The sequence below is a fragment of the Paramormyrops kingsleyae genome, chromosome 21, assembly GCF_048594095.1.
Source record: "Paramormyrops kingsleyae isolate MSU_618 chromosome 21, PKINGS_0.4, whole genome shotgun sequence".
NCBI classification, from domain to species: domain Eukaryota; kingdom Metazoa; phylum Chordata; class Actinopteri; order Osteoglossiformes; family Mormyridae; genus Paramormyrops; species Paramormyrops kingsleyae.
The window spans coordinates 8,027,040-8,142,235 of NC_132817.1; the positions used below are offsets into that span (position 1 = coordinate 8,027,040).

General features: G+C 45.1%; 4 protein-coding genes across 16 annotated transcripts; 2 read left to right on the forward strand and 2 right to left on the reverse strand.

Moving 5' to 3' along the window:
* The first annotated feature begins 536 nt into the window (after positions 1–536).
* On the forward strand, positions 537–71,165 carry arhgef4 (Rho guanine nucleotide exchange factor (GEF) 4). 9 transcript variants are annotated; one of them, XM_072704318.1, is made up of 17 exons: positions 537–1,684; positions 4,742–4,771; positions 31,957–39,198; positions 39,830–40,171; positions 40,472–40,601; positions 58,078–58,223; positions 60,209–60,355; positions 61,578–61,754; positions 62,573–62,764; positions 63,179–63,358; positions 63,448–63,680; positions 63,784–63,913; positions 64,000–64,131; positions 64,233–64,479; positions 65,100–65,177; positions 66,167–66,335; positions 66,633–66,755. In XM_072704318.1, the coding sequence occupies exons 1-16, from the start codon at positions 1,511–1,513 to the stop codon at positions 66,331–66,333; spliced, it is 9,747 nt and encodes a 3,248-aa protein (XP_072560419.1). In that variant the 5' UTR covers positions 537–1,510; the 3' UTR covers positions 66,334–66,335; positions 66,633–66,755. The 9 variants fall into 9 exon arrangements, with proteins under 9 accessions (XP_072560419.1, XP_023678066.2, XP_023678063.2 ...); XM_023822298.2 differs by lacking the exon at positions 39,830–40,171; XM_023822295.2 differs by lacking the exon at positions 60,209–60,355 and having other exon boundaries at positions 538–1,684.
* A 4,674-nt stretch (positions 71,166–75,839) lies between these two features.
* On the reverse strand, positions 75,840–81,917 carry LOC111849443 (myelin-associated neurite-outgrowth inhibitor). Of its 3 annotated transcripts, none has more exons than XM_023822316.2 (7): positions 81,759–81,917; positions 80,581–80,674; positions 80,385–80,471; positions 79,902–79,996; positions 78,873–79,050; positions 78,648–78,772; positions 75,840–78,386 (listed from the first exon to the last, which is right to left on the reverse strand). In XM_023822316.2, exons 2-6 carry the CDS (start codon positions 80,648–80,650, stop codon positions 78,660–78,662), a joined length of 543 nt encoding a protein of 180 aa, XP_023678084.1. In that variant the 5' UTR covers positions 80,651–80,674; positions 81,759–81,917; the 3' UTR covers positions 75,840–78,386; positions 78,648–78,659. The 3 variants fall into 3 exon arrangements, with proteins under 3 accessions (XP_023678084.1, XP_023678082.1, XP_023678083.1); XM_023822314.2 differs by having other exon boundaries at positions 79,902–80,044; XM_023822315.2 differs by having other exon boundaries at positions 79,902–80,044; positions 80,581–80,671; positions 81,759–81,909.
* Positions 81,918–84,545: 2,628 nt separating this feature from the next.
* Positions 84,546–95,083, forward strand: LOC111849449 (transforming growth factor beta activator LRRC33-like). Its single transcript, XM_023822325.2, has 4 exons — positions 84,546–84,971; positions 85,424–85,533; positions 89,441–89,559; positions 92,486–95,083. Exons 3-4 carry the CDS (start codon positions 89,464–89,466, stop codon positions 94,439–94,441), a joined length of 2,052 nt encoding a protein of 683 aa, XP_023678093.1. The 5' UTR covers positions 84,546–84,971; positions 85,424–85,533; positions 89,441–89,463; the 3' UTR covers positions 94,442–95,083.
* Positions 95,084–99,133: 4,050 nt separating this feature from the next.
* On the reverse strand, positions 99,134–107,717 carry sh3glb1b (SH3-domain GRB2-like endophilin B1b). Of its 3 annotated transcripts, none has more exons than XM_023822251.2 (10): positions 107,437–107,717; positions 106,744–106,885; positions 105,332–105,460; positions 104,677–104,810; positions 103,868–103,960; positions 102,370–102,456; positions 101,917–101,940; positions 101,090–101,179; positions 100,883–100,983; positions 99,134–100,099 (listed from the first exon to the last, which is right to left on the reverse strand). In XM_023822251.2, the coding sequence occupies exons 1-10, from the start codon at positions 107,497–107,499 to the stop codon at positions 99,940–99,942; spliced, it is 1,023 nt and encodes a 340-aa protein (XP_023678019.1). In that variant the 5' UTR covers positions 107,500–107,717; the 3' UTR covers positions 99,134–99,939. The 3 variants fall into 3 exon arrangements, with proteins under 3 accessions (XP_023678019.1, XP_023678020.1, XP_023678016.1); XM_023822252.2 differs by lacking the exon at positions 107,437–107,717 and adding an exon at positions 107,238–107,393 and having other exon boundaries at positions 99,134–100,075; XM_023822248.2 differs by lacking the exon at positions 107,437–107,717 and adding an exon at positions 107,238–107,393.
* Positions 107,718–115,196: the final 7,479 nt, after the last annotated feature.

Consider the following 115,196-nt stretch of genomic DNA (forward strand, 5'->3'; position numbering starts at 1 on the left):
AGGTCAGAAAATGGTCTCAGCAACACCGACCCTTTACCCAGACCGACACTCATATATTTACAAGTCAAAGTTTCAGTGATGTGTCATACTGGCCCGCTAAAACCCATGGATTTTAAATTTACAGTGAACTTAATACAGTATAATGTAGGCCTGTCGCTATTATCAACGGAGTTTGATATTTGGGGGGGGGGGGGGCAACTTTAATAAGTTGTATTTATTGGGGGGATGAATCCAAATGAAATATTATGGGCTATACACCCCTGGCCAGATTCCTACGCCACTGGGTAGTATGTTAACCCCGACTGACAGAATGTCTGTCTACAGTACATCGATGTCTTTGGGGGCTGAATCACGAAGTTCTGTTCGTGTTATTAGAATTATTTGTCAGCGTGCCACGCGCTATATCCTTTAATAGCCCCTTTTTTAGAAGATGTTGGGGGAAGAGGAGTATCTGTTATGCGCATTAAACGGATGATGTTTCCCAAATTAAAAAAATAAAAGTTTTAACAGCTAAAGGATCATCACACGTGAAATAGACCAGTCAGCTCATAGTATGTCCCGGGACCAGGCAGCATTAAGGGAAGGGGATAGAAACAATACGGCGGTTTGTGTGCACGCAGCTGGGCTGATCCCCAGGAGGGAGACTGGGATTGGGATGTGCCCTTTTTAAGCAACGATCAGTGACATGCACTTTCAAGCCCCCCGGACACCTGCAAGGCTGCGAAGGATGTGAGACTTTCCCCGGTGCAGTTTGCTGCGCGGCTCCAGCTCCAGCTGCCAAGACGCGTTTGCGGAAAACGAAAAGTCTGAAAAATGCGCATTGCTGCCAGCATCGCTTCCCGGACGATCGAGCTCAGCACCTGAACGACATTTAATATTTAGGAGGTCAGATGGGGAGGATACCCGATCCCCTTTTGTCCGCTGACTTGCCCGGCGGTCAACAGCTTCTCCTGCGCCGTGACTCAGCTTAGTGTACGCAGATGTTTGCAGCACCGCCTGAAATACACACGACACCACCTCATCAGAATCTGTCAAACGCATCTTATGTTAAAATGCCAACGGTATTGCATGTCGCCTGCATCTTTCTAGCAGTTCATACCGATAGACCCACGAAGAGGAATTAATTCCCCCCCCCCGTTTTTTCTTTCTTTCTTTTTTCTTTGGCAAGAAGAGTCCTGGATGCTTTTTGCGGGACTTGTACTCCAGGACTGTATTTGTCTTGTTCTCCATACAATCGCTGAACAACAGCTTCTTTCAGTGCTTGTTTTTAAAAAAGACTTTACACCTGTCAAGGCTTTTCAGTATTAATGAGGCGAGACCTGGGATGTGGTGCATTTATTTTTTCTTTTTTTAAACTTTCTTTTAGACACCGTTAGAAATGAGGCAAGCTCCCATTTTGGGGGAAATTTTATGCATGCGAGAAAACTAACACTGTCAGCGTAATTCGGAGCCGAACCTATTTCCGATTTGTAATCTGGGCAATTATGTAGGGCGGAAGAGGGGCGAAGAGATGGATGACAGCGTCGCACATGGCACCTCCGCCGGGAAGGATGGCGAGCGGAGCCCGGCTGGTGATTTGGATGAGGTGCAGATGCACCTTACCTGCTTGCCCGAGCGTTACATGAGGGCCAAATTCACCTTGTCAGCATATATTCTCTGCTGGACTGTACTGAAGTTATGCCAGGTAAGAGGGATGTTCGCGGTAACGAAACTACGCATCCTGCCCCCAGCCGTCGGCTGGAGTTCATCACCTCCATATAGTATCTTAATGTTGAAACCCGATAATCGGTTCTTTATGATGTTTACTCGTTATTATACGTCTTGTCCAAGGTTGCTCATAATCAGCTCTACCACCAACGACCAAGCGGCAAACTCTTTCCTCATACCGACAAGTAAACAGTTGACAATTATAATTGGTAATTATTTTGGATAATCAGTAATTACTTCTGATTACAATGGATGGGTGATGTGTTATGGATATGTACTAATGTGTATTTACATATACAGGGAACCTATCTGTTTATTAAGTGAATTGAAAGGTGGTTATCATACATTTTTGTTCACCTGTGTTTGTGTAGTCCTGTTGTCGGCAGGAGGCTATTATCTGTTGGGGGGGGTTGGTGAATTCTGAGGGGATGATAGACGCAACACAGGTCAGGATGTTTAAACTTAGTGTGCAGAGGAATTCATTTATGTCCAGAATGTGCCTGGATGAAATGTGTCAGAGCTGTTCACCCATCTAAGCCTGATGAGAACGCTCTGGTAACGGGGTACAGGCGGGTATGAGCTTAAAGCCGTGGTGGGGAGCACCTCAGCACTCACAGATGGCTTCAGTTTCTCAAAAAAAACACATCGAAGAATGGTGACTCGATAGGTAGCCCCGTGGCCCAACAGCCCAAAGACAGGAGCTTGGTTTGAGTGAACTGGTGACTCTAAAAGTGGCCTGTGATGGCCTGGCATCCCATCCACATTGTACTCTGTCTCGTACCATTTATCCCCAGTGATAATCTCCACACTTGCTGGGTAATTGGTTACGGAATAGTTAAAGTACATCTTGGCAAGATCTTGCATGCAAATTGAAAGTTTAAAAAGCTGTAAAGGGAATACAGCTGGCTTGCTTGTGATTACGGAGGCTACTACAGACTTTCCAAGAACGGCATTCGCTTTGCTACAAACGGGCATTATTTTATGATGGCAAAACAGGCAAGGATGTGGCTCTGTGACTCATGGCAAGCCGGGGAGCCCAGAGTCTCATTTAGCCTGGAGGCCTGAGGCTCCTTTGGGTCACCAAAAGGGACCCGGGTGTCATGGTTTACTCATGGGAGTGTACAGAATAAGAACCAGTCTTCAGCCGCAACTGCCACGGCCTTTTTTGCTTCTCGCCGGTGGCGTAAAAGATTAAAATGCCAGCGGAGATGTTGCGAGAGCGCCAAAAGGGTCCACATCTGCTCTAAAAATAGCAGCGTGATTTATATATAAATAAAAGTCCGGCCTCGTTATACTCGACACGGCTCCTGCCTCTCCATTTGTCCGTTTGGGTCTGTTGACAGCACCCGTTGCACGTCAGGGAGCCGCTCACCATGACTTATACCAGGATACGATCCGTCTGTGACATGCAGGGTTCCGGAAGTTTCCGCCATTACCCCTTGTAGGAAAATAAACATTCAGGAGGCATGGTGCCAGCCAGGGGCGTCGGAGGGCATCGAAGGGCCAAGAGAGGCCCAGCACTTTATACAGGCCCCAAAATATTAGTTTATGGGTCAGGTCAACTAAATGTCCTGAGCCACTTCCCACCCCGATGTCACATTCTGTCAGGGGGCCCAGATTTCCAAGTAGCGCCGCTGGTGACAACATACATATTCTAGTTATTTGTTTATGGAATCGTACGCTTTTTGGTTTCATCAAAGTATAAACAACTGTTTTTTTTATGCTAGAAGCAGGAAAATTTTACTTCTAGACGTACTGTAGTGAAGCAGGAGCATGTCGAGACATTTGTGTGGATATTTTAGTATAACTTGGCAAATTATGACCAGTTACGGCTATTTTCGTCATGGTCCAAAAAGAAGCTGACGTCAAAGCTGTCAGGTGACCAGAACTGTCTTCTCGACATTACCTGTATCTTGGGTAGGTCTGATCCGCTGCCATACTTGAACTGCTGTGGGGGAGGGGAGGGGAGGGGGGGGGGGGGGTTAATGCCCAAAGATATGCTCAGTGTCTGCCTTGTTATTCTGCGCCCCTGACAGCAGCAGCTCAGCGACCCCCTTTCACATGGCAGCATGACATTTTTACTTTTATTTTTATTTAGAAGCTTTTATCCAGAGCAACATTTTGAGAAAGTATGATCAGACAGTCCCAGTCCAACTGGGGGGTAAAGGCCTTGCTCATGGAACCAGTGGTGAAATCACTACCAAGCATGGGATTTGAACCTGCAACCTTCCGATCACAAGTTTAGCATCCTAACCTGCCGGAACTGCTGCGTCTGCCAGGGGATCTGGATCAGTTGGTGACATCACACAGCTGCAGGAGAGGTCAAAGGTGACCGTACCAAAACTTCTCTCCCCCCCGAGCTTTCGGCACACATCATCCTTGCCAAACACCCACGTTCGCCAACGGGAATGGCGGGAAATTGGCAGACAGACTGAGCGGTGGGAGTTTCCCCATAAAGCGTGCCAGTTCACACCAGCTTGTGAAGCAGTGTGATGTGGCATGTCAAATCACGTCAGACACGTGAACCGGTTTTCTTAAAAGTGAAAGACTTTCATAGTGTCAAATTACCCTGGAAACGTCTAGGTTTAGGGTCGCTCTTGCACGGAATACTTAAAATGTTCCAAAGTTTTAGAAACACCAGGTCGAGAAGTGTGTGTTTCCAATATGCATCCATGCTGCGTAATATGTTTTACGGAAAGGTAAGAGATATCAGGGTGAATCAGTGAGCCGCAAGGTGATTGCGATAAACAGACTGAACGATTTGCAACTAAGAAACGTGGGTGTGGTATTTCTCAGCTTGTCTGTAACAGTTTAAGGGATTTTTTAAAAATGCTTAATACTTGCTTTTATTGCCAGGATACTTTAAGGGTTGTGAAGTAGAGAAGAAAAATTGTAGCCAAGTTTGCTGATGTATTTACCCCCTTTTGGGAGGAAGGCAGCCTGTTCGCATATTTTGCAGTAGCATTACAATAAATTCCTTTGTTTTGCAACGGACCCTAACCCTGCTTAATACGCTGCCGTGTTTGTTTTGCAGAGACTGGGATGCTCACAAACCAGGGGTCAGGTAAGCTTTCTTGCTGACCTTACAGTCACTTTCTAATTTTTTTTTCCTGTTTTGTTTAATAATCCACAAACGTTTTGGTTCAGTAAGCGCTATCTCGCCTTTATATTAAAGAGCCAGTTTTATTTTCTTTTATCTGAATATGCAAAATGAGGGCGTAGGCCCGAAGCAGAAACAGAAAAGCAACAGTGATTATCCTCTCCGCCGACAAACACTCCCAGCTGAATCAACAGAAATATCGCCCAAACAAAGGCTGTGGGAATCCGCTCTCGAAAAAGAGATGTCCCCAGTTTGCAGCGTGTCGTCAGTGCCCGTTACCGGAAACAGAGGGCCGGAAATGGTGTTTGTACACAGAATGGTTCTTAGAGATGGTGATTAACGAGTTATACAGGTGTTCTGCGTTTTAGACTCTAGCAGCACATGTTTGTCTTCCATAACAGCAATTCCAGACCATCTATATAAGGAAATAGCAGAACAATTATTTTAAAACTATGAAATTACATAATTTGTATATTGTTTATGTCATCAATATACCCCAATATAGTGCCACATACAGTGGTAACTGCTGGTTAAAATTCAGATTAAATTGTTGCAGGTAAAAGCTGATATAGGTATATTCTGAATTCTGAATTATTGAATCAGTCATTACTTTATCCAAATGTATTCGTTTTTGCACTGCACATGATTGTGGGTAAAACAGAATGATACCGTACCTGAAAAGCCACCTTCAAGGTGTCTGTTGATGAAGGTGTCTTCTACAGCTTGAATGAGATGAGAACGTCTCCATTGGTGTTTCCGCGTGTCAGGGTCATGCGGGGAGTCTGGTTCTGCTTGGGTTCCGTTTGGTTTCGATGATGCCCCCGTCGTAGCGGAGCCACTTGTAGTAACATAGCGGAAAAGAATGCAAGTGGAATGTCTGATGTACCTCTTGTTGTTTTTGTTTGTCAAACTCGTGACCTGAAGCATGTTTGGCATCGAGGGCAGTATGTTTGAAATGCATCTCGGAGATCTCGACTTTAATGGTGCATTTGTTCTGTAAACCGTTTACTGTCGTTTTATTCTGACAATGTGGGGGAGGTTCCTAGCGGTAAAGCTCTTTAACAGCTCACTAGTGGTGATACGCCATGCTTGGGTCACAAAGGCTTCGCAAATTCTTCCCCTTAGTCAAGTATCTCCACAGCACACTGTCTCTGACCTTCGGCAGAGCAGGAACGTGCAATGTGGTGAGGGGGAGGACCTTGGCTTTGGGTGAAAGGCCCAACACGTCAAAGGAGACCTCAGGCAGGGCAAAAGCCTGCAATGGTCTCTGGGTAAACAATGCAGCCCCTTGTGATTGCCTTGGTTTGACCTCAAAGATCATGCTGCAAATCTGGGGTTAAATTCTTGGCCTGGAAACCAAGTGACAGAGAAAACGAGAAAAAACATGCTCCGTAAATCGCTTTTGTTTACGGCTGTCGATGCCAGGTGTCACTCAGTTTTCGGTGACGGGAAGGATAGCGTGGCAAAGTCAGGAAATGAGCCGCCGCCTTGTGACAGACGGCGTGTCCTGGTACTCAGCCACTGGTACCCAGTGGCCTTCTTTCACAAGATTCCTCCCGGCAACCAGAGCTCCAGGCTTGTCCAGACTGGCCGTCTGCCCGGTGACCTATCACACAGTCTGAAGTGGTAGAAGGTCGCTCGATCACAGAATGCCGGTCACGGGTCTGCCAGCGTCCAGGAAGCACTGGCCACGGAGTCTGTATTCGTATCGGTGGAAGTGTGGATCACTGAAAGGGAGGAGTCACTGCCCAGCAGGCCCCTCAAATGCTCTTCACGACTCCGTCATGCCACCCTACCCCCCACAGCTACTGAATCTTTTTCCTGGCATTTCATTGGCCGGGGAGGGTGCCCAGGAAAGCACTGTGGTGCCAGACCTATTCAGCTGCTCCACTGACTGATTCATATGCCCTACTTACCCTGTAGACAATTGCCTCTCAGGCTACCGCATGCGCATTGGCATTATTATTCATCTATTAAGCGCTTTTATTCAAAGTGGAATTCTTTTGTGTAAATCGAATGCTTCTATTAATAGGGCAGGATAAATTGAAGTGCTTTGCGGTACAACAGCAGAGGCTTTTCTGGGAAGGAAATATATAGTCTTTTTACTCTTTAAAGCTCCTTTACTTGTGTGCTTCTGACTCCTCTAGGGTTTTTTTTCAAGGCTTAGGGATTTAAAATCCTTCCCGTCTTGGTTAGTGGAGACCCCGGTCCCGGACATGGATCCACTGTCTCGTGGTGCAGTGGATTTTCAACACATGGTGAATGTGTTGGAATGGGTTGGAATGGGTTTTGTAGGCCCTGTACATGTCCCACCTGTCCGCGGTCTGGCTGGGGGGGCAATCAGCACCCTCTTTGCCTCACAAACACCTCCGGTTGAATGGGGATGAACCCTGGTTGCCCTACCTATCCTCGAGCTACGCTGGAGCTCATGCTTTCACCCCCAGAGGCTGTTTCTTCTCCTGATTGGTTTGTTCTGCCGCTCAGAGATTTTTCATTTCTGGACAGACTTGTTTTCTCCTGTTTTTTTTTTTTGCTCTGGGGATGGGCTTCTTCCCCGTCTTGTTTTTTTTTTTTTCTTCTTCCTCTCCTTTTCACGGACTGGAGCATGAGCATGGCACTTTCAGTTTGATGAGTAGTTTAAGTAATGTCGGGGTGCGGGATCCTCCACGCCGTACCGCAGAGCGGAATAGCGGCCACTGGGGTACCCGGGAGAGGCTGTGCAAGCGGACCCGTGCCACAGGTAAGGGGGCGAGGGGCACTATAGGTGGATGGCAGGTGGGCTCATGGCTGAAAGGTGGTGAGTTCAAAGACCAGTAAGGGAAATGAGCGTAGTTTATAACTCGAAATGTTGTCAGTTGTGTAAATTGCCGACCTTTTGAGTCAGTTGAAATAACAGTGCTTACTAGGCAACTAACAAAACTGAATATAAGAGGTAATCGTGTCTTGTGGAAAGGGGAGCGTTGATGTAATGGGGATTTTGTAGATGGGTCCTGTTTTTACTGGTACTGGTGTTCAAGAAAGGGCAGGTCTGCTCAGCCTCTGACATGTTTCAGATAGCATTATGACAGTGGTTCCATATCAGCCAAGCCCCGGTTCCTGGTGCTCCTTCTGTGCCGGCCTTTGTTAAATTAGTCCCCTGTGGTGTTATGTAGTTGTTTGTTGGAGTTGTTGTTTTCTTGCCTATGCTATGTTCTGTACGGCGTAAGCATGACCGGGCCAAACAGTTCAGGAGCCGATATGGAACGTCGCCATAACAGACCTGAGGACCGGCAGCCAAGCTCGGCTTGGGAACGAGGCTCCGTGCAGAGAAAGGCTCGCATTCCTGTTGCGAGACCTTCTTCACGCTGGCAGGGAAGAGTGCTTTCGGGATATTTCAGAGCTCTGTTGATATAAGAGTGTTTCTCCGGAATTCTCATGGACACAGACACTGCGAAACAATAAGAGCTGTCAATGGACCACTGCATCCCGTAACTGCGGCAGCTGGGTGCACAAGATGTGCGTGATCAAATGATAACCGTTTGAAAAGGCCTGCTAAGATATGTATCTCAGGGCCCTTCATGAAGAAAGAGAGAGAGAGAGACATAGAACAAAACCCAGGAAGACACCCTGGGATGTCTGCTTCTGTCCCATCTGTAGCTAGAGAACACTTGAGACATATTTTGAGATGTATGGAGACAGTATTCCATTAAACAGCAAGACCTCTGAACCAGACAGAGATAAAGTTTCCTCAAATATCGAACTGTTTATTCCGTTTATCAGGAGGGACTCATTTTGCAAATCAAGAGCAGACTTTGCAAGTACTGTCAGGATTTCAGACAGTCAATGTTGGCAAAATGAAAGACAACAGCTCATAAACCAGCCCTACGTAAAAGAAATAAGGTCAGAGAACATTCATGTGCAGTGAGTTTTCCTTGTGTTGTTATCATGAGAGTGGATCTGGATGGATCCTCAACTGGATAACTGTCCGGCCTGCTCTGGTGTGTCTGTGTGTTTGTGTGTGTTTGACAGCAGCAGTGATGTCTGTTACCTTTTTAATATCTTACCGTGTGCCTTTGACAGCGGTCATTTCAGTGAAACCGTGCAGTGAAGTCCAGCAGCAGTCATTTCAGTGAAACCGTGTAGTGAAGTCCTGCAGCAGTCATTTCAGTGAAACCGTGCAGTGAAGTCCTGCAGCAGTCATTTCAGTGAAACCGTGCAGTGAAGTCCTGTCCAGTCAGGCGGCCCAAATCTTCTGGACCGTCTGTTATTCCATGTTCTTCTGGAGACACAAAGGTCTCCAGGGCTCTGGCAGGAGGATCCAACCATCAGAAGCAGCTGTTGTCACACTTAAGCCCTTCGATGAGCTGAATGATGACAGAGCCGGGGGTTTAAAATGACAAACATAGCATGGAGTTGGGTGGGGATGCAGGGTTTGCCATTGGCCAGAGCCGTGAAAGACAGGACCGTTCGTGTGGCCCTTCTCTGCTTTGCTCACTTTCCTGCTTAACACAAGAACATGCCCCGGTATAGTTACAGTGTCCCACAAGGCCAAAGATTACGGTTTGGTGCTAGGGGCATGGGTATTTAGATTGAAGGATGATTCATGTTGCCTTTGTTGTCATAGTTTGACTGTTCCTGCTTTGTGCTGCCCTCGATGTAAGCGATATCATGGCGTCTCCTGTGTTTGTGCCCCTTCGCTCTATTCACTCGTCTCCTCTGCCTCTCTTTTGCAGTCCCCCTTTCTCTTCCTTTACCTCTCTTTCTGTTTTTCTCTCCCACGTCCTTCTGCACTGTACTGGCCAAACAGTCATCTAACCCTCCCAAGGGCAACCCACCACCGAGTCACAAGGGGGCCTGTTTTAGCCTGAGCTCAGAGAGGGGAGTGGGTTGCCACGACAACAGGGGAACCTTCCATACTCTTCGGTAGCCCATGCCCCTGTGACTCTGCATTCCTAGAACTTCGCGAACGTGTCAAACGCCTGTTGCCATGTGGCTCTGGTAGCGGGACAGCTACCATAACCCAATCCAGCATTACCTCAGCGGGGATCACGGCGGGGCTTGAGGACAGGCTTAGGGTTCAGCATGTCAACAGAATGAACAACAAAGAGCCTTCCCTCTAGGGTTATCTGTCTACTCATTTCAGTCACGGCTTCTGCACGCTCTAACTTAATCCAGTACAATTCAAACAGAGCTAAGTTCACCTGGCATGTGGCATGCAAGCTACACCGTGTCCCATCTGTACTATCTCTCTGTGTGAGTCCAGGCATTCTTGTCATCTTTTATGTAAAGCTTGTTGCACCCATCAAATCAGAAGCACATCCAGATCCATGTGACGTCCTTCAGCAGAGGTGACCGCGGCTCTTGCGGCGTGGTTCCCGCGGTGGCAGCCAGACCGCACAGCCATGAACCCGAGAGGATGACTCCTTGAGACCTCCGGTCTCTGTCGGCATCCTGGGAGAGCCTGGATGTTGGAGCATAGCTGCTGATTCAGGACATTCTTTTAGCTACACATGCTAAAAGCTATAGAGCAGTTTCTCCTCTATGGCTGCAGCCTTCTGCATCTCCCAGATCTTTCTCCTCAGAAGTCTCTCCCAATTCTCCAGTACAGGCTCAGTCCCGCCATAGCCCTCCCACATTCTTTCACTGTCTTATTTATGTTATTTTTATATAGCGGATGGTTTTACCCAAAGATACTTGCAACATGTCCAAAGTTACACTTTTAACTTTATGTTTAACAGAATAGTGACCTTATGTAGCTCAGGCTCATTATCTTGCTCAAGGGTAGAGCGGCGTTTGGGTGTTGACAGCTACCAGCTGCCGGATGCCAGACCAACTGGAACAAATTGTTCTCCGTCCGCGTGGGGCAGCCGCACACCCAACCCCCTTCTGTGATATTTGGCAGCCCCTTTGAGTTGAGCTTTAGCAATCCTGGCGCAAGGTACAGTAAAGCTTAATTATACCGACTGAATTGCCTGCTTTTCTCAACTCAATAGGGTTTACGTTTAGATGAGTAGCAACTCTGAATCCTGGGCAAAATCGTTATGAATTAGGAAGACATAAATTGTTCAAAATTGAACAGATTTGATTGGTCAAAAATAAATATTATTTTTTATTAATTTAAATCCACCTTACAACCACCTATCTAGTTTCAGCACTTTACAGGGGCCTTTGAATACATTAAATTATAAAATTATGCAATGTAAGGGGGGTGGGGGCCCCAAGGTGGCATTTGGTCAGGGGGCCCAGAATGTGTAGCTACAGGGTGGACCTAGAACCTATCCCAGCATGCGGTGGCAGTCCATCACACTGTAAGTAATTCAATGAGTAAAATTGCTATATGATATTTTCAACGTTAATTACATTCTGCACATTTAGCAGACGCTTCTGTCCAGAGTGACATACATGCTGTCAAGGAGTCAACTTGCCGTAAGTGCAGTTAAGCCGAGCGTCCAATGAATGCTCAGGTATGAGTTTAAGAATTTAAATTGATTATTTTCTAGTAATATTTATTTAAATTCTGTGAGGTTTCTGTGGGATTCTGTGACTGAGCGGATGATTAGAGATGGCTTTCAGGTGGAGACCTCGGGAGTGGGGTGATTCGGGGACGTCCAGGGCGAGTGGCAGCTGTGAAGGCACGTTTCGCTACGCACGCCCCTCTGATTCCAGTAATGTTCCGTCTGTAGCTCTCGGCGAAGCACCACGGCCAGATGAAAAGCAGCACGGCATCAGAAAGCAGAGATTCAGGGCTGCAGTCCAGCCATATGACTGATTCGCACCAGGAGATGTCTGCTAATAGATATTCTTAACCCCCAACCTCCCACCCCCTTTTTTTTTTGCTATTTGAATTCCGAGCGTCTTGCTTTTGGCTGACCTTGAGCGTGCGGGGGAGGGCCAGGATACTGGGAGGGGGGGCAAGCACAGAGTCCAAATGTGAACCGCATGCAGAGTGTGACGTGTAGCTCAACAGGTGTGAGGCCCAGATGGAGGTGCAAGGTGTGTCGCTGCACCCGTCCTCCTCGGCCGAGGCTGCCTGTCACTGTACCCCCTTCCAGCCCCCCAAGGCAACCGATCAGCAGCCCCCAAATGTAACCCCAGCGAACAAAAGCACGGCTATCCCCATGGTCGCTGAGGGCTCTGACGCCAGACCGAACGGCACCGCGGCCAAACAAAACTCCTCGCGGAGTTTGCTGGATAATAGCGTGAGCCTGTGCCAGTGATGTCTGGTTTCCCTCTGGCTTCTGTAGATGCTGTTGCTATGTGGCCTTGTCATGAAGGACCTGTGGTAGAGGTCAGTCAATGACATGCCTCTTACATGGTATCACAATACAGCACATTTATGTTAGTCTTTTGATCAGGACTGTCGAATAATTATTCATTGATATTTCCTGGAGCCATTTGGCTGCATGTTTTTTTGTTTCTCAGACCTGGTCACAGTAAGCTGGCGTGGAGGAATTTATCTCCTCGCATGTGCACCAGCAGATTATATGTTTTTTATTATTATTATTATTATTATTACTATTGAGACGGAGGTCTCCTGAATGCAGACGAAGGGAACTTGTGTTGTTTTGGGAGCCATTGTTTTTCAAGTAACGAGCTCCGCTCCACTAAGTCGCCACACCTCCACTAGATGAGCCATAATGGTCTGTTTTTGATGAGGGTCATGTGAAAAAAAAACTGTTTCCTGGTTAAAGAATCACCAGTCTCTCGTAATGTATGCAAGACCACACAAGTGTGATGAAGAGGGTGAATGAGGACCCTGCTGTTCTGTTTTTCTGCGATGTGGAGGCCTGAAATGCAGAATAAAGCCACAAGCCTCAAACCACACCATTGACACGGACCGGACATGGGCGTTCGGAGCTTCTGCTTTGCATGGATGCTGACTCCGATTTAATTGGGCATCCGTTAGCTAAATAACATTTATATGATCTTTGTTTTTCCGAAGAAAGAAATGGACGGAGATGGCATTTTTTACATAGATGGGCCTCCAAAGGATTTTCAAGCACCGAAATTGGATGAGGCTCAAGATCCTCATTTGTCATGCAAATGGGGAGCAAACACTTGATTATTCTCTGTTTGACGGAGTTACCGTGGAGACGGGAGGGCTTCAATCTCTCAGGACCCGGAGAATGGGTTTTCTCACACTGGGCTCTGTACAGACAGCCCCCCCCCCCACCCCATAGCCCATTCCTCACTCACCCTGAAAGGGGGGATCTCCATGGATAACATTCCTTTAAATGGTTACAGTCCACATCTATCAGAAGACCAGTTTCCACACTGGATAGTTTTACCCAGTACTTTCACAATCTACATTTAACCAGTGAACACATATTCTGGACATACGTCTTGAATTCCATCAGCTAAAACACCTAAAAATTTTAATACAGGAATGTGGTCAGTGCTGCTGCCTCACAGCACGAAGGTCCTGGGTTCGGTCGCGGGTTCGGTCGCGGGTTCGGTCGCGGGTTCGGTCCCGGCTCCGGTCCCGGCTCCTTTCTGTGTGCCGTTCACATGCCCTCCCCGTGTTCACGTGGGTTTTCGCCAGGGGCTTCAGCTTCCTCCCACGGTCCAAAAGTGTGCAGGGTAGATTGATTGGTGAGTCTAAATTGGCCCTGTATGAGTGTGCACACCCTGAGGTGTGTTGGCAGCTGCCCAGGGTTGGTTCCCACCTGCACCCATTGTTCCCAGGATAGGTTCCAGTCCCCCCCGCGACCCCAGGTGGGAGTAAGCGGTTTCAGAAAATAGATGGATAGATTCCTAGGCTACGATGGTGTTTGTTATGATATTTCAACTTTACCGTGGGTAAATGCTTTTTACTTTCACTACATTATTCGATAAATTGCGAGATATTTTACACTTTATTATAAAATAGTGTTTGTGTTAATGATTTTGCCCAACTGTAGGCTAATGTTAGTGTTCTGAGCATGTATAAGGTAGGCTAGGCTAGGCTATGATGTTTGTTGGGTTAAGTGTACTGTATTAAAATGCATTTTCACCTTACGATATTTTCGGCTTGCGATAGGTTTATCGGAGCGTAACCACAACGTAAGCGAGGAAGCGTCCATATTGTCCACTGTGTCATTGAATTTAATGGCCTGTAATTACATAGGGTTTCACCTGCATTCAGTGCACAGATTGGCTGTCAGTGTGTCTGCATAGGGTTACACGAGCGGGGTTCTCTGCCTGTAACATCATTATGGGTATTCACCTCTAAAACCTCTGAGAAAATGCATACAAGCCAGTTAGATTGAAACAAGCTCGACTGTTAGTTTTGATGGAGGCCACAGTTTAGGGATATTGGGAGCAATGAGAATTAGAGTGGAATTAATGAGGTTTGTGGTTCACTGTTAGTGAAATAATAATGTCACATCATGTGACCATGTAGCCAATCACAGGGCACGTGGGAGTGGTCTGTCAGTTCTTCAATAAAAGGACCAGATGGAAGAGACCAGTGACCCTTGAATGCAAGTATGCAGGCTAAGTGGCCATCATCGCTGTGCTCTGCTGTGTGTGAGAAGAGAATGTGAAGAGCAATGTTCACTGGACACAGTCCAGACTCAGTGTTAGCATGCAGCATGAGGGGCTCCCAGAATACTCTGTTTTCCCAGGCCTACATGGGCAATGTTATTGCACACATCTTGGTTCTGTTTGGTGATGTGCTGTTTTCTGAGTCCTGCCCTCAAACAAACCAAACAGCATCATGCGGATTTGATCACAGTAGGATGTCCATTCATTTATCCATTTATCTATTTCATCCTGGAGGCAATATCTGTTTGTTTTTCCGTAATGTCCATGTATTGTTTGGTTTCCTTTTTTTTTTGTGGACAGGTTCTCAGAAACATAACGCTCAGTGTGTCGTGTTGAACCTTGGAGGTGGTTAGATCACCCATGCTGGCATCTGAGCAGAATTCATACCAGCAGGGGCCTCTTTGCCCATAACAACAGCTGAAAATGATCAAAGAGATCGTGGGCAAGGTGGGTGGTGGGGGGGAGCAGGGAGGAGGGCGTGGGGGGGAGGGGGGCGGAGCCCTTGGGAGGAGGTCTTGTACTACTGTGGGGCTCTGGAGCTTTCTCACGCTCCGCATCCGACTGCTTGGGGGGCTCGTGTCGTTCCAAAGTATCCACTGTTCCGCCGGACCCCTCTCCGTGCTGTGGAGTCCAGGCAAACTCAACAACGCCATGCCTCTGAGAAATGGTTTGGGTTGGGGGGGCGGGCGGGCGGGGGGGGGCTAGAGGCAGGCCGGAACATTCGCGCAATTATGAGAAAAGATCAGCGGCAGCGGGATATATCACATAACAAGGTTCTCACAGATTATCTGGGTTTGTTGGCCTTTGGGGATGCGATTAGGTGCTCCAGTCTGGTCCTGAGGTGGACAGCATTTTTTGACCCATGTGAGAAGCGGCCCCATGTTCTCCCCATGTTCTCCCCACGTTCTCCCCGCGTTCTCCCCGCGTTCTCCCCGCGTGTTGCTTCTCGCCAAGGGCACAGCACGGGGGCACGTGAAACGCTGTCCTCACCTGCCACCGTCAGCATCCCTCCGGCCAAGAACTTGTGCGACCACAGAATGCCTTTGATGTGGGTGACTAGAGCTGGTCAGGTTTACACATTCTCCTGTTTACTTGGCTTAACCCGGCTGCCTGTGTAAACACAAATGTGTATTTGCTGTTGATTCGGATTACGCTCCCTTTCAGGTGGAGTGCTTTGTGAATGGCACACTGGAGTGACACCACCTAGGGTTCGCATGATCAATCCTCATCCCTGTGATTCCTGGAATCCCTACGACCTGATTCTGGAGCTTTTGTTTCCGGCTTTGTTTCACGTTATGCTGTAGAAGTAAATAGTACCTGGATAGAGAGGGAGAGCATTAAGTCAGACATCCTGCATCTCGCCCTGACAGCCGCGGAACATGTCAATCTGCTAAAACTTCGGCACTGCTCACCCCCCCCCCCCCCCCCCCCAGACAAGCTTCTACCACCCTAAAATCAATATATCTAAGATGGGATGCCTGTTAAGACTTGTTATGAAACCAATTTTCACAGTGACGATTGTGTACTGCTTGACTGAAATTATTTTGAAACGGTTGCAGTATACCTGAGAAAGACTAATTGCCTGGAATTTATGACTTTGTTCTTATATATTAATTGATAGAGTGTGAGTCAACGATCTGACCCGAATCGTCTGTCATTCCTTCTCGCCGCCGGTTTTGTGGGTGAGTCCGCTGGCAGCCGCTGAGGAATGTGCCCATTCGGCGAGGCGGCCGTGTCTCGACAGGCACTGCCGGTGGGGCGTGGTTCCGCGTCGGGCTTCCTGCAACGCGTCCTGTGCTATAGAACACACCGCATTCTGTGGTGCCTCACGGGCCACCCGGTTCGTTAAGGGACCGGCACCAGGCTGCCAAACCAGCAACTTAAAAGAAGAGCGAGGATGAACTTAAAGCTCATGTAGCTTTTCAAAGGCTTAGATTTTTTTTTTTTTGTTTTGAGTGAGGATTCAAAGTCTGATTATGGCTTAAAAAAACAAGCGCTCCTCTTGTAGGTCGGGACTTAATCTTACCTGTTTTTGCCAGAAAAAATAACCCAGTGTGTGCTGCCAAAACATAATTAAAATAGAATAAACCTAGAACGTTCTGCACCTAGAAGGATGCACACAGTTTTATATCAATTGTAACTGAACAGTAAACGTGTCCTTTCACCCGTGGCCAGCAGGGGTCCGCGGCTTCTCAGTACAGGTCAGATATTAGCAACAGACTGCTCCCCCCCCCGGCCCACCACCATCCAGTGCATAGGTCAAAGGTCAAAAGGGCAGAAATTACAAAAAAAACTCCAAGCTTAGTGACCGTAGCACATGGATCTGGGTTGTGGTTGCCCACAGTTACATCAGGATAATGACTCAATAGTGTGGAATATCTATGGTAGTTTATTCATGCATGACAGTATCTATGGTAGCCTACTGCTGTTCTGGCAGCTTCCGACATGGAGGAAATAAGCAAGTTCTTCTTATCTGTGTGCACAGGGGCTGTGTCTGTAGATGTCAGTTGTCAGTGTGGAACAAATGAGTGTGATGGGTCCAAGTGGGGCGGAGGCGACAGGGATCCGGCCACTGCGGTGATTGGCGGGAATCTGCCCGGGGGTCTGGCCGATGGCGAGAGGGTCGCGTCCCCCTGTCTCCGGTGACGGCGAGCTGTCGGTCAGGAAACCCACAGGCCCATCTTGAAGAGCTCTCGCCCAGAGGGGAAGCGGGAAGCGGTCCGAGAGTCTGCGGGCCGTTTATGCGCGGAGAGACCAGCCCCACTGTTCCCAGGCCACAATGGAAGCTGTCACGGCCCTTCGAGTGACGGGGAGGGAGGCTCGACTGCACCCCAGGGCGGAACTCTCTGGAAAAAAAAAATGGGCTGGCCTTATTTCCAGACTGACTGGAGTGCTGGCCGTGGGCCAGGGTTTTACCAGACTGGACGCAAACTGAGGAGCTCCCAGATAGTAAGTGTGGGGCTCATTATCGTCGCCGTAGGAACCAAAGAGGGAAGACACTGCCGGAGTGGACGCTGGAGGGGGGAGTGAATCGTCTGTTGTCCAAGGCGGTGGGAGATGGATGAAACTGGAGAGCTATGAATAGAACAGTGACTGCAGAACCTTTGTCCATTAGGCCGGCCTATCTCGGCTTTGTCATGCTTCTGATCCGGATGATACACTCCTCGCACGTTGCATAACATGTCTGGCAAGCTCCGACACTTCGGCGATCTCAAACTTCTGGACTGTCCATCCGTCTTCTGCGGCCCCCTACTCCACCACAGTGTCCCGCCAATCAGGGGCAGGTTTACAGATATCTGTGTCACTCACTTGCCACCATGATGCGCTGATCAATGGCTTCCTGGTTGTTTATCCTGCAGGGTTATTCGGGGTTACTGGGCTCACACCAAGTATTAGACGGTCTGGGAGGGTGGCTTAAATATCAGGAGTCACATGTAGTGAGAGGTAATGATAATGGCGTGCAGCCATAAGCAGCCAGGCAGGGAATACCTCCATGGGGGGGGGATGGGGGGGGTGGTGGTGTGATAGTTAGGGTTGACTACCAAAACATGTACATTCTTATACGATTGGTATGCATGAGCCCATACTGCAATGCTGCCTCATTTCGGTGCTTGTCAAATGACAGCTGTCGATTGAAATATTTGCCCTCTGGTGCGAAGGAAATGGAAGCATCACTGCACCTCACGTGTGGTCACATCCTCCGATGTCAGCAGACACCTCACATAGGCAACAGGCAAAAGCTAAACACAATTAATAAGCCTAAATCTAAATGGTCTAATGTGTATTTCAGTCTAAAGGATTCTGACACCAGGACGTTGTTTTGTAAATCTAAGTACTTTGGATTAATTTATATGTATATATTTAAGGTGTTAAGTTATTTAGTGTTAAATTATAGTAGTTGTCATGGGTTAGGTTTTATTTATTGCATGAATTTAAGTGTATTGTATTTATATTCGTAGATTTAAGGCGCAAAGTTAATACAGTATAGGCTTATTGTTCAAATTTGCTTTAGAAATAAAAAAAGCCATTTTTTCTTGTTGTCAACCTAAGTTTAGTGCTTTTTTTAAGTTACCAATTCAGGCACCGTATTAAAATAATGAATTAATGGTTTTAGCACTGGTACCAGATAAGAACCCAGACGATACCCAAACCCAGTGACGGCAAAAGCTGTAGATCATTTTTCTTTAGTATGTTTGGATTTTGCCATATTTCGGGGTTGAGGGGCTGTTTGCACAAATGGTAAATTAAAAAATCCTTTAATTTGATTTCAAATTCTGTGAACTGGTCGCACAATGCTTTAACATATTTCTTTCGATCCAGTTTTTATTTTACTGATAAAGTAGAACGAGCATGAAAATGTCTCTTATCTTAGCCTGTGTCTGCAAGGGCACCGACTCCAACATCATGTGAGAAAATCAGCTCAGCCGTGACAGTTGTGTCACTTCTTATATATTCTGTAGCTCTCCGGTGATCCCGAGTATTCTTCTCATGGCCTGGCAAGTAGAAGAACATTACACAGGACTGACAGAGCTCTGAATTTTTGCATGATACTGTTGATCTTTTACACCTCAGACTCCAGCAAGGCACCAATGAAAAGCTTTGTATTACATAGGCTGATTGGATTTCAGTAACTGCACTACCATGTTCCCACAGTAGAGGGCAGCAGCATTTTCACTTCAAACTTTATGGTCATTTCAAAATAGGAGGCCATTCAATGAAACAAAATACCATTTGTTTGGGACTTTAAAACGGCTTTACACATAAGACAACATGTACATACAAGACAATAATGTATACATAACTGTGCTGTACAAAACAGTGCAACTTCCAACCACAGTTGAAAATAGTTGTAAACAACTCTAAATAACCTCACTCAGAATACTGTAGTCAGTAATATTATTAATAGTATCACTAAAATTACAGTTCATGAATCAAAACAAGATTTTGTTATTTTCTCAATCAATTAAATTTTTAATATTCTGTTGGTGGTCAAACTCTTTATTCTTTATATTCTTCATATATATTGCTACATGAAGCTTTGAACATCACTTCAGTTTGCCCTGACGTGTTTCTGCACATCCTTCTAAGCTGTATCTGGAGTAGGCTGAACCGGAGCAGAACCCCAGAATGCTGAAGGGTGTGGTCATCAGTAAACAGAGAGGGCTGGGATTAGGGGCGGGATTAGGGGTGGGATTAGGGGCGGAGTTGTGGTAGATTGGGGCGGGGTTGTGGTGGATTGGGGCGGGGTTAGGATTAGGGGCGGGGTTAGGGGTGGGATTAGGGGCGGGGTTGTGGTGGATTGGGGCGGGGTTAGGGGTGGGGTTAGGGGCAGGACTTGCATCTTCATCTGGGGTCGGAGCACGAAGGGGCCCACTGCTCTTGTACCCCTTTCTGATCCCTCACAGAACCCCCCTGGGTTTGCTACGAGTTTGTCCGTTTTCCCGCCCCACCCCCTTCGTCTCCTTGGCCCCCATTAGCATGTAGCACGTGGTGGGTGGGGAGGGGGGGTGTAATTATTAATGACTAAATGGCTAAGGAGTCAGGCCCCGGCAGCGAAATCCCCGTCCGCCTGTGCAGACCAGCGCAGCCCTGCTCAGCCAAGTCCTCATTGTTATGCAACACCTCAGCCTGAGCCTCTGGCATGGCTCTCCCCCCCCCTCTCTCTCTCTCTCTCCCTCCCTCGCTCTCGTCGTGCTCTTGCTCTTCTCTGAGACAGTCAGAAACAGCAACAAGTGAGTGTCTTGCCGGCAGCCTGTCAGAGTGGAGCCAGCGCGGGCTGCGCACGAGGGGCCTCTCCGCTCCCCCTCTCCCTCGCTCGCTCTCTCCCTCTCCACATCGCCCTCGAAATGTTCAGCGTAATGTGCTTTCTCCGCAGATTCTTCAAGGTAAGGGCCTTCCTCATCCTCTCTCTCCCTAGGATGAATGCTCTTTGTTTTTTCCAAACTTCTCCTCTCTGCCCCAAACCCAACTGAGAGTTTGTGAAAAGTGCCGGGAATCTGCAAAGAGAGGCTCTTCCTTTTGTTCTACTCTCTCTACATATGTGTAGAGTTTGGTCAAGCCTTGTCCAGCTGGGGGTCTTTTTCGGGTGTTGAAAGCGTGGTCATATTTGCATGGGAATGGCGGCTTGTCTTTCATTGGGAACCAGATGACACAGTCACTGTCCCCTGTGTTTGGTCGGAGTCTTTGCTTCTTCGCTCGGGGTCTTGTGATTCTTCTTCGGCTGGGAGCTTGTGATTACCTCCCAGCACCCCCCACCCACAACAGCGCCGGGGGCCGCACTGGGGATGGCGTGCCACCCCTGGTGACACCCCCATTCTCATGCTCCTGCCCCCCATCCCTGCTCCCCCTTCCTGGGCCTTGCATGCCAGTGCCACTTTCTGCATTGCCATGGCGATCGGTGAAGACCCATCTGCTCTTGAGCAGTGAGGGTAACTTCAGAGTAGCGCACTGGTATCCATGAGAATTAGTTAAGTGAGAAAGCCTTTCCCTTTTTCTAGCCAAAAAGGTATTTGCAGTCACTTGCTAAGGTTGTTCATTAAGAGATCCAGTTACGGTAGATGAGAGTTTCAGTGAGTGGGCTGCACCAGGATGGGATATGAGCTAACAGCTTACCGCATGTCCTCAAACGTCTATCCCTACTCAGGCTGCCAGGTACCCGATGTGCGTCATCTGACGTTTAGAAGTTTGTTCTTTAGCAATCTGCTTTAGATAAGCCAACGGATTCACATTTGTAGCCAGTGCCAGGTTCTGCAAACATAATCCGTGCTTTAGGTTTGTTGTTTCTCTGGTTGATTTCCCCCTCCCCCCCCCTCCCCCCGGATCCTGCTAATTTTTGGGAAACTTGCTCTAAGGCAGGGACAGGAGTGGAACGCATCTGTATGCATGAATACAGGCTGGCCGCAAGCTACACTGCAACTCCTGTTCAAGGCGTTCTTTCACTACCTAAATAAGTAAATCTTAGTGGTTGATGATGACTAGCTTGAGCAAATCGCCTGCAGGGTTGATCAGATGATGGGCCGTGCCTTCTTCGTCAAGGTCTTCAGGACTGCCGGGCCCTGCGCTCATGCATCAGCATAGCAACATTATCCATTAATGCAACAGGCTCTTCCACTCCCAGCTCGGAGCATCACCTGTTAGGTCCTCATACTGTACGTCCAGGATCCTGGGGAGCAGGTGGGAGTCGCTTGACATGTGACTGTCAGGTAACCACGGGTGTGGAGACAAGCCTAGTGGAGATTTAGTGAGTTTTGTAGCCAGCTCATCCAGAGAGATGGGCTAGAATTACAGTTCTGCACATTTGCGCTGCTGGATAGGATAATATATAGTTAAATTGTTCTTATTAAGTGTACAAAAGCAGTTACGTGTCTTGGAATGCAGGCTCTTAGTCATCTTGTTAATAGTCCAGTTCGTGAGTCATTATACCTCTTGTAGTCTCTCGTTGCCCTCTGGCCTGGAAAAGGAGTTTTCAGGATCCAGGAGTCCCTAGGCTTTGAAAAACAATTATGTTACTGTCGAGATGAAGGCGTCCTTTCCTACCCTGAAGCATCCTTCCCTGGAAATCCATATGTCCATTAGTTGGTCTTCCATAACTGCATATCTAGTTCAAGTTTGAGGGAGGCTGCAGCCTATCCCAGGATCAGGACACGAGGAAGGGAACACCTTGGAACGTTCCAGAACGTTGCAGGGCATGTACTCACCAGCATTCCACTAACATTGTTACCCCAATTGTTATTAGCAGCTAAAGTTCTTCTCAGCTGCAGTGCAACAGTGCTTCGGTCCTGGGGGGGGTGGGTCGGTTTCTTGAGTTTCATTAATTTGTAGGTTTGGTGCATTTCTTTTAGGATGGAAGAGCATTTGAGCAGGTTTAACTGCCATCATCACCTTTAGATTGCTTTTGTGGTCGAGTGTCTCATGCCGGCTCCTTTTTCAGATTCTCGCCCTAATGCTCGCTCCAACCCTCTGCTAAGCAGTGTTCTCCAAAATGACCTTCTCCCCATCATACCTTCACCAGCACAACATGAGGAACATGAGGGCCCACACACAGCCGGAGAGCGGCGTAGCCCTACGAACTGGAATGGGTCCAGGAAGCACTTAGATGGTTCCCTTGTTTGTTCCCAAACACGCTTTTCTGCACGGTTCTCAAACTGGCCCCTCGCCAAGATCCAGCATGGTGTGGAGGAGTGTTTGTTTTGGGTCTCTTTGTCCTTACCTGCCATCGTAACATTATGTTAGTGATGCCTGTACATTCCTGGCCAGGATGAGTGTGTGTGTGTGTGGGGGTTATATATATATTACATTGTGGGGACTGTTAGCTTGACATTGTGGGGACCATTTTTTCAGTCCCTACAAGGGGAAACAGAATTTCATAAAAAATCTGTGCAATCAATAAACTAAAAATGCCAAAAATCCTGTATTTTGTTTGGTTACTTATGGCTAAGATTAGGGTTGCGTATGGGTTAAGGTTGTCATTGTTGGGATGACAGAAATGAATGGACGGTCCCCAGAAAGATATGTGTGTGTGTGGGAGGGAGGGAGCCGAAGACACAATGGACGCCGTCCCTGCCACACCTTTGCGGGTTGCATGACACATGGGGTGGAGAAGGCGGGTCTTCACTTGCCGTGCTGAAAATCCAGATGTGTCATGTGTGCAGCTGCCGGTGGAGCAGGTGAATGGAATTGTTTGGAGAGTGGGTGTCTACAGGGGTGAGGATTATGCTGAAGTGTTTGTGTGACCTGTCTCGCATGCCACATGTGTGTGGGTGTGCATGTATACCAGGAACTGTCTATACCAGGGGTATCGGCATCCAGACTGTGTGATGGAAGCATCATCACCAGCCTTGCTCACCAATTTTAATGCCAGGAGCCCCCTCCCCCAGCATCAGAGGCAGTGAACCTTGACTTTGTGTTGCTGACGTAATTTAGACCTTGGGATACAATACTGTACTTTACTACCCCAGTCCTATACCCTTATTTTGAGGGAAGAGTCTAAGGCTTCCCATGGAAGGGCCAATCGGGTGTGGCCATGACTGTGGGGAAGGGGAATTCAGGCATGTGGCAGGGCTCGCCCCAGCAGCTGCTGGGGGGGGGGGGGGGGCAATAACAAGTGTGCTGGGGGTTGGGGGAAGACAGCGACACATGACAGCTTCTCCAGGGGCTGTGGATAGATGCATCACCCCCTTATTCATTAAAGCATGACAGACCAGTGCTTTTGTTTACCAGAAAAATGGAGGATATCTGGCCATCCTATCTAGTCAGGTGATACACAGCACACTGAACCTTCACAGCCCTTTAGCTCCTCCCATATTCTGCCCATTTCTGTTGCCACGGTCACAGAAGAGCACGCATTCTCATTCACTGGTGATTTATAATTCTTTCCCTACCCTAGGGAGGGCGGAGAGGAATTCAATTGTCTTTATTTGGCAAGGCTGAGCTTTAGATTAAGTAAATTAAGGGGAGCCCCTAAACCCCGCAATGTGTACGGGTTCACTGCATTTACTCTGGGCGGCACGGTACCTCATTGGGTAGTGACGGTGCCTCATACCTTGAGGATTCCTCATTCCTTTTTATTTGCACGAGTACAGACACTGGAATACATGTCTTTGCCTTTTCCATCTTGCCCTCCGTAGCTTGGAGGTCACAGTACAGGGTTTGCCAATGTGGAGTTGGGAGTTAAGCGCCTTGCTCAAGGGCTCACAGACATGTGACTGTTCTGCTCAGGCAGGGAGTGAGACCAGCAATCTTCCAGTCAAAGACAAAGAGATTTGGCTCACTGAGCCGCTCACCGCTAACCACTCGCAGGGGGTTTGTTAGGATAATTGGCATCTTTAAATTGCCCTTAAAGGGTTTGTGCATCTACATTCCCTGTGATGGCCTGTCTAGGCTTTACACCAACGTTGTGCCCTACTGGGATAGATTTCAGGTTCTTACCTGATCCTACTCTAAAAGAGTAGTTGGGAGATAGATGTATTAACTCATTAAGTACTCCAATACTGAGCCACTTCTTTTCAGTTTCCCATTTGTTGGTTAAACTGAAGGTCAGCCCAGTGCTTGAGGCGCGGGATTCCCACAAGAACAAAAACGTTGCCAGTTCAGACGGAGGTTGAGGGAGGAGCTCGGTAATTGCATCTAACCGAACTTGAATTTCCTCGCCGAGGTATCCGGTGTAAGTGACAAGCCGGTGAAAGTTTTAAGGCTGTGAGCGACTCGAAGATTCCAGGTAAGCCATTGAAGGTTATAATATGGCAGCATAAAAGTCATTTGGTGTTGGAGCTCACTGTGCCTTGTCTGCATCTAGCGTGGTAGATGGGGGGAACAGATAAGCTTGGGTGCATCCTGTACTGACTGCTCTTTCTAGGAACACCGCTTTAGGGCTTGGATAATGAACTCAGGGGGGAATCACTGCATCCACTGTTTCCCACAAAGATATCTGCTGACGTGGTGAAAGGCAGAGCTTGTCCCTAGGTTGCTCTTGTTTGCAGGCTGTTGTGTCTGTTGCGCGTGTTCAACAGGAGTGTGAATAGCTTGCTGCTGGCTCATGGTGGAGATCCTCACTTTTCACTCACCCCCCCCGTAATAAATGGTATCCCATTGGAGGGGGGGGGGGGGCGGCAGATAACTCACCACGGTTTTGGAGTGGGGCGTGTGAGAAGGCTCTGCTCCCATGGGAAGATGGGCAAGCTCATTGGTGGATCACTTAATATGGACGGTACTTGATTACATAATTGGTGCCAGATGTGAAGGTCTCCGGGAGGAGTCTGTTGTTATAAGAAAGATACAGGGCATGTTTAGACAAGAAGCTAAGATGCATCTCTCTGCTTCAACCGTCTACTCAACTGTCTTCCCTGTACTAGAAGAGCATCATGAAATATGTGCGGTGGCTTTGGCAATCAATGTGGACACTATGACAAAGGGACTAGGCAGGAGGCAACAGATTTGTTAGAAATATTTCCATCTTAAGGGATCTCTTGGGATGGGGCAGGGTTGTGCCAGAGCAACACATGTAAACACAAAGTCTAGTATCTGGGATGACAAAAACAAAATAGGAAAGTAAACAAATGCTGAACAGGCAATGAAATGCACGGGTGGAGATCTGTGGTATTAGCTTTGGTCTCTGGGTTACTGGAGTGGCGATTTATAAAACAGATCACACCAATATAAGCATTATTCAGAGCATGAGGGCAGGTGTTTCACAGATATACAGGTGCTCTCTGGTGACTGCTGAACTTACCCAGAGGTTCCCCTTCTGCTTCTGGCTGGTTAGGTCTCAGCTGGCCACAGCTGACCCTTTCTCGTGCAATTCGTCAGACATTAGACGGCCTTCTTCGCTGAGTCTGTGCTGAAGATTACCACTCGGAATGCGGGCGTGTGCAAAGCCTGTGATGTAAACAGCTAATGGCGAATGTTTGGGAACTTTACTATTCCAGTTATCTGATTCCGCCAAAAATAAGAAGCCATTTTCTCCCCTGGGCCTTATACAAAACATGTCGGCTAGTTATTCTGGAATCGTGAAGATAATAGATGGAGGTCCTGCCGGCTCCTAGCTGTTGTTATTTTTATTGAGAGCTCTGTGAGGGCTCAGTGTTTGATCCTATCCATGGGCTGACTGGCGGCTTCGCTGTGACAAAGGGCCGTCTTTATGTCCGAGCCATGTAACTTTTGTTGGCGCCTTTGGGCAGCGTAACGGATCATCTGAATGGAATGGTCGACTCACTGAGTTCCCGGTGGGAATTGCAGCTATGGGATGTCACCACGGGGATGACACATCACCTCATTGTCTTTGTGCCTCCTTATATCTGTTGGTAACTCTACAATGTGTGAATCCGTGTTTGAGTGCGTGTACATGTACATACATGGGAGAGGCTGTGTGCGGCATGTGCAGCTGTAGGTGGCCTTCCGTGTTGAAGAAGCACAGCATTCAGCGAATGCGCAGAATGCAGATTTGTCGCTAAGTTGAAGAGCTTGTTCTTGATGTTCTTCCACTTAACACAACTTCCGCTTAATCACTCAAAAAACACCTTTACTATCCATTGCCTGTACGTGTGTGGATGTGCAGAGCTGTGCAGAATCTGCTTTATTTCGGGTTTTCCAGTCCACTGCACAAGAACAAGTGTGGCACTTCTTTGAACTTGCTTGAGGTCATTGTAGACACCCAGTGGAAAACATTAACAGAGGGAGACAATTAGGAAGAAACCTCCCCTGTGTAGGACAACGTGACCACTGAGGTCCCTCCTTTTGTTTTCAGCAGAAGAAAGTGACAATATGAAAACCACTGACAATTTGTAGGGCACACATTTTGTTTTCTATATTTTCCATCTATTTCCAAGATGATATAATTGTTTCTTCTCAGAAAGTTAAGCTTTTAAAAACCCAAACAATCAGTTTTTGTCCCAGTGCGTGTAATACAGTGCCTTCAAATACTTATAAAATGATTATTATAAACAAAATTAGCTTCCATTCAACATGCCCAGCAACCGTGTGGAGTCAATGATCTTAACTTTGAGAAGCGTGGCTCTCGTTGATCTTACCCCTTCAGGTTCAGTGGGTCCTACCTGCACTGTGTGTGGCATTCGCATGTACTCCCTGTGTCATGCAGAGTTCCTGTCCCAGTCTGAAAACATGCAGGCTAACTAACATCTCTAAGTACTCAGGGTGCATAGGCGTGGGTTTGTGCCTTTTGATGAACTGACTTCCCATCTAGGGTCCCCCAATCTTGTGCTGTATGGGATCCTCCAGGGAGGATAAGCAGCTGGTAGATGCATTGATGGCTTTGAGAAGCCTCAGTAGGCTACATGAATACTTAGCTTTAGCTTCTTTGGCATGACCAGATACTTGTTCTCCTATTAAAGTTTTGGAGTTGTTGAAAGTTGACCCCACACAGGTCACATCTGCTCATTTGGAGTTACTAGGCTTTTATAATGGGGTTAGACATTCTCCATACGATATACTGAGGTGCCAGAACAGCTGTTGAAAGTTGCGTCAAGAGTCAATGTACTTTATTTACCGTTTGGACCTTGCATGCTGGGATGAGTATTGATTTTCATGATCTTGTTTGGAACAGGGCCGTGTGTTTTAAATCAGTTGTGCATGTGTCTGCTGGTTCTAGCACTATATTTACTTTGCTTGTGCCACGTTGGTCCTAAGTGCATCCCTGTCTGAAAAGTGTGGAAGTAGGAGTGGATCTGAAGCCAAGACAGATGAACTCTGGGGCAGTGTATGTTAGCATAGCGATGTCAGCCTTTGGCCCCGCATCCCAACACAGTCCTCTGACCCTCACCGTTGCGACAGTCCGCTCTGCCTTGTGTTTTCGTTTTCCCCCCTTCACCGTGCTGGAAGACTTCCCTCGAGGGATGAGCTCATGCAGACAACTCCAGAACTAGCTCAGATCCCCCTTGGCTTGCGTGTAGCGATCAAAACCGTATGCTTTAGCCGTGCCTGTTGATAGTGCTAAAAGGGCCGGCTCATGTCCTCTTTGGCCTGGAGGCAGGAAGAATGCATTCAGAGTAGCTCAAAAAGAAAACCGATGGCATGGGAGCCCCCATCTCTGCAGTGTACCCCCCTAGATCCCAGCAGCCCTACAGATCAGTGCTATTTGCCATACTGGCCTGAAGACATTACAGCTCTCTTATGCCAATTTGGACACCTTGGTTTTCCAAAGTCTACAAACATTACCATGTGGGGACATTCAGAGGACCTTACTCCTCACTAGAAAAAGGTCTCTTGCCTCCTTCTGTTATAGCATTCTGAAAAATCAGGACAGGCCCTGCAAAATCCACCACACTCCTGCCATGAGATCATGTTGGTGAAGAGCCCTCATTTTTGTTGGATGCCTTAGCATTGTTCAATTCTGTGAATACAGAGCTTGATGATGATCCCATCATTCAAGAATTGTGTGAGTGTGAAGAGTTGTATGGACTCAAGGAGGCTGGAAGGATTAGTGTTGGTTTTCCAAACTACTGGTTATTCTTTACACTTGGCTTGTCCCACAAGTGCTTGGAATGCTGTCTGAGTAGAATTAATGTGAAGATAATGCATGGAGGTTTGGCCAGCTCCTAGCTGTCGTTAGAGTTCATTACCTGTTGTCATGACCTAATGTCAAGATGGTGGGGCTTGGGTGACATTGGAAGGAGAGCTGTTGTGATTTTGTTTCTCATAGACTCCCTGTGTACTTTTCAAACATATTTGCACCATGTTTCCTTGTTTGCACTATGGGTACAGTCTTGCACTGTCTTGTTTTTGCACTATATACTTGTTTTACTGCACTTTACCTACCTTACTGCTGTATGCAAAAGAATTTCCCCCTGGGATCAATGAAGTTCAACTTATGTTAGAAAACGAACAGGAAGAAATTAAGCATTTGGTCCAACATTCTGCTTGGTGAATGGATGACACACCTTGCCCTCTAAGAAGCAAACAATCCAGAAATGCTGACGAACAGGACAAACACTAATTCACTGAATTAGCCTCTCCTGTGACACATAAAATAGGGACTAGCAGGGCTATTGGTTAACAGATAAAAACAGGCCTGTCAGAAGATGTCGTTGAGTAATTTTGACTTGAACACACCTGCAGGCACTAACATTTATCCCAGTACTAACCTTGACTGATGTTTTAAGATGTTTTTCTCGGTGGGGGGACTCAAGAAAGAACTCTGCTTTGTTTACTTGTTTCCTAGGTATAATTCCGATGAAAATTAGTTGGCCGCATTTCATGGAATTGTGCTAAGCAACAAAAGCAAACCAATCTTAAATATTGCACACAATGTGATGTCTAAATAGTTTCTTGGTTTCATCACAATGATTTAGGCCTAAGGCTGGATTTCTGGAATGATCCTTCGGAATGAGAACTTTTTTGGGATCATTTACAGTATTTTGCTGTAATACTCTTATAGATTTCTTTTTCAACTTTTTCTGTTTTCTTGGATTCCCATTAGAAAAAAAAATCGACATCAATGTAAAGGAGTGTTACGCTACATCAGATTTCATTCTAAATCGGTTGATTAAGTAATGCTGGCTTTTGTTGAAGGGGAAGCTCCCGTCTGTCAGTATGATAGATATTGTTCTGTTTTCAAAGTTCTGAAAGTTCAGCTTGTGGGGGGCGGGGCTTGAAGCCTGCTGCCCATGCCATCTGTCCAATGCCTCATTTATTCTCATCCTCTGACGGACACACCCCTTGTCCCGCCTCAAATTCAAATTCACCAGATTCCATATGATCCATGCAGATCCCCAGGTTTGTCCCAATACTCCTGAGGCCCGTTGGAGCCCCCTGCCAGTGTTGGTACATGCAAATGAAAGCAAGTCCCAGGGGCATATACATGGCGGGGGGGGGGGGGGGGGGGGGGGCCTTAGAAGCACTGAAAGCTAATTGGCTCCTGGAGTACCCCCTCCACTGTCACTCACCGATTCAAAATAGATCATTGGCTTATGATAAAGATCTATGTATATTATGGCCCTTAGTAAACCTTATAATCGCCCTGGATCCTACTTCGTGGCATAAAGGCCCTCCAGGGCCCTTTGTATGTGGACATAAAAATAATCCTGCATCGTTTTTGTAGAGTGTTTTCCCAGTAAGCACAGCGTGGCCTCACCACAGCGTCGTTCCTTCTGGCCTGAGGTCAGCCCTTTCTGTGATCCTTACTAGGCTGTAGCTGTCTGACTGCATTAGTGACTTGGTTCGCTTGCTCCAAATGTGACACCAACGCAAAGCTATTTAAGCTGCTAAGCTGTTTGGGGTGCTCAGCCTTGCTTAAGACTGAGAAATGAGCCTTGTTTCTGAATCAGCCTGCAGCCGCGAGCTGTCATATGACAATGGGCTTCTTTTCCCCTACTCAGTCATACACTGCAAAATCCACTAATCCGTTGCACCCTACCCCAGGAATAATTGCCACGTAGTTAGGCGGAAATCAGTCAGGACCTTCGTTCACTTAATGTCGGGAATATGCAAACTTGCCGATAGATACATTCGCTTAATGTATTTCTGGGTATCTGAGCTCATCGCTGCCACCTGCAGCCCCGACCTGCCCAGTGAGGTGCCTGCAGGGTAGGCAGGCTCGGGCGGGACGACTTCCAGCACCATTTTGAAAACATAAAACAGGGATTTTCACCAAGGCCCTATTTCTGGGCCGTATTTACATTCCCCCCACGGATACCAGCAGGAGCAACCTGCCAAGCCCCACACACTGCCCCCTCTGAGCAATTTACTGCCATTCTTGGCTGGTGGCACTCCAGGCTTTTTTTTTTAAATCTCCCTCCCAGTGCCAAAAATTTGATTACAATAAGGATCAGGAACTGGGTCTGTTTTCTCGATGTTGCTCATTGGTTTTTAAGGGAATTCTGGGATATTGACTATTCCATGCAAGAAGGGATGGGGTGGGCACCTGATCACGCCCCCCCCCCCCAGTCAAACCAGTCTGCTTAGTGTCCTCTTTCACTGATGTGAAGGATGGGCCAGATCCTTAGGATTAGCCAGCCCCGGCCCGGGAGAAACCAGAGATGGGTCTTCCCCATTTTTCCCCTCACTCCCCCAGCCCTACAGCAACGGTGTGTGCAGCAAGCCTCGACAGGTACCCAGGGGGCCTCGCTACCGTTTCTGAGGATGACCCCCCCTCCCCCCCATGCCTGTCATGTATTCAGAATCAGTAGAGAGAGAGAGAGACACAAGGACTGGGGAGGGGGGGTGGCTGGTGGGGTGGCTGACTGGCTGTAGAGGAGGCATCGACTGCTGGTTCTGTCTGTGAATCATGGGAATCGTACTCAGCTGGGTCCTGTCTGGTGGTCTCACGAAGGTGGCCGGTATCTGGATGGTGAGTATGATCCAGAATAGATTACGAGGGTGTGGTACTACTGTAAATCCCTCTTTACTTATCGGTGTGTTGTTACACTTTCAGCAAGGCTTAATGCAGAATCAGACGTGTCCCGAGAAGCTCGTAACTTCTTACGCTTTTTTAAACAGTGATTTTATCCTGGGGGCGCGTGCTTGTGTGCGTACTACCAGGAAGTGGATACACAGAAAGACAGAGAGCTGAAAAGGGGCTATTATCAAGCTGGATAGATAGCGTGACGGGCTGTTTGCAGGGAAGAGGACGCATTCCTGTGATGTAATTATCATGCCAAACCTGTTGTGCACACAAACATATTCCTTTGTCGGTTATATAAATGGATAAAGTGTAAAAATGCAAACAAACCGAAATCTAAGTACTTGTACTAACAAAGCAGGAAGTGATTATGAATATCAGAAATAACCCCTTAAAAGAATATTGTATCTTCCCAAAGTGTGCAGAATGCATAGCATCTTTGATCCAGTGTCCATGTGTTGGAGGGGAAAGGTCTCTTCCTTTACATATGATAAGTCTTCTTGCAAGAAGAGACTTACTTAGATTAACATTCTGAGGAGGTACATCAAATATTGCTATGGATGCCAAAGGGGTGATTAATTGCTCACATATTTTTGAGAATGTTTCAACAATTAAACCCCCAAAACTGAATAATTTCGGATACAACCAGACGCTTTAGATTTTTTATTTATTTTCAATTTTTATTCATTAAGATCCTTTAATGAGATTGAGAAGATAAATAGACTGGGAAGATGTGGTCCAAGTCAGATGTGTTTTCATTATTTTTAATTTTTGTGTGTGTGTGTGTCCTGTGCAGGCCCCGGAAACCCCAGAGGACACTGCAAATGACTCTGAACACTCACAGGAGCGGGAGCCTCACGAGTGGAGTGACCTGGGCCAGGAGACCACGGAGGAGTTCTTCGACACACAGTCGTGTCACAGCGACGCCTTCTCAGACCTCAGCCCGGACAGCGAGGGCTCCTCCGTGCTGCTCGGCGCACGGGGATTTCACGAGGGCGAGCCTGGGGAGAGAGGCTCCGACGAGGGACACACCATTCCGGAAAGCATGAAGGAGGAGTCTTCTATGGACAGCCTTTTCGATGACCTCTCCTCGCGATCATCACCACAGCGGTGTGCTAGTGACCAGCTGTTTGGTGTTCTGGAGTTAGCTGAGCCTTCTGGAACACAAGAGGCCTTAAAAAGTGAGAGAACTTTGATTCTGGAAGCTGGACTTCCTCTCTCTTCAAATTTGCAAGTTCCAGAGACATTGTACAGCACGACAGGCTCAGAGTGTGGACCCATTGAAATAAGTGCCATTCATGAACCCCTCCCCCACGCCGAGGTGTGCCCGTTGCAGGAATTTGCCGGAACAGGGCCTTCCCAATTCGTCTCCTTTTCTGGGACGGGTGGTCTCGTTCATGTTGAGGAGGAAGAACAACAGCAGAGCTGCTCAGGTTCTCAGGAGGACCACCTGTCAGAGGACACCTTAGGGATTCACCAGCCGCTTTCTGGCCTTCTGGAGTGCCTGACTGATGATGGAGAGGACCACAGTGCAGGGGAGGCCAGGATGACCTCTGACACTGGCCTCCAGAATCGTAACAAAGAACATCCCTTGGATTGCCAAACTGAAATTTATACCCATATATTGACTGGCAATGAATTTCAACTTGGCACAAGTGCTTATACACAGCTTCCTACTGTTGAGACTGTTCTGGAAACACAGTCTAACACTAATGTCCCTGTAGATTCTGACACTGTGGTAGCATTTTTAAAAGATCAGATAGACCCTGGTACTTGTATACAAGCTGGTAATGAGGAAAGTGATTTAGAAAACAAGGCTATTGCTAATGCCTGTGTGAACTCTGCCATTGAGCATATTTTTATGGTGGATCAGACAACCGTACGAGAGAATAGTAAAGACGATGTTGTAGAAACACTGCAGGACACTGGCACCAAGGATGATGTCTTAAAGAGTCATTTACAGTCTGGGACTGAGGGAAATGTTATAACTGACCAGACAGAGAGTAGCACTGGTATAAAGCCTGATAATGAAGAGCAGGTTTCAGAAACCCAAGACACTGAAATCAATGATGGTTTAGAAAGTCAACCACATACTAATACCTGTGCACAGTTTGACCCTGAGAACTCTGTGTTAGAAGCCTTTTCCCACAGCACTGCAGCTGCACAGTCTGGGCCTGAGAAGGATGTTATAGAGACTGAACCATCCTCTGATGCAGTCGTACTATCTGGTACTGATTACAGACTCTTAGAAACCCAACCCAACGGTAGTGTCTGTGTACAAAGTAGCACTGAAGAAGATCAGAATGACCCTAATATCTGGATTCAGTCTAGAACTGAGGAGAAGGTTCTACTAACCCAGACGGACACAGACCGTTACATGCAGTCTGATATAGTGGAGGATGCTTTACTAACACTGCAGGACTTGGACACAATAGATGATGGTAACAAGGAGGATATTTCAGAAAGCTGCAGTGACACCTGTGCAACTGACATTGAGGAAACTGCATCAGAAATTGTTTCTCTTCCTATACAATCTGGTCCTGAGAAGGATATTTTAGAGACTGAATCATGCTCCAGTGCACATAAACTAGCTGATACTGATGATAAACTCTTAGAAACTCAACCCAGTTGCAATGTCTATGTAGAGAGTAGTGCTCAAGAAGATCACAATGACCCTAGTAGCTGTATTTTGTCTAGAACTGAGGAGAAAGTTCTACCAACCCAGATGGACACAGACAGTAAGATACAATGTGATATGGAGAAAGATGATTTAGGAACAGTGCAAGACACAGACAACAATGTGCAGTGTGGTACAAAGTGTGCTCTTTTAGAAAGTAAGTCCTACGTAAACATCTGTTTAAACTGTGATGGTGGGCATAGTGTTTCAGACGATCAACCTAATGTGAATGTCTCTGTATTATCTAGTCCAGAGGAGCTGTCATTGTCTGTGGAAGGAGATGTTTTAGAAAGTCAGGTCTACATAACAGCATATTCACAGTCTGGGACTCAGAAAAATGCTTTATGTGATCAGACAGACACCAGCAATGATATACAGCCTGATAATGAGGGGAAGGTTTTAGAGATAGTCCAGGACACTGAAACTAAGGAGGGTGTTACAAAGGGAAATGTTTCAGAAAGTTGGCCCTATAATAAAACTTATGCACAGTGTGACACTGTGTTAGAAACTCTCCCCTACACTAATGTATCTACACAGTCTGGTCCTGAGAACGATGTTTTAGACACTGAACCATGCTCTGATGCATATATGCCAGCAGATATAGAGGACAAACTGTTAGAAACCCAACCCAGTATTAATGTTTGTGTCCAGTGCAGCGCTGATGAAGATCAGAAGGACCCTAGAGGTTTTAATCAGCTGAGCACTGAGGAGGAGCTTTTTAAGACCCTCTGTGCCTATTCACAGTCTGTTACTAAAGACGAGATTCTAAAGCATCCAAAACTGCCCCTCGCTAACAGCAACATGGCATCCTGCTTTGAGGAAGATGTTTCAGAATTTCAGATCGGCACAAACTATATGCTGTCTGATACTGGGCAGCATGTTGTAGAAAAACTGAAAGAGACTGACGGCAGAGTTCAGTGTGTTAATGAGGGGATTGTATTAGAGAATCGGTCCCACGTTAACAGCCCTGTAAATTGTGAATCCGGGGATGACGTTTCTGATAGTCACCCTAACGTGAACGTCTCAGTAATACCTGGTCCTGAGGAGCCCCACTGTAGATCAATTGAACCATCATCTACAACGGGAGACGGTTGGACTTGTAACGAGAGCGATGTTTCACGAAGCCAGGCTAGTGTTAATGCCCATGTGCAGTCCAGCGCTGAGGATTGGTTTTCAGAAGACCAGACAGATGCTCAGCATCAGAGGAAAGACAATGTCAAGGCACTACAGGACACTGACACCAAGGATGATGTGATGAAGGAGGACGTTTCAGAAAGTGGGTTTCAAGTAAGAACACATTTGCCTTTTGGGACCGAGGGAAATGGTATAAGCGACCTGACAGACAGAACAACTGGCGATGAGAAGGTTTTAGAAAAAGTCCAAGACAGTGAAACCGAGAATGATGTTACCAGGACAGAGGTTTTAGAACGTTGGTCCCTTAACGAAGCCTGTCCACAGTCTAACACTAAGGAAACTGTGATAGAAACTGTTCCCCACTGCACTGTAGCTGCACAGTCTGGGCCTGAGAAGGATGTTATAGAGACTGAATTATCCTCTGACACAGACATACTAGCTGTTAGTGATGACACATACTTAGAAACTCAACCCAATGACAATGTCTGCGTACAGTGTGTTACTGAAGAAGACCAGGAAGGCCCGAGTAGCTGCATACAGTCTAGAACTGAGGAGAAAGTTCTACAAATCCAGATGGAAGCAAACAGTTACATACAGCCTGATATGGAAGAGGATGCTTTAGGAACAGTGCAGGACTTGGACTGGAAAGATGATGTTAACAAGGATGTTTCAGAAAGTTGCAATGACACCTGTGCACAGATTACCACTGAGGAAACTGTGTTGGAAACTGTTTCTCATGCCAGTATTTCTACACAGTCTGGTCCTGTGAAGGATAGTTTAGAGACTGAAATGGATCCATCCTGTGATGCAGCTTTACTAGCTGGTACTGATGACAAACTCTTAGAAACTCACCTAGATGGTAATGTTTTAAAGACTGAATCATATTCTGATGCACATATACTTGATGGTGATAAGGACTATGTCTTAGAAACCCAACTGAATCACAAAGTATTTGACACTAAGGAAGATTTTCTGGACTCCAGTAAATGTTCAGCTAAAGTTCCTAGTATTGAGGAAGATGTCTCACAGACTCAGTCTCTTTATAGCGCACCTACTGATACAGAAGCCTTTGAAGCCCAACCTTTCTGTAATGGGTTTGGGACTGAGGAGCTGATCGAGGAATGCCTGCCCACCCCCCACAACAACCATGGGGTCATTTTCTCAAATGGCTCACAGCTGGATAACATCCTCGGATGGAAATCGGAGACCTTGCCGGGAGATGAAAAGGGAGAGTTTCATATCTCTTCAGAGGATGCAGGCATTATTGATTCTGTTCCACAAAACCACTTGGATAGAAACTTTCAGAACCTCACAGACCTGCAAATACTGTTTGGAGAGGCTGCTTACGCAGTTGGATTTCATAGTATAACAAATAAAGAGGAGTCCATTATTTCTGCGGTTGGCCTGGATGAAATTAATTTTGAATTATCTGCTGACCCCCAGTTGGATAAAGTGAAGCAATGTTTTGTGGATGATTCTGAAGTAATGTCTAAATCAGGGCAGCCATCAACTGAAATGCAAATCAGAACTAATAAACTGGAGTCCAGCTGTGAGACTGACTTTGCCCCTGATGTGGAGTCCCCTTGTGAGGATATCTCCAGAGCTTGTGATTCAGGTTTTGATGAAGTTCCTGAGTGGAGGACAGACATTGAATTAGGCACCAGTTCCCAGTTTGAGGAGCTGGAATGGAACCGCACTTCTGAGAGTCACTGTGCTAAGGAAAGTCCTGCAGGATCCAAGTGGTACAACAGCAACACAAAGTCTGCTTCGGATCTTCTCGACCCTTTGGTACAAGTTCCCAAGGAGACAGAGCACAGAAATGCCGGCGGACCTGTGGATGCATTTTCAGGCAAGGGGGCTGATGCTGTTTCCTCAGAAAGCCTCCAGAGTCAGCCGGAAGCTTTTGGTCAGCACCCCTGGCTGGAGAACCTTTCTGTAGTGGTCTTCACCAATCCCACTGACCTGGAAGATGAGCCCCACTGGATCCAGCAAGGTTCAGAGTGGCGACTGGTTGTTGACGACCTCAAGCACTGTGACTGTTCTGAAGGGGAGGAGCAGGGTGGGCGTGGACAGAAAACTGGGTTGAGGACCACAGATGCTGTTGGTGATGACCCCCCCTCCAATGGCTTGGCCCCTCCCCCACAGGAAGTTGCACCAAGGAATTATGAGATAAGCTTGGGGTCCGAGCTTGAACCACATAACTCTACGAGCAGCCAAATGAAGGGCTTATTTCATGAACACCTGGATCCAGAGAGGTATGAGGATAAAGGGCTTAGATCCTTTGTGAGTCATTCGAAAATTATAGGAATATCTGATGGCACAAGAGAAAAGATAGGAAAAGACCAGATGGCCGATAGACTTAGATATTCAGTAGGTTATCATACTGTCCCTGAGACAGAACATTGTTCCTCTTCACAGTCACTACTGGATGAGACAGAGATAGATGTGTATGAACAACCAGAGAGCAATTTAAATTTATTGTCAGGCAGTAATCTTGAGCCCATTCTAGAATGGGATCATTATCAAGAAAATTTGTTCGCGTTGGAAGATAAAACCAGTGTGAAGGAAAGGGAGGAGCAGCAGATGCCTGTTATGGGGTCTGCTTTGGTGGATTTGAAGATTGCCACAAGCTACATTGATACCCACCCTCCCCTTACCGTCTGTTTGCCCTCCACACCTGAGAGCAGCAAGGAAGACTCACCTGACAAAGTCACACAGCATCTGCCTGCTTCCAATACTACCCCTGCTCTGGACTCCAGTGAGGCCAATACCTTGTTAGCCAATGAAAAGGCAGAGAACAAAAGCTGCTATATTACCAATATGGCATCCCAGGTCCAGGACAATCTCAACACGAGCAGAGAAATAGAAACAGAAGATGGACTTTTATCCCATGTTGGGAACAGCTCAAGTCTGCAAAATTCAGTGAAGAATAAAACATCGAAGGTTAGCACAGCCAACAAAGCCTCAAAGTTCTTCAATAGGATCCCATCATTCAGGAAGGGAAAAACCTCTGCAAGGGAGAGCAAGAGCTATAAAGGGGAGCAAGCAGCCGGGAATTCACAAGATGAGAGTATGGAGAGGATAAAGTGTCCCCCTCTCTACCAGACTTATCTATCCCAGAGTACCTACCACCTGAGAGAAGTAGGGGAGTCAGGTAAAAACTCAGATGATGACGTCTTTGAGAATGTAGTTTCCCCTAGAAGCAGTTTCGGGAGGAGATTTTCTGAAACCAGGAGTAGGATTGACGAAGAAGTCTTTATCCCATCCATGCAATGCCTGCGACACCCTACCCTCCAGGACCCCTGTGACAGAAATTCTGTTGCCATCCCAGCAATGGAAAGCCGGAGCCCCAGAAGGAGCAAGAGCACAGACAACCTCAACCTACGAATGAGAATAGCTCTGGCACACAAATCCCTGTCGAGTCTGTTTGAGTCCAAGTCCTCAGACAAGGAGAATGCAGTCCACTGCCCGATGACCATCAACGAAGAAGCAAGCACAGAAACATTAAGGGGGAAGAAAAGACAAGGTAGTGAGACAGAGATGCTGAAGAGGACCCTCTCGGTCTCTGATGCAGGTAGTGTCAGGCAGATCCAGCGGGGCTCTAGGGACAGACTAAGTCTACAAATCTCCTCAGCCAAATTGCGGTCAGGTTCACAGGTGTCGTGTTACACTGATCCACTGAGCAAAAAGGCCGCACCACGAGAGCTATCAGACATCTCTGATGAGAGAAGGTCAGAAGGGTTTAGGATATCTGGACCTTCCAATGGACTCACTTTATCTTCCTCCAGCATTATCTGTTTAGCCTCAGACAGCTCCCAAGTCTCCCCTGACAACTCTAACCATTTGACACCTACTAATTACGCCCAAATGACCACCCTTGTCCACCAGCATGCACCCTCCTGGGCCAGGTCCTTGGGTTCCTTTGAAGGAGTGGATGGCCCCCTGAGGCCTCAGAGCCCCAAGCCTCAGAGCCCCAAGCCGTGGCCCCACCGTCGGAGCTTCCGCTACACTTCACGGTCAGTCGCATCATCCCTCATCTCGCTAGGGCAGGGAGTCAGTGCCGAGGGTCTCTGCGACCCACCTGGGAGGCCAAAGACCGTCAAGCCCCGGATGGCTCAACTGGCATCAACCCAGTCAGTGGACACAGACTACAGGCAGGATGATGGTGTCATGGACAGCGAGTCACAGGACAGTCTGGCCACCTCCTTGTCCAGCAATGACACTGAGGTAAGGTGGAGCAAACATGCAGAAAATCCTCCTTATTTTCTGACAGTAATTCATTACATTATTCCTTGTTGTCAGGTGTATTTGAAAGATGGAATATTCTACCTTTGAAAGAGTTTATTTATGGGACAAAAGACACGCAGCGAGTTTAAATGGAAAATGATACATACATTGTGGCCTGCCTTCTCATGGGTCCTCAAAACCTCAATGTTTAGTCTGACTAGAAAACTGCCATGATCTTTTTGTACAGAAAATATTATAATGCGGGCAACAAAGACAGCAGAATTAGCGTTTTGGGAATTTTTGTCCGTATTGTAATTTTTAACAATCTTGTTTCAAAATTCTCCGGTTTTAATTATGCACAACATTCTTCACTTTTCAGTTTAGTGTCTGCATATCCTTGGGTAGGCAGCACCCTCTATGGGAATTCCCATGCCAGTGACGTAGGCCACCAAATATTCCCACATTTGTTCATACACAGCTGACAAATTAAACGCACATGAGTAATCGAGATGCCTTAACCTTCCCACATTTACTGTGATAAAATTAACATAAAAATAACAGCAGTGGCTAATTTTGCTGATATTAGTCACCTCATATAGATTTTCCTAACCATTATGATCTGCACTCAAAGCTCACACAGGAAGGTGGCAAAATGGCCCACCAATTATTGGACAAAAGGCACCAGGAGCTGGGGAGTGCGCTCCGGGTGCAGAAGCGGGGGGAGCAGTCGCCCCGGCAACGGTCTCCAGGACAGAGGCCGCTCTCTGATTTGGGCAGCTGGGGTGTGCCCCTCTGGGTGCCAGGCATGGCAGGGCTAGCCACAAACCTGAACCCAAGGGCTGGAAAGGGACAACACCGTTGCTCCGACGACCTCTGGATCGAGGCAGAGAAGACCCGCCAGAGAAAGCTTGTGTTGGCTGCACGCGGTAGCCTGTGCAGGCTGTCCAGGCGGCGGCCTGAAGAATCGGAGAAAGTAAGACCCAGAAATGACCAGAGGGGCTGCTGGGGGGGGGGGGCTCCTCGGTCCCCTCCATTCTCCTCATCCTCCACTCTGCCTCTACTTCTGCCCCTGAGCCTTGCGTTCTTCCGCTTCGTTGTCTCTCTCTCTTTTTGCCCTGTAGCCTTGCTTGGTAGGAACACAGGCGCTTTTTCTTGACTGTGCTCCCAACAGCTGTTTTAGTTAGTCGGCACTGAACTCCAGAATCTCCTAGGGAGAAGGAGAAGCCTGTGGTAGGAAGAACCACAGTCCTGAGTTGTACCTTCATCTTGACAGGCCCCAGGACACCGGTCCAGCAGCTTAGGCCAGGATTTCTCCATCATGCCTCTGAGGGACCTATACTTCTCTCAGAGTACCCCCATTGGCCTGGATTGCCTGGGCTGGCCTCGGCGTGTCTCCTATCCAAGTGAGTACCCCCTGCTTGCCTCCCTGTAGTGTCATATGGTGCTCTCTTTGTTCCCAGTTAGGTCTGGTTATGTCAAACAGATGAGTTCCTTTGGTTTTTTAGCAGCAATAAATATCAAGGAAAGGGAGCCATTTTTGCTCTGGACAGAGCTGAGGAATGACTGTTCTGGGCGGCTAAAAGCTAGTTCTGTGGTTTGAGCCAAGAACGAGCTCTGGGGAGGAAAAGCATCTCAGAGATTTAAGTCTCTGTGGAGATTTAATTCAATTACGTGTCCAGTCGTGAACCTGAAGACTGAAATACAACATTTCTCGTCAAATGTTTTTAGGCTCCTTTGCAGCACATCAAAACCCACTGTTATGCCAACATTATGTGGCAAATCTGCACGTGTATAATTCTTGAGCGCCGCTTGTAATGACTAATACCCAGTTGGACATCATTAGGCGCTTGATTGCTTTTGTCTAAAGCCAGCTTTCAGGCCAGCTATAATGTCTGATCTGTCATCAGAGGCCCCAGTTACCATTGTCTGGTGGTGTCTGGACTAGGGTGAGCACAAAAGCTATCTTTGTTTGCTTGGGTGTGTATCATAACTTCTGAAAGGGGCCCCCTAGTGGCTGTATCAGTTATGGCATTGTTTTTCAAGGGTCTTCTGAGGTCACTGGTGACGCCCACCCCGACAGGCACAGTACGCACATGCAGAAATTTGTCTGTACAAAATGGGTTTCCACGCACATGCATAGACACACGCAACGCTAAACGAGACTCACATGATCACGGACACACAGAGATGGAAATCAAGTCTCCATGAGAGAGGTCATTGGGCAGCGGTAAATCTGCCATCCACAATTCAATTAACAGGTCTTGATCTTGCTCTGGTATAGCTGGACTGGTCATTTATCTCAGCTGACCTGCAATGTGCTTTTTCCAGTGTTCATGAGATTGCTGGTGTTATGTCATAACTGCACAGTATCTGTATCTTGATCTGGCTTTTGTTAAGCTATAGCACTCAGACTCCGTAGCTGTCTGAATTTGGCCAAAAATCCACATCATATGTCAGAAAGTAAATCTGCAGAAGATGCCAATATAATAATTTTGCTACATGTCACAATCTAAATGTACTAGCATGGAAGGATCTGAATGAAATATTTGCAGTTCCAGATGTCTGGATTTTATCGAGAACCACTAAACAGCCTGTAAGAGTCATTCCTGACTCTGACAGAGCGGAGCAGGATTTGCAGTTTCTGCCGCGTCATTCCAGTTGCCTGTTATTGTGTAGTTACAACTATTTATTTGAGTGCAAGTTGCCAGCTCCCTTGCAAATACAGGCTGAGCTCCAAGGAGAGAGGCCTAGGATCTGTCACGACGTGTGTCCAGCTTGCAAACAATGTGCCCTGCGGCCTTTGCAGTCTTCAGTTTGCTGCTTGTCCCCTGATGATTAGCAAATGCTAGTTAACCTTCCCCAGTGTGTGCGTGTGTGTTCCATTGTTGCTTTTTGTGATTTGCCCCTCAAGCTGATGGACTGGCTATTTCTTTGTGTTAAAACCTTGTACTTAGCATTCTTCAGATTAAGTGCGCATCTAGGCTCTGTGTAATCTGCCATTCTGGAACGCTCTCGGCATTGTGCCAACGTTTGTATGGTAATCTCGACACCTGTCCCAGGGACTGTGTTCTTTTGGATCTCCATGCTATCACCCAGCATTTCTGAATGTCACGTCTCAAGATGTTCTACAAATAATCCAGGTTTCTTATTTTTGTTTCCTTTCATGTGTGAACATTTTTGGAAAGTTTTTGTCATGCTCCAAAAAAAACAACATGCTGCTTCCAAATGGCACATGCATCTCAGGCACCCCCCGACCCACATTCTAGAAGCTTCCGGTGTGTGTGAAAGCCAAGGCTGTTTTTATCCGGTGATGGTCCCATGTCGGCACTTGTGAATGACTTTCAGCCTTTTGGACTGAATGACGCACCATCTTATCACCAGTCTGCATGCCAGGGATTTCTCCTAAGTTTCATATTTTCTCTGTGAGTAATACCCACAAAGGTGAAACTTGCTTTCAATCTTTAGATACTGTTATATGGAATACATTTAAATATATTGTTTTCTGTCAAGGACGGATACTTTGCTGAATTTGCAGCCTGTGTTCTTTCATACTGGGATTGTGTAAAAAACAGTCAACTACCTTGTGTTTGCATCATTAGCATGCAGCGTATGTTTGTAGCATAGGGGCCTTGTAAAAATCACCTGACACGTGGATAAGGAGGACTTATATAGGCTACCTGTGTTGTGTGTATTATATGGGCACCATGTAGACTTCTGTCAGCTCCGCCTGTAAAATGTCAGACAGCTATAATGTCATTTATAATGGATTTTACAGTGTTAAATTTAGATGAGGTAACAGGCTCCTTGAGAAACTTGAATTTTTTGAGCCACATCTACTGGATGGTGTAACAGGGTGCCTATACCTTAAAGCTCACACTCACGGAATACAATGACCGTGTTCCCCAGTAATCCGTGTTTCACTAAAATCCATACTTTTGGAGAAGAGCAGGGGAAAAAAGGGGGTGGAGTGAGGGGGTTTGAGAAATGGGCTCTTTTTCAGTCCCAGCTGGGAAGGCAGGCAACCTCTGTCACTGCTATTGAATGCCATGACAAAGCTCGGATCCCCCCTCAGAGGACCCCCAGTGATGTCAGCTAGTGGCTGTGTGTGTGCGCGAGTGCAGGAGAGGCACCGGTGCCTGCGTCGTGCCTGTCTCAGAGAGAGCGAGAGAGAGAGGCAGAGAGGAAGGGAGGGTGCCAGCAGACAGCAGCGGCGGCTGGGCAGACAGCAGCTCCAGAGCAGACGGCGGTGCCAGGCGACACTGGTGGGAGCCGGGCCCGAGAGTGCCCCGCATCCCCCGGCCACATGCGCAGCCAGCAGGGGGCCGCAGAAGGGGGCAGCTTCAGCAGCAGCAGCGGGAGCTCGGGGCTGTCCCCCGGGTCCGACTCAGACAGCGGCCTTGGGGGGCCCCTGGCAGGGGTGGGGGCTGCCCGTGGGGTCATGTCCCATTACTGGAGTCTGGAGAGTCTGCATTCCACTACAGGTAAGGCTGGTTCTCTGTTGTATTGGGACAGGGTGGCTGGGAAGGTGTGGAGGGGGTGCATATCCTGTTGATAAGGGTGGGGGCATGTTTGGCAGGTTGCGTGTTGTGGCTAATCTGACAGATCCACGGCGGGTAAACCCCTCACGCCTCCGGCCGTCCGCGCTCGATTTGCCGAGCTTTCGGTTTGTTTCTCTGTCGCCCCGGATCATCCTGCTCTTCTCCGCATCAGCGAGGCTGTCAAGGTTGCTCCTCAGGAAAGCGGTGCTTGACGGGCTTGACGGACAGACGGGCGTTTAAAGAAAGTTGCCATTTTATGCGCAGACAATTTGAAAATACGCCCCCTTTTTCTCAGATTTGTCGCTGTGCTTTAGGCTGGAGTACATCGGGCTGAGGAGTGACCGGTATTTGATTGGCCGGTGGAGGAGTCGGTCTTTTAGCTAAAAGAATCAGGATGGAGCCAAAGGTCGTTGCTAAGCACCTTATACCATGTGCCTAAGATGACTGGGTGACTGTAAACACCCACGGGTTGGATGAATGGAGCTTTTTGTTGTTGACTATCTCTCTGCAGCGAGTGCTGGCCGGGCTTCCAATCAGGCAGGTGAAAGAGAGCCTTTAAGAGCAAAAGTGACAATTTGCAGAAGGACAAACGAGGGGCATGAGAATGTGGTGGCTCCGTGCTGTTGTGTGACGAGAGGGTTGCTCCAGCAAATGTCAAGGATTACGTGTAAGAGTTGGGGGAGAGAGCAGCTGGAGGTGCGGGAGGGGGGTGTTCAGGACAGTATCCGTGGAGAAAGGGCCCCCGCAGAAACCGGAGACAGGTGTGATTGTCAGCATTCAGCCTCTCTGGTCACCATGGAGAACGTGCTGCAAGCCAGCATCATAATACTGCTAAAGTCTGCTCTCTCTTCGTAGATATCTCATTTCCCAGAATGTCGGTCACCTTTTAAAGAACCTGTTAACCTTTTAATATTCTCAGGAGTCCACTATGTTTTTTCATGCTGTTTTTACATTTATATTTCCCTGTTTTTACAGACTTATATATAGACGGAGATTTGTAGTGAGAGATGTTCTTGGAGATAGTAGCGCTGTTAAGTCTTGCTACTGTGCACGGCTTTGACAGGAAGTCATATGGACTTCTTCGTCCTTGTGGAAAGTCGGGGGCTGATGTAGGAGACGATGGAGACAGAGCTGGGTAGTCATTCAGCATCTCCCTCTCCATCTTGGCTTGGCCTCATTAATTGCTGGCATGGAGACCGTTATCATCTGGAATGACCTCACTCCTGGACCATGGGGAGCCTGTCCAAGAACATCCAGGGGTTCCCGCAGTTCTTACGCATGGATTGTCTCAATGCCCACTTTGCCACCGCATTAAATTTTCCTGCTGTCCTTTGCTGAATTTTTGAGTTAATCAGCAGCAAATGGTTTCAGAGCAAAAAGGTTCATATAATGACAGAAGGGGACAAACTATAGAAAAGATTAATGGCTTACAAGTAGAGAACAAAACGGCTGTAAAAAATATCACATAATAAAGGAAATAAACAGTTCCAGACTCCAGCTGCTAACATGGGATTTGTTACGGCATTTACAAGTGTGGAATAACAAGAAGGTCTTTGTTGCACTCTTATTATGGATGTCTTGTATCTCAGTGGCTGATCTATCCTCCTTTTCAGTAAAACAAATGCTCTCTAAAAACGATACAAGATACAAAACGAAAATCGCCTAAACACTGGCTGGCGTTCGCGTCCACACATCCCAGATGTCCATACTAGGAAAGAAGCCACAGACTCGGAACAGTTCTGAAATTCCTCGCACATGGCCTTGTTATCGTAAGACAGCTCAAGGCACGCTTGGAATTTGGTGCTGTATATATGACATGCTGGCTCCTCCAACAGAGGTCTAGTGTGTAGCCTTGGGAACCTAAATGTAAGGGGTTCCGGTGACGTCACATGACCCATTTCCTTGCTCGCTGATTGGTGGAGAAATTATACAGCTACTGCCAATTCTAAGGACTTATCCAAAGGCTCGACCTTCTGTTCCAGAGATGAGAAACATTTGTTTTGAAATCTTAGCTGTACCAGTAACACTGTATAGCAAAACCTCCATAGAGCAACACAGAAATATGAGGTTGAGGTTGAGGTTGAGGTTCCACTCTGGTTTAGACGTAGGGCTGACATGCAAGAACAGGCGCTGCTGGCAGGTTGGACGCAGGACACGGCACTTGTGTTCACACATTCCCGTTTAGCAGATGGCAGGTAATTCGCTCCATGTTTTCCCACGTTTGCTAGGTTCCTGGAGCTGCTTCTTTCTCCTGGAAGATCTCACAGTGCCAGAACCTCGCCAGGTGGCTGGCAATCGGCTTCCTTAAATAGGCACCCCAAAAACACTGATCTAGGCCTCAGGGAGGGGAGTGTGGGGGATGGTGCCCCCGGCAAGTGAGATCACTGAACACTCAGAACCAAGCTTACAATTCTACCCCGGCAGAAATGATACCTACGCTACAGGCACTGGCTTGTTCGTAGGCAGCTGATTTATAGGTTCATGGCTGCAGGATCGAGTGTAGATAATTCTAGATAACTCCACTCATAGGTCCTTAGGGAGGGGGTGGGAGTTCAGTTTCCTCCTCAGGTGTTTTTTCGTGTTGAATCCCGGTTCCTTGCTGCCAACCATCACCCAATCAGTCTATCGTCATGTCACTGGTGACTCATCGGGATGTCTTTCCCATTTGCTGCTTTAGGGTCGTTATTGCTTTCTCTCGTGGGGGTGTGCCCTCCATCCTGGTGACTCACAAAACTAGAGTGTGGCTGGGAACTTATGGGCTCAGAGCTTTGGGTCAATCAGGGCCGGGAGACTCAATTCGCATGCGTCTACATGGTGCATCCGTGTGTAAATGAAAATGTGTGAGGCTGCTCATTCAGGGGTGATTCTCGGATTTCTTTAAGGTCGGGAGCATAAGAGAGATAATATTCATGCATAATTCATACAGAGTAGCCAGCCAATGATATGATTTGAATCTCTGAGTGATAGGGGACGGGGCAGTCTAGGGGCCAATCAGCTATCTGATGCTCAGAACTGCCTTCCCTTGTGGTTGTTTGAAAATATGTGACTGAAACGCATGCCTTTCAATATGTGAATTGATATTCGGGTAAGATATCCAGACAGATCTCCAGTTTGAGGTAGGAGGCTTTGAAGCTGATGCCGCGATTTTCTGAAGCAGAACTAAAGACTGTTGTTTAATTTGTGTCGCTCTTTTCACATTCGGTGTCGAAAACAACTTCCGCAACACCTTTTGCTTCTCAAGGTGTGGCACAGGGGAGGCGGTGTTGCCAGCGATGACGCGGACCCTACAAACTCTCAGAACCGCGCCGTCTCCGTCTCCATGGTGACTGGCAGTCTCGATGGTGCTCCAGATAAAGGGTCAAGGTGGGAGTAATGCCTCCTTTGCCTGGGGGGGACAAGGTCTTAAAATATCCTCAAGGGTGGTTACAGATGTGTTTCTCCATGTGTGCCGAATTCATGCTGAGAGTGCTAGCGCTGGAGCTAATCGCTGGACGGGACGGGAGCTGCTGGATGGAATGGGGGGGGGGTCGAGTGTGTGGGGAGTGGATCAAGGGTCAAGCAGGCTTGGGGGGTCCATGGTAGAGCCATGGCATGGTGGATGACGGCAGATTTTTTTTGCCCCTTTATATGTGTATAGTACATCTTTTTGTAATATGGACAATGAGAGGTATTGTTGTTGTGAACAAAGAACCCAAGTTGAAACAACTGACTCATTAACCAGTAGGTGGAATTGTAACCTGTCTAACAAATCATGGATCGACCAAGCAAATGTGGAATGGAGACTCTTGCAGAGATTTAGGATGTGAGCTTCATGGTGAAGGGCCTGAGTGAAGGGGAGAGTGAAGTAACTTCTCTTACTAGTTCTGCAGCCCAATTTCCAGCAGGAACCAGAGGATCGAAGTCATGTCGAAGCCTCCAGTGAAGTAGAACCTGGTCGCTGACTTGTGCTACACTTCTTCACAATGTCCAATGGTCTCAGGGAATAGTGCTCTACTGTGGTTAAAGTACACGTATCCCATGGAATTTGGTTCTGTGCTCAGGTTTGTTATATATGGAGAACGCATCAGGCACTAGGTCTTGTTGAATGGGCTATAGGGAGTCAGAGAGAGGACAGGCCAAAATCGAGGGACCCCCCCAACCTAGAGGTGCAGTGATGATCAGCACAGGTCCATTTAGTTGTTCATATGAACTCTGCCCACATCGGCTTGGTTAAGCATTCATGGAAGTCTAATCGGGTGTGACACCGAATTAGCGGCTCGCTCGAAAAGTGCCGTCATCCTCAGAAGAGGCACTCGACTTTCCTAAACTTGCAAGTTCCACAGTAGCTTCCTGGGTGATTGACCATTTACAGCATGACAGACCGTTTTTGCATGACAAAGAAAAGAGTTTGTGAATATATGAAAGTGGTCACTGAGAGAAAAACAGCAGGTTTTCCCACAATCCCTTGCTCTATTTAAGTATACCAAGAAGAGCGGTGGAGGAGACAGACATCCTGTCATGCTAAAAAAAAAGCTTTTAAAAGCTTTTTAAAATTGCAAACAACCTTAGGCTCTCATTCTAAGTGCTTTTGTATCAAATACAAGGTCTGTCAGAAATGAGAACTATTACATAGAGACCTACACCCCAAGTCCAGCTTGTTTGGGGGCTTTGGGAGCTGTAGGGAACAGAATGTTCCCGTTTGATTAGATACCTAAATAATACAGAGATTGCAATCCCACCCCACCCCCAAACCACCCTAATTCAGAATCCAGTCTATGCCTCTGGAATGTTCTTTCAGGAGATTGAGGGGATCTGGACTATGTCTCTTGGCTTGTCTTCCCATGCACACCAAGCATCTGCCCCAGTGGTCAAGACCGTGGTCTTGTGACCCCTGGTGTCTGCAGGTCAAAAATCCTGGAGTGGAACTGTTATTGTACCTGTAGATAATTAATGAATTTCCAAAAGAGCTGCTTTAGTCACGGGAGGCGATTAAACCCAAACATGTAAGTAATATGTCTGCTTGCCTCCCCAGTCGAGGGCACCAAGCACTCCCCCGCACCCTCGACATCTGCAGCCGGTTCACCCTCAGCGGTAATGTCAGAGTTCTCCAGGGTGGGGGGAGGGGCAAGACCTGTTTTATTTCCACCGCAGGTTGTCAGGTCGGCCTGTAGAAAGTTCGCAGAGGAGCAGGTGTGAGGCCGTCACAGGGTCATTTCTCTGAATTTATCTGTAGGGAAAAAATGCTAATTTGTTGTGCTCAGTGGATACTAATAACTCTTTTATTGTCGTATTTACTGGCTCTAGAGGTTGTAAAGTTTGTTTAAGATGTAGTTACATTGCTGACCCTTTTATACAAACTGAATTTTTTTACCCGTTTATTCATCAGTATGTGTGTGTGTGTGTGTGTATATATATATATATATATATATTTGCAACTCAGATGTTACGAAGGCCTCCTGCATAATATATTTACATGCAGTTTCTCAGCTGACCCTTTCAGCCAGACTGATAGGGATTTTCCAAACATTTATTCAGCTGAGCATATTTTTACAATTCCGATTAAGCGATTCACTCTGCGGTGCTTCAGCTGGGGATGACAAGAGGTTACTCTGCCTGCCGCCGAACCCAGCAGGGAGACTGGCGCAAGGATTCATTCTGTTATTGCTCAAGGAACAAGACTCTGAGGAGGAAGAGTGTGGTGTTATTTTTAACAGCCACTGGTATGTGCTTCCCTCTGGCCAACCAGGTGATTTACAGAGCCTTCCCTCGTCCAACAAAGCAAACTGGAACCACAATCAGGGAGAGTGATTCTACTGGGTGTTCTATCTTAATTCCTCTCCTGACGAGTGACTTGATGGATAAGCAGGAGCAGGCAGATGTTTATGGGTGGGTCATCCCAGGAGCATAAAGCCACCTGTTGTGAGGTATAATTAAATCAAAGTGGTATCATACTTCACGTTTTAAATGGCATCCATTGGATATTCGCTTGGCACATGCCATTGCCCCTCATAACGATGGTGTCTATTTCACAGAGTGTATGTAAAGCCCAAAGCAGCCTTTCTCACTCAGTAGATTCCTGTTTCTGTGACATATATGACTCACTCTCCATCCACTGTACCGGCAGACAAACAGGCCCCTGTGTGTCCTGAGACACGCGTGTGTATGGTCGCGTGTGTGTTTGTGTTAAGGCCGAATTTAGCCTGGGGAAACAATTAGCTGTTTGTCTGCGTGTGTGTGGGACAGACCGGGCACTGGCCTGCCGAAATGTTCCATTTTGTCATCTGTTGCAGACGCCCTCTCACTGCCCCCCATCTTGGGCTGCCCCACCCCACCCTATCTCATTTGACCTGGAATAACCCCTTCCACCATCTGCATTTTCTCCCCAAGTTAGTTCTCCATCCTGGGTCCTCATTTTGAGGATCGGTTCGGCACCGGCATGGACAGGGCATCTTGGCACATGTGGCCATCTTGGGCTGCCCTTGGCCATCTTGGGCTGCCCTTGGCCATCTTGGGCTGCCCTTGGCCATCTTGGGCTGCCCTTGGCCATCTTGCCGCAGGAATCACTTGGACAATCGCGGTCATTCCAAACTAATGTGGGGAAAGCTAAGGTTCTCCCTCGGCGATTGTCAAAGCAGGTGACTCTATTTCTGTCTCCCTGTAGCACCAGCGGTCCAACATACCCTCTCCTTCCCCACCCATGTACCCAACAGAGGCAGTTTACCCAGAATGCAACTGGGCATTAGAATAGCATGGACTGGCAGATTTACCTCACTGAAGAGACCGGGTGCTGTGCCACATAGAAGAGAAACAGTCACCCGGCATCCTACCTGAAGCCCCCCCCCCCCTCACACATGCCAAAGGGACCCAGGGTCAAGAAATATTTCAGTCCTGAACCTATGACACTTCAATGCAAATTAAAAAAGAGACACAAATCCCAGTACATGAATATATACTTTAGCATCAGTTATGAAGGTTGATGTCATCATTACTTATAGAAACCAATAATCGATAAGGGTCTTAAGCATTCCTGAAAAACTGTCAGGTGCTAAGATATGTTGGGGATGTGGATGTAGCAACCAGGAAGGGCTCTCGTGGGATGAATGAAGACAATTTATGTTTGTAGGTAAGGAGCGCTGTGTAAAATCAGTGTTTATGGATCTCTGTCTGCTAGTCTGGAGCATAACCTTTTAAGAGCTATTCTGCTATCCCCATTGGTTCCACCTAGTGATGAATGAAAAAGGTGTAAGAGTTTACAGGGGGTATGGAATGTTCCAGAAGGCAGTAGGTTCAGTAACAGGGATTGCAAAATGAAAACATGTAAAACTTCTCTGAATAAAAGAGAGCATAAATATGAAAACGCATCAAAGGAGGCATTGGTGCACAAGATGGCTGGTAGGGTATCCCTGGCAACAGGAGACATTGCCGAAATGCATGTTTACTTGCAGCGAGCCCATGCATTGTAAGTGGAACTGAAGATGAAAAATTGGATGCATTTGTCAGATGGCGTTCTAAAATGGATGGACAGCCAGTGGTCACAGAATCTCAACTTGGTTCTGTTGTATTTCAGTAAAGAACGTAGGAATGTATGAACTAGTTTACAGCAAACCCTGAAATGCAGATATCCATTGGATTCATTCCATGAGATATTTCAGCTGTGAAAGTGAGTAAAACTGGATTTTTTTTTTTATCATCGCCTCAGGTTACTGACAGAGTGACAATGACAACAAAGATCGGAAAATTGGTGAAACTTCTGACATTAATTCATTCAGAGGGGCCTGCCTTATCATTTGCCAATGATATGTTTTGAATCGATGAGTGACAGGGGAGGCGCACTCCGGGGGCCAATCAGCTTTCAGCCCCCTCCTCCCCTTTATACTCCCCTGTCCAGAAACAATATAAAATCAGGGCAGGGCAGCATGTAAGGCGTCAGGGCAGACGGACTCGTGCGTAAGCCACGTCAAGCCCGCAGTTACCCCACAGGAGGCCAAGGAGGGGCCGTGGCTCACCCTCGGGGCACTGTGGTTTTCCTTGCCACTGTTTTGTTTGGCCGTGCCGTGCCAGCCAAGGTGACGGACGGCGCGGTGCAGTTCTGCCTGAAGAAAAGCCCCACGCCTGAAGAGGAAGGGATGCAGCTAATTTTAGCTCATCTGGACGGACCCTCAGATCTGGTTTGTTTTCATCATCTTCTGAGGCAGACACTCAGCCGGAGCGGACACAAAGCGAAGTATTCTCGGCCTCCCAGTTGGCAATGGGGGCAGGTGGTCTGGAGCCCACAGATTAGCTGACGGGTGCCTTGAACCCCCCTGTGTTCCCCCCCCCCCCCCGTTCCCCGAGTCCTGTCACTCCCATAACATTGGTAGTGGTGAGCTAGGGGGGAGCACTGCCAGACACTAATTCTTAGTAAAGTCTTGTGACAGCTCCTTCGATAGCCACTGTGCACAGAATAAAAAAAGAGACTTGCAAATTAGGCATTACATGCTATTTCTCACACAGGGGGGTGAGGTAGGGGTCCTGGGGTAGAGTCAGTGGGAATCGATTGATGTCTGTGTATTTCCTGGTCTGTATTTATGGCTGGCATGTACATTAGTAAAGCGCATGTGGCTTTGACCTTTGACACAAAGGTTGCAGGTTCAGATTATCCTTTAGTGTGGCGTTTAACCTCAGTGGCTGCAGTAAAGACCTCCCGTATGGGTTCCTAAATAGTGACTTATTTACGATAGAGAAGGCGGAGCATACCGTAAGTATACAGCTATAAGGACACGGGAATTAGCAAACTCAGAAAGTGACTCATATAGGATAGAGAAGGCGGAGCATACCGTAAGTATACAGCTATAAGGACACGGGAATTAGCAAACTCAGAAAGTGACTCATTTAGGATAGAGAAGGCGGAGCTCACAGTAAGTATACAGCTATAAGGACACGGGAATTAACAAACTCAGAAAGTGACTCATATAGGATAGAGAAGGCGGAGCTTACCGTAAGTATACAGCTATAAGGACACGGGAATTAGCAAACTCAGAAAGTGACTCATATAGGATAGAGAAGGCGGAGCATACCGTAAGTATACAGCTATAAGGACACGGGAATTAGCAAACTCAGAAAGTGACTCATATAGGATAGAGAAGGCGGAGCTTACCGTAAGTATACATCTATAAGGACACGGGATTTAGCAAACTCAGAAAGTGACTCATATAGGATAGAGAAGGCGGAGCTTACCGTAAGTATACATCTATAAGGACACGGGATTTAGCAAACTCAGAAAGTGACTCATATAGGATAGAGAAGGCAGAGCTTACCGTAAGTATACATCTATAAGGACACAGGAATTAACAAACTCAGAAAGTGACTCATATAGGATAGAGAAGGCGGAGCTCACAGTAAGTATACAGCTATAAGGACACGGGAATTAACAAACTCAGAAAGTGACTCATATAGGATAGAGAAGGCGGACCTCACAGTAAGTATACATCTATAAGGACACGGGATTTAGCAAACTCAGAAAGTGACTCATATAGGATAGAGAAGGCGGAGCTCACAGTAAGTATACAGCTATAAGGACACGGGAATTAGCAAACTCAGAAAGTGACTCATTTAGGATAGAGAAGGCGGACCTCACAGTAAGTATACAGCTATAAGGACACGGGAATTAGCAAACTCAGAAAGTGACTCATTTAGGATAGAGAAGGCGGAGCTCAGAGTAAGTATACAGCTATAAGGACACGGGAATTAGCAAACTCAGAAAGTGACTCATATAGGATAGAGAAGGCGGAGCATACCGTAAGTATACAGCTATAAGGACACGGGAATTAGCAAACTCAGAAAGTGACTCATATAGGATAGAGAAGGCGGAGCTTACCGTAAGTATACATCTATAAGGACACGGGATTTAGCAAACTCAGAAAGTGACTCATATAGGATAGAGAAGGCGGAGCTTACTGTAAGTATACATCTATAAGGACACAGGAATTAACAAACTCAGAAAGTGACTCATATAGGATAGAGAAGGCGGAGCTTACTGTAAGTATACAGCTATAAGGACACGGGAATTAGCAAACTCAGAAAGTGACTCATATAGGATAGAGAAGGCAGAGCTTACCGTAAGTATACAGCTATAAGGACACGGGAATTAGCAAACTCAGAAAGTGACTCATATAGGATAGAGAAGGCGGAGCATACCGTAAGTATACAGCTATAAGGACACGGGAATTAGCAAACTCAGAAAGTGACTCATATAGGATAGAGAAGGCGGAGCTTACTGTAAGTATACATCTATAAGGACACAGGAATTAACAAACTCAGAAAGTGACTCATATAGGATAGAGAAGGCGGAGCTCACAGTAAGTATACAGCTATAAGGACACAGGAATTAACAAACTCAGAAAGTGACTCATTTAGGATAGAGAAGGCAGAGCTTACTGTAAGTATACATCTATAAGGACACAGGAATTAACAAACTCAGAAAGTGACTCATATAGGATAGAGAAGGCGGAGCTTACTGTAAGTATACAGCTATAAGGACACGGGAATTAGCAAACTCAGAAAGTGACTCATATAGGATAGAGAAGGCAGAGCTTACTGTAAGTATACAGCTATAAGGACACGGGAATTAGCAAACTCAGAAAGTGACTCATATAGGATAGAGAAGGCGGAGCATACCGTAAGTATACAGCTATAAGGACACGGGAATTAGCAAACTCAGAAAGTGACTCATTTAGGATAGAGAAGGCGGAGCTCACAGTAAGTATACAGCTATAAGGACACGGGAATTAACAAACTCAGAAAGTGACTCATATAGGATAGAGAAGGCGGAGCTTACCGTAAGTATACAGCTATAAGGACACGGGAATTAGCAAACTCAGAAAGTGACTCATATAGGATAGAGAAGGCGGAGCATACCGTAAGTATACAGCTATAAGGACACGGGAATTAGCAAACTCAGAAAGTGACTCATATAGGATAGAGAAGGCGGAGCTTACCGTAAGTATACATCTATAAGGACACAGGATTTAGCAAACTCAGAAAGTGACTCATATAGGATAGAGAAGGCGGAGCTTACTGTAAGTATACATCTATAAGGACACAGGAATTAACAAACTCAGAAAGTGACTCATATAGGATAGAGAAGGCGGAGCTTACTGTAAGTATACAGCTATAAGGACACGGGAATTAGCAAACTCAGAAAGTGACTCATATAGGATAGAGAAGGCAGAGCTTACCGTAAGTATACAGCTATAAGGACACGGGAATTAGCAAACTCAGAAAGTGACTCATATAGGATAGAGAAGGCGGAGCATACCGTAAGTATACATCTATAAGGACACGGGAATTAGCAAACTCAGAAAGTGACTCATATAGGATAGAGAAGGCAGAGCTTACCATAAGTATACATCTATAAGGACACGGGAATTAGCAAACTCAGAAAGTGACTCATATAGGATAGAGAAGGCAGAGCTTACTGTAAGTATACAGCTATAAGGACACGGGAAATAGCAAACTCAGAAAGTGACTCATATAGGATAGAGAAGGCGGAGCATACCGTAAGTATACATCTATAAGGACACGGGATTTAGCAAACTCAGAAAGTGACTCATTTAGGATAGAGAAGGCGGAGCTTACAGTAAGTATACATCTATAAGGACACAGGAATTAGCAAACTCAGAAAGTGACTCATTTAGGATAGAGAAGGCGGAGCTTACTGTAAGTATACATCTATAAGGACACGGGAATTAGCAAACTCAGAAAGTGACTCATTTAGGATAGAGAAGGCGGACCTCACAGTAAGTATACATCTATAAGGACACGGGAATTAACAAACTCAGAAAGTGACTCATTTAGGATAGAGAAGGCGGAGCTTACCATAAGTATACATCTATAAGGACACGGGAATTAGCAAACTCAGAAAGTGACTCATTTAGGATAGAGAAGGCGGAGCTCACAGTAAGTATACAGCTATAAGGACACGGGAATTAGCAAACTCAGAAAGTGACTCATTTAGGATAGAGAAGGCGGAGCTTACAGTAAGTATACATCTATAAGGACACAGGAATTAGCAAACTCAGAAAGTGACTCATTTAGGATAGAGAAGGCGGACCTCACAGTAAGTATACATCTATAAGGACACGGGAATTAACAAACTCAGAAAGTGACTCATTTAGGATAGAGAAGGCGGAGCTTACCATAAGTATACATCTATAAGGACACGGGAATTAGCAAACTCAGAAAGTGACGTCCAGCACCAGGGATATTGCGTCTCAATGGGAATGTGGTAGCATCTGGACCTGACTTACATGCAGCCGGCTTGGATTGGTGTTTATGATATCAAATCATGTTACCAAACTGTGCTGACAAGGACAAAAATACAGAGAGCACAATATGATCATATATTCACACATAAACACAGATGTGTTTTGATGGAAGCCTTGGAGGCAGCCCACCCTACCCCAGGCTCAGCATCCCCCAGTGGCCAGGCCAGCTGTCACTCATGAGTGACAGCCCCGCCTCCCTGAGGCTTAGCACCCCACAATGGCCAGGCCAGCTGTCACTCACAGTCCTGCCCACACTCTGAGGATTCTGTGTTACACACAAAGCCATCAATCTAAATATTTTAATAAGTCTTTCATGTTCCTCAGGGGCTGTTTGGCATTGATGTACATAATGGATGTGTAATGAAATCCCATCTGGTGGGGGTTTTGTGGTTTTTAAGAGAACCCATACCATGTATTAAATCCATGTTAGAAGGAAACCTTAATTCCCTGTTGTAGTCTTTCTGATATTTGGGATGAAAAGCTGAAAGGTGAAATACAGAAAAGGTGAAATTTTCATGTGTTATGTTGGGGAGGAACATGGACCTTCATAGCGAGTGTCAAGGTCTCATAGGGACATGGGGACCTCAGTCTATAAGCTGCCCACAGCTCACCAACACTGAGGAGTGGAACAGAATTATCCCCCCCCCCCCCCCCCCCCGGCATCAGCTCATACACACATACATGCATGCATCATCACACGGATCTTCGCTGCGACTGATCAGGACAGAATGGGAACATTGTGTCACCCCCGGCAACTGTAAGGTTCTTTTTTTTCTGGTTCCAGGATGCATTTAAAAGTCAGACATCCTCTCATTAAAGGATTGATTTTTTTTTTCTTTTGCTTTTTTTCCCATTTAGTCCAGACAGTGAAAGCAGCCGTCCCATGACCACGGCCAGGCCCTTATCGGAGCAATCGATTCGCCCGAAAGGGGTGAGAGAACTTAGGCATCATCCTTGGCAGGATACCAAGTAGAGGAGAGGCAGAAAGAACTTTCTGGAAGGGAGGAAGCAGTATGGCTCCATAGCACTGCCTTTATTTCCTGGCCAGGTTTATGATGTGAGGCTTGGAATGACTACTATGTTCTACCCCAGATTTCAGCCAGTCTGTACCTAATCAGGCAGTACCGACATACCGTTCTGCACATTGGTCACATGACAGAGTAGGGTTTTTTAAAAACTATGCCAAAGGGCAAAGTCAGGGTTGAGTGAGGGGTTAATAGAATGGGCTTAATAGGGATCGCTCCAGACATCGGCCGAGTGGATCAGCATTTTTCTTCCTTTCCAAGACCCCGCCCCTGTGACCTTATGACTCTGACACCCATCAATGTCTGGAGTCAGCTGAAGGTCCCCACAAGGTCCCCACACGCCACACAGTCCAGAATGCCCTGGAACAGACGGCACTCAATCTATCTAACAGGCTGGAGGACACGAGGGAGCGGTTACGGAGTCTGAAACATGCAAATCTTATGTCTCATGTAGGACCAATGCTGTTGAACCTTTGAACCGAGCAATCAGTCTGAATTTGTGCAAGATGGTAACCAATAAAACAGGTGAAATCTGCAGACAAAAGTAGATTATGGGATTTTGGCATCCCTGCTGGGCTGGTATCCTATGCACTTGTGGCATCTGCCAACTTGAATTGCAGTAAAGATTGACGATTGTCCTCAGTAACTTGGTTGACGCTTTATTTGTCCTTTTTTGGGTTTTGGTACCAGAAGTTTGAACTTTCAACCATTTTCAGCCGAAGAATAAATAAAAAAATGCTACAAGTGGTCATTTTTCCGACTTTGAGGTTTCAGCCAATGAAGCAAAACAACATTATGTATTGGTACCGTTCTATGAAACTTCATTACATAAAATTGTATTAATTATTCATTTCAAATTGTTCTTTGTTACTTGTATAATTGTTTTCATAGTTTTACTGATAATTGGGAAAATCATTTGGGGTTTCCTTATTCATGTTACTTAAATTTATGTTGGTTTTTCTGGAACGTAAATCAGTGCCGCGCTGTATATGGGTGGTTCATTGCTGTAACAGAAACTGCCCTCCCCCCCAGCGGTGGTGATTCCTGACGGGACGCTTGACAGGGCCGGCCCGAGCGATGATGTGGGCAGTGAGGAGGACCTGTATGATGAGTTCCGCAGCTCCGCCCACCGTTTCGGCCACCCCGGTGGGGGGGGGGAGCAGCTCGCCATCAACGAGGTACGAGACACTGCTCTTTCCATGCTGAAGTACCGCCCTCTTCCCGGGAGTGTGTGTGTGTGTGTGCGCTCGAAACGCTCCACCCTCTCATTGACATAAATATTCCCAAGTCAACACAACCTCCTGTGTCTCCCATGTCACCCAAATCAAACCCCGCCCCCAGCCCCCTTGAGTGGCAGAGTGATCAACAAATCTTCTTCTTTGGCATCTGCTGTAGACGTTGATTGGATGAAAGATGGGCCATCCCGCCATCTCCGACATGAGACGGCACAACCGCCGCAGATTACAAAAGCCATCTGGTGTAGGAACAATTAAGACTCTTTCGTACTGTGCTGATTTCATGCTGATAGTGACGGCAGGGTGCTGTTTACAGAGCCCCCCCTCCAGGATGCGAATATTAGGGTTAGTTCAATCCAGAATGCTAAATCTGCGATTTCAGAGACAGTTTTGAGTTTCCTGCCCCAAGAAGCCTGTGCTTCTCTCTGCATGAAGGCTTTCCTGAGGTTGTTTATATTTTGCACATTTAGCAAACATTTGTCCAAAGTGATGTACAAGTGAGGCAATTTGCACATCATAAACGTACTTGTTGTCATGGAGTCAACTAGGCTTAAGTGCAGATAGGCTGAGCTTCCAATGAACACCGAGGTACAAATGTAGATAGTATTGGAGCAGTTGGTACAGAACAAATTGCAACAAAGCAAAAAGCTAATAAGACTATTCAAGGACCAGAACTGCAACAAGAACATTCAGGGAACACATGGGGGCATTAGGCTAGTAGGAATGTTGTCGTCATTGTTGTTCAGGGTGCGTCTGAAAGGATGGAGATGTGATCCTGTGATGATTCACAGGAATGACCACAAACCCCCTCTGAACTGGGCTGGGGGGGAGGGGATGTGCAGGAGATGAAATCCGTGCAGGAAGTGCAGGAGATGAGAGGGCGGAGCCATGGAAAGCAGTATAGGCTGTCAACAGGAAGAGATCAGCGTGATGTTGTGAGCTGTCTGTCGCCTCCCTGCAGGCAAGACGTGAAAATTAAACCCTTTTCCCTTAATTAAGATCATTCTCAGAATTCCCCGGGATTCTTGCACTCAGTCGGCCTTAATGAATCACTGACACCGTAGGAGACAAAACAGCTTTTAAGATGACATACCGTGAATTTCCGCCGTCTCCTGCTATCACGCTGCGGCCGCGATCAGTATCTAGGATACGGCGCGGAAGCGAGATGGCTGATTGGTCGCTTTCGTAACAAGAGTGAGGAGACTAATTAAGTTATGGAAGGAAATGCACAGGAGCCAGATCGAATTCCCGCAGCGGGCTCACAGAGAGTCCGCCTTGGTTTTTTCGTCCTTCAGATGAGAGACAAAACAGGCATTTCTAACGAAAGGGAAAAGAGAACATTATTGGGCGTAAGAAGATTAGCAGTAACAGGGAGCGAGGGGAAGGGACAAGGAGAGAGAGGGATGAGAGAAAGAGAGAGAGAGATGGAAGCAGCATTGGGAGGGGTATTTGGGAACGGCGAGATCAAGCGACACTCCTGACTGCGCATAAGAGGAAGCAGCAGAGCGAGGGATGGAAAGGAAGAGGAAGTGAGCGAGGCAGTGCAGACGTGGAACACCTCACGTGCACATGCACACCCCCTCCCCCCAGAATCCCACTGGGGGGGGGCACGATGAGCGGCTCTCCGCCAGTCTGCCCAGCTCGTCCGGATAACGCTCTCCTCCTCCGCCGCTGTAATCCGAAATTGCAGGAATAGAAGGCAGAGGTGCCCGTCGCCACGGTTGCCACCGCTACGCTGATCTTCCAGGTGGCGCTGCCACCGTTACCACTGGAGCTGCGCTAGAGTCTCGTGGGGGGGTCTGGGGGGGGGGGGCGGGTCTGCACCTCACATTCTCTGTGAATCCAGGACGCAGGTAAAGGCAGCTACGAGGGGCAACGCTGCGGGGAGGGTCGAACATGACGTGTGTTTTCTATGGTCTGCCGGTTAGGCTATCCTAAGAAGAGCAGGGGAAGGCTTTCGTTTTGTTCGTCTACATTTCCTGCTGGGACCTTCCATCCATTCGCTCATCGTTCAGCTGAGCCCTGGCGCTGACTTACTCATCCGCACCGAGCCATTCCTGTCATCCGTAGCAACGGTGAGCAGTGGTCCATGACCCGGTGCCTGTTCCTGGCCATCCGCAGAGCATCACGACCTCTGTTCCTCCTCTGCGGGGGTCACATCCCCCTCCCCCCCAACCCACCCACCCCCAAGCAGTTGGGGGGCTCGGCCGCGCAGAGGCTTCGCGGGCCTGATTTTGGTCGTACGCAGGCAGCTGGTGTCCGCTTCTGCAGAGCCTGGAGTTAATGTGTGTGCATGAGGATGCGTGTATTACCAGGTGAACGGTGGCACAGTTATACCGTGGCGGACATCGAAGACAACGATTTCCATGTCTTCTGCTGGCTGAATGCTAGAGATGCAAGCAGAGAGGCTGTTTAGCATCCATGCATTTATGTCTGCATGCAGCAAAGCATAGCAGCATATTTGCAGTTGAGTTACGCCACGTATGATCATCCATCATCCAAGCCAATGAGAGAATTGCATCTTCACTCAGTCGCCCTCGATTGCTGTCTACTCACAACGCTTTGGAGTGTTAGGTTATGTAATGATTCATGGGATGCTGAGAACGTCTGCGGCTGTGTCACTTAGCAACGGTCTGCGGTGCTGGTCGCCATGGCGATGGAATGTTAAAGGAGTTGTGGGTGAACAGCCTGAGTCTGTTCTCACTCTCCTGCATGTTAAGCGACCCATGTGTTCCCCACCCCAAACTCCATGTGTAATCAATTTTTTGCTGCGTCATGGCTGCCCTGGCTGTGTACGTATGTGTGAGTGTGTATGTGTGTGTGTGCATGTGTGTGTTTGCACTGTGTGTACTACATTACTCAAACTAGCAACGTGTTTCTGCATCATTTAGCTGACTGTAGTTTTGGTGTCCTTAAGAATCTGTGCGTGCCTTTGGCTGCATGCTGGCTGTTTATATCGTAGCTCTCATGGCTTTTCACGTCAGTCCACGTTTAAGGCCTCATTCTGAAGCACAGTCAGACTGAAGTTGACAGATTTTTCTAGCGATTAATCCCTTCAGCCACCTGCAGTTTCTGAGTCACAGGGCTGTGTTCATGGTGCACTAACGCTGCAATTTGCAGCATGATTTGTAAGGAGAGGAACATTTTTCTGTGTTTTTTTGTGTGTGGCTGTAAATGTCAGCAAAGCTGTCATTGTAATGTATTGTCCAGCTAGAGTCACATGACTTGCGTTGTGCACCGGTCCTCCTCCTCCAGTGCTGATCATAACCCTCGCCTCCCCCACCCCCACCCCCCCAGTTGATCAGCGATGGCAGCGTGTGTGCAGAGGCCCTATGGGATCATGTCACCATGGATGACCAAGAGCTGGGTTTCAAGGCCGGCGACGTCATTGAAGTAGTGGACGCCACCAATAAGGAGTGGTGGTGGGGGCGGATCCTGGACAGCGAGGGCTGGTTCCCGGCCAGCTTCGTTCGGGTGAGAAGCCCTCCTGCCCCCTTTAGGCTGCCCCCAGATCCTCACACGGGAATTTAACCGCTTTACACAAGAGACACGTCACATTTTTAACTCATTAAAACTGTCCTCATTTACTACTTGTCCTTAAGGTAGGTATTAAATCTAGGAATCTCACTTGGTGTGGAGCTACGTAAGACGTCTCCGAAACCTGGTACCCTGCTAAAAATACAGCTACAAACCAGTTTATGCTGGTAGCTGGTTTTAGTTGCCTAAAATTGACTAAGATGGTGTTAGATGGTCATGTACCAGCTCGTGCTACTCTTTGATGGTTTAGCTGGGTGGGTCACCCATTGCACATGCTGGTATGACCAGCTAAACCAGCTAGAATGACCATCATAAGGTGGCGTGACCAGCTAAACCACCAAACCATCATGCGACGACAAACCTTAAGTTAGTCAACTATCATAAGTCAGTCAAGCAGCTCATAGTGGTCAAGCAGTTTTTTTCTCCAGCAGGGTAGATATCCTGTCTTTTAGGGCCAGGTGAGTTTTCTCTGAAATTTTCCAAAAGGATATCTGAGAATTCAAATCTCAGAAACATACATCAACACAGTGACTTCACATAAAGAGTTCTACCATGGCATGTATAAGTATATAACTCCAGTATATAAAATAACATAACAGGCAGAGGTCTTGGGGTAACAGGTAGGTCTATTGACTGAGTAAAACTATATGGTCAGCAATTCTGAGAGACTAGACTAGAGGGCACTCTACCATAGTGAAACAGCAAGGTGGTGAGATGGCAAACACCCTACATTCTGGCTCTTCTCTGTACTGTAGCTACGTGTGAACCAAGATGAGCCTATGGACTACCTAGCCAAGTTGGAGGGCACCAGGGAAGAGGACGGGGGTGGTGTGGGGAGACTTGTGGGCCCAGGCCTGCCCTGCAAGGAGCAGATGCGGAGCAATGTCATCAACGAGATCATGAGCACCGAGAAGGACTACATAAAGCACTTAAAGGACATCTGTGAGGTAAGGTGACCAGCCATGTCACTTAGCCTCAGTGGCCTTTAACGGGCAGAAGGTATCAAAGAAGTGGTTGAGCTAGAAGATTTCTGGTTCAAGTCCCAAGAAATGGCCCTGTTGACCTTCATACCACGGTACTTGATCCAAACTGTTTTTGAGTATTCCAACCACCTTCATGCTTTGTTACATTTCTCCAGTGGACTACATGCATCTAATCAAGTGTTTAAGAATGTTGTTTAGTTCAGTCAGATTGTCTAGTGGTGGACTATATCACTGAAGTACTCAATGAGAAGTTGAGGAACACCTCTCAGCAGTCAGGGAGCACCTCTGTCATCTAATATATTATCACTATGAAGTACATCAGTACCTACAGTAACATAGACTGGTTCTCCACCTCACAACGGTGCTGGATTCCTGCAGGGTTACATCAAACAATGCCGCAAGAGGACAGATATGTTCACCGAAGATCAGCTCCGAACCATTTTTGGCAACATCGAGGAGATCTACCGCTTCCAAAGGAAGTTCCTCAAAGGCCTTGAGAAGAAGTTCAACAAGGAACAACCTCACCTGAGTGAAATAGGTTCCTGTTTCTTGGAGCACGTAAGCACCATACAATATAGCCTCATTCTGCACTTTGGTAATTGCTTTCCTCACATTTGTAATAAGACTTTTTTCTTCTTTCATTACAGCAAACAGACTTTCAGATATACTCGGAATACTGTAATAATCACCCCAACGCCTGTCTCCAACTCTCCAAGCTCATGAAGATCAACAAATATGTATTCTTCTTTGAGGCTTGCCGTCTGCTGCAGAAAATGATTGATATTTCCCTGGATGGCTTCCTGCTCACGCCGGTCCAGAAGATATGCAAGTACCCATTGCAACTGGCTGAGCTGCTCAAGTACACCAACCCTCAGCACAGGTATAATGTCCAACATATTCCCCCACCACCAGCATGCAGTACTGTGGAACTGGTCAAAGAGTTTATATGACCATAATCTAACTGGCCACTCGTTGGCATGCAGGGACTACAAAGATGTGGAAGCCGCCTTGAACGCCATGAAGAACGTTGCCAGGCTCATCAACGAGAGGAAGAGGCGGCTGGAGAACATCGACAAGATCGCACAGTGGCAGAGCTCCATAGAAGACTGGGAGGTGAGCTAATAGTAAAGTACAGGAACCATTCCAGACCCATCCATTGTGTGGCTTCTTCCTCACGAGCCTCCATGTGCTACGTCCAGGGTGAAGATGTACTCGCCAGGAGCTCAGACCTCATCTTCTCAGGAGAGCTGACAAAGATATCCCAGCCTCAAGCGAAAAGCCAGCAGCGTATGTTCTTCCTCTTCGACCACCAGATGGTCTACTGCAAAAAGGTAAGTGGCAGCTGGCCATCAGTTGCGTGATCATGAAAGTCTGAGAGGAATGAGCGGAACACGGTCTAGGTCGTTCTCCTGTGCATCTCCATGTTACCTAGGATCTGCTGCGTAGAGACATACTGTACTACAAGGGCCGGGTGGACATGGACCAAATGGAAGTGCTGGACCTGGAGGATGGCAAGGACAAGGACTTTAACCTGAGCGTGAAGAACGCTTTGAAACTGTGCTCAGTGGCAGCAGGGGGCGAAGCCCTACTGCTTTGCGCCAAGAAGCCCGAACAGAAGCAGAGGTGGTTGCGGGCCTTCACTGATGAGCGCGGGCAGGTGCGGCATGACCAGGAGACAGGTGAGGCCCACCTTCAACCCCTTCTGGTTAGATCACTATGCCACATTCTTAAGACCTCTTGTGATTTGCTGAGATGTTCATGAGTCCATCTGTCCTAAAGACGGGATGTGGTTCAATTCTTCTGTGCAGAAATGAGCCAATAGGCCACGAGCCAATGATTCCCAACAGCTCCAACTTGCCTTTTAAATAGGCTGTGTGTTAAAAAAAAACCAAATGGTTTAGACTGTATTTTATTTCAGTCCATTGGTGGTATTTTATGATTGTGACCTTTGAGCCCTTGTTATTAAGAAGAATGCATAAATCTGTAGTAAAATATGTTGTTGGGGCCTGATATGTTAATGCCTGTATTTTGGCAAGGCCGCAGACATTTGTTGTTGGAGGGAACTGGTGGATTTATGTCCCAATTTGCCCATAAAGCCGTCTCACGCTTGATTTAATCCTACCTCTGTGACTGTACACTAAGTCTTGATTGATGTTCTTTTGTTTTTCTTCTTGAAACCCTTTGGCCTGGCTCTCAGGTTCTGGGGTTCTCTGGAATGATCAGAGCATCTGTTCTTTTTCATTTATGCAGAAAACTATCATGGGTAGATCTTTTATGAAGTTGTACAATTTTTTTCCAGGTTTTGCCATTACTGAAATCCAAAAGAAGCAGGCAATGCTGAATGCAAACAAAAGTCACCCGGCAGGAAAGCCTAAAGGTACTACTCTGAATTTCTTTACAAACCCATGTGTAGTAAATTATAGGTTAGCGAGTGCTGCGTTAGGAAATGCTAGGTTAGCATTGCTAGATTAGCAAATGCGGTAATGCTTTACATTAAGTGCACCTTCATAATGCATTCATAATGCATTATAGAACATTCATAAGCAGCATGCAAGTACACCTTAACATCCTAACATCCCTTAACAGCTGTAATACACATTAATAACAAACATTACATGATTATACAATTATAATGTTTGTTATTATTATATAATGTTTGTTATTAATGTATATTATAGCTGTTAAGGGATGTTAGGATGTTAAGGTATACATACATGATGTTTATGAATGTTTTACTAATACTCAATGAATTCATTATGAAGGTGTACTGAACGTTTTATGGATCCAATATAAAAGCATTATGAAGGTGCAGTTAATGTAAAGCGTTACCACAAATGCTAGGTTAGTAAATGCTAAGTGAGCAAAGGCAACATTAGGAAATGCTAGGCTAGCAAGTGCCATGTTAGAAAATGCTAGGTTAGCATTGCTAGGTTAGAAAATGCTAAGTTAGTAAATGCTAAGTCAGCAAAGACTACATTAGGAAATTTTAGGTTAGCAAGTGTCATGTTAGGGAATGCTAGGTTAGCAAATGGCAGGTTAGTGAACGCTAAGTTAATGTATGCTAGGCCTTTTGCATTCCTTCCTTTTCGACTTCATGGATGAATATGTCTGAGAGAAAACTAGCAATGCAACATCACAAGCTGCTTGGCACTGTTCAATTCCCCAAGCTTGACTGTGGATCTGCTAAATCATCCTGCTTTATTCTGCATAAATTCCAGCTGACGCTCATGACCTGCTTGGAATTAGGACAGAGCATGGTGTGGCGTGTGCGTCATCTTTTCATTCTCTTCCTGTTATGTTTTCTCTCATCCACCTGCTTTGTCTGCCGGTTTGTCTGTCACAAATGCTCCCCTCCCCCTGGCTCAGACTTTCGGCACCTTTTCGACTTCAGCACCCATGCTCTCCTCCATTTCAACCCCTCCCTGTTCCGACGGATCACAGACTTCCCCCTTCGCCCTCTCCCTGAGACTCGAGAAGTCCTGCGCAGGGCCCTATCCTGGGTGTCCACCCGGGGTCACGACCCCATCCATTAAAAGTGAGAGTGTGACCCCCTAACCCCCACTGGTGTCTCCCCTACCCTCTGGATTTCTTAGGTGGCCTAACAGATTACCCATAGTACTGCCCACCATCTCAAACTGATGAAAAAGGCTTGTCCTCTCTGTCTCCCTCTAGTGGCAGGGCTTTATTAATCCCTTACACCTAAATGTGAAGAACTCAAGGCAATTTTAAACAAGATACCCTCACTCGCAGTAAATCCAGGCCTCTCATTCACACACGAGCAGCCATCTTGCCTCCCCTGACAGTCCTCCTCGCTCTCCCCCCCCCCCCACAGCTGTGACCAGGCCCTACTACGACTTCCTCTTGCGGCAGAAGCACCCGACCCTGCCGACCTCCCTGCCGCAGCAGCAGGTCTTCATGCTGGCAGAGCCCAAGCGCAAGACCTCAAACTTCTGGCATAACATCGGCAGGCTCACGCCCTTCAAGAAGTGACCGCTGTGCTTGTGCCTACACCTCCATTTTTACCCTCTTCCTTTTTCCTGTCCTTTAGTTTTTTTCCTTATTGATATTATTATTATTGTTATTTTTATTGTTATTATTATAATATTTTTTACATTGATTTTTTTTTTCTTTTGGAAAGCACTTTATAGGTTGGTTACAATCAGACTTTGAGACTTGGCTCCCGGACTTGTTGGAACTTAGGGAGAGTAACTGCTATCCTAGCACTAGGACTACAAATACTACTATGCTACTACTTCAACTGCAACTACTTGTACTAATACTGTTATGGCTCCAGACGATCATGTGATTCATGCTGTGACATCACCGTCTGTGGAGGACTTTGGCCTGAAGACAGGATCTTTGGTTTGTTTTTTTTCCTCCCAGCATCCATCGTCTGGCTTTTTCCGACATTCGCCGATGGCTCGCCGTGCCGGATCATTGGGGTTTTGTACGCAAGTTGTTACTTTGACCGAATTACCGTTGGAAACGTGGGGGAAAAAAAAAAGTTACACGTGACAAGGAATCCTATCTTTGGCAAAGATCACCAGATTCGATTCCATTTAGGCAGAAGTGTGGATGATACTTTTGTATGCAAAGATAAAATTATCCCAAAGATTCTTGTCCAGCTAAAACTTCTATTGTCCTAAGCTTGACACCAAGAAATTCGTACTGTGGTTGAACACCTTGCATCCTGTCATTTCAAACATTTTTATGTACTTCCGGGCATGTCTGTTTTTAATAATGTTTCTTAAAGTGCTATTCAATGTCTGCACAAATTACTACGAAAGGAGAGGTTTTTTTTAACTCCAACCCAGCCCCAGTAAAATGCCTTGCTACTAATTCAATTAGACTTTTTAAACACAGGAACACAGGAGCAGAATGCTTGAATATCCTGTTTTTCACAGTTTAGAAATTGAACCAAGTTTAAGACTAACATCCAAAAGTCCATATCAGTAAGAAGGATTTTATAAAAGAACTGAATACTGTAAAATTGGTGCTAAAGTCTCCCTTAGAAACTACAGGTAAAACTTAGGCGTACAAATAACCAAACCATTTGGATATATTTTTTGATAATAATAAAAGTTAACAAATTCCCCAAAAACAATTTACTTAAATGTGCCTATGGGGACTGACCTTAGTCACAGCCCAAAGCGGATGAGCGCGGATCAGCTGCCTCAGGCGTAGAAGCGCCGTACCCCCCCTACCGGTACAGACTCACTGCGACGCTGCTACAGTATGCAACTGCCTGCGGTCGTAGGACGCAGGAAGGGGTTCCGGCTGGCTCGGCCAGTCCGGCGGAGTCCGGGCTGTAGACAGAGGTGAGAGAAGCTTCATATTCGTTCACTTACATTTTGCCCAGACTACCTTAAAGAGAGCGGAAGAATATGGGATTGAGGTCAGTGTTGGTACTAAACCATGTTACCACTGGCATTATAGAATATCACTTTATTTATAGTTCCATTGATACATTGCTACTCAATACAAAATTAAATCCTATTATATAAGGCTATACAACATATAGGTATATACAGTACTGTGCAGAAATCTTAGGCTGCCAAAGAAAATTATGTTTAAATGATCTTTATGTCGCTATAAAACTATGATTTTATGTCTGTCAGAATGTGTCAAAACCTCTTTAGATCGACGCTGTATTTACAGAAACCATCCAATATATCCCTGATTTGTTACACTTGACCACAAGCACATTTTATTTGGCTGATCAATACCTCATGAAGTTAATCAACTAACTTAATTAAGTGAGCTGGTGGTGGAATTTAACAAATACATGGAATGAGATCATAGATATCAGTAACTCTTACCCATCACTTCCATCACTGTAGCTTTTTATTGTGTGTGTGTGTGTGTGTGTGCGTCTATATATATATATATACATACACACACACACACACATTCTGTGTTAAATGTTTCAGCAATCATGCACTTACTGCCGGAGATTAATGGATGGGGGTCTTACTCTTTACTATGGGGGCTAATGGCAAACTTTTCATGACTTAATCCAATAAATACACATTTATTTGGGGCTAGTAACATTTTAGGGGGGCTAAAGCCCACTTCAAATAGACCTACTGACGCCCCTGCTTACTGCCCAGATAAATAGCTTTAAACATAATTTTCTTTTGCACAGTACTGTACATACGTAAGGTTTGTATTTTCCTCCAAGACTTATATATATATGAACACTCATTACATTTTTCAAATTACTTATAGCTTGTGATTTCTGCGCGACTGATGTAGAGGAGGGAGATAAAGTTTATTTATCAGAGTAAATAGGTAATATTACAGAATTAATATATGAGAGAGCACACTGAATCTCAAAGCCAATCATAATGTTTACTGTGCTCCAAGGACACACACACAGTTCCTGATGGACATCTTTTCTGCCCTTCTACACATTATTTACGGAAGGTCGCCCTTTTAGGAATAACTGCGCACCAAATCGACTACCTCCATTCTGACTGACACTGAACGATCAGATTGCTTTTTCTTTTTGTAAATTTTCAATAAGGTTCGCTCCCAGGCTCTTTGCGGGAGAGAACGGCTGGGGACTAGAGAGTATGCACAGAGATGCTGGTTTTGGAAGGATTTATTGTTAACTTCTCTCACTGCTACCCGAGCTGGTGAATTACCTCTGCTTCGTTTATTTCCAAGCGAGGCTGACACTGCCGTGCAGTCGTATATTTATCCGTAGATAAGCGTCCACTGTGCCACACGCAGTCATTACAGGGTGGAAACAGAGCAGCGGAATCCTGAGAACGATAAACGAAATATAACACAAATACCGGGGGTGCCTCTCCACGCGACATCACGTCCTTTCGACTGTCCAAAACACGCCGACGAAAATCATGTAGCGGTGATTTCCAGACCTCTCCTTAAACATCGCACCATTTCTCTATGCTAGTTATGTTTCAACATCCTTGTGAACTAATCAGCTGACCTTTGAGAATTTTATTGAATTGTGTAGAATTAGGTTTTCTGGAAATGAAGTTGTTCTAATAAGGCAAATCCTGATTTTATTTTAACATGCTAAAATTAACTGGGAGTTTTGCTGTTTCATAAATTACCTCTGTATCCTTTAATGAGTATTAGATAAACCACCTAAGCATTATGCTTTGATGTTGATTTTTTTTTTTTTGGTCAAACCACGTTCACCTTCTCAGGTTGTTTGAATTCATTCTGCCCCCTAGTGGTATTTCATGATATATCGGTAAACTTTGCCTTCAGTGTGTCTCTTTCAAGGTTTTTTTTTAATCTCGGTCTCGAGGACCTCCAAATATTTACCCGCAAGTCCTGGGTGTCATTGCTCAAACTGCATGCTGTTCGCAGAGCTTATACGACTATGTTTGCCTTCATGCATTTGTGTACACTCTGTCACACGTGTTTTAATATGCAAATAGCGGCTTTTGTTCAAACATCTCAGAAGCATAACGCTTTATTTTGATATAGCCTGCGGGTGGTGCCCTGGGTTTTTGATATTTAAAATATATAGTACTTTTACCGTTATTCCACCAGGATCGGAGTGCATGCCAAAATGTTTATGATTTCATTTGATATACTAAGCCTATATATATAATTTGTTGTTTTAACCATAAACCCTTGGATTAGCCACACAAACTGCCCACAAGAATAAATGTTTGGATTATCCTCATATTGTAGAGGGTCCGAGGTTGAAGTGGAGAGGGTTCAAAATCAGAAGTGTCAACGACAGTTGCGTAACCCTATAACTGACCTACAACACAGTCAAGTTTAGCGTAATTTAATAAAAACCAATTAACACTTGAATGTGCATTACGTTTACGTACCAACAAACAGTTGCAAAGCCTTCATTGTTTCCAGAGATTAACTACTGTAGTCTGAATAACTGAATGCCTTCGAGCAGACTTCAGAACTATTTATGCTAACATTCAGTCCCTGACTGAACCTTTCAATCTAATCAAAATGTTAATTTGTTTTTAATACGTTTAAGATTTCTGAGAACTATCATCGCATCTGCCGTCGTTAGGGACATTACGAATCTTAAATTCCATTTCTCCAAAGGTACATGTGATATGCAACTCCTGTCCTGCTTAGCACTGCTAATTTACAGCGTTGTCGTCTAAAAAACGCAGTTTTCCTGTAATTTGATTTAAAGCCAGTCTCTATTTAAAAAAAAAAAAAAAAAACAGCATAGCACTGGGTTTGACAGGATGCCAGTAAGTCTGCTTGCTGCGTGAGCAAAGGCATTTGTGAAATGTAAGTATAGTTTGTTTAGAAATGAAAAAAACAACAGTGTTTGTACATTATCTTTGTATGTGTTTGGTTGTTTACGTATGCACTCAAATTCTTGGTAATAAAATTGTTCAATGTGTCTTTTACTCGTGACTTTTTTAAACACGTCCTGAAACTTGATGCGCACAGATGATTTGAAATTGAAGTGAGTAACGCCAAATAACATCAGGTAACAGTGCTCAGTGGCCTGTACTACGAAGCGGGGTTACTGGCTTATCGGGGTAACTTGTCGGATTTAAGGTACCACAGTTTAAATGGACTTCATATTCGTTCACTTACATTTTGCCCAGACTACCTTAAATCCGACAAGTTACCCCGATAAGCCAGTAACCCTGCTTCGTAGTACAGGCCCCAGGGATGCCACTAAAGATTTTGGGCTCTTACATGCTATACTGCGCCCCTATCCCAGACCAATCCAATTATGTTCCTGGATAAGAGGAGCTTTGGGGTGATGCTGTAATCAGCGTCAGCTGGAGGGCATCTCTAATTACATCCAATTAACCATTTAGGGACTGTTTAAAAGCACTGGGTTTCAGAAATTGCTGGTATATGTGAGGGGGTTATTTGTGATAGTATTTTTCAGATTTCAGAGGAGGCTTGTATAGAAAGATAGCTTGCAATATTGAGAATATGGGTTAGGTAGTCAAGTGCTGCAAAATCCTTAATTTCACAAAGCTGGGTCCTTTTTTTCGGGATGTGTGAAAGCAATTTCCCCTCCCTCATAAAATGTGCAGACTATGGGTTGACTTAGATGGATGTGCAGGAGGTTTGGAGATGCATTGTGGATTTTAATCTCAATCTGTGTGTGTGGGTGGGAGCGTTCTACTGTGCCCTCTAAGCTTTCAGTTAGACAAGGTGCTCATAACTTAAATTATCAACAATATTCCCCTAGGTCATACATCTGCTACAGCCAAGGGCAGGCTGCAGGTGTGCAGGACTAACTGAACCATTAAGCACTAGGTCTCAGTCAGCATTTTGCAGGTACATATTCAGACTGTTGCCCCCTGGGGCCAGGAGTAGGAATTACAGCTCTGTTATGATTGATGTATTCAGCTTCTGGGGGGGTCCTACCCAGGCCCGGCGCCAGTGGAAAACAAGTTGGGGGGCAATTGAAATGCAGAGAGGAGGCGGCGATTTATCTCCCAAAATATGCACACTGTACGATTGTTAGTTCTACATGATAATAACTGTTTGATCGCACACACAAACACGCTACTGTTTAACAAACCCTAAATGTACGTTCCAAACACCATGGCACAGCAGCGATGTTTAACATTAAACATAAAGCAAGTGGGCGCATATTTCTCGATCAAGCCAACACACCAAAACATAAAGTAAACCATACCTCAATAGCATTTTTCGGAACTGTACTATAAGCCCGGGCAAACTCTTTGTTCTGTCTCAAAGTGTAATCAAACAAAGTCAGAAAAAGTCCACTTCTCGCTTGATATCGGTTATCAACCGAATTGATGGCAATTCGTTTGAGACAAGGAATTCAATAATGTCTACAATGGCAGAGACTTACAGGCGGTTTCGAGAGAGCTGATCGGAATTAACCAGTTGAAATGTCACTGCCTGTAGAACATCGCAACTGTCTCTCTTTCCAAAAAGCCACGCATGTTTGATGTTCTTTACTATTGGCATGTCTGTTAATCCCTTTTGCCGTGTCCGTAGCATATTTGCAGTTGCTAAAACCCAAACGAGTTAGTTTGCTCCCGCTCACCCAATTGACCAATCAAATGCCTGGATTTGAAAATCTAGTCTAGAACGTACCGACACGTATGTAACATAGACTTTATTTTTTAGCTAACTATAGTGGTCTAACTTATATATTAGTCTTTTAAAATTAAAATAAATTAAAATATATTTTTAGAAAAGTTCAGCTAGGGCTTATTTTAACAGAGGGGGCGGAATGATCCATCTGAGGGGGCGACGCCCCCTTATGCCCCCCCCGTGGCGCCGGGCCTGGTCCTACCAATGACTCTGACCTTCCAGAGACACCATTAATTAAAACTGAGGTATAAGCACTGAAGTTCCCTTTCAGAAGTGCTACATCATATGTAAAGTTTAAAAAAAAATGCTCCACTTCTGCATCAATTTAATGCTGGTAGACCATTGATTGTGTAGGGGTTTAATTTGTGAGTTAAAATCAAATCAGAGGCTATTCATCAAATGTGCAACAGTACAGCGTACTGCAGGAGATGCAGGTGACGAAATGAGTTTTGCTGAGGGCTCCCTTTAGGAAAGTAATAAGAGATTAGGAATAAATTAAACAAAGTTGCAACACAGTAAGAAAAAAATAAGAAATGTGCAAAATGGAAAGTGGTCCACAATCATTTCCATCTTAGCTGCTGAACAGCCCTGTTTCCTGAGGCTGGCAGCTGTTAGAGAATCTGTTTGTCAGCTGATGCTCCGAACCCATTTGCCGCCCAAACGCGCAGCCATGCAAGTTTCAAGTGCTATTTGTCACATACGCAGTCATGCTTTGTACTACTGTGCAGTGAAATGCTTTCCCAGCTGCTTCCTGGAGGGAGTTTGTGGAAATCGGCATTATTAAGAGAAAACAAAACACAATGAAGAATGAGAATAAGATATATAATGATAAATCGGCAAAAATAGCGAGCAGTACAGGCAGCGGTACGAACAAGATCCATTCTTGTTGTTCTTATTTCCCCGACTGTCTGTATATCAACAGTTGGAAAAGCCGTGCAGTGACAGTGGGCTGGTAAGAGTGTGTAAGTGCAGTGACAGTGGGCTGGTAAGAGTGTGTAAGTGCAGTGATACATTAGCGCCCAGGATGCATACAGACTGACGGCAGATGCATATCCTCCGTCTGTTTTGGCCTTCAGGCTGCGAGACGAAGCTGTCGTTGGGGTGGGTTAGGACTTCTTTTATCTTCACCATTTTCTGCCCTCGCACTGCTTCCCGTCAGTGACCCACAGGGTCAGGGGGTCACACTCGACTGGGCCGTGCGGCTACCAAACCAGGTGCAGATGCTCCAGGCAGGATGCTACCCACGATGCACCAGTAGAACTTCTTCAGGAAGTGCACACCCAGTGTCCCTCTGTTGGTGCAGCGTCTCAATGAGCCTGGGTTTCAGTAACCGTGGTGACCAAGGCAGGACAAACCCTGAATGGGAGATCGGATCGCAAAAACGTACAATGAAGGGAACTTAGAGGCTCAGTGGACAGAACGGTTCCCTAACCCCTCCAGGTTTCAGGGGGCTGGTTCTGCTGCCTCTCATCCCATGGATATCCCCCCAAAGTCAAGCACTTAGGCTAACATCTTTAAAAACATCTCGAATAGATCTTCAAGCCCTACTCCTGGTCCCAGGGGACAGCAGTCTGAACATGTACCTGCAAACTGAGTGCATAGTTGCCCCACGATGAATAGCCATCCCATGTGTTTCTTACTATCTGGGAGGGGCCTCTGACCCCCATATACAAGCAGGGCCAGATTGGATGCACTCAAAAAGCACCACTCCCCCTAGAGTGCTAGCTGGTAAAGTCAGAAGCTTGTAGCTACACTGCACTAGTGACCAGTGCATTTTTGGCATTATGCTTTAAAATTTACTACATGACATTTCCAGTAATGTCTATAAACAATCAAAGAATGTTTGCAAATATCATACACTGGATGATTAAATAAGTAACTGTAATAAAGTTCTACGATCTGTAAATTGGAAGTGTTTCCACAATTTTGGTCACTAGTGTATATGGCCAAAAGTATGGGGACACCCCTTTTCCTATTTAATCAACACCCACTGTTGAGACAGATGTATAATTAAGCACCCAGTTGTGCAATCTCCTGCAACAAACATTATCAGCAGGACGAGTGGTTGTTGTAGGGGAGACATTAATGACTTTCCACTTGGTTTCATCGTAGGACACCATCTTTCCAACAACTAAGTTTGCCACATTTCTGTCCGGGTGAAACGCAACTGAAATGACTGTGAAGGACAAATACCTGGAAAGAGGTTCAGTTGTGAAGTGGTTGGTCAGACAAGCTCACAGAAAGGGACTTCACCCAACATGAATACCCAACCTGAATGGCAGCAACTCCAGCAATGTTCTGGCATCTAATTGAAAGCTTTGCCAGAAAAGTAGAGGCTATTAAAGCAACAATGAACTGACCGATTCATATTAATACCCTTAGTTTCATAGTGGGATGTTGGATAAGCTGGAGTCCACATCTTCTAAATAAGGAACATTTTAATATTTAGTGTACTGACTCTTTATGGACAACAGGGGGGCTCACACAAATCCTGGGTTCAAGCGGTGGCTGACCACTGCCACTGGTCCTGGAGCACAGGTACAAGATTGATGGATGGTTGGAATTCACTGTAAGAAACTGTAGGTCTATTAGGAAGGAAAGTGAGAGAGAGACTGCTTGCTCAAACACAGAGAGAAGTGCCACAAATGTGCGATTTCCCTACTCAAATTGACAATAGCTAATACTGCTAGACCTGTAACAGAGGACATTTAAGAAAAATTCTGGGTGCATCCACTAGAGGGCATGAAGTGTCCTAATGTCGCACCCAAAAGTGTCATGGAACCATTTTTATTGGGTCATGGATTGTGTGTTTAAAAAAAAAAAAAAAAGATGTCTGGAAATATTTTTTTCTTGCCAGCCCTCCTTTGGTGGAATAACAGAAAAAAACAAAAATAGAACTTAGGGTCGTGATTTAATGACCAAAGAATAATGTAGGTCCCAAGGCTAAAGCAGTTGAGCACCACTGATGTAAAGAATCAACTCAATTTTTTGTATATCAACTTTATTTAAAATATTGGAAATACAGTACATCTCCGCAAACATACCAAAAAAAAAAAAAAAAACAACTTTCCTATTATCGCTGTTCAGTGGACAGGATATAACGCCACCTAGTGAATATAAAACGAAAGGACAGGACTGCAGTGGCTCTCAGCACGCTTTCCTTGGCCGACAAGCTTCCCGCCGTGTCATGTGACCTGACGACAGCTTGCATGGGACCGAGAACCCCGACGGGAAGAAGCGCTGATCAGAACTTAGCGTCTGAACTGCTGCGTGAAACCAACGAGTTAAAAAAACAAAAACAAAAAAACAACAACCTGTATTGCTGAGACGTTTTTTTCATAATAATGTAATAAAAGAAAATATACATTTATCAGACCAAACTATAAATTACATTTTTTCGAACAGCAATTCAGAACTCACAAACAAAAATACACAGTAGTGCTTTTGGTCATGTAGTCACTGTATCGAATGTTTAGAAGTCACCCAAACCCTGATACAATGACAGCACACCCCCTCCCCCACCCTGGCCAGGAAGCCGGACCACTAACGAGGCCGTCCTGCTCCGCCCCGGTCTGCCAGGGCATAATCTTAAATCTTAAAAGTGGGCAAAACAAGCAAGAGTACGACTCTAACAGAACAAATCCGATAAGCAGATAAAGCCAAGCACAAACGGACGTTTAACGCATGCACACGCCCGGCTCAATCTTCCGGGATGACTACCGTGGAGCCGTTAACCCCAGTTAGGATGTGTTTTTGGGAACATCCAGCCTTCCCCCACCCCCGGATCTCGGCCTTCCTGCTTAATCCGACGGCGCATCCCGTGCAAAGCTTGTCCACGCGTCTCGTTCAAGGAACACACACATGCATGCAAGTCGCCGTGCAGCTGCCTTCCGGCGGTCAACCAGAGCCGCGGTCGCGTTGAGGATGGGGCTGAGTCGGAGGAATGAACAAAGTCGTGTGGTCACAAGCAACTGGTCACCTTCGCGGTGCTCCCCTGCTCAAAGGGATGGGTCCAATCCCCAATTAGACTGAGGAGTGCTAATCGTTTATAGATGCCAATTAAATTCAATTAAACTACCAGTTTCAAATTTCCTACCTGGAACACTGTGAAACACTTAAATCACACAGCGATAACCTCTTTTTGGAGGGGGGAGACTTTCATTTTAAGTAACAGCTATCCTACAACATTTTTGGATACTCTAGGCACAGCAAGCCCCTCCTCTATAGGGACACACCAGAATTCTGCGATGTTAAATACTCTCTGTGCATAGACACCCCCCCCCCACCCCCCCGAATGCCCATCTGGAAGCAGAGTCAGGATCCATACTGTTTCCCGAAGAGCGCCGAAATACCCCAGTACCGCAATGAGGAATGTCTGGACGAGACGACCAGCGGGAATTTAAACGAATGCCCCCTTTTCATGGATCCCAGCATTAATTCAGAGCTCCGGGAAACAGCTGACAGTAAAACTTCAAACCTAATCTCTGTTGCTATTAAATCTGTTTGTTTACCGTTCACCTGCTTGGTCATGTCGCATCTTAGTGCTGTTAGACTGCCGGTGACAGGCTGCGTGACGCAGAGGGACAGCCAGCTCGTCTCCTAGCTGACCCAACAAAGATGGCGGCATTAAAACCACAGCGAATTTGGCCAGACGCTTAAAACGACCTAAGTCATTTAAGTAAGCTAAATGTGCTGTGTGCCGACTCTGGGTCATCGTGTGTCCGGCAGGGTTGTTCATTCACGTTAAAATGCGCACACACGTGTATGAGCACACGCACACACACACACAATGTGGATGGGAGTAAGAACAGGGCAGGCAATCTGAGAAGAATTGCCCACTCATTCACGTCAAAAAAAAAAACAACAAAACGAAAAACCTTTACAAAATACTGAAGGAAAAAGTAAGATACGATGCAGCATCAGTCAGTGAAATAAAAACCGGTTTGGAATGACCGTTCTGCCAACACCAAACTATCTAAACGCTAGTGTTTGTTCAACGTATACTGCACTGACCATTGTATAACTAACATAAATTTACACATCCGTTTGAAAGGAATACTACTCTTAAGTAACATTAAGACTGCATTAGTGATACTGAGTGCTAGCTGTCTTAACCCTTGTCCAGCTATGAAATTACTTTGGAGATTTGCGTTAGTGGCTGCAGGTAGATTAGAGCAAGCATCTTTTACGACGTGGTACAGGAACGTGTATAACGAAAAGGGCATCCCCAACTCCAAACTCAACACCACTAATTCGGAAGGCAGGCAGTCCAGAGAGAACACGTGCATCAAATCCTTGTCACCAGATGTGGGAAACAGCAGAGAGGTTAAGTGGGGGAGGGGAGGGGAGGGGAGGGGAGGCATTGGGTCGGTTCGGCACAATGTGCCGGTACTGGAAGGATAGCTTTTTTGCCCGTTTTTGTTTTTCGTCGTTTCGGAAGAATGAGATCTTGGATGGAGATGACAAGGGTTCACCATCTTGTCTATGACACCAGACTGAAGATGGAGGCATATCGATCACATTCACCCTAAGGGGGGAGGAGGGGGGCAAGGAAAACGTACACAAAACAAGGCAAAAATGCTGAATTCTGATTGACAGAATAGGAGACCAAAAACAGAAACGTCATGGGTTCGAATCCCATGGACAAAAAACATTGTAGCTCATTCCTATACTCTAAGACGCATTGCATAAAAATGTCAGATCTATACTGAACTGGGTTTTTGCAATTATAAATGCATAAAAAATTAAACAGTATGTTAGGTTAATGGATGGAAAAAGGATTACTCACATTACTGGCCTTTTACCACTGGGGGGGCACATAGCTGTAAGTGGGGGTACCGGGGGGGCGGTACGTAGGCATCGTGACTTGGTGAGGAGCCACTGGAGTCGGGGAATGAGTCGTCAGCAGGGTCCCTTAGGAGCACGGGGGTGGAGAAAGCGTGTTTAGCGTTAGCATTTAGCACCAGCAAGCATGTATAGGTGACGGAGCAACGTTCCACGGCATTCGACCTACCGGCTGACATGGCCATCGTGGTTCCTGCCACCATCCCCATGGGGACGCTGTTGGCGCGGGGAGGGGGGATGGGTGGGGCATACATAGCAGCCGGCATCCCATTGGGCTGCACCACCGTGGTGTGATGGATGACTTGGGGGGGGGCCGCATACAGGGGCTGGGAGTAGTAGGCGCCTTGCTGCTGACACGGGGGTGGACACAGTCAGTCAAACAAACAACCGCCATGCGAACACCTGCCCGTTAAGGTCCGCCTCCAGCAGCGGAACGTTCCGGTTCACTGACCGCTGATGTCATGTGCATTGAAGGGCACATGACATCATTAGAGGCCTAGAAGAATCCTGTTTTTACAGACACTCTATTTCAGCTCGTACATCGCCCCATCATATTTATGAAGAGACCACCTTAAGTGCACAAACACCTAACTGGGCTGATGGATAAAGGGTTATCCACCAGCAAATAGCCAGCAGCCACACCACCTGCAGTTCAGCCCAGGTTATCCACCTGAAGATAAGCAGGTTTGGGCCTGGCCAGTACTTGGGATGTGAGACCAATTGGGAAAGCTGGGTTGTTAATGGAAGAGGTGTTGGTGTGGCCAACAGGAGGAGCCCATCCAGTGGTCTGTGTGGATCCCAGTGTCCCAGTGCAGTGACGGAGACACTGAGCTGTAAAAACAGTGCCATCCTTCACATGAGACGTAAAACCGAGGTCCCTACTCTCTGTGGCCATAAAAGACCCCTGGGCATCTTTCAAAAGGGTTAGGGCCGGTATCCCAGTGCCCAGTGGCCAAACCGCCTATTATGGCCCTATGAAATCTGACCTCCAAATCATCCCCTTTCTCTAATTGTTGACTTCTCTCCTGATATCTCTAATTGTTGATTTCTCTATCTTCAAAAGCCCTATATAAATGTAACATTCACTCATCACCCACATCTGGGAGAAAGCCAAATCCTGCAAGCAAACAAGCCAGCAAACGTCAGAATCTGCTAGAAAAGATGATCGCTGGCGTGGGGGGGGGGGGAGGTGTCTCACCTGCGCGTAGGGGTTCTGCTGGGGATAGGCACTCCTCACGGGGTACACGGCTGCCTGGTAGGGGTTAGGCGATGACGAGTAGGGGGGCACTGTCCCTGTGGTGGGGGAACACGACATCTTGTACGGCGTCCCAGGAGTGTAACCTGGAAGTGTAGCCGCGGTGCAAGGTGAGCCCAGCAGGGAGCTCCAGGAACATGGCTCTCGCGTACAGGACACTCAGCGACTCAAAGCAGCTTCATTAAAACCCCCCCAACAGTTAAACGATAACGTTAAAAATTTTTCGCAGATACACAAAGTGCACGCAACACACAAGCAGTAATTTCCACTTCTGAGTGTGACACGGCACAGTCAACGCCACTGATATAACATTCAGCAAAGGTCGAGAGTATCAAATAACCCCTGCAGTCTGGACGGACAGCTCCGCGCGCCCGAGTCTGCTAAGGGAATCCGGGAGAATATGACGGCGACGAGGCTCTGCCATACCTGTCTGGAAGGCCGTGCTGGTTCCAGGGTACATACTCGGGGAATATGCCGGAACAGTGGCGGCGTATCCCACTGGAAAAGTGGCCGCTGAACAACAGGCGGAGAGACAGGAGGCAAACGTCACGGTGATGGCACTGACTTGGGGGAGGGGGGGGGGGAAGACGCGGCATTCCCAGTGACGCCGATGTCTGCTTACCCGGGTATCCGATTCCCTTGGGGTTGGAGTAGGGCACTCCAGTGGAAGCGGGGCTATAAACCGGGTTCATGCTGAAGTTCTGGGGTTCTGGCTGCTAAGACGAAAACATGTCCAAAATTTCACCATCACTCATAAAATAATGTGTTCTGCTCATTAATTACTTTAATCAATGATAAAAGAACAGAAACGTCTATCCTTCCATATTTAATAACCGTTTATTCAGTCCTGGGCGCCACTGAGCGTTAACCAGCTACAAACTCACAGTCACGAAATCAAACATTCTGGGAAATTGCAAATGTTCTTAGACTCCAGTAGAAAACGTGTAGAATCTTTCTCTGAGCCCAGTCCAGCCCCTTAACCATCTAATGACCTATTTTAAGTCCCGCAGTCAGGTCTTAAAATGGGTCACGTAATGGTTAAGGGACTACACAGGTGATCAGCTTCGCAAATGCCTGACCAAACACCAGTGGAAACTCGGCATGTCCTCTAGCATATCGCCAGTAAGGAACTTGCAATTTTAAATAACGAATTTCAGTGATTTCTGTAAACCTGCTGTTTTTCCCCCAATAAAAGCTTCAGTTCATATGCAAAAAAATAGAGTGGCGCTATTCAATATGTGCATATCAACCCGAAATGCCGCTGCTGTAAAAGTGACCTTAATACAGCTACAATGAAAGCACGCATCAAATCCTCATAAAAAACCGCTAAAAACGTCGGGCATAGCGTATTTTAGTGACTGATCCACCATTTATGTTATACCGCCCGCAGATTGCGTTTTTTTTTTTTTTTTTTTTAAATCTTACAATGCATGCTTACATAGCGCTAACATATCTGCAGGTATTTTGGAATTACACCGCCATCGACTGCCGTGCTTTGGGTGAATTTTACGCCTGTCAAGCTCCGCATCTACGTGGACGGTAAGTTACCCAGAATTAAGCGACAGCGTGGGCCGCCAGGGACGGGCACCGATCGAGGACGATCGCCGGACGTGCCACTGAGCAGGGCCGCGGAACCGAGTCCGGGCGCCCTCGCATCATCCATCTGCCCCCATTATTCATCCTTACAACAACCGTCCCCTAGCATCAAGTGTACTTCGCAACAGGTAAAAGCGTTTAGACGAAAGCAGGCCCGATCGGGCAAAAAGCTGCGTTTATGCACGTCGCTCGATGTCTCCTTACCGACCGTCGATGGTTTCCTGTGGATTTGTCTTCCCCACCCCCCAAACTTTATGGTTATGATATTATTCGTCTCGAATGTCTGAGGCTACTGCGCACCAAGCGAAGCGACACTGAACTACGTCACTTCCGTCCGAGGCCAGTGAGCCTCTGACCCCGTCACGTGACGCGGACATACGCAAACGTGTAACCTGAACGGAAATCGTAATTATATTTAAAATAATAATTTGAACCCTTTTCCTCTTTTAGGTTCAGACAGTAATTAAAGGATCGGGATCGTCATATTCGGCCTGTTTACAGAGGATTTTGTGAACTGGATGTATAATAAAAAAAACCTCGTATTAGTTAATATTAAGTATACACCAGGGATATATTCATATGAAAAATTAGCATAATGGACATTTAATACTATACGCCAATGTTGTTAACAAATCTATTAATTACAATTTTTATTACATTTATTGCAATGTAACTTTTTATCGTAATGTATTAAGTGGTTGTTTTTAAGAAAAATAGTCACGGTTAGCTCCAGATTACTGTTCAGAAAGGGGGATATTGTAAATATTGCCAAAATGAGGTATATGTATGAGAACTAACGTCGCTTTTAACGTTGAATTGATACACTAAGTAAAAGCCTATGAATTATTCAGAAAATAATAATTCCACACGTTTTCCACAAGAGGGAGCATGCCGTCAATAAAATTAATAATTTCAATTTTTGAAAAATATTTTTGTGAGCTATATTATTGGTCTTTTCTATCACCCGCACATTTTATATTGGGTGCTTTGAAAATGAGTTAAATATACATCCGAGTTGGTACTGATGTAGGTAAGTATGACATAATGTCCTTAAAATAGGCTACGCTCAGTCCCAAACAGCGGTCTCAAAGATTAGTGAAAAAATTGTGTCCATTGATATGTATACACAATCTGGTCTAAAGCTTTCTTTTCAGAGGTGACATTACTGCATGACTTCCTTTTTTTAACTGCCTTATAATTTTACAAATGTATATAGGCTAGCTGTCTGATTCATTGTGGAAATATAGGTTTCCACTATAGGAGGTATATGTAGTATGAGCTCTCTTGGGATTTGAACTAAAAATAGACTGCCTACATTTAAGGTCATAGAAATTATGTTCAATGTGGGAATAGAATTGTTTGATTCTCTTAAAAGTCGTTAAAAATGCGATCCATAATGACGGTGCTCTCTATTTTAGCTTGAATTTGTTGCATGGTTTTTCCAGGACACCCGAGAAAGTGATCACATTTCCTTTTGCCCGTTTAAATCTTGCAGTCCTTTGCTTTGGCCTCTCCATTTGCTCTCAGTTTTTATCAGGACCGAATAACTGTTGAAACTCACAATGAGTCAGCAGAGGTGAAAAACAAGCCCTCTGTAACTGACACATGAAACTTCATATTTGCAAAAGGCCCAGCTGGAGTTCACACTGATATATCAAGGCTAGATGAATTAAAATGACAAGGCAGAATTTGGCAAAGGGGTTTGCTGTCATCAGGAATACAAAGGGGCTTGACCGAATCCAAAGTAAATGATGGAAAAAGATGACTGATTACTCAATGTTGCAATTACTTTGAACATTCAAATTTATACAGATTATTATTTATACAGCTAGTATACATATACATCATTCATACTTCTGAATGTTAAGTAACTGAAGTTGAAGTTCCCCATTGAAGATCATTAACACACAAAATACTTCTTTTGTTCTCCTACCTGAAGGTTGTGGCACAAGTAAAGGTCTCTAACCACAACACGCTACCAGCCGATGACTGAAACTTCAAAGTGTGGGTGGTGAGGAGTGGGAGGTACCTGTATGGGTATGTACAGTACTAGTGAATAGTTTGGACACGCCAAACCACCTACAGAGGAGAGTGATGGTGCCGCATCACATGACCTGGCCACCAGACCTAAACACAATAGAAATGGTTTTGGAGGAGTTTGACCAGAAAGTGAAGAAAAAGCAGCCAATGAGTGTTCAGCATATTAGTGGGACCTCCTTCAGGACAGCTATAAAAGCATCCCAGGAGGCCACCTCATGAAACTGCCGTAGGGGAGACAGTAGGGGCAGCTGGTCCCTGGAGCAACTGGGGCTAAGGGTCTTGCTCAAGGGCCCAATGGAGGCATCGCTCTGCCGACCATGGGATTTGAACCAGCAACCTTCTGAGTCCCAACCCACAGAACACCGCTTTTTTGGTCCGTGCATAACTCCATATATGTCTTTATAATTATTCTAAAATGTAGAGAATAGTACAAATAAACCTTTCTTTAGATGGGTGTGTCCAGACTTTTCACTGGTGCGACATAGGCTGAAAATAGCATGCAAGTCTTCGAAACCCTCTGAGGTTTTCACAGTGCAGAGTAGGAAATATGAGAAACCAATGGCCTATACACTGAAAATATATCTAACAGTCTCTGGAACCCCAGTTCAGTTCATGAAAAAAGTGCAGCAGACTCTCAAGATGCAGAAGTGGCTGTTGGTTCACGTCATGGGAGGACAGGAAGTCAACTAGCGACACACTCTCCCTCTGATGGTGGCTTCCTTCCTTGGTCCATTCCTGAGTTTAAAAATAAAGTCTCCTCAAAAAACAAACACATACAAACACATATATGTATATGTGTGCGTACACGCAAGTTGCTTAAAGAGCAGGATTTTTTTTTTTTAATGGATTAAATGAAAACTCTGGAAAGTCTTTTGTTGCCTCGCCAGTCATCATTTCTGTATCGACTGGTGTGCTTTTAATGGTATCCAAAGCCCAAAAATGGCTTTGGTACACGCGTGTATATTTACAGCGGCTAAGTAGCTCTTCCTGTGGTTTACTGTGACAACATGTTGTGCCACAGTCTTTCCACCGATTGTGACACTGCTGTATGCAGAAGACCCGAATGTATGTACTGCTAAGAGGTAGTAATGCGGGTGGAGGGAGGCAGGTGGAGTGTGCAGTGCAGCGAAGTGCTGTTTTCGGCAGGAAGGGTGTGAGCAGCCTGCGGTTTCCTCTGTAGTAAATGTATCTGCTGATCAAAACCGGGAGCAGTGCTGTGGGTGTGCCTAGTAGGTAAAGATCCCCCGTCAAGTAGATGCAACAGAAACGCGAATATGATCAGTACTAGAGTTCAGGGATACTTTGAAGCGAACTGCTTCTAATCTACCAGTCGCGGAGGGATTGTACATCACTGAAAACGCAAACGAGATTTAAGAGGTAAGATTTGCACCAACCTGTGACTAATTACTTAACTAGCAGGTACATCAATCGGGATATGATTTTCTGCATATGACCCATTTTCACAAAATTAAAGTTATGTCGCAAAGTGGGTTTGATTAACACAGATATTCCAGCTGTTTTCAACACCAAACTGCCGTCTAATTGTTATCTTCAGGAACCTTGCTTTTGTGAAAAACTTCGTGGTAAATCTTACGTGATTGTACTTTGTATATGAGACTCCGCACCATGATGCTGGCAGTACTGTCGTTATATGATCAACAAAGATTTAACTCTGGTCCAGCAACACCCAATCACCATTTAACATTTTGCAGATAGTGATCAATGAGCCGCACGCTGCAAGTTTCTCTCCTGGTGGGAGTTTTCTGCTGCACTTTGCGTTGGATGTGCTAGACGCTTCATGTGACTCACTGCCCCCTTTGCCAATGCAGACCCTGACTCGAGTGCCCGCGGCGATCGGCAGCGCGGACGGCGCAAGCCAGAGACATGGGGCCCCGCTTCAACTGTCAGGGAGGGTGAAGAAAAGATCCGAAAACCCTGCGTACGTATAATCGGAATCGCATCGCGCAATTAGCGATTGCGCAGTTAAAGCTTTTGCATCTTGGTTTACTTTTCCAGTATTAATTGTATGATTGCACACACACACACAGACAGAAGTTTCTTTGTGGGGACTCTTCATTTCTATGGGGAAAATTCTAATCCCAACATGATGACCTTAAGCCCTTACCCAGCCCCAAACTTAACCACAAATTACTATAAACAAAAAACGAGACTTCGCTTTTTTTGTTTTTTGATTACATTCACAGATCTTTGAGGGGACCTGAAAAATGGTCCTCACAACGTCAAAAACAGGTTTTTATCACATTGTGGGGTACATTTGGTCTCCACAATGTAATATAAATTTTATACACACACACACAAACACACACATGTTTTTGCCTAGTAATAAGGTGCATCAGCGTGTCACAATTATTTTGGGGCATTGCTGTTCAGATAGTAAAATTCTGATATGACGAAATAATGAAGTATGCAAAGAATAAAGAAGTTTGTTCTGGGAATATATCGACGTTGCTGTTTTTTGGAACTTCATGAACTGCCTTGATCACTTGAATATGTGATAGCTGGAACAGTATATAAAGTGTATTAGCCTGGGCTATATCATACCTTGTTTGACCTCAAATAGACCTCCATACTCTACTGGCCTGGTTCAAAATACTAATATAGCTGCCTAACCTGCTTTATATATAGGTGCTTAAAATGTCTGTGTATGGTGCTGGATAAATGGTTAGAAGCTGCTTGGAGGGATGGATGGAGGGATGGATGGTTCCCCTGGTTTGGTTCTTTTGTCCCACTGATAATTTTAAGTTATTACAGTGAACTGGAGAGCAAATGGATCAACATCTGATTTAGAAATCATGGTAATACTTCACTTAAGGCCATGTTTTTAGTAATTCCTAAACACAATAACAACTAATAATGCCTTTTTATAAAGATTTATAGCCATGTTTATAATGCTTTATGAATGCATTATAACACATTATGGATGTGTTACTAAAACATGGCCTTAAGTGTTACTGAAATCATTAGCTAATTAAATAAAATAACCATAAAAAATAACCAAATAAGAATTGCGTTGACATTATTTCTGAGAAACACCAGGTTGAGAAACACTCTGCTAAGGCAATCTGGCATCTGGATGTGCATAGATTTCTAAGCGCAATTGCTGGTGTAATCTATGACAAAAGGCACATCATTGAGATGCATATAAATTCATCAGTAAGATGCATATAAATTCATCAGTAAGATGCATATAAATTCATCAGTAAGATATAAATTGCACTTTCAATCGTACAGCTATTGCCTTCCATAGGTTAACATGGACGTTAACTAGTTTGGCCTGAAGTAAATGTCACTTACAAACAAATTGCATGCAACTATTCTTGTGAACGCTGATCTTTTTAAAATGAGCTCTGCCCAGTTTATTTTTTATTAATAATAACCTTTCTTTTTTTACTTTAGCTGTGGGTATTTTAGTAGGTGGAAAAATAACATTAACACAAGGAAACAATCTGGATTTATAAATGGACACAGCCACTCAGATATGAGTCATCCTAGAAATGAAGGGGTGGTGTGCAACCCACCGGATTAGGACACTGTCTCTCTGATCAGAAGGTTATTGGTTTGAGTCCCAAGGTCAGCAGAGTGATGTCACTGTTGGGCCCTAGAAAAAGACTCTTAACCCTCAATTGCTTCAGGGACTGTGTAACCCAGCTTTCTTAAATGTATGTTGCTTTGGAAAAAGCAAGTGCTAAAGTAATTTCCCTGAACTGTCGTAATAATCCTCATTAATTAAGGCAGATGAGGAAAAAAATACAGTAACACTTCATATTAACTGCACCCTCATAATACATTCTTTATGCATTCCTAGAGCATTCGGTGCACCTTCATAATGCGTTCATAGAACATTCAGTGCACCTTCATAATGCATTCCTAGAACATTCAGTGCACCTTCATAATGCATTCATAGAACATTCAGTGCACCTTCATAATGCATTCCTAGAACATTCAGTGCACCTTCATAATGCATTCATAGAACATTCAGTGCACCTTCATAATGCATTCCTAGAACATTCAGTGCACCTTCATAATGCATTCATAGAACATTCAGTGCACCTTCATAATGCATACATAATGCAATCATAATCATAACATACTTACCATTGAGGACACTGAGGTCAATCCCTCAGTATTTTTTCTGCAACTCCAATAACCACGATACATTATAGGTAACACCCAGGAAGGGCTAACACTTTTGATCCTGGTAATTTATAATCCTGGCTACGACCCTGTACAATGTATTTATAGAACATTCATAAGCATGATGTAAGTACACTCTGAGAAAAAAATGGTACCTTTTAAGGTCTGAGGAACATTTCTGTACCATTGATGGTACATTAATGCTGTTTGTACCTTTGGGATGTTCTTCAGAGTCCATTTCTGTACCTTAAAAGGTACAATTATAAGGGTACAGCCCCAGTGACAAACAAAGGTATAGATTTTTACCTTTTTTTCTGAGAGTGTCTACCATAACATCCTAAAATAACTTAACAGCTTTAATATACATTAATAAAACATGTAATAATAACAAACATTATGATCGTATAATTGTATAATCTTTGTTATTAATGTACATTATAGCTGTGGGAAATAACTTAAAAATGTCGAAAAACATGTGGGGTTTTATTTGTTTTCCAGTATAAAATGGCAGGCCTCAAATTTAGCCTGTAACTGTGGACAGTTCCTATCTTTCCATTCTGCTATAACGGCTCTGAAATCATCGGTGTGGATTTATATTGAATGGAGCTGTTTTTGATCCCAAAATCTACCTCCTTCGCCACCCGTGGTCTGTGCTAATCCCGCAATCCTGGAATAGCTCAGTGCCATTCATGTATATCATCATCTTGAAAGTAATTAATGAATCTGGGAATTAATTGTTTTCTGTCAGCTACCCACTAGCCCGTAGGTGTATGTGAATGGTGTGAGTGTGACCTGTTCTGGCTTGGCATGTCATCTTGCGTTATTCCCTGCCTTGTGCCCGTAGCTTCTGGGACTAGGCTCCAGACCCCATTTCCCTACACAGGACAAGTGGGTGCAGAAAATGGATGGACTAAAGATTAACCTCAACCCATTCCGTCGATCCATCCATTGTCTGTGCCCACTGGCCCTATGCAGCGTCACGGGGGTCCGGCGTGTTTCCTGAGAGCTACGGGCACACGGCAAGGAATTACGTAGGACGGGGTGCCTCAAGGATATCAATAGATAAAGTGACTCTCATATGTTAAACACATTTACTGTACCCAGGAAATCTAGTAAATCCAAAGTATGAATTTATGTCAACCAACATTTTGGCAGCTTAATATGTCATTTCCTGTGGTTCCCAGCATCCCACTGGGGGTGAATGGCGTTGAGCTTGCGTGTCACTGGCCTTCCCAGGTGTACGATGCGCCACCATCCCCAAGAATCACGCGATAACGAGGATGATAAACTGCAAACAATAAATATCTCATATCAAGACAATCAGGAAAGGAACAGTCAATGGAGGAAGTCTCTTCCTGACATCAGAGGGCAGTTTTTCTCTAGAAAACAAAGTGTAGTCTCATGATATTGTTGCAATGCAGTCGATTTTCTGGCAGTCAAACAATCTATATATTTTTAGGGGCAACTTAGCAACGGTAAATGACTGCAGAAACATCTTGGAAATTTCAAAAGAAGGGGACCAAGGGGACTGTAAATGCAAGCTAATGATTCTGCCTCCCCATCATTCCTCACAAACATCCTGATAAATATTTCTGCATAAACGTCGTGTTCCATCTGCACCAGTGACAGTCAGTGCTTCACCGAAAGCCGGAGTGTGTTCAAACTGCCTCCTGTCTGCGTTCCTCTCTCAGGTGCTGTCAGTGATGGTGTTAAGATGCAGATACGGATCCTACTCCCTTGTCTTCTCTGCCTGACTGTTGAACTCATGCTGGGATCCGCTGGTCACTTCTGGCACACTTCCTGTAGCCTGGTAAGGATTCATGAATCCTCAGAAGACATCTTTGGCAGGTGGAGAAGTTTGGTCCTTGTCCAGATCCTTGCCTGTCTTGTGTGTCATTGTTAGTGCCCCCACCATGGGGCCTGAGAGTAACGAAATGTCAGTCCTCCATGTGTCCTGTACTTATGGCAAAATTTACAATAAAAACTTCTTGACTTTGACTATATAAGTCTTAATGGCTTTGTCAGGGCCAGCCCTGGGTGTTCTGGCCCCCTAGGTGAGATTCTGCTGAGGACGCCCCCCCCCCCCCCGCCCCCAGAGTAACAAAAACAATTTTTTGAATGTCAGTTCATTCATATTAAAGCGTTCCACCAGCACAGGGAATCTGGCTACTGACTAGCTAGTTCACAACCCTTTTTCAAGAAAAATAGTGAAATATTAAAACTGAAACTAAAAATAATAACTGTCACGGAATGCCAGAAGTATTCAAATTTATTTTTTTTTGCTCGATCTTTTGAGCCCGTAATATGTCACCTACAGGGCGGATGGGCTCTCAGCCCTGTTTCTCAAATATATTTGCTATCAGAAAAGCCCCACATCAACCTGCATGTGCAATGTATACCATAATTCAAATTGAAAAAAGTATTTATTTACTATATACTTGTTCAAGTAAATTTAACGGATGACAAGCAGTGCATTATATGTTTTCAAACACATGACTGCGGAGTTGCACGATACAGCAGTTGCCCCTGCGGAGTGCATTTAAAAATATATAATGCATTAACCCACAAATACAATGGTTACTACTATTCGGGTTACATGTTTGTACCTAAAGACATTATTTTTACATTTATTAGTAAAATTACTTTCTTACGCAAATAATTTTTTATATTATGTTTAGCTTCTGCTAATTTTTTTTATTGTATTCTGCATCCATCCATTCATCTTATGTGGAATTTTAAGTAACATTAGTTTAGAATTAAATATTAAGAACATAAGAAATTTGCAAACGAGAGGGGGGCCAATGTCACATTGATTTATTGCTGTGATTCACCTGGCCGGCACTGTGTGTGCAGATGTACAAAATAAATCATCACCCTTCTGACCAATCAGGATGGATAATTTACACTGCTGTTGTATAATCAGTATTAGGCCTGTCACAATTATTACATAATCACCTGGTCGCGATTATTTGAACTGACTGCGATTATTTTTTGCATAATCGTTAATCTTCCACATCCATTTGTATAAAAATAGCTGGATGAGGCAGAACCGGCATATTTCTATCACTATTTGCACATTTCAGGTATGGGATATTTTGGTAATAGTGCTGATCCAAAAATTGGAAATAGATGACTGAAGTAAACACGTGCGAGGTAAAGTCGGACAGGTGTTATTGTCATATCAGGCCTCTATATTTTTTGTTCATAGAGCTTAAAAGGGAAATGCAATTTTTATTTATATGTTCCAATATTCAGTTCTTCTTAATGTGTATTTGTAATACTAAACTATGATTAGGCTAACTCTAGGCTAATAGTGTTAGAAAATGAACAGAAAAAGACAATTAAATCGTTGATCGCAATTATTATATGACAATTAATCTTCAGCTAAAATTTCATGATGGTGACAGCCCTAATCAGTATTTAATAATGGATTGTGAGGGAGTAAAAATACTTTTTAAAGAGCTGTAGGAGAAGATTTTTTCTTGTACAGTGCATTTTAACCTTTACTCCACAAATGAGTTAAACGCAATATGTTTATCGGTGTCATATGCATTAATAACAGCTAAATGTCACAAGTATCGGCAGTATAGAAAAGGGTTTTCCTCTTGTGTCTACAATTTTTAAGACAGCAGATTTGAGTTCTTGTTTTTGGCACATATGGATGTGAGATATTTTGATCATTTTTTGTATTATATTCTGTATTGTGTTGCATGCATGCATTTGGGACATATATTAATGACACGTGAGAGCTCTGTGAATTGCTGTGTTTACTGATTGACAAATCTGTAAAGCTGTATTAAAAGCAGCTGCTATTTCAGCATCCATGCTTTTACAGAATACGATTAAAATGTAAATGAGATTTAACCACAGCAGCACATGCATCCCCCTGCTTGGTTTCTCGCTATGCCAGTGCTTGTTCTCACCAGGGCGTTGCTCTCTCGCACTTCCCTCGAGCACGACTTCACAGATACCACATGCACGCTTAGTAAGAAGTGTGCAGTTTATAGTGAGTCCTGTGTTATCGAGCAGAGGTCGACATATATCCATTTTCCGCAATTCAGCTAAAAAGTACCAAAAGATAAATTGCCAAAATCCGAACAACCATGGCAGTGTTGTAGAACGGTGCCTCCGCGAATATGGCAGGTCTTCACGCCCTTTATGGAAGGTTTATGCGTTTGTGCGTGTTCGTGTGTGCGCCCACAATGTGATAAAAACCTGTTATTTTGACGTTGTTTAGACCATTTTTTTTGGTCCCCACAAGGGGAAATTCAGATTTATATAAATGTGTGACTGCAATCAAAAAACAAAAAATGCCAAAAGACTTGTATTTTGCTTGGTTACTTATGGTTAAGGTTAGGGCTGAAGGTTGTCATTGTTAGGATTAGGGTTTTGCCCTTAGAAATGAATGGATGGTCCCCACAAAGATGAGTACAGGTCTGTGTGTGTTTATGTGTATGTGTATGTGTTTGCCTTGCAATGGACTTGCTGTTTCCTGACTTGTGTCCTGTGCCTCCTAGGATACATAGGATACATTGTTATTAAAGATGGATAGATTTGTGGTTTCAATGCACACATGTTAATCTTTGCATATAACGTCCCATTGTTGTTAAAAAAAGCCAATTTTCTTCCTTCCTTTCTCTTTATGCCGACATCTCAATATGTTGACATTTCCTGTACTCATTCCAGTTCGTACAATGCATTTGAGTTCCTCCTGGTTTTTGTTTTTTTCCCTGCAGTCACAGAGGTCTGCCTTGTGCAGTGGAAGTCAGCTGGCGTCTATACCGGCAGACCTGCCCAACAGCATTGAAGACCTTCACCTGGATAACAATGACATCAAACTACTTAAAAACACCTGTCTTGTTAGTTACCCCGAGCTCCGCATTCTAAACATTGCAAGCAATGGTTTAGACACTGTTGAGTCAAATGCGTTCCGCCGCACTCGTCATGTGGAGAAGCTCAGCTTGGCGGAGAACTGCCTCTATGCTAGCTATCAAGAGCTGGGTGAGGCATTGTCAGATCTGTCCCATTTAAGAGTGTTGGATCTTTCTGGAAATGGGTTGACAGAGGATATGGTCTCATTCCTGCTGCAGAACATGACCTCACTAGAGTTCCTGTCTCTATCCGGGAATACCATACTGAGACTAGACCAGAGTATCTTCCGTGACCTTCACCAGTTACGGGAGTTGAACCTTGAAAGGAACCATTTATTTGATATCGAAGAGGGGGCTTTCGACAGCTTGCAGAGACTACAGTGGCTTAATTTGGCATTCAACAGTTTGCCGTGCCTGGTTGGATTTCAGCTCACACAGGTGGTAATGCTCAATGCCAGTCACAACTCCATCGAGTGGTTCATTTCCAACCAGGATCTGAATGATACTTTCCATCTGGAGACCCTCGACCTTCGAGATAACAAGCTCCTCTTCTTCCCTTTTCTCCCAACCCGCAGTCGCCTACAGAATCTACTTTTGTCAGACAACCAAATAGGCTTTTATGAACACCTCGAGAACAGCAGCTTACCAAACTGGGTCAGGAGTGTTCAGTTTTTTAATCTGAACAGCAATGTGACCAACGTAACAGTAAATCTGTGGGATGAAACCCTGCATGGAGACATCTCATCACTGGATATCCTGGATCTCACTAGCAACCAAGTAACATATCTCCCACAGGGTTTTCTAAGTGAAATGACACATTTATCAAGACTAAAATTAGGAAGCAACTGTTTGAAGTCCTTCAGCTTCGACTCTGATGAACTGTCAGCCAATCTTTATGAGATTGATGTGAGCAATAACCAGCTGACTGTTCTTCAAGCCAACCAAAGCTATTTGCATAACCTGGAGAATTTGAGACATGTCAACCTGAGCCATAATGACTTACAGAGACTCCCTCCGATGCTCTTCTTGCATCTGCCCGTGCTCACAGTGGTGGATCTGAGCCAGAACAAGGTCGCCATCTGCTCCTTGGAGGAGCAGGACGCAGAAGCAGAATACTCAGACTGCGTCGTCTGGAGGAGCATCAGCTCCCTGAGACAGCTGTACCTCAGAGACTGTGGCTTGGGATGGGTACCAGCTGGGGCTTTCGACGGGACGCCCCTCATGGTCTTGGAGCTGTCGGGCAACCGAGGTGTGGTCATAGGGCAGGAATCCATGACGGGCATCACACAGACCTTACAACATCTAGGCCTAGGTAGCACAAATCTCCATAACCTAGACTTTACCCAATTTGTAAAGTTGTACTCATTAAATATTTCTGGAAACTCCATATCATACCTCCCAGATTCTATACTAAGTCTAAGTCTTAGACGTTTGGACTTGAGAGAAAACCATCTGCAAGCTATCCATCTGCACCAAGCTCAGGTGTTAAGTCGCAGCCTGGAGAGCCTATTCCTCGGGGGAAACCCTTTAAACTGCTGCCAGGTGGCCTGGTTCAAAGTGCTCCGTGACATTAAGACTTTGACCATTGAGGACCTCAGTAGCTTGACATGTCTCAGTGACTTTGGGGGACGCTCACTAGACACCATAACCTCAGACTATTGTGGAAGGAGTGAGGAGGAGCCCAGCTGGTTGTACGTCCTCCTCTTCCTCCCTGTGTTCCTCTCGCTTGTGGGCATTGGTGTCATATTCTTCCTCACCTTCAGGCCTAATCTCCTGCCCAGTGAGATTAAAAGGAGGTGTTGGAAGCCAACTCCGTACTAAGACTGAGCAACGAGTTACTCGCACAATTTAATGAGTAAATGGTCAGCAATCAGTAATAACGAAAAGGGGAATTAATGAATACTGATTTTGATCAATGCCATGTGTGAAAACTCCTTGTTGAAAACTGCCTTGTGAATAAGATTCTGTGAACTTTTCTGTAAGTTTACTTACAGCATCTGGATAGGGGGACCACCTAATCCATGTCAGGAGGGACACTATGAGCCATTTCAGGTTTTACATACTACTCCCATGCTCCAAAGCTTGGCTAAATTGTTTGGTTTGTCTTGTACTTTGACTGATTTGTTCCCTTGATTGAAAGACTCATCCAGCTGTTTTACATTAACATAAGTGAAACATGCATGATTATAGGAAACTGACCAATCAGCACACAGCAAAAACTCAGTGCTTCAATGAAATCTGGGTGCTTTTAACTGAAATGGTTGAAATGGTAGTTTACAAACCCTGTCGTAGCTCATAGTGTCCCCCCCGACATGGATTAGGTGATCACCCTACATCAGGAACATAACCTGAGAAACACTGAAAGGACTTATTGCTTGCGATAGTCTGTAAAATAACAGGAAGTGTATATTTTTACTCTCCTTCCCTACTTTATTCGTAGAAATAAAGCAGTTTTATGCAGAACAGAGTTTCATTCCCTGGTATCTAGTCGTGTGGTCTTGTGTACATGTATGAAACTGTGTATGTGACACTGTGTTTGCATGTAAGTGTGTTACATCAAAAGGTTCTTTGAAAGATTAACAGAAGCTACGTGGAATTTCCTTCTTTTGCCAAGCTGAACTGCAACTAGACAAAGAGTATCTTATAGGGAGTTTCATCCATGTAGTAAGGCCACGTTTCTTTGCATGGAACAATCCCATTTTAATGCATTTAAATGTTTCTGCAGCCAGTTTACTGACTCCCTTAATTTCACATTCACCATTGGAGAAAGTCCTTCATCTTTGTCTAGGTCTAGGTCTAGGTCTAGGTCTAGGGCATAGGTCAGCAACCTTTTTAAAGTAAAGAGCCATTTTATCCTAAATGTCTGACCCAAGATTTACAAAGAGCCGCAAATGATAGAGAAGAGGGTTTAAGATACGATTTTTAATGCAACGTTTTTATACATGCATTTAACACAAAAACAAAACTTCAAGTACTTCAAAAAAAATAAAGAAAAAAATTTGGGGGGGGCGGAGGGGACGCTCTCAGTTTCAAATCACTCGGCTACGTAACAGTGCAAAGGTTACTATTATCACAGTATCGTTCAGTTCTGTAGTGACAGTCTTCACCCTCACTCAAGCTCGTTTGGCTCTGCAGTTGTCAGCCCTTCATAAAAACCGACATGACTTCAGTGGAGCCCGCTGGCAGCTGAGGCTCTCCTGGTTGGCTGGCACGCAGCTGGGCATGCCACACTGTACTTGATGGGAATCTGCCAATGGCAGTCACACGCCAAAGGCCCTGCGCCCGGCTAGAGTTCTGAGAGAAGAGCGGAGAAGAACGTACGCCTGCAAACCAGAGCGTAACCAGAATACCACTGTGGTGACATTTTGGGTCGAGGCGGTTGGAACAGAAAAACACAGCGAGCAGAGCAGGGTTGAGGTGGACTCATTCCTGTTGGGCAGGATCCAGAGTTGTGCAAAATGCTGTCTTGGCTTTGTGGTTAAACCTCCTCTAACACAGGAAAAGATTTTGAAAGGAAGGTAAATGGGGACATGTAGCTATATAGTAAACAAAACCCCTTATTTCATTTATTTAGTAGATGCTTTTATTCAAAGTGACTTACATTATACTGAGAAAGCAGGGCTGGTCCCTGAAGACGTTATGGGTTAAGGACCTTTCCCAAGTGCTGCATTCCTCTGCTGACCCTGTGATATGAACATGCAACCTTCCAATCGCAGACGATCCTAACCTGCTAAGCCGCACAGCGCATAGCTTGCCGATCAAATATCACAAAGTTCACAATTTTATATGTCCGTAAACTCATCCTCAGCCTTGTTTTCTAACCATGCCTAATGAACAAAATCGATTTGATAAAGTGAATGATCTTAAATAGTAGAGAAATAGGGACTTGGATTAGTAATACGGCCAGACTGATCCTTTAGTGAATAATGTATTTTAAGATGAATGTCAAATGTCAAAAAACGTTTTCAAAAGTGATAAATATGGTTGTGGGTTTGGGAGGGGGTGGGAAATGATGCATATTAAAACAATCAGAAATAGAATGCGGAGCTAGCTGTTCTAGAATGTGAGTAACCACCCAGAGGAACCACATCATCAACCGGCAATGCCCAGCCTAAGGCCAGCGTAGGCCCTGATCTGGTAGAATCCAGCTGCGTTTTAGGGAAGGAGGTGCACGTGAGTCTGAGTAAGGGGCTACGACCTCTGAGCAACAGGAACCATGTAAGAGAGCATATTTCCACTTAACTCTTGATGTGCCAGGGGCTGGCAGGAAACGCTACTTTAAAAATAATAAGTGCAAACTATAAGATCATTAAAGGATTGTTTCATAATTCTTGTCTGAATTGGAGGAATCTAAATTTAACAATCTAAATTAAATAAATTAAAAACTTAAAATTAAGAATCCTTTCATCATTATGTCTAAAAAAACTTTCCAATGTTAAAACTGATAAGACCAAAGACCAAAAAAATCATGACAGTAAACATAATTTAGAGTTTGAATTTTAACGAGCAAAGGTAATTTTTCTTCGTCCTTTAAAGTTTCAAGACAACACTCAAGATATAGTTCAAGATGTTAGACTGCCATCTGCTGGCAATGAGAGGAACGGTCACAGACCCAGGAAGTTAGGCCCGGGGGGGGGGTTACTTGCTTGTATGGTAATATCCTCCCAGTGAGCTATTCTATGTGCAACATTTTCTTTAATTATGTGGTACTTTTAGCAAATGCCCATGCCGTCAGTAAGGTCTCTGTCTCTGCACGTTCTCTTGCACATTCGTATTTAAACTTAGCACAGTCGCAGTTTTTCGCGGCAATTCTTGGCACATTTCGTGAACCACATTTAACATTCTTGCGACTATAATTTGTCACAACAGGTCGTGCATTCAACACAACAGAATGGCTAAGATGCAAAAGGCATCATTGCAGTGTTTCTCGATTGCTTTAGAGCATTTCTGAAATGACAATTAACATTCGCAAAACAACGTCGACGGTAATCCCCACACCGTAATGGCAGTTCTGCACAGCAGAACATCGTTTCTCATCGCTTCAAATGTTTTAGTACATATATATGCAAAATAATTTAATCATATATGCCATAAATTGCAGTGATACACCATTGTTGTGTTTTTGGTTCCCATATTACATGATTTTGTTGCCATTTTGTTGTACTTGTATTGCCCTTTTGCCGTTATTGTGTTACACAGTACTGTTTGACTATTTTGTTTGTTTGTTATTGTACTGTGTTTTCTGAAGATGTCACACGTGCATGCGAGTGCTTTCTCTTGCCAGTGAACTTTGCATACTGTGATGTAGTGCCTTGCAATGTTGAAACTGGGGTCTTTGACATGAATAAGTTTGCTAAAGAAAAATGATCTGTCAGTGACAATAAGGAAGTTGGAACCGACTAACATTCAGAGTTGTGGAGCTCAGGAGCATATACTTATACTGACATTTTAACAATATACCTATAAGTATTTTGACTCTCATAGTTAAAACTTTTCATTTTGTTACACTGACAAATTCGTTGGTGGAATTATTTGATTTTGAGACATGAGTTAATTGTTTTGGGCGAGTTTCAGGCTTTTGCGGCTAAACCACAGCGTTGTGCTAAATGCATGAACTTCAGAAATGCGCTTATAGTCTTGAGGACGTTAAATATTTTTCCGGAAATGAGTCAAAGCAATTGAGAAAAACTGTTACCCAGAACAATTAAGAGTCTCTTTGTTTCAAAAACTAAAATTTTCATTGATGAATTAATCAGTGCCACTAAAATGAAAAGTGGCTTCATCATTTAAACTACAAATCAATATGCTTAGATATATTGTCAAAATGTCAGTGTATGTTTCTGAGCTCCAAAATGCTGAATGGCGATCATTTCCTACTTCCTCATTGTTACTGACTGATTATTATTCTTTAGCAAACTGATACTTATTCATGTCCAAGACATTGTTTCATTACAGTGCATTACAGTGTGTAAAATTCATAGAGAAGAAAAAGCACTAAAATGCACTTCTCTTCAGATCTTAACAGAAATGGTCTCAAGATGAAGTACAATAGCAACCAAAATGAGAGTCACGTACTGTGAGCTGAAAAACACAACAATGCCATATCACTGCAATTTATTTGCATGTATTCTTGAATCATTTCGAAAGTTTGGTGAACTGTTTTGCATGTAGTGGCTGACATGGTCATCACTTACATATATAGTGTTGTGTGTAAAATTATTTCACTGGGAAACTATACAATCCATTTTGACTACCAAGACTTAAGCCACTGAAATGATGCAAAATGAGGATAATTGTACGTTACCATTTGTATACATGTATTAAAACATTTGGGAATTTGCGTTAAGCAACGGGAAATGACATTCTGCCGTGCAGAGGTGACATTATGGTGTGAGAATTATATGTAGTATTTTGCAAATACTATTTGTCATTTGAGAAATGTGCCAAAGCTACGGAGAAAAACTGTAAACTGCACTGAAACACACACTCAAAAAAGGCAAAATCACAAATATATTTTAGCAGTATAAACATTTATTAAAATCACAATAACGCGACATCTAATGTACACTAGTGGCCAAAATTGTGGAAACACACTTCCAATTCTTAGAGATTACAGAACTGTATTCAAGGTACTCTAGTTAAATATTTAATCAAATATCGATGATTGGATGATTAAATAAGTAACTGGAGGAACAGTTGAATATAGCTTTGCAACCTCTAAAACCTGGAAGTGTTTTCAGAAATTTTGCCGCCAGAGTATTAACCATTGAAGTTCTTGGCACATATTACAGCAGGACTTATGATGTGTCAAACTGCACATCTCACCGAAAAGCCTCACTATTGCCTAGTAGTTCACGTGAAGCTTTACCTAAAGATCGGAGATGCAGTGATTATCCTCCTCCAAACTGGTTCATGTTCACTTGTAAGGCGATACACCCCCCCTCGTGTGCCTGCTCGCACACCCCCACCCTCTGGTGCCTTGCATTGCTTAACACTGTTATAATTCGGCTAAGATTCATCCATTGCTAAGTCTTCTGTTTGAAAAGCAGAAGGCATTAAGGGTTACGGTCTACTATTAACTGTACAAAAGGTGACTGCTGTGCATTCTTTTGTCACATGACATAATCCTTTTGTTACATGATGTCATTCTTTTGTCATCAGATATTGGCGCCAGCTAGTCATACTGTAGCATCATAGCTGGTGCGCTTCGTGTTAGCTAACAGCATAGTTATAGGGTCAGCAGCAGGGGGCGCTGCGGCTCGCGGTCTGTGAAGACGAGGGCCACCTCGTCCTGCCGCCTCCTGAACTCCACCTCCAGGTCAGGAAGCTGGACTGGGCCCCGTCTGGGGAGAGGGGGCCGAGGATGGTGGTGGGAGATGTGTGGGGTGGGCAGCCGGCTCCGGGAGGGGGGGCAGGGTGGCATCGGTCACTGGGCACGATGACAGCCGCTTGTCACTGGAAACAACACTGGGTTGGACACTAGGGCAGAGGAAAACATACCAGGCATGCAGTCCTGTGTGAAAGTCGCAGGCAGGCCAAGAAAATGATGTTTAAATGACCTTCATATTGGTGTAAAACTATCATATTATGCCTGTCAAAGTCTGTTAGCTTTGCCATTTCAAAACCTTTGCTAAAGTCACCTCAACATCTTCAGCAATCATCCAACACACTCACATATTTTTTCAAACAGCAGCACCTTGCATAGCTAATCACTACCTCATTGACTTTTTTTTTTTTTAAACAAATGAAGTTAATTCAGTGAGTTGGTGGTGAAACGTAACAAATACATGGAATGGCTGAGGTGGCCCTCAGGAGATGTTTGGGAACCAAAGCGACGTTCATCTAGCCATCCAACAAGGCATCAGTAACTTTTTTGCAGGAGAGGATATTTTCCTGTTAGTTTTTATTGTTACTGTTAATCTGCATATGTTCTAATGTTAAATTGCGTTTTTTGTTCTGGGCAAATACACACTGACTAGCCAGGTAAAGAGCTTTAAGCATTTCCTATGACTGCCTAAGACATTTTCACTGTGCTGTATAACTGGGAACCAGAGTATCTGAGGCCTGTGTCCAGTGTGAGATACATCCCAGAATGCACCCATGTACAGGGGGGTCAAAGGGCTATAGTCCCTCCTAAAATATTATTTACCCCCCTCCCCACCAAATAAATATACACAAAATAGTTTAGTGTGTCTCATTCAGTCATTAGTCATAAAAATCAGACCCCCCCTCGTAAAGCCCCCCCCTTTATGACCTACTTACCTTCCCAGCTGTTTCTTGATGTCCACCATGTACTGATGGCACTGAGCGTAATATGCAGTCTGGGCTTCCACAAAGTCCTTAAGGCAGGAGAGATGGTTTTCCTGCATCGGGGGGGAGGGGGGGGGGTTCTTTAGTGTACAGTGAGGCTACACTGAGCCACAGCGGGCCTCACAAAGACGGGGGGGGGGAGGGGGGGGGGCTGCTTACTTGGGTGCTACTGATGCCTTCCAGCAGGAGTCTGGTGATTTCTGCCTGCCGATCGAAATCGTCCTGCGTCTTCCTCAGCTGGGCCTCGGCCTAAGGAGGGAACGAGCACGGCCGTCAAACTGAGCATGCTCAGAACCACTGCAGCTTATGGACACTGGATGCAGTGATGGATAAACTAACAAAATGATATTTAATGGGCTAAAATACTGTTTCCCAAATCCGGTCCTTGGAGACCTACAACAGTCTATGTTTTTGATCATGCTGGGAGCGAGCAAAAACGTGTACTGTCTGGCAGAGAGCAGGGAGGGAGTAAAAGCGTGGACTGGCTGCGGGTCCCCGAGCACTGGATTTGGGAGACACTGGGCTAAAATATATTTAATGGGTCTGAGCCAAAAACAAAAACCAGCCTTTTAGGAACCGATTCTAACATTTCTGGACTGAAAGAACAGAATGAGCAGTTTGACGTTCATATTCCAGCAGGATTGCATATGTTTTTCTAATGAATGAGGAACTGTACAGCATCAATAATATGCAGTGGGTATGACAGTTAGCAATTGTAAAGCTATTACGAAAATAACAGTCGCAGCAGGCTAAACTGTCACAGGGCACATTTCGCAAGTAGGGCCAAAAGCTGACCGAGCTACACTGATTAAGCAGATATGTGTACCTCACGGTGGCACAGTACAGGGCGCCCTTAGTGACGCTGTGAGCACTGCCCCCTGCTGGAGGTACCCGGTAATTGTGGGAGAGCCCCTTGTGAGACTCTAATCCATGCCTGTTAGTCTTGCTACTGTTTGCCTGTTCTTTTTTGCCAGGATCAAACTTACCTGTACCACTTCTGCAGTCCACATCTGGTTTGCATTTTTAAAAAATAGCAACGCACTGGTTAGGACAATAGATGGTAAAACTGCAATACACAGAGAATCAGTATAGTTATGAGTCAGTTTTATCAATACAGGTAGAATATAGAGAAGGGATAGGATGCAGACACTGAAACAATGTATAGTGTATAATGCAGAAAAACCTTCAAAGGCAGAGAATTATGAGCCCCGACAGGCATCATGCTTTTGCCAAACTAAATCTGATAAGAAATGAGGTAGCAGGCAGGATTTCAGATCTTGCATATTTTCATGTATCTCGTTGCTTCAGCACCACTGGTGAATAATTGTATGATGATCACCTGTATGAACTGAACATAAATGGTAGCCGCCTTGATAGATAGATAGATAGATAGATAGATAGATAGTGGAGGTGTGGAGTATGTGACAGGGATAACTGACCTTCATCCATTTTACGTGCAGAAAGCTGAACATGTAGGAGAACTGCGCTCTTGCCTCCTCTCTAGGCGGGGGGGCGGAGTTTAGCCGCTGACATGGAAGAGAACAGACCATGATGGGACACGACAGGCACACGCACCACAAAACCCTGCAGGTGGTTAAAAACCGACTGTCTACAGAGCAAAAGCAGACAGAGCGGGGGCCTTTATTAAAATTGATTTCCATCCATTACTATCAAATACGTAGCTCAGAAACTGCTTCGCCTTATACACCTTGGAATCCGATATATCCTGGATAAGAGCCACCAGCTAGCGTCTCAGAGATGTCAGGATGAAGGAGTCGCCGCGGAGAGTGGCTTTAAAAGCCGGTAACAATGCTTTAATAATTCACTCACTCCAGAGGTCTCGTCTGAAGCAGGATTTTGCAGATACGCGGCAGACTTTCTGTGCCGGCTGCGTGGGAGTGAGCGATCTCCAATTGGCACAGAGCTCCCCTTAATTAGAATGACAGGCCTGTCAGGCTATGGCAGTGATACTCAACCCGCGGCTCTACAAAGGACAGATGCGGCTCTTTTAAGTCCTACTTAAGAGAAAAGTCTTTTAAAAATCTTCAAAAGACAATGAAGAAAAACACTGTCAGCAGAATTCATTTCACGCTCATTTGCGCACATCAATCTGTAAGTTACTGTAACGCCCCCACCCCTCAACTGCCTGAAAAAGACAATCGCAATTCACCTCAGGTGTCATGCTAGGATGAATTTACATTAACACCGGGAAACTAGCATTTGGCAAAAATGGCGTATGAGATGCAAATATGAAGAGGAATACTGGGTATTTCAGCAGGAATGAGAGTCTTTGTGTCGAACGGTGCAGGAAAATGCTTTATGATAACGTCATTTCACAGCTTAAAAGATCCAATTTACAGCACCATCACGAAACTAAACACCCAATGATCAGTCTGCTGTCTGTTATGGGCTGTGAAAAATAGCAATGTGTTGTCTGTTGCTGTTATGGACTCTGTGATCAGCACTTGGAAATCATTTAATACTGATAATGTTGAAACACTGCCAGTAATGTTAAAAACCATGGTTGCAGTGATAATAATTACGTCATGCTTTTCACCCCTTAAGACCATATATTATCCTTATTCTTAAACACATAATGGGTTCAGGAAAGGGAGGATTGCAGCTCTTTTTGTCAATGTGGCTCCTGAATAGGGCAAGGTTGAGTCCCACTGGTCTATGGGTAGGGTGTAAATGAATTCTGCTGCTAATCAATCATCTCCCCTCCATTGTGGGATGATCGGGGCGGGGGATCTAGAAACCCATCTGGATGCTAAACAGGTAGCATTGGTGGTGTGTGAGTAGAATGCTACATCAGAAGGTCGTAGGTTCAAATCCTGTACTTGGCAGAGTGATGTCATGCATGACTGTGGAATTCAAACCCACAACCTTTGCAATACTGCTGGTCTACTTGTCCAGCTACAGGAGAGTGAGACCTACGGCGTGGTGGGCGTCCGCTATCTGGGCTCGCTTCAGGCGGGTTTTGGCAGCATCCAGGTCCAGCCTCCTGTTCTCCAGCAGCCTCCCTTCTTTCTGGCAGAATGAACAGATTCATCACAAACAGGCCCCCCCCGCTGTGACGTATGTCCTCCTAAATACAGACGTAAGTAATCCGTTCCACAAACCCCAACGTGAGTCAAACTTTACGCACATCAGATTCACCACCCCAAGCCATTCAAGACACCTCATGCAAAAAAAACATATAAGTTAAAAAATGTATCAGTAATGCGTACTAATTAAAGAACACATATTAAATGTATGAAAAGATGAAAATTTACCTACAGGCGGATGTCTCCTTTTGGCAATAGTGCTTCTGCAAACTTTGTGCTTCTTGGGAATTTTTTGCGTAAGTTCAGATCTAGTTAAGTAGGTTTTCCATAAGTCGAGGCCTATTTTATAACGTCTTGTCAAAATGTGCTTATAGTTTTGGTGGATAAAGCAGATCATCAGTCTAAGATAGATTCTACCTCTAAAATGCCTTTTACATGTTCATATTCTGCATGTTGGTCTGAAGTGGTACCATGTATTTTTATCTATTGCTTAACATTGTGGTTATTGTCTTATGTACTAGATAATCTGAAGGTGACACATAAACAGTTCTTTGTACTAGACAGACGATAACATCTAATGAGTCTAGAGCATTTTATCAGTGACTGACTGCTACTAGCGGCCTGAACTGACTGCTTTGTTTTATGTCTTCCGTGGCAGCTGACTGCAGGCCAAAACGTCAATGTTCTCCTTCAACTCACCAAGACAGTTTTTGAGTCCCATTCAATGAAGTTTCTCAGGGGGGTGAGGAAGCCGACAGTCACGCCCTGAATTAACTTCCTCTGTGTTCCGCCGATCTGCTTCTCCATCTCCCCGCATTTTATCAGTACCTTTCCTGCAAGTGGTGAAACCAAGAGTCTTCTGTCATAATTCACATGAAATGGCAGCCACTTCGGAAGGTTATTAATGCACCTAATAATAAACTGAATGTTTTTAGGTGATCACTGGTTTGTTTTTAAGGCACACAGCTGTCGGAAACTTGCTACTTAAAATCTGCATGAAGACGGGTGGCATTCAGACATAATAATGAAATTTCCCAGTCAAATTGATGGACAAAACACCCCTAACATTCCTCAGAACTGGCATATCACTGCCTTTTTCCATAATCTCATTTGATTTCAATTTCTCAATTTTCAATGTCCCAATTCTGGAAACACTATTCTGTTTCGTAACGTGTTATATGTTAGTTACATGAATATTGTTCATATTAATTGTATTCATTCATTTTTTATATTCTCTGCAGGATATTTAGTGAGTTCTCCTTTGTCTAAGTCTCACAATCGATGTAATCGTTGCCATTTTTGGCTGTCCCACAGCTCAGGGGGCCTGCTTGGGCACTGACAGTCCAGCACTCACCGTACGCAGTCCCAGGGCCTAACTCGTGGCCCGCGTCAATCATGCACTCGCCCAGCTGCTCGTGGTTGCTTGTGTGCCTCGGGGCTTCCCTCTCCAGCATTTCGTATAAAAGTCCCTCCATTCTCAGCCCTGGAGCAAGAGATAGCCAGGCTGATCGCAAGAAGCATGAGAGGCCTGGCGCCAGGGGCAGATTTACGAATCCGGGTGCCGTAGGCTGAGATCAGCATGGACACTCAGGTATTGCTGATTTACCGGACAGTTACGTTTTTCCCTAGGCGGGGTGGAGCCCTGCTGTTTGCTGGGGCCCTAGGCTACAGCTTAGGATAGCCTGTACAATAATCTCCCCTGCCTTCCACAGCAAAGCGACTCTGCACACTGCCGTGACCTGGTAGTGCTGGAGAATCTCCCCTTAAGGGCTGAGATGTACTTGTTTTCACAGCATTATTGAAAATCTATCATCCATCTATCCTGGTAGCATGTGGCTCAGCGGGCTAAGCCTCTGGTCCTGCGATCAGAAGGTTGCTGGTTTGGGCCCGGCCTCAGTAGAACAGCCACATATCCGTGGGCCCTTGAGCAAGGCCCTTAACCCCCAGCTCCATGGGTGCCACTGCAGGTAGCTCGTACTCTCACCTACAAATGTGTCATGGCAAGCAAGATGGGGCGGGCAAAAAGAGAATTTCCCCACAGGGATCAATAATGTATCATTAGAATATTTATTTACTAGCATATTGTTAGTTGCTCTTGTGCCCCATGTGTCTGAATGAGTAAGTACCCGAATGTGCTTGTTGTAGAATCCTCAATAAAACATCTTGAATCTTGATTATTGTTATGTACCACTCAGTTCTGGAAATGACAGACCAGTTGTGGATATAGAATAAAAACAAACTAATTTCTTTTTTGCTCCTCTGTTGGACACTTGAGGTTTCCTGTTCCTAGTTTGTTTTCATTCATTTTAGCTATCCCTTGCATATTTTGTACCATGACACGGCAAATACTAACAAATCATATGCATTTTTTATATAATCGATATTGAAATTAGCGTGAATAGCGGAGTTTTTTTTTCTTCTTTTTTTGGTAGTCTCTTACAACGAAACACCCCGACCTCCTCCCCGGGGAAAAAATACTGAGTCATAGCAACATTGACTTTGTATTAAATTTCAGCATGTTGTAGTACATGTGAAAATACGGTACAATTTATTCCTCACCGTAATATCGAATCAATGTCCATCAAAGATGGTACTATAGCTGATCTCAATAAACCTGTAGCCTTCAGATCATAACCCAATAACCTTAACCATGATGCATCCTCTTATACATATTTACAGAAAAAAAACTGTACATAGAATCCCCATGAATTTTACCAGTGTTCTTTCCCCCTAGACTGTGCTAAAGTAATTGCTTTCGTTTCTTACCCGGATTGGGCTGAAGTACCACCTCAGTCTGCTTTATTAACCTCTCCGTCCACCGCCTGCGGGTGTCTGCCTTGGTCAGGAGATTGTCCAAGCGCACGTCCAGCTCGGTTTTTTCCGCCTGTCCCAGTTTTTCCTCGGCGAACTGAAATCGCCATAGATTAATATGTTTATTAACATTTTATATTACCCCAGGATAAAGACCTTCAATTTCGCAGTCGGCAAATTTTGATGTTTCCCTTTTGTACCACAGATCTATGTGCGATAACTCTTATCTATCTTGCTGTTTTAACTATTAAACATTTAACATTTGATATTGCTTGATAGCCTGCTGACCCGATATAGCTCGACATAAAAAATGACACCTTCCTATTTCATATGATACATGATTACATGAATAGACACCGTGCTGTTCGGTTAATGCATTTCGCAAAACGCAGATCACTGAGTATTTATCATTAAAGTAAAACGAGGTGTAATTCGGGTGTAATGCTTACGTCCCTACACTCCTGTGTCTGGAGGATTCTATGCTGTAAAATCCGACTAGTGGAGCAAGAGGGAAACATGGCACCGAGTTATCCCGCCTGTCAAGTCGGCTTGTAGCGCTTACTATAGGTGGCAGCTTGTTTGATATAGGCTATCTAGTAATACGTAGGGCGCAATCGGCATGGGATTTATTCGCAATAAATTCTATACCTGCACGGCGCGACTGAGGAAAGTGCCGGCGTCGGAGGCGAGTCTTTTAACGCTGAAGTCCATGTCGAGCTACGTAGCTGGCCGCACTTGCAAAAAAAAACGCGTGCTGTTTTGGTGATCCGCGCAGTTTGGTATTTAGACGGCGAAAGTGTTTATTGCGATCAGGCAGAGCGTTCTAGGAAAGACGACATCGGCCACGCGTCTGGAGGTGACATTGGAGGGTCATGTGGGAATTACAGTAATTCCTGCAGCTGCGTGTCTGTCTGCTGTGAATCGGAAGATGCCCCCGTCTCGCCAAGCATGGGCTTTCAGTCTTATTATCAGGTTTATTTCTAGCACATGCACGTTGAGTTCCGGAATATACGGGATTCGTGAACATTTTCTTTCCATTTAATTTATCAATATTACATTTGAACGTCTGTTGACAGATTGGCAGCTCTATGCAAATAACTGGTTACAATTTACTGAACTAGATCAAATGAACTATATTATCAGAATTAGCCAACAGACAATTGATTATGAGAACACCATCGACTAATACTGTAATCTAGGTATTTTTTGACTTCATAAAAATCATCTTAATTCACCTTTAATCTGAAAATCAGCGTTACCTATTATTATTATTATTTTATTATTATTAGTATTATGGTACTTAATAGATGCGTATATTCTAACTGCTCAAAATACAGGGTGAACTAACAATATTACTGGAGTTATTAATTAAAAAAATTGAACTCACCCTGTAATTTTGTGTTGCGTCCACCAGATGACGCCATATTAACTTGTTAATGTTGCGCTTACATTCAAAAGAAGACGCTTGAAGCTGCTATTTCTTGAAGGAAACAACGGAAGTCTGGGTCAGAAGTCTGTTTTATTTTGTGGAAGTTTATTCAGACACCCTAAAAATGTTACTCAAAGACGAAAATAGTACGATACAGCCAGTGTAGTTTGCCTGCAAGTCTTACAATAACTTAAAAACGAAACTTATTATTCTCCAAGAAATACTCTCCGCAAAAACAGAATCCGCTCTGTTAGGAGCTACTCTAAAAATGAAAAGCAGGCTTTGAATTTTTTTTATTGTTTTAATGCAATGTCAGGCTGATAATAAATATCTTGCACTGCTATAATGAAAGAAAAGAAGCACACTTCCAGTTTGAGGGCAAAATTGGAATTTCCTGCACCCTTTAGTGCCTGAGTTCTGATTGTAATCTGAGGTGTGTCAAAGAGATTATGTGCCCTGTGTCACAGCACTGTGACATGATCTGGCGGTTGAAGTACGTTACTGAGTCTGGCAAAGACAGAAGCCCAGGGGATCACAGGAAACCAGTAGCAGGAAGCCGTCACGTTGTTAGGACCCTGCAAAACAACACATTAATATAGAAAATATGGTCTATAAAACCACTAAATTGACATGTTTCCCCATGGGGTGGTAAGATATTGGTCATGCAAGTTTGAATTGTGGGTACCTGTTTAATAATCTAAAATGTTACACATAGTTATGGGGAGGGGTGCAGGAGTGTGGGGGTCGTTAGGATGATTCCAAGGGCCCAATTTAATATGCTTTCATGCACCAAAAAATGTCTAACAGGACCACCAGTAAGGGGATTCATAAAACTGGAGCAGAAGTATGTGTGATGTTACTGCAAGGCTTTCAGATCTTGGGTGAAATACTGCCGTTGCACCTTTATTTAAAGTTTGTAACCATATTTACTTTCAGAAATCACCCATGTGTCTAAATAAGCAGTGTGTAAACCCGGTGTAGCAAGTGTGCAACTTTTTTAAAGCACCAGCACTTAGGTGTATTTCTGTTATGACTTGGATGGGGTGAGGTGTGAGAAACAGACTTTGGTGTGAGAGTGAGAGAGCGCTTACTGGTAGCCTGTGGGAGCTGACCCACCCACAAACTCATAAACATCACAAAACAAGCCTGCCTGTTGAAACTTGGTTAATGGAATACAAACCTCACACAAGGAAGTCTCTACAGTAAAATCATGTCCATTAGACTACAGCCCACTTCCTCTTTCAAAAAATGTGTGTCTAGGAATCACTGCTTGCATCTTAGTTACTAAAAGACGTACTTACTTCTGTTTTCTAGAGTTAAGCCGGAAGGTCTTTGGTATGTTCTAGTAAGCAGGATGTGTAAGGATCTTGATCTTCCAGAACTGGATAATTCCCTAAAGAGTTCTAAAGAAGTAAATTTGCCAACTGTGGCAAAAATTTAAACATATCATCTGGCTAACGTGCAAAACACATCGTAATCAGCCTAAACTGGAACATTGCTTTTTTTGCTGGACAAAAGAAATGTTTTGCGAGATCTTTGTTTTCTACCGTGTGAATGATGTGATGTGATGATGTTAACTCAGAGTCAGGAACCTAAGCCCTCACACAGTGCACGATGGACCTCCTGGTAGCAGCGTGCTGTTGATGTCCCAGGTGACCTGATTCTAGTTTGGTAACTGTCAGCACCCCCTGTGCTCTGCTTGGAACGCACCAGGCCAACCTGGCTGTTTTTTTGTTTTGTTTTAGAGGCAATGCTGAACTGAAAAGAAGCACCGTCACAAGCTTTGATGCTTACCGAGTGAACAGACATATGCATCTGCTAAATCTGAGCACATTAGGGACAGAGAAAGATCAAAAGACATAAGTAAGTTCCCAGAACAATGTGCACATGTTGGCTGGCAGTAATGTTGCTATGTCATGGAAACAGAGCTGATTCTGCTAACGGTGCATGTTCTGGGAGGTCATTAGCACTGCCTCGTGGTTGGGAACCCTCTACGAATGTAATCCTAGGGATCCTTTAACATGGTCATCCTTGCTTGGTGTGTGTGCCGTGGAATAGGAATATTTATTTAAATTTTGCAGTCAAATATTTTTTGTTTGTTTGTTTTATATTTAACCTCATAGAAAAGCCAATATTACAAAAAATAAATTATTTCCACTCAAAGATACAAATTTCTGTCTCGGCAGATGAATACATGGACTGGAAGGAGATTTGGCTCTGTCTTATAGGAACAGTACCCAGTCCACTTTCTGGGGGTTCTTGCTGGGTGGGTCAGTGAGCCAGTCCCTTAATGTGTCCTGGGTTTCTGGGTCATGGCCATACAGAATGTGATGTTCAGACCACCTGGAAATCGAGAGCAGATGCCTCTTGAAACTACACTTCAAACAGTAAACAAGAAACAGCACAACATCTATGTAGCTAACGACATGAGCTATCAGTGGCAGGGTTCCCCAGTGCTACGCCATCTGTATGCCGCATCAGTAGGGCTTCCAGCTCTCACGCATCTGGCATGACACTCACGCTTTCAGACTCTCACACTCATGCAAGACATCTTAAGGCAAATCTATATTATTCCATTATAAACCTAAGATTAGCTACATCAAAAAGATTTGGGGCAGTTTGCAAACCCTACAAGGTTATAAAACTCTTAGATACATGTAAATGTGTGTACAGACTTGAATTTAAAATCTCACTCCAACATGCAGTTGACCAAAGTTGGCAGCCCTTCATCAATGTGATTACAGCTTTGATATTGTCATTGTCTCCCCTGGTTGTTAGAAAGGCTGCTGTGGGAACGTGGTTATTTAGTTAGCTTTCCCACCCGGTCATTGTAGATTGGCACAACGGTAGCGAAATGTTAATGCGCCTGCACTTAGTTTATTTATCTGATGTTGTGCGTCAATGAATATAATGTAAGTACTGTAATTGTAATTTTCGTCCTACTTCGCGATTCTTTTTATGTTGTTTGTAAGACCGCAACTGCCTTATATTTTCATTGTACAGCGCTATGTTTATTTACCTTTTTGGGGGCTGTATGGTAGCGCGTTCGCTTTGTCTATAAAACCAAAAATGCGCCAATTCTCCGTCACATCATGGACGAGGAAAAAATAATTTTGGAGGTGGAGAAACACGGAATTGTGTACGACCCCAGACATCCTTTTTACAAGGATAATAGTAGAAAGGAGAAGGCGTGGAGTGAAACTTCAGAAGTTTTGGGATTTGACGATAAGTTGAATCTTCCAATTAACTATGTATATACTTGATTTTTAATGAAAGTAACCTGTAGGCCTACTGTGAAGTACTTGTAAACTCCTAATAAAGTGTTCAGTAACCTATATGGGAGTGACACATTATTTTATCCATAGAAACATAGATACATGTTATGTTAAATGTTATTCTCCGGTGGTCATGTGATCTCGCAAACCAGCTGCGCGCCGGATCAGATACCACAAACGCATCCAGTGTGAATTGGCGGACGGCCTCGGACGGAATGGGAACGCAGCGCATTCGCACCGCAGCGGATACGCATCCATGTAGATCAGGGGTCAAAAATAGACTTGATGCGCATCTCGACGGACTGCCGGACGCGTGACGGAACAGAGACGTAGCGGAGACGCAACGCAGCGGATCTGGTGTAAACTGATGCATTGACTTTATTGGCGGCGATTGCCTGCGGCTGCCGTGTCGGAAACGCACCGCAGCGGATACGCATCCAGTGTAAATCAGGGGTTAATCAGGGGTTACGAACGAGTTACGTTCTGAACGGCCATTCGTAACTTGAAATGTTCGTAAGTTGTTATTCAAGATCATTTTAAGGGTATACGCAAGTACAAATAACTAGGATGCTGAGAGTACACAATCCACGCTGCTGCGCTGTGGGAGTAGCGGCCAGAAGTCGCACTAGGTGGAAATGATGCGCAGGAAAAAAAAATTATGTTGCGGACAGGAAACGGGAGCCCAACGAACACAATTTGGACTTAGAGTCCTCTTCATTCGTATGTCTGAAAGTTCGTAAGTTAACTTAAAAGAACAGAAACCGTTAAACTTACGAAATCACAAATCAATCTGCCGGCACCGGCTAATGGCAGTCCTTGAAAATTTTTGTGATGCAAGCCGGTTCGTTAACATGAAAAGACTGGGAAACACTGTGCTAGCGTATCATCAATTTCGTTAAAAAAAATTTCAACTGACACACCTGTCTTTGGACAGCCGCTTGGTCCTCATACAAGCAGAGCGGTTTGTGTGGAGGTGTTGGGGGGGAAATGAGTAGGTGGTGAGTCACCCGCAAGGAAAACCCACTGCAGTTGATGAGCATTGATAAGCTAGAAAATGGCTGCTGGCTTTTTAAAACTTTGAAGGCATCATTCTTGCCATCGTTATCAATGTGCATCAAATAAAATGTCACGATATTTATGTGTGAAGATTTTGTTGTATTCTGTGCAATGACACTAAAGGAATTCTACTGTATTTTTTACCTGAAAAACACACATTCCTGAGTATTTTTTACAGCCTTTGGAACAGAGACTCAGGGGTTGCGCCAGACCCCAGGTGTTATGGGGTTGCTTGACTTTTCTGCGATGGTGCTGTAAAATGTAGGCTTTTCTTTTAACGTGCCGGTCGTTGCAGTACCCACTCCACAACGGGTACGATGAGATTCAGCATTAAACACAAGGCATTGTATTGAATTATAGCATCCCAACGTTCAGAATAATAAGAAGAAGTCAAAATAAATCACAGAAAATTCTTTGGGGTGCTCAGGGGGTGCTATGACTGTCTTAGGCCTAGCTGTGGCACCCCAAGCCCTTCCGGGCACTGCTCCTACAGAGACTACAGTTAACATTGACCTTAATAGATGCATGACTAATTAACTTAAACAAACAGTAAAGAATACAAACTGATTAGTGGTGTGTGTGTACTTTCCCAGTTTCACGCGAAACAATAGAATGCAGCTGAGATTTGGCTCCTTTACTCCACATTCAGCTGCAGGTGGCTGGAAGCCATAGTAACTTTGCTGTTCCATCTCCCATTGTAGTAGAGATTCAAGAACTAGGGATGGAAGATGGATTTCTGGACATGGTTAAAATTAGAGTGAACTTACAACTAGGCTTACTGGTCGCATGCACTATATTGCCAAAAGTATTGGGACACCCCGCCAAGTCATTGAATTCAGGTGTTCCAATCACTTCCATAGCCACAGGTGTATAAAATCAGGCACCTAGATGTGCAGACTGCTTCTACAAACATCTAGCTCAGTGAATTCAAGAGTGGTACCGTGATAGGATGCCACCTGTGCAATAAGTCCATTTGTGAAATTTCCTCGCTACTAAATGTTCCACGGTCAACTGTTAGTGGTATTATAAAAAAGTGGAAGCAATTAGGAACAACAGCAACTGAACCACGAAGTGACTGATGTAAAATCACACAACGCATGCTGAGGCGCACAGTGTGCAGAAATCGGCAACTGTCTGCAAAGGCAATAGCTACACACTTCCAAACTTTGTGTGGCCTTCAGATTAGCTCATGAACAGTGCGTAGAGACCTTCATGGAATGGGTTTCAATGGCCATGCAGCTGCATCCAAGCCTTACCTCACCAGGTGCAATGCAGTGTCAGATACAGTGTTGTAAAGCACACTGCCACTGGACTCTGGAGCGAGTGATGAATCACGCTTCTATGTCTGGCAATCCGATAGGCGAGTCTAACTGCGTTGTGCCAAGTGTAAAGTTTGTTGGAGGGGGATTATGATGTGGGGTTGTTTTTCAGGGGTTGGGCTTGGCCCCTTAGTTCCAGTGAAAGGAACTTTTAATTCTGCAGCATTCTAAGCAATTTTGGACAATTTCATGTTCCCAACTTTGTGGGAACAGTTTGGGGATGGCCCCTTCCTGTTCCAACATGACTGCACACCAGTGCACAAAGCAAGGTCCATACGGACATGGATGAGCGAGTCTGGTGTGGAGGAACTTGACTTGCCTGCACAGAGCCCCGACCTCAACCCAACAGAACGCCTTTAGGATGAATTAGAGCGGAGACTGTGGCCAGGCCTTCTCGTCCAACATCAGTGCCTGACCTCACAAATGCTCTCCTGGAAGAATGGTCAAAAATTTCCATAAACAGACCTTGTAGACAGCCTACCCAGAAGAGTTGAAGCTGTTATACTTGCAAAGGGTGGGCCAACTCCATATTAAAGCCTATGTATGAATGGGATGTCATTAACGTTCATGTGTGTAAAGGCAGGTGTCCAGATACTTTTGACAATATAGTGTATAACGTAGGCGATTGCCCCCCCATCCCCCAAAAAAACAATTAAGTCTTGTTCATGAAATGTACTTTCTTTACCTGAAATTAACATATGCTAAATACATAACTCACGTTAATTATCAGACATCCCACCCCTCTTGGAAATTCTGAGAGTCTCCTGCACATTGACAACAGCTCCTTGACACCCACGAAAGATGCTCAACATTGCGGAAATCTGTAGTTCCACTAGTCAGCAGCGGTAAATTTAGCCACCGAGTAGTACCGCCACAACCCCCACCCCACCCTGTAGGCAAATTTTACCACCATCATCCCTCCCCTAGTCGACAAATTTTAGCCTACTGTCGGCACCATAACTTCCACTCCGCCTAGATTTTTAATACCATTATACAGTCCAGACATCATACTACAGTGTACTGTATTTTCATGGTATTTTAAAATGCAAAGCTATTCCTATATTCACCTGTAAAATTTGCCTAGCCAGCACCACCGGGTTGTTGCTCATTTGCCTCCCTGAAGTCAATATGCTTGTGGTGGGTAGTTTGGAGTAACCGATCTCGGTCTGTCAAACTGAAAAGGTGGATAATAACTGTTAATTTCACTGCATTTGATAAAATATACGTTTTCATTACTGCTTGAAACGTTTGGATAGTAGGTTGACTTGCCTGTGCCATACTGTGGATGGCAATTTCATTCCCTGCAGGGTATGCTTCACATCACAGCAA

What these genes read in the sequence shown, in the direction of transcription:
- arhgef4 (XM_072704318.1), top strand. Translation starts at nt 1,511, where the DNA reads ATGGATGACAGCGTCGCACATGGCACCTCCGCCGGGAAGGATGGCGAG. An exon ending in TCCCGGCCAGCTTCGTTCGG is followed by an intron (nt 61,755 to 62,572) that starts GTGAGAAGCCCT and finishes TCTGTACTGTAG; the next exon opens with CTACGTGTGAACCAAGATGA. An exon ending in CCCGGCAGGAAAGCCTAAAG is followed by an intron (nt 65,178 to 66,166) that starts GTACTACTCTGA and finishes CCCCTGGCTCAG; the next exon opens with ACTTTCGGCACCTTTTCGAC.
- LOC111849443 (XM_023822314.2), bottom strand. Translation starts at nt 80,650, where the DNA reads ATGAACCCGGTTTATAGCCCCGCTTCCACTGGAGTGCCCTACTCCAAC. An exon ending in CAAGGGAATCGGATACCCGG is followed by an intron (nt 80,472 to 80,580) that starts GTAAGCAGACAT and finishes CCTGTTGTTCAG; the next exon opens with CGGCCACTTTTCCAGTGGGA. An exon ending in CAGCACGGCCTTCCAGACAG is followed by an intron (nt 80,045 to 80,384) that starts GTATGGCAGAGC and finishes CTACACTTCCAG; the next exon opens with GTTACACTCCTGGGACGCCG.
- LOC111849449 (XM_023822325.2), top strand. Translation starts at nt 89,464, where the DNA reads ATGCAGATACGGATCCTACTCCCTTGTCTTCTCTGCCTGACTGTTGAA. An exon ending in GGCACACTTCCTGTAGCCTG is followed by an intron (nt 89,560 to 92,485) that starts GTAAGGATTCAT and finishes TTTTCCCTGCAG; the next exon opens with TCACAGAGGTCTGCCTTGTG.
- sh3glb1b (XM_023822248.2), bottom strand. Translation starts at nt 107,306, where the DNA reads ATGTTTCCCTCTTGCTCCACTAGTCGGATTTTACAGCATAGAATCCTC. An exon ending in GGACTGCAGAAGTGGTACAG is followed by an intron (nt 101,180 to 101,916) that starts GTAAGTTTGATC and finishes TTCCCTCCTTAG; the next exon opens with GCCGAGGCCCAGCTGAGGAA. An exon ending in AAGGCATCAGTAGCACCCAA is followed by an intron (nt 100,984 to 101,089) that starts GTAAGCAGCCCC and finishes CCCCCGATGCAG; the next exon opens with GAAAACCATCTCTCCTGCCT.